Raw genomic sequence first — 114,374 nt, 5'->3', positions numbered from 1 at the left:
AAGGTCAGGTCATGACTCTGCCTCATTTTAGAAAAGATTAGTGTCATGCTGTCGGCCATCTTGTCCTTTTTTATGATTATTGTTTTGTTTTTTACCTCTGTGTCAGGTTTTACTGCCTGTATTTTATAGCTCTATGCTTTATGTTTAAAAACCTCTCCAGGCTGATAAATACCTCCACCTTCACAGCACTTGGTATCTCCTCTCTTTACAGCCTGATGACATGTTAATTAGCATAAGGTTAAACAGCAGTATGCAAATCCTAACATGAGGATGTTCAAATATGCTGCAACCTGGGGAGGAAGTTTGATTCAGTGGAAAGACGGAGTTCTGGAACCTGCTGCCAACATTTTTCATGTATTCTGGAGCCAAACAGTGTAAATATGAGATGCTTTTATCCTCTGACTTCTGAGTTGAAGTTTAGTTCTCAAAGCTGCCAGATGAAATTCAGCCCGTCTGTAACCTTCACAACATGACAGAAGAGATGAGATCACTGCCACCATGTATAAAAGATGCTCATCACTGCATCTGATCCTGTTCCTTTAAAAGCCTCCAGCAGGGACGTGTGGGAGCAAACGCTGAGTTTCACACAACATTATTTAAAAAAAAACAAACTCTCAGCTATTTATATTCAGCTGTGACTTCATCGAGTGGTCGTCAGAGGCTGTGCACGCTCTCGAGGAAGAAGCAGACGGCTCAGAGGAACTGCCAGGTGAGCCTTTTAATTCTACACACGATTTAAAAGCAAAAAAAAAAACATTTAGATGCTGCTGCTTTTTAATTTACTTCTTAAAACATGTTGGTGGCAAAGATACTTCGTCACCTCCATAAAAGTAAGAGTCTGTGACAGCAGGAAGCATGCATGGGCTCACATTATGGGGTTTTGTCAGGGATAATTTTAACCTCAACAAGTGTGCCACACCTGTGCTTCAAAGGAAAATGACAGTGAACGCTAGAAGGTCAATGAGGGGTGAGTAGATCACACCATGCCAGACTGAGTGAGAGAATTCAAAACAGCTCTTTTATGTTCCTCCTCTAATCTATTAGTCAGCCAACCAGCAGATTTTATAAGTATCTTAACACATTATACACAAATTTACTGGCTACTTGTTGATTTTATTTAGTTGTTTAGCACTCTTGAACTCATGTTCCTTTGAAAGTCATGGACATAAAGGTGGAGACTGAACGTAGCCTCTGTCTGTTGATGACTGTTTTGCTCGTCTCCATGTGGGATTAAAAGCTCTCTGAGGTCAACAGGTGGTGCACAACCCAACAAGGAGAGCACGATCCATACAGAAGAGACGCTTTAATCCAGCACCACTCTGAAACTCGACCCAAACACTTCAAAAACGTAACATTTTAAACAATAATATTATATAAAACCTGGCAGATTGTGGCCATGGTGGCTCTTTAGTGAGGACATGATGCGTCGCTTCATAATAAAGTTTCATAAAACTGAAGAACAATGTCCACACTGCAGCAGCTTTAGGCTAAATGTGAAGTAAAACAACAGATTATTAATATACTGAGTATATTTAGGTTAGGCCCCAGAAACAGGAGGCTGGTGAGTGTAGTGTAGCTCATTGTGGCTCCTGGCGGATTAATCCAGATGTTAATCCAGCTGTGTTTGTGATCCACACTTGGAATAAACACAGACAATCAGCTCTACTACGTCACATCTATTGGAGGTTTTTAGAAACAACTTACTTGGATACATGCTTTGTGATTATTTAGGTAGTTACTTTGGATTTGTTTGCAGTAATTTATTTCTATGTGGTCATTCTGTGTGTTTGTAAATACATGGTTCATGTATTTATTTAATCTTCCTGGATTTCACCCTGGATTTTGCACAATTTAGGAGACAGTTGAGTATGTAAATCAAACTAAGAAGCAAATCACGCGAGATTATATGTGGTACGTAGTAAATCTCGCGAGGTTTGGGCGCACCGTTAGCGTTTGTTAGCGTGAACTCAAGCGTTAGCTACCATCAAATGTCGATGCCTTAAAAATCGAAGATTTAACACAACTGACAAATGCACAGAGGAGTTCCCGGATACATTTTAAACGGGACAGGACGTGTCAACCGGAATGTTTGTCGTGTTTTAACGGTTCAGCGCGTCGGATTTGTTCTACAGGTCGCTATAGGTGCTGCTGCTAACAAGCTAACTTGCTAAGTTGCTAACAACCACTGGTGGTTTTTACCCTCCAGTGCGTGCAGCGCAACCAGGAAGGAAGGAAGGAAGGAGGGACCCCGGACCACTATCATTCAGTTTGGCCTCAAAGGTTACTCTGCTGGAGTCAAAACGCTTAGTCCTGAAAAAAAACGAGCTTCGTCTACGCTTAGGAAAACAGGATAAAGGTAACTCTGCTTCAATTATCAAGCTACGCTGATTGCTAGTTAAAGTTAGCATCTCGTTAGCTAATGGTGAAAGATGAGAAACGTATCGTTTGCTGCAGAAGTATTATCGGTAGCTGTAGACCGTTTTATTGGACTTAAGTATTAACCACAGGGTTCTGTTAGTTACTTAATTACTACTTGATACCAGAAACTGTGTCAAATAATTTTGTGACTTTCTATTCTGTGTGGGTGTAACTCTGTGTCATCTGTAGTTTTATTCCTTTTGCCAATATTTACCCTTAAATGGTCTGAATGAACATGTCTAGCTAAATACGAACCAAACAAATCTTCCTGATCGTCAAGCCAGTTTTTGACTATTACACTTTTCATCCTGAAACAGATGTCCGTATACAATGTATGTTTATTTTTAACATGTGTTTGGATTGAGTTGAGTAAGTGCACAATATGCAATAGCTACATTAAACTGTCAATACATTTCCAGCTTTCTTCATTACAAGGATCAGTGTAGGAATACCAGATGCTGAAACTGTTCACTCCATGTTTAACAACCTCAACCAGTCCTCCTACTTTGCGGCTAAAACTAAAACCGGTTCTGCATCATATGCTGCATCAGAGCAAACTTGATGTGATTAAATACAGTCTTCAGGCTAATTGTCAAACATTGATAACGATCCCTGCCTTCTGAACAAACAGCCAGCAGTAATGAAATGGAAAAACCTGAAACCTGTTCATACAGTATTATTTCCTTTTTTGTCTCAATGTCAAAGGGAGGACAGGGCTCACTGATGCACTTTAATTAACATTCAGGGCATGGCATGCATACTGTAAACTCTGCTACACTTTTTCCCCCAAAGTAGAACTGTTGCCGCTTCAAATGTTAAAGAAAACAGACACTCCACAACACTGTGTGTGACAAGGCCCCTGCTGTGCATTTTATCCGGGTCCTGTCAATATAATGCAAATTCTTGAGACTTTAACCTTCGAGGCACAGCAGCCGCAGATTGTCAGGATTATCGCACCCAGCCCGTATGGCATCCGGGTTCCTCCTTATAATAAAAACCACACTTTATTGTACTAAAGCAACACGGTCTGCTCCAGCACTGCTTCTTTGTAAAGATGGATTCATCCTCATTTTATAGCAAAGCTATGTGCAGTACGGTTAACCACCAGATTAATTTGATTGTTGTTGTAAAGGTCAGAGTTCCGGCAGATCATGTCTTTAGGTTGAATTGTGTCTGATGTTAAGCCAGCTTTTGCTCCTCTTCCAACAGCAGCCTGAACATGCTGTGTGCACAGAAGCTCTGCTCCTGCTGTCTCAAATTGTTGGCGGCTCATGTGCACATGTTTACATGCTACTCCAGCTGTCTGCTACAGTCTTTAGCTCAGCCTGTTGGTTAGCTTGTATGATATGTTTTTGATTTATTTGCTTCTGACAGTTCAAGGTCAGGCGGGGCTGTAGGCTCTTGATGACGGGCCACACGGTGCCATGCATGCTGTCTAGTGTTGGCCTGTCAGCAGGTCGGAAGTGTGTAGCTGTTCACCCTTGGTTATTGTGGGGGCGATATGTTGGATGCCTGTTTTATATATTTAGTTAAAGCTTTATCATTAATAGCACCTCTTCTTGTTTTGTGTTTTTAAGGAATACAATCTTTAGGCTGGTCTGAGAGCAAAGATGTCAAAAGCTCCGGATTCTCCAGCTCGGTCCCGCTCCAGATCAAGGTCCAGGTCCAGATCGAGATCCTACTCCAGATCTCACTCCAGAAGCCGCTCACGCTCAAGATCTAGAAAGCGCCGCTACAGGTAAATCCCGGTGCTTTGATACCAGAGCAGGTGTGTGTGCAACACACCACTATCTGAGCAGTCCTTTAAGCAGTGTGCTGTAGAGATCTCTTTCATATATTCAGGTGTATTTCGAGCAATATTTCCTCAACTTGCTTTGGCCTTACTCATTTTATGTTTTCCCTAATTTGCATAATTGCTTTTATGTGTGTTAGGAGTAACAAAATTTGCATCCCTCTCCTTTGGAATCTAGAGATCCGCAAAATTTTGTGTTATCTATCTGGCTCTATGTTTGCATTGCGCTAAGGAAGATGGCCACATTGATAATCAGTGATATGTCAGAGTAGAAAATAGACACACACAGCAAGTACTCTTCCCCTTTTGTTGCCACCTCCTTCCGTGGAGTAGAGCAGATTGTATGCTTTTTCCACTAGATTCATTAAGACGTGCTGCTTCTTGTTGGCACAAACATCTTTTTTATATATAATGCTGTGGTCCAGAATTGAAGTGTGCTGTTTGTAAGCAGTTTGCCAGTGAACCACGGTTTTTGTGTAACCTGAAGTTTGACGACACATCATCAGTTTTTTTAAGCTTGGGTGTTTCCAATCTGTTGATCACTAGTTTATGCAGCTAGGATCAGTTGTGCATGCTTTGTGTTGATCATTTTCAGTAATAATTATGCTTGTATTGCCTCCTGTTCATCCATCAGGGCAATAGAAGGTCTCTGTCTAGTCTTTGGGCTGCTTGTAGTCCACTGTGGACCGCTGTGTGTGTCCACATCTGGGCAAGGGTTATTTTGTCCAACATTATTTGAGTCTCATAGGTCTCAAGAGGGAAAGAACAGTATTGGCTGCAGTCTCCACCTGCTGGTCAGACCATGGTTCAACCATGTCTTTTAAAACAGGCTCTGGAATGTGTTTCTAGTTTGAGGAGGCAACTTGGTTTCAGCTCATTGTCTGGATTAATGACTTTGTATTCTGTCGCAGATTAACTGACACTAGAATAAAACTTAACTAAATATTCTGATCTTCCTGAGCCAGAATAGAAGTGATGTGAGTTTAGCTGTTACCACGTGACCAAAGTGTGAAAGTTGAGGGAAGTGAAAAGGAGTGGTCATTTATGGTGTGACACTTTTTTCCCTTGTTGTATTTCCCCCTCGTTTGTGTTGTTCAGTTCTAGGTCTCGTTCCCGCTCTCGCTCACACTCTCCGTCCTACAGAAACTATCCTTCTCGGGATTATCAGAACAACAGAGGTGGTTTCAGAGGCTACAACCGAGGCTACCGGAGGCCGTACCACTACCGAGGCAGAGGCCGAGGCTATTACCAACGCGGCCATTACCAAAACAGAGGAGGAGGTGGCGGCTACGGCTATAAGGGTAATTGGCAAGGAGGTGGAGAACGCTGGCATGATCGCCACCATGACCAGGATCACCACTCACATAGCCCCAGGAGGGGGCGCTCCCGCTCCCACACGCCCAAAAAGCGCTCAGGCAGTCGGAGCCGCTCCCGCTACTCTGACCGTTCATCTTCAGGACGATCTCGGCGCTCCAGGCGTTCCAGCAACTCCTCTCGATCCCGGTCCTCGTCCCCGCGGCAGCGTAGCAGCAAAGGCAGGCCAGGCTCCAAAGATACTAAAGACAAGCTAACAGAAAGTCAAACAGAGAAATCAGGCAAGGCAGGAGATGGCAGCGCCATCGAGAAGGCGTCTGGAGGCAAATGGATCGACTACGATACGAGCCCCAAACGAAGCAGCACAGAGACTAAGAAAGCGGATGCTTCCACTGCTGATGACGGCAAAGGACCAGGAAGTGGCGGCCCTATGTGGAAAACCATCGGCAGCGCACCATCCCCTCCCGCAAAGAGCCCCGCAAAGAGCCCCACAAAGTCCGGACAAACGGCCTCGTTCAGCGGCTTTGGGTTCTTCTCGAAGGAAGATGCCAAAGCTGGAGATAAGACGATGATCTCTGCTGCCTTCAAAAAGTATGTGCAATACTTCTTTGTCTAGATATTTGCATGTGACTGCATTGCTTTTCTTTTTAACTTTTCCTAACAAATTATGAACGTTATCTGTCTTTCAAATATGTTTAGCCCTTTTCAAAGATCCTTGGAAGAATACAGATTTAAAAGGAATGAAACATAAGACCCCTGAGTTTATGTTCATTGAAAATGTAGACGGCTGTTGTCCTTTTCTGAGAGGAAGTTGTATGAAACTTAGGACGGTGGTGGTTACGTAAGTATAATTATCATAACGTGAGTCCTGGTCTTTACTGTTGGCTTCAGAGATGGGCTTTTTGGTGGGCGCACAAATGATCAGCATAACATTTTGACATCAAGGCAGAAATGGGGTTCGACTCTGACACTAGACACAAATAATAGACCAGGGTTACTCATTAAATACATACATTCGTAGCCCATCCCTGGTGTGAACTTTTCACTTTCAGCTTGTCCTCTTGAAGTGTTGTTCTTTCCCTCATGCATTTTAGTTATGTATCTGATGTCGAAGGAGCTAAAGCTCACTTGTATTCTTTGTTTTAGGTTCTTGGCTGAGAAAGAATCCAAAAAGCAGTCGGGTGAAAAGGAGAACGGTCGAGATAAAGAGCAGAGCACAGCAGAGAGAGAACTAGAAAAAGGCAGCAAGTCCGGAGAGCTCTTCAACATCTCGTCTGCTTCTTTCGGTAACTCCAAAGAAGACAAAACGTTACCTTTCTTTGACCCAGGAGAAGAGGAGTTTCTTAAGTCACACGGGCTGAAAGCGAGGGACACCGAGGAGGACGGCGAGGTCAAACCCACCCTCACAGCTCGGGACATTTTTGGGAAATGGAGCGATGAGCCCAGCTTCTCGACATCCTACCCGTCTGTGAAGGAGAAAAGCCAGAGAGATGCAGAAGAGGCCGAGCCTGCAGATCACATGGAAGAGGAGATGTACCGGAGCCGCAAACACAGCTCCAAGAAAGAGGAGAAGTCCAAGAAGAAAGAGAAGAAAGAAAAGGAGAAGGAGAAGACGAGGAGGAGTCCGTCTCCTCCAACAACCTCCAGAGAGAAAGACCGGCCGCTTTTCCCTGGAGCGCTTCCTCCTCGTGAGCAGTCACCCGGTCGACACCTGTATGCATCAAGAGAAGACTTTGAGCACAAAATTGGTTCTTTAGATGAAGTGCCCAGGTATGTGCAGTCATATGTGTAATATACACTGAAATAATCATAACACGTTCTCACCGTCACTCGCCTTTTTTTTTTTCTATTCCAGAAGCACTCTCAGTGTTCCTCTCTCTCCTTTCAGCTCCTCCCTCTCTAAAGATCACCTGTTATCCAGGGATCTGGTGAAGAAGAAGGAGCCAGAGTTCCGCTCCATTTTCCAGCACATTCAGTCAGCACAGCTCCGCCGCAGCCCCTCTGAGCTCTTCGCTCAGCATATAGTCTCAATAGTGCACTATATCAAAGGTAGAGTGTGACCTAGGCTGCCTGTGTCCCGTCTGTACAGAAGAGAACAGCAGTTTGGACGTTAGATGAGCTTCAGTGATTCGTTATTTGCATGTCAGAGTCTGGAAATAATACTTTCCTGGTGTTTGTTTTTTAGCTCAACACTTCCCTTCCGCAGACATGACATTGAGTGAGCGGTTTGCCATGTACCAAAGAAAAGCTGCAGAGGTAGAAATGATGAAGGCAAGGAAGAGCCCAGAAATCCACAGGTAACCTCGACTAATGACGATCGAATCATCCTTTAACTAAAACTAAAAATAAAAAGTTCCGCTCTGTAGTCTTTGCACCATCACACACTGACAGGAGGACTTTTCCTCTTCCCTCAGGAGAATCGATGTTTCCCCCAGTGCCTTTAAGAGGCACTCTCACCTGTTTGAGGATTTGGAGGAGACGAGCTACAAGGTGACGAGCCCTTTTGAAATTTGACGTATTTGGAACAAGCAAATCTGAGAGAATCCCGAGTGGCAGTGTTCAGCTTTGTGCTTTTCTTTCAAAGGATGCATATTTCTAAATCAAAAGAGCCCAATTGTGTTTTGTAAGTGCCAAGAAAGCCCCCCCAGCCTATGAGATATGGTTATTGATTGGGTATGTACGAGCCCAAGCAAAGGCTTAATGGAAGTGAATTAAGATCCTGAGTCCGAGCCTCTCAAGGGACGCTTATCAGTGCCTTTACCTTGTAAGTATTTTTCCTGAAAAGAAACAAATCAAGACACAAAACTGTGAAATTCAGTTTATTTTAAAGAGCTACATGCATGCTGCTGGTTTCCACAAGTAAAGGGTCAAAGTTATAAAACTTTTTCTATCTTTATTTGCTACACATACGTGTTTAATGCACAGTCAACCATCATAGTAATGTAATGTAATTCTTGACCACTAGAGGGAGCTCAGTGCTTATATATATCTATCTGCATTGTGGACACAGTATTTGCACCTTCATTCAAAAATTGCCCGTCATGTTTACAAAAAAGATGTTTTTGAATCAAACCAACATATCTTTGCAGGATCCAAGTAAAAAGTTTAAAGGTGACGTCATGGACCTTCGCCTGGATATTGAAAGACGAAAGAGGTTTGCTGGGAGGGAGCGCGAGGGAGGCTCCCGAGGACCAAGCAGAGAGAGGTCCTCTGAGAAATCGGGGAAACACCACAAGAAGTCCAAGTGAGTCCAACACACAGGGGGATGACGTCTGATCACGGACATGTGGGGTGTCAAAATAATTTATGTTTTCTACAGTCCATAAAATACAATAATACAAAAAACTCCTGTCAACCTTGGGCTTTTTTATGACACACATACTTTACTTTGTCCTTCTCACAGGAAGGGTAAGAAGAAGCGTGATCGCTCCCCATCCTCCTCTTCCTCCTCCTCCTCCTCTCCGTCCCCATGCCCCCCTACTTTCAGAGGCAAAGAGTACATGGGGGAGGGGATGGAGCACTTGGAGGAGGGCTATACTCACCAACGCTATCCTCCACGGGACTACAGCGGCCCAGGGGACAGGGGCCCTCGGGATTATGAGGGCCACAACGCGGAGAGAGGCCGTGGCCGTGGATTTGTAAGTTCCTGTCTGCATGTTTTTTTTTCATCTTTGCTGCTGTTTTCACTGAGAAACTGACGATCTTCTGTCCTAACGGCGTCACAGTAGACTGCTCCTCTCTGCTCTGTTCCTTCCTCCTAATGCTAAGGAACTTAATGTGGATGATGTCACTATCATACATATTCCATGCACTACCTGGTTTATATAAAGGTAAAGTAGCACCAGTCACTAGAAGCTCATCTCATCACAGAACTAACTCCCTTACCTTTATTTGTTCGGCCTTAAATCCTGCTCTCATGGTCAGTTTTTTTTACGTTGGATCACAACGGTAAATTATCCTTCCATCAAAATATATTTGTTTTGACTGTAAGTTTGAGACCAAGTGTTGTTTTGGTTTCAGTTCCCCAGAGTGAGAGGAAGAGGCTGGAACAGGGGAAATTATCCGGGTAACAACAGCAACGGAAACCCTGCCAATATGAATCCTGTAACCCGCCCACCAGAGGAGGAGTGGGACCCTGAGTACACACCCAAGAGCAGGAAGTACTACTTGGTGAGTCTGTGCAGCTAATAGTCATTTTATTATCACATGTGGATGTTAAACAGAGGACACTTGGACATTGAAGCCTGTCCTGTCCTGTCCTGTCCCGTCCCGGCCCTCTTCGGAATCGTGAAGTTTGTGAATCTCTCCTGCTCTAAGATTTTGTCAGGGTTCTTGCAGGTTCTTAAAAAGTCTAAAAATGTCTAAAATTTAAAACTTTAAATTTCACCCAAAGGTCTTACATTTAATCTTGTCAAGTCTTCTTGTGTGAGCCGCATACACTCAGAATAACACGCCGCAATCAGAAGCTGATTCTGATTCTGGATAGCTACCGTTGTTGGAACATGGCACTACAAATCCCACGATAACTGCTGGTCAGTTTGCCGCCATGTTTGAGATACCTGTGTGTTCAGTCACTTCACCTTCTTGTCGTAGAAAACATGGGGAAGTGTGTTTTCAATGAGGCTTGGCTTGATAGCAGCTCGCTGCAAACCTCGCAAGAGGACCATCCAGTTAGGGACCTTGAGTCTCAATCCAAGGCGGACAAACACCAGCTTGCTGTAAAAAGCCTTCAGCAGGCTATCACCCAGTTTTGTATATCACCGATATTTACAGCATCTTGTTTCGGGTAATGCGTCGTGTTGGTCTAAAATTTCATTTACAATGGACTTGAAAGGTCTTAAAAAGGTCTTAAATTCAACTTACTAAAACCTGCAAGAACCCTGTTTTGTGTAACTTACTGATCGTCATCTAAAGGAAAGTGTCCACAACACTGTGGTTTATGTAGCAGACGGTGCGTTTATTGTCACGCATCTTACCAACCATAGGAAAAGCTGTCGCAGCTGACTAATCAGAGAAAAGTGGGACATTTAGTGGATGTTTTAAGGAACACATACTCTTACTATTTTGCTGTTTAAACACAGCAAAATAAGCATCTTTAATGGCTTTATTTCTTTATATATCTTTGTTTTTCTGGCATGTAAACGATTCCTGACACTGGTGTGTTTTTTTTTTCCAGCATGATGACCGTGACGGAGAGAAAACCTGGATTGACAATCGAGGACGAGGCCGGGGTTCATTCCCGACTCGTCGCGGACGCTTCGTGTACCGGAAGGGAGGCAGCAGCCCGAAGTGGACCCACGACATGTTCCAGGGGGGCGAAGAGGGCGAGATGGGAGACGACAGTGTAGAGGTAGACCATAAAGAAAGCAAGAACAGCGGAGACTCTGCGCCGACGCAGTAAAGCACTCGCTCCGTCCTCGTTTTTTCTCGTCGGTTAGGGTGGTGATGAAGGGGGGGGTTTTCTCTGTTTTCTCCACTTCATCTTTTCATCTAAGGATTAAACGTGTTCTCACAGTGTGACTGGCTTAAATGAGGAGCAGCACTGGTTACTGTGAGGGGTTTTTTATGTAGCGGTGAGTTTTGTTTGCGTCTTTAGAGGCAGCAAAGATCCTGAGGTTAATTTTCTCTGTAAGCACGACAAAAAAAAGAATTTGTGCCTTAGAAAATAAAAAAAAAATACTGTGGTGTGTTTGTCGGTGATCTGTTTGAAGGAGCGGCCTCTGCTGCGAGAGGGCGGCATCTACGCATTTTACTTCTTCTTCGTTCTCAGCTGTGATAAATCTTCGATGTTACTGCATGAAATGTTTGATTCATACCTCGCTCCATGGGACCAATCAGCAGCGAGCACGCGGCTCTGGATTCACCGCTGTAACCCGAGTGTCTTCATTCAGTGCCACTTCGCCTGTATCTCTCATTAGGAAGTGACGACATGTTTATGTGTGTGTGCTGCAGTATGTTTTGATTCATTTGTGGCTGTTTCAGTTTAGATAGTTTATAATTGGCACTGCCATTTGCTGATTTGTGTTTTCCACCTCTTTCATTATTACGTTAGCTAAGTGACCACCTTTGTTTAGAGTTTTAATTAAATCACATGTATAGACTTATAAGAGCTAAATTATTATTATAAACCTGCAGTTTTAAATTTGCCCGAGAAAACGTGAAACAAGTGAAGAAAACACAAAAAGAATTTGTCACAGGCAGAACAGTAACTGTATATTTTTAAAAGGAGCTAACACAAACGAGCAGAACTGGTTTGGTGGATTTCACTGTGCTGCTTTGGTCCCACTTTTGACTGTACATACTGCATGTACCGAACAGGACTGTAGGACTGTAATGTTTTTGTTCGATCTGAAGCTGAAACTTTTTTACTGTCATCAGGAGCTTTGGAGTACTTGTCCTTTAATTTTCAATAAATTTTCCTTTGATTCAGGGCACTTCTCTCAGCGTGACTTTTATAGAAATCCACCGTGTAGCTGCAAAAAGAGGAGGAAGCTATGAGCAGAACACACATTTCTGCACTCCAGGCTTTTATTTAGTATTTTCTGAGAGTAAGCTTGAACTCTGTTAAGTAAAGGAAAGTCCACTAAGACAGCTCAAGTTGTGTTTATAGGCTGCAATGTTTTCCTAAAGGACTTTTGAATGTTTTCATTCAGAATAAATAGAATGAGCTCAAAGTCATCAGGTCATGAGTCTCAGTTTGACAGAATGGAGAGATGTTTTCTCCAACAATGTCCAATTCAGCCACTTAAATGTGAAGTCTGAGTGGACACGAGCCCTCCAGATGTAACATAGTGATCCCTTTCATGGATGCAGGAACAGAAAATCCTCTCCTGGGACGACTCTGGGATCCACCTGGGGAAGCTCTGCATGTACAGTAGAGTGGAGCTAAATGGCTCTTTCATAGCCATGAGGACAGACTGGTCTTATAGGAGAGAGAGAGAGGGAGGGAGCAGGGAATTATGGGAAGGGGGAAACACAGGAAGTGATGGGGTCAAGCTGGAAAAGGAAGGATTTCTGTGGGAATCCAACGGAATGAAGCTGCTGTGGGACACTGGCCATTATCAGTCATCAATGAATTGCACAAAGATTAGTTTAAAAAAAAAAGTGGTTTCACTTTTAATTTTTCACACTGCAGAGATGAATACAAACAAAAAGCCAAATATCCTGTGTGTACAAAGTCTACTGAATGCTACAAATTACGACGAGCCACAGTTTCCAATATTAAATAAATAAATTACAGATTTGATATGTAAAGTACAGACAGGATATAAAATAACAGTGAAACTTTTTATATTTCAGATTTTTGTGGTATTAAAGTGGTATATTAAAAATTTAAAGTACAAATTAAACAGGAATAAATTCTTAAAAATGTACCAGTCTTTAAAAAAATGTGATTAAATGTGCTTATTTAGTCTGTATTTAATCATGTTTATTTATTTCATAGTAGTTAATAGAAAGAATGTTTAGAGGGGTATTTAAATGGATTAAACTGTACACAGTGATGTTTGAGGCCATTTTAATCTCTAAAAGTCACTGAAATTATTCTGATAATTTAGATTTAGTCCTGTAATTTTGAGCCTTCTGAGCCTCCGTACATAGAGGTGACACCGGTTCGCAGTCTTTTTGAGGCCCAAGTGTCCGTCAGTGGTAATGCACTCGTCCGATGGTCCCCGTCCCTGTCACCAGGATGTCCGGCTGCCCGTTCCTCCAGATCTCCCGGACGATGCGCTCCCTCTCCTCCAGGCGCCTCGCCTTCTCCAGCTCCTCGGCCGACGCGAACACGTTGACGCTCCTCAGGGTTCCATTGGACTGGCTGCTGAGGTCACTCAGAGGCCCCACTGTCACTTTAGGAATCTCCACCTCCATCACATCCTCGTCGGCAATGCTCTCAGACTCTTCCTCCTCCTCCTCTTCCTCACTGGACTCTTTGAGCTGTCTTCTTTCAGGTGATGGAGGAGGTCTGACTGGACGGCGGGCCCGGCAGGCGATGCCGGCCACCAGGAGGCAGAGCGCCATGAGCAGCCCAAAGCAGACGCCCATCATGAAGTAAAGGGCGAAGCTCTCTGGATTCGCTGTGACAACATAAAAAGTAAATTGTTTTTGTTTTGAGTCTTTATGCTAACCAAAGTTTTAGACTTTAGGCTAACCAAAGTTCCAAGTCTTTAATGCTAACCTCTGCTTCGTGCTGTTATGCTAATCCATGCTAACCATAGCATTGACGTTGTATGCTAACAATAGCATTTTATGCTAACCAAAGCTTTGAGTTTTTATGCTAACCTAGGTTTTGTTTCTTCATGCTAACTAAACATTTAAGTTATAATAAGTGATAATGTTAACTATGTGGACCAAAGTTTTGGGGCTCTGCGCGTACCTGTGTTTTATATCTTTATGCTAATCTGTGCTAACCAAAGTTTTCAGTATTTATGCTAACTGAAGTTTTGTGTTTTTATGCTAATCCATGCTAACCAAACTATTTATTCTCACCACAGATTTGTCTTTATCCTAACATAAGTTTTGTCTTATGCTAATCTATGCTAATATACTACTTACTGATACTACTAGATTTCAAACAAACCAGTTTTGATTCAAGTCTCAATGCTACTGAAGGTTTTGAGCCTGTTTGTTAACTTTAGCTTCATGTCTTTCTTTCAATGTAAACTAACAGCTTCTGCATTCATTTAATAGCACTTATTAGCTAAAACTAAACCGTGTTTGTCAGAAACGTTAGTAGAAGCTGTTGATCGCTGTTGTTCCTGTGGCCACGTCTGTTCGTCTTATGACCCCTTTAGAGTGTCCCCAGCCCCATGTTGGGAGCCACACTTCAAATACTTGCTTACCTTTGATGTGGGCGTAGGTCGCCATGCTGTTACTCAGCAGCTCCATGTCTCTTTTAACAGGCTCCATCCTGGTTTACTGTGGGATCAGACAGATACCATCTCCTCTTGACACCCTTAAATCCTGTTGAAAAACATGCAGTTACTTCATAAATCTAGATTTTTTTAAGGCACTTTTACATCCAGCTGTCCATCTAATGAAGTAGTACAGGGTCACAAGGGGCCGGAGCCTACGGCACTTTTACAGTCAAGAAAAAAAACACAAAGCCTGTGTTTCTCTGAAGCACCACCCTTCATTCCTGTGATCTAACTGGGTGTCGGAGGTCAGGAGACGAGGACATTGTGTTTCTCCGAAAGTGAGGACGGCAGTGTGAGGCCCTCAGAGGCTCATCGGGATGTTTACGTTGATGACATCAGTGGCTCATTTCCGGTTTTATTTTTTTCCCACAGAACATGTGTAGGATGAAACTGCTCAAAGGAGATTTTTTTAGATTAGACTAATTTCCCTGCAGTTCTAAATAACTCTATTTTTTTGGGTTGAGCTGACCCTTTAAGAGAGCTGGACAGTTGGCTGGAGCCGGAGTGGGCTGATTTGGTTTGAAACTTTGCCACAGATGGTCCCACAGTTACAGTAAAGCTTGATGTAAACATGATGACTGATATTTCCCACCCACTCACATTCCCTGTCATTGCAACAACAAAGTGCGTGGGAGCCAAATGTTTTCCTTTCTGCTGCTTTCTCTCAGGGGAGGACCGAATCATGCCCCGCTGCAATCGCTGGCACTGGGGGGCGCTTGGGTCATTCTCCCACCCTGATCTTTATCCTTGTGACTCTTGGCAGACCCTGTGCACTCTCAAAGGCTTTTCTTTTTATTAGTTTTGGGACAAATTGCAGTCGTAGCGTCCCTGGTGGCTGACTCAGGGTCCACTGACTCATGGGAAAGCAGCGGGTCTGAACCAGCGCTGCCGTCTGTCCGACATTTAACCATAGACGTAAAAACATGACTGAGTCTGCACCCTCAATTTGCTGCCCCCAGACCTGAACTACATAAGTGCGCAATTTAGTTTTCAGTTCAGCTGAAGTCAAACACTGTTTGTTTTAGGTAATTAAAGAATGTCCTTCGTACCCAGAGTGTTTACATGTAAACCCATCAAGCTTCTCACACAACTGATACATCACCTCATTCAAATTTGATCCAATTTGAGTCTTTGAAAGAAAAAATAACAATGAAAAACCTGAAACGTAGCTTATAGTATGAACCTGTGTCAGGATAAAAACTTGTAAAATTCCAATGTGTTACGCAAGTTAGCATAAAGCTAGGTTAGCTTATAAACCTAAAACGTAACTTGTCTGTGGACGCTCTCATTCGTCCAGGTCATGTTATATCCAGCAGTTTAAATCAAGGCAGATTTTTTTTTCTGAAGATATTTTGCCACTCCCCCCCAAGTGGCAGAACTGAGGAGAGGCGGAACATCTTCAGAAAAAAATCCATGATTCATAAAGCACATAAAACCTGGTTCATAGTATAAACTGATCTTGGCTTAAAAACTTAAAACCTTGGTTAGTGTAACAAACTCAGGTCAGTGTTAGTCGAAAATCCCAAATTGGTTTTTCATAAAATATCAAATCAAAACAAAGGAAAAACGGTAAAAATAGGCTAGCATTGTTTTTATTAGTTATCCTGTTATTAGATGCTAAGGGGTAAAACAAAACATAAGAACATTCATGTCGGTGTTTATGCATTTTTTGTTAAAGCTTAGAAAAGTTTACAGCCTTTTGGCTAAACCTGGTGCCTTCTTATCTCATGTTTAAGATCCAGATAATCATTTTTGGAACACGTTTCCTGAGAGAAAACCTTTGAGGGACCAAAAGGACCTGGTCTGTCCTGCTCTGTTTTCTCACTTACAGAATGAAATCATATATATTTATACAGCACTCCACATAACTCTATGATAGGCAGCTTGTGGTGAAGTTTGCCCAGGCTGGAAGCACAACACAAATACCAGAGGGAGACAAATGTCCACTTTATGTAGCCGCAGTCTCGGGCAGACAGATTTAACACCAACATTTCCAGACAAGTCCAATAACTTCTCCACCGAACTACACTCACGCAAAGCCCAGGAGCTGGAGCTGTTTATGTGAACCCCATAAATGAACCCCCCCCACATTTCCTGCTTAGATAATCCTATTTAAGTCAAAAGATGAAACCTGAAGCCACTGAACATAAGATGTGAGGTTTTACAGTACGCAGCCCTGCTTCCACTAAACGTCCACATTTCCCAGAGTCTCAGAGGGGCAGCTGCTGTCAGTACAAGTGGGATGAGTCTGTCAGACTGTTCATAATTCTGCAGCTCCTGCCCTTACAAAGACATTTATGGTCTGTGGCTGGGTAAAGGAAGTGCAGGAGCTACTAATAAACAGCTTTATTGACTTGTTTATTGTCTGACAGCTGCTTCACCCACAGAAGAGAGCACACAGAGCTTGACTTAAAATCTAAATAATTATATTTAAAGATAAGATCCCATAAGGCTAGACCATCACTCACCTTTGTCCTGAGTCAGTGTGGATCCTCTCAGCCGACACTTTGATAAGATCCCATCCCTCAGACAGAGGAGCAGTCACTGCTGCTGGACTGCAGACTGAGCAGTCCTCCACTCAGAGGAGGGAGGTCCAGCCAGCAGTGCTCCACACTCCTGCTTTCAAGGAGGTGTTTCCTTTTCCTGAGATAAGCTGTGTCCCACTGGCATCTGACTTCAAAATAAAAGCCCCACGCCACCAGTTTAACCCCCTCTGGACTCTGTTTGTGGATCTACTCTCCTCTTCTGCTGATATGAGGCACACTCCTGAGGCTCTGGTCTTTCTCTCTCTCTCTCTCTCTCTCCCTCTCTTCCCCTCTCTCCTGCTGGCTGCCCCACAGCGAGGTCTGTTCACTGTTAAACCAGGAGGGTGGAACAGGAAATAGCTAGCCAGCTGCCATGGGCACAGGGCTGCGGTGCTGCAGGGTCTCGTGGATTAATTGAGCTCTTTGTATTATCATCTCAGCCTCTGGAGCGAATCAACAAGTGCTGAGACCAGCAGTGGAAAGATATTTAATACATCAGTCCTTTTACATTTTAGCAGTTTTTACATGAAGATTTTACATTGAAAATGATAGGATGCATTAAAATGTAGATTTAATTTCCACTTTTGCCTCTTCTGTTATCAGAATGAGAGTTTTTGTCGAATAAGCAGTTGAACAATCAGACAAACAGAAGTATTCTCACTGTTAAATTGGTAGTTGGACTGTGTGACACTATACTGAGCTGTGTTATGTATTGCAAAAGAATTGTTTATGCGGTTGTAAAGTGCTATTCTGAGTTTAGTGAGTGTTGATGTGGCACTCTGTGGTGTTTTTAGTCAGGCAGTAGGCGGTCATTATGTGGCCTGCTGTCATTCAGACGCTCGCAAGGTTGCGTTTAAAGCAGTCAAGAGAAAAATATGTCCCTAAAAACACTGCGAGGCCGCAGCCAAAAACAATGGTCCTGCAACTGCAGAGGGACATTCCTGCGTTAAGTATTGCTCCTAATTTAAAGTGATGGAGCTGGAGGACACACGCCCATGTATGTACAGTGCAGCGTTCATCTGCAGCGGCTGCCTCTGCCTGTGTTATGGCAGGCTTGTCCTCTTCCTGACGCTGTGTAGGAATAACATACCCCTTTGCAAATTCCTCAAATTCCCCGTCACATTTGTGTATCGGGAGAACACTGGGACAGCAGTTTCCAAGCAAAACACACTCTTCCTTTCACCCCTTCAGCTTGTTTCCATTGGCTGAACGGGAGTCACATCCTGCACGGCTGCAGACTGACAGCTCGCTGGTGCAGAGATGTTTGTGAGGTGGAAACAAGCATGCTTGTTTTTCCCTCCACCAGACTGGCATCAATATGACTAATGTTTTCCTGCGTATGGCCAGTTATTACCTTCACACACACACAGATGGGCTCTGTGGTGTGTGTGTCAGCCGCAAACTGACACTGACACTCTGGACCGCACCCTGACTGTCAACTGTAGTATGTTCCTATTAAAGTAGTGGTGTGACAGATTCATTGTCACATGTCATCAATAGGTCCTATTAGTAAAAGTTATTTTATCATCTCAAAAGGCCCGCAAATCTGGATTCAATTTACATTTTATTTATATAGCATCTTTCACAATCAACACTGTCTCTAGGTGCCTTACAGAGATCCAGAACCCGACCCCTGAGCAAGAAATTAAAAACAGGAAGAAACCCTGGGCAGGACCCGGATCATAAGGGGCCCTCCTGCTGACGGCCGGCTGGGTAACGCAGGAGAAGAACAGATAGACAGGACAGACAGAGAATATTTAGGTCCAGCACTAATCCAGTTACCTGTACCAGTACCTCGGCTAACTATTCACTCTTGATGTCAATGTGAAGGTGTAAGACATCTTTAGGTTAATTTGTCCAATTGTCCAAACATATTTTTTCACAATAAAATTGTAGATTCTTAGATTATGACCACAAATGTGTCCTTTGAGGTAAAGTTACTTCATCTCTGAAAACAAAGGGATGTCTAGACCAAATCATCCAGTCCACATTTAAAGCACTTCCATCCAGGCATTCTGCTGATGAAAGCAGGAAGGACAACCTGAAGACATATCTGGTGCAGAGGCATAAACATAATCTCGGTTTATATGTCACTCTAAAACAAGAATACAGACTTATTCCTCCATAAAGTAATTTATTACCTTCTCATTCATTTGAAGGGGTTTTTTAGTATATTGCAACAAAACATATGGTGAAAAAAAACAATTGTAGTTTAGTGCATTTGAAGTCTTTTGTGATCTACTTCAAGTCATGTTGCGGCCCAGCAGGTCATTTACTGCTCGTCCACATGGGTGCTTGTTGCCTCCAAGTACCAAAATGAGTTTTGTATCCGTCTATAAAAAGTTACTTTGATTGCTTGGCATACTCCTTCCTGCCTCCACCCTGACTGGCAAAGTTGCGGACACGGTGGATCCTGGCCAGCTGGCTCTGGATGGTCTTCATGATGTCCATGTGGTCAGGGATGTGAACGTAGCGGATGTTCCTGCCAGTGACGAACATATCCTGCAGCTGTGTGAGCTGACCGTGCCGGTCTCTGTACAGCACGTCCTCCAGGCGTATGTTCATGAAGGCGTCCACGTTGACCACGCGTCCCCGTGCCGTGCTCTCGTTCCTCAGGTCCACTGTGGTCACTTCTCCCTGCAGGCCCTGCAGCAGGACCACCATGCTGTTCTCTGCGATGGTCCGCTCCCGGATGGAGCTTATCACCTCACCTGTGCCTGGCTGTGATGGTGGGGAGCTGGCCGCCTCAGACTCCATAGACTCTGATGTCTGGAGGTCAGGAGCACCTGCAGGGAGGCAGAAGAATATCACAAGCTTTTATTTTGACGAGCAAGTGTTGTGACACTGCAGCATGTGTGGTGTCTCTAAAATGTGTATTACAGCGGACATTCTGACTGTGCCACAGTCCTTTAAGTATTTGTAACCCGTGACGTTCATAGTGAACTACCATGCACAATACTGAATGAATGGAATGCACACTTATGCTTTCACTACTCTGACACGATGTCTGCCGTGCTGTGAGAACGGCCCGGTGCAGGAAAGTCCAGCACAAGTACTGAAAGGACTTGTCTCGGCTGATACGATCAGATATGATGCTTTAGAATTATAGAAATGAATTAGCTTAACAGTTAGCTTCAGCACCGGACAAACAAAATACGACAACACGTATAAAGGGCTCAAATTACATGTATACTCTGTTAATGTTGTAGGTAACATTTACCTGAAATAATGTATTAGTAGATTAATGTGGAAATAACCCACGAATCCTCCGCAGGGAGCGATAAACCGTTTGGAAACGTCAACAAGTTGGTTTTCCCGCATGAACACTGACGCAGGGAAAGACAGAGCAGCGTGATGACGTTTCACCTGACGTCTGCAGAGTTTTTTTCCCCCCTTTTCACAACTTTATTTAAAACGAAGATGCTTACAATACAACCAAGAATTAGATGAAGATGCCAGAGGATAAAATAAAATAAGATCTAAAATCAATAATTCATATTTATTAAATAAAAACAAGTCTATAGTAGTTGAACTATTTTGAATTACTTTTAATATGCTTTATTGAAAACATGACGTTTTTAGACAGAAAATATATATATTATATATATATATATGTATATATATATATATTAGTAGCTCATCCAAGTGTGCAAATGAAGTGCCTTTACAGGATGCAGGCTACAGTGTTGCTCTGACATGTAAACAGAATAGTTAAAGACTGCATAATCAAGATCAAATAGAAGTGAGGAATAATGGTTCACCTGTTGTCTAGCATTTAGGCAAACATTAAAAAAAATTTAATTGAACCATCATGGATCTGATAATGAGGTCAAAGGTCGTCCATCATGGCCAGCAGGTCGTCTCCTTTGTTGACGCTGTGGGTTTCAGGCTTCTCTGCGTGTTCTTCAAACTGTCCGGCAATTTGGGCCAGCTGTGTCGCAGCCTGCTCATCCTGAATCAAACACAAACATCATAGTATTATCAATATGTAGTGTGAGAAGAAGCTGTCTGTAGTATATGACTTATGAGAGGACACGATCCACCGTACTTCACCACCTTACCTGCATTGCTTGAATATTTATGACATCAAATGAGGACCCCACAGCTCCACCTGAAGCTTCCCTGTTAAAAAACGAAAGGCCCATGTGTGGATATGAATGTGATTTTACTGCAAAGAATAAAGAGAAGAGAAAAGCATAAAGCACTCACGCCTGCTCCTCTTCCTGGTCTGTGTTAAACAGGTTGATTCGAAACCTAGTTTCAACTCTGGGCACACTGTCAACCTTCATGCTGCCCATCAGACGAGCCAGCAGGTTCAACTCCTCCTTAGCCAGCAGGTTGGGACTGTCATCTGCCTGGAGGTTAAGCACAAACAAGAAGAAGGCCCCCAGCTGTAAGTACAGTCTGTGAGTCTATGTCTATAAAAAAGAAATGCATCATTTGCCCACTTGGGGGCAGCAGAAACAAGAATGTGACATTGACATGTTGACACATTTCACAACTTATTGCAAAGATAGCCACAATATCCATCCTCTTTTTGCTTTCTTTGGGGGGGGGGGGGGGGGGGGGGGGGGTGTACTGACCCCTAAAGGAAATATCTGACTTTGTGCCTTTTAAATGTTGCATTTTCTTTCTCAGTGTATACACATCTGGCACTAAAATGGCATATAGGAACATTTTACTACATAAAAAGTGTGTAATGTGTGTGAAAATGTATTTATTCTGTAGCTCAAACCTCAGTCTTTTTTTTTAAACCCAGTGATTTATAACTCCCATGAACCTGAGCTACACCTCCTTTTGTGTGTTGACTGAATTTATGAGTGTGTGCTGGCACTGTGATAACCAGCTAGTCTCTTTTTAGTCAGTGGACAACAAAAGCCCACTAACACATGTTTTTGTTCCTAGTGAAAATGGGTCTAAGGGCTAATATTGGCATCAGTGGCTGTTAAGACATCTGCCGGATGATTAATCCTTATTATTATTACCTTAACAGAAGGGATTTTGGATGTGTGTGTCTCCTCTGGATGGTCCACAGTGTACCTTTAAATTCACAAAACACAAATCACAGTGTCATCCAGAGCTTTTTTATCAGCACAGTGTCTGTACCACTCACGTCAGCTCATACATGTTCAAGCCCAGTCTGAGGACTCTTTGTCCATGCAGTTCAAAAGACCCCTCTCTGACCGGGCTGGTGTAGCTTCCTCCAGTGGGGAACTCGCTCCGCCTCACTTCTTTGCCCTTATTATCAAACGTCCTGTGGAAACAGGAAGCAGGTGATGACGCTCTGAATTGTTGAGATTTTTCTTAAAGGGCAGGTGTTAAATGATACAACCAGGCTGGCATGTGGTAGATTTACTGTGTGTGAGAGAAGGGGTTGCCCCTTATTTAAATGTGATGTATTTGATCATTCGTTTCACCACCATACCTGATGAGCCCAGGAACATCTGTCCCATGAGGCACTGGGCCAGAGGTTGTCAGGACAAAACGTCCGTTGGGATTCTGGATTTTGTTTTTTATGAACGTTGACACCTAAAGTAAAAAAAAAACATCTGTAATATTCAAAGGGTTGAAGCGAGGCTTCATCAGTGACAAACATCTTCAAGTCCAGTCGCCTTGCTTCATGTTATTGTTATTTGTTGGAAGGAATTTGTTCAGACTTACGCGAACATGCATGTTTTGGAAAAATATGAGCAGTGTTTGTCTGAGAAGCTGAAATTCCCCCTCTGGCAGAGATGAATAGACCTACAGCCAGAGGAATGACACCTGGTCACACAGGTTGCACATACATACTGACAGCTGGAGTCTGCAATGTACACATTGCATCAGCTGCATGCCAGCTACTGTAAACAGTGTTCTTGTAAGGTATGAATAATAACAGTGTGTCTAGTGAATATTACCTCAATGATTTTCCTGTGTGTCTCATCTACATGGTTCACAACCGCGGGAGTGTCTTTCACAAACTCCCTGATTGTGTCCATGTGGTTGTACGTGATGAGCAGCAGGTCTTTCGGTCGTGGGCAGAGGAAGACTTGATACTTGAAGGCCATGACCATCAGCTCATAAAGCTAGAAGGTGGACAACGAAAAAGATAAGGCTCCATATTTCTGCTCACAATCCCCCAGTGTGATGTGAGTTCAGAGTGGAATTTCTACCCTTTCTGCTCTGTGTGTAATGTCTGTTACGCACCCTGTCCATGCTGGCCGGGTTCAGCCTCATGATGGAGGTGTGCGCTATCCGTGTTAGCACGGTTTTCATCGTCCTGTGAGAATACAGCTTCTGAGGTTTGAGAAGCTCGTCCATGAAAGATTTACTAAACAAGGTCGAAACGATGTCATTCATAACTGTGAATCGGAGAAGAAGAGAGATATTTGTTAGATATTTGATTTTCTTGAACTCCTCCACCATGATTGATTATATTTATAACATAATTTGTTGTGTATTAAACAGCATATGTCATTAAATCATATCATGTTAGGAATATTTTAAGAAAAGGAAGTAATTTCTCTGTGATAAACTAGCTAATGCTTGCTAATGCTGGCTAGCAAGGTCTCTATGTGACAATTCTGCCTTTAACCTTTAAGAAAACTATACTTAAAGTTAGTTTTTTGTCTTTATTTCTACAGTCTACAATCTCACAATTGATCTGTGATACCTATTCTTCTGTCATTTTCTGACCACACTCCTGCAGCCCATGCAAAAAGAGAAAAAAAAATAAGTTACTCTGTTGAAAATGGTGAACATCATTTTGAGTTAAATGTCTGAGAGCTACAGCTCATCACCAGGAGGGATGACTGGGAACTATATGAGCACACCTACCAAGCCTGTCAGCTACCTCTACCTTTCTCTGAATTGTCCTCAGACGTGTTGTGCGCTCGCAGGCGTTGGTCCAGTATGTAAAGCATCTCTCCACCGAGATTAATGAAAACCAGGGGCAGAGTTCTCACAGACATCTTGCAAAGAGCAGGGGATTAGCTCCCACAGGCAAAAAAAAAAAAAAAAAACGGGTTCGGAAGAAGGCCTCAGAAGCAGCTGAGGTCTTTGGAGATCAAAAGCAGTCTTGTCATTTCAAAGGCAGTATCTGATTGTTTCTGTAGAGAAGTGCCACTGGTGGCTGAATTGTCCATGTTAAGTCTTATCTGATCATACTGCAGATAACGTTTCTCTCTAAGATGCAACAGGTGGCCAGGAAGAGGATCAGCAGTGGGCAGACATGAGCTTATTGGCCAGGATAAGTGACGTAACAGCTCAGGACAACCAACCACAGAATGTAGATGGAGCAAAACTAAAAAAACCATGTGTAGCAAAATAAAAAATCCAAAAAGAGTATGTAGACACTCAAAGGAAACGTAAGGACATGTCATGTGTCTCCACTCAGCTGTTAACCTGGCTGCAGGGATTTGTTTCTGTAGTGTCTCCAGTTTATCCCAAAGGTCTGGTCCCTGTGGGGACAAGTGTCCTTCCATAGCAGACTTTTTTTTTTTAACTCAGCTGTAACGTTTGGCTCAGTTAGCTTAGCTTATAACATAGAGTTATGCTAAGTACTGATAACAGAGCTGCAGCTGGTATAATACCAGTGTTTTGTGAGTTTGTGTGATGCAGAAGTATGTTAGCGTGGAATACAGTCCAGTAGACAGAATGCGGAGGACAGGTGGACACACCCTTATAGAGTTGAAGGAGGATGATCCTGAGGTTTAGTTTAGTCCAGTTTGAATGGGTGTTTTACAGTGACATAAAAGACCCAGGAGGGCAGTACAGACTGAAATCACCCTGTATGTGTGTGTTCTTTTTTTAAAAGAAAGGATACAGCTCATGGCTGATGGCAATTGAGGTTTATTACTCTTATACAGGACATCTGCCCCCTGTGATCATGCTAAGCTAAGCTAACTGGGCTAAGAGAGTATGTGACTGTAGTAACGTGTCATCTCTGAAGCCACATTTTACTATGAAATGATCCACGCATTTTTACGATGCCTCTGTCGTTGCCTTCTCCACTCTGCTCTTAGTAAAAGATTAGAAAGTAGAAACATGCAAATACGAGTTTATCTTCATACTCACTGTTCAAGCTGCTCACTTCATGGGAGACAATTGCTCATTTGTCACAGTCATGTCCACAGTTGCAGGGTTGTTAGAACACATTAGCTGAGACAGAAATGTAAACGTTTTTCTGAAAGAACACTGGATAAATCCTGACCTCCTGAAATCAACAAACCAGTTATGGAGACCCATCTGTACCTCTGGCTGTTCGCTGTGTAAGTTTTCTTCACTATTCTCTGGATATCAATACGTGACAGACATTATGTGTTGTTAAAATCTAAAGTATACTCATCAAATTACCAACAATGTACTGTGCTTTTCATCCACCAGAGCGACCTCCTGTTCAGGGTCAGATTCAGGTTTCAATGACAAAGCATACTTAGATCCAAGCGTTCGTAACACTAACTGGATGCAGTGTATAGAAGACAACACTCCAGTATCTGCTATCCCAATCCCTGGATCGCATGAAAGCTTATCGTTACATGGAGGACCACTGGCCGTAGGGCAAGTTTGGACTTTGGACAAACAGCTTGATGTGGGACTTCGTTATTTTGACGTCCATGCTGGGATTTGGTTTTCCAGCCAAGACACTCTCTATATCCGGGACAGTCACTGGATGTTTTATCAAAAAATTACATTTGATGAAGTCCTCAGTAAGATTATACATTTTTTAGACAAGCATATAAATGAGACTGTGCTTTTGAAAGTAACATTACATGGATTTAACATGCCCAAAGCTGTGCAGCTGTTGAAGAAATCACTTAATAACTTCAAAGACAGAATATGGAATAATCGGTCAGTACCAACCATGAAGCAGGTGAGGGGAAACATTATTTTGCTCCGGAGTGAGGACCTGAATGCTGGAACAGAAAACCACAAATCAATTTTCTTTGAACACAACAAGCTCATAAATGTCGAAGTGAAAATACATCAAATCAAGTCGTACCTCTGTGGTCATCGCATTGTGCTGACAGAGACGAAAACTTCAGCTTTTAAAAGTTCTAAAACGTTGGCTCAAACGGTCAACAAGCAGCTCAGCCACTTCGTTACACAACACAACAAAAGCTCATTAAACAAAGGATGCTTAGGTGTGATAAGCATGAATTTCCCCAGTGTGGATCTCATTAAAAACATCATTGACATAAAACCATGTACATGTGGTCACGGTGAACATGAAGGAAAAACACAGACGACTAAACCAAAAGCACCAGAACCACAGACGACTAAACCAAAAGCACCAGAACCACAGACGACTGAACCGAGTGCACCAGAACCACAGACGACTGAACCAAATGCACCAGAACCACAGACGACTGAACCAAATGCACCAGAATCACCAACAACTGAACCAAGTGCAACTGAACCAGGGGCACCAGAACCTCCAAAAACTGAACCAGGTGCACCAGAACCACTGACAACTGAACCAGGTGCACCAGAATCACCAACAACTGAACCAAATGCACCAGAACCACAGACGACTGATCCAGGTGCACCAGAATCACCAACAACTGAACCAAATGCACCAGAACCACAGACGACTGAACCAAATGCACCAGAACCACCAACAACTGAACCAAGTGCACCAGAATCACCAACAACTGAACCAGGTGCACCAGAACCTCCAAAAACTGAACCAGGTGCACCAGAACCACAGACGACTGAACCAAGTGTACCAGAATCACCAACAACTGAACCAAGTGCACCAGAACCACCAACAACTGAACCAGGTGCACCAGAACCTCCAAAAACTGAACCAGGTGCACCAGAATCACCAACAACTGAACCAAATCCACCAGAACCACAGACGACTGAACCAAATGCACCAGAACCACAGACGACTGAACCAAGTGCACCAGAACCACAGACGAATGAACCAAATGCACCAGAACCACAGACGACTGAACCAAGTGCACCAGAATCACCAAAAACTGAACCAAGTGCACCAGAATCACCAACAACTGAACCAGGTGCACCAGAACCTCCAACAACTGAACCAGGTGCACCAGAATCACCAACAACTGAACCAAATGCACCAGAACCACAGACGACTGAACCAAATGCACCAGAACCACAGACGACTGAACCAAGTGCACCAGAATCACCAACAACTGAACCAGGTGCACCAGAATCACCAACAACTGAACCAGGTGCACCAAAATCACCAACAACTGAACCAAGTGCACCAGAATCACCAACAACTGAACCAGGTGCACCAGAATCACCTACAACTGAACCAAAAGCACCAGAATCACCAACAACTGAACCAAGTGCAACTGAACCAGGGGCACCAGAACCTCCAAAAACTGAACCAGGTGCACAAGAACCACTGACAACTGAACCAGGTGCACCAGAGTCACCAACAACTGAACCAAATGCACCAGAACCACAGACGACTGAACCAGGTGCACCAGAATCACCAACAACTGAACCAAATGCACCAGAACCACAGACGACTGAACCAGGTGCACCAGAATCACCAACAACTGAACCAAATGCACCAGAATCACCAACAACTGAACCAAATGCACCAGAACCACAGACGACTGAACCAAATGCACCAGAACCACAGACGACTGAACCAAGTGCACCAGAACCACAGACGAATGAACCAAATGCACCAGAACCACAGACGACTGAACCAAGTGCACCAGAATCACCAAAAACTGAACCAGGTGCACCAGAACCTCCAAAAACTGAACCAGGTGCACCAGAATCACCAACAACTGAACCAAATGCACCAGAACCACAGACGACTGAACCAAATGCACCAGAACCACAGACGACTGAACCAAATGCACCAGAACCACAGACGACTGAACCAAGTGCACCAGAATCACCAACAACTGAACCAGGTCCACCAGAATCACCAACAACTGAACCAGGTGCACCAAAATCACCAACAACTGAACCAAGTGCACCAGAATCACCAACAACTGAACCAGGTGCACCAGAACCACTAACAACTGAACCAAGTGCACCAGAATCACCTACAACTGAACCAAAAGCACCAGAATCACCTACAACTGAAACAAAAGCACCAGAATCACCTACAACTGAACCAAGTGTACCAGAACCACTGACAACTGAACCAAGTCCACCAGAACCACTGACAACTGAACCAAGTGCACCAGAACCACCAAACACTGAACCAGGTGCACCAGAACCACCACCAAACACTGAACCAGGTGCACCAGAATCACCAACAACTGAACCAAGTGCACCAGAACCACCAACACCTGAACCAAATGCACCAGAACCACAGACGACTGAACCAAGTGCACCAGAATCACCAACAACTGAACCAGGTGCACCAGAACCACCAAAAACTGAACCAAGTGCACCAGAACCACTAACAACTGAACCAGGTGCACCTGAATCACTAACAACTGAACCAGGTGCACCAGAACCACCAACAACCGAACCAAGTGCACCAGAACCACTAACAACTGAACCAGGTGCACCAGAATCACCAACAACTGAACTAAGTGCACCAGAACCACCAACTGAACCAAGTGCACCAGATTTACCAAAAACTGAACCAATTACAACTGAACCAAGTGCACCAGAATCACCAACAACTGAACTGAATGCACCAGAACCACCAAACACTGAACCAAGTGCACCAGAACCACCACCAACAGAACCAAGTGCACCAGAATCACCAACAACTGAACCAAATGCACCAGAATCACCAACAACTGAACTGAGTGCACCAGAGCCACCAAACACTGAACCAAGTGCACCAGAACCACCACCAACAGAACCAAGTGCACCAGAATCACCAACAACTGAACCAAATACACCGGAACCACCAACAACTGAACCAGGTGCACCAGAACCACCAACAACTGAACCAGGTGCACCAGAACCACCAACAACTGAACCAAATTCACCAGAACTACCAAAAACTGAACCAAGTGCACCAGAATCACCAACAACTGAACTGAATGCACCAGAACCACCAAACACTGAACCAAGTGCACCAGAACCACCACCAACAGAACCAAGTGCACCAGAATCACCAACAACTGAACCAAATGCACCAGAATCACCAACAACTGAACTGAGTGCACCAGAGCCACCAAACACTGAACCAAGTGCACCAGAACCACCACCAACAGAACCAAGTGCACCAGAATCACCAACAACTGAACCAAATACACCGGAACCACCAACAACTGAACCAGGTGCACCAGAACCACCAACAACTGAACCAGGTGCACCAGAACCACCAACAACTGAACCAAATTCACCAGAACTACCAAAAACTGAACCAAGTGCACCGGAATCACCAACACCTGAACCAAGTGCACCGGAACCACCACCAACAGAACCAAGTGCACCAGAATCACCAACAACTGAACCAAATGCACCAGAATCACCAACAACTGAACTGAGTGCACCAGAACCACCAAACACTGAACCAAGTGCACCAGAACCACCACCAACAGAACCAAGTGCACCAGAATCACCAACAACTGAACCAAATACACCGGAACCACCAACAACTGAACCAGGTGCACCAGAACCACCAACAACTGAACCAAATTCACCAGAACTACCAAAAACTGAACCAAGTGCACCGGAATCACCAACACCTGAACCAAGTGCACCGGAACCACCAACAACTGAACCAGGTGCACCAGAACCACCAACAACTGAACCAAATGCACCAGAACCACCAACAACTGAACCAAGTGTACCAGAATCACCAACAACTGAACCAAGTGCACCAGAACCACCAACAACTGAACCAAGTGCACCACAATCACCAACAACTGAACCAAGTGCACCAGAATCACAGACGACTGAACCAAGTGCACCAGAACTACCGACAACTGAACCAGGTCCACCAGAATCACCAACAATTGAACCAAATTCACCAGTACCACCCAAAACTGAACTAAGTGCACCAGAATCACCTACACCTGAACCAAGTGCACCAGAACCACCATCAACTGAACCAAGTGCACCAGAACCACCAACAACTGACCCAGGTGCACCAGAATCACCAACAACTGAACCAAATGCACCAGAACCACCATCAACTGAACCAAGTGTACCAGAATCACAGACGACTGAACCAAGTGCACCAGAATCACCAACAACTGAACTGAATGCACCAGAACCACCAAACACTGAACCAAGTGCACCAGAACCACCAACAACTGAACCAAGTGCACCAGAATCACCAACAACTGAACCAAGTGCACCAGAATTACCAACGACTGAACCAAGTGCACCAGAACCACCAACAACTGAACCAAGTGCACCAGAATCACCAACAACTGAACTGAATGCACCAGAACCACCAAACACTGAACCAAGTGCACCAGAACCACCAACAACTGAACCAAGTGCACCAGAATCACCAACAACTGAACCAAATGCACCAGAACCATCAAAAACTGAACAGAATGCACCAGAATCACCAACAACTGAACCAAGTCCACCAGAACCACCAAAAACTGAACCAAGTGCACCAGAATCACCAACAACTGAACCAAGTGCACCAGAACCACCAACAACTGAACAAAATGCACCAGAATCACCAACAACTGAACCAAGTCCACCAGAACCACCAACAACTGAACCAAGTGCACCAGAACCACCAACAACTGAACCAAGTGCACCAGAATCACCAACAACTGAACCAAATGCACCAGAACCATCAAAAACTGAACCAAGTGCACCAGAATCACCAACACCTGAGCCAAGTGCACCGGAACCACCAACAACTGAACCAGGTGCACCAGAATCACCAACAACTGAACCAGGTGCACCAGAATCACCAACAACTGAACCAGGTGCACCAGAACCACCAACAACTGAACCAAGTGCACCAGAACTACCAACAACTGAACCAAGTCCACCAGAATCACCAACAACTGAACTGAATGCACCAGAACCACCAAACACTGAACCAAGTGCACCAGAACCACCAACGACTGAACCAAGTGCACCAGAATCACCAACAACTGAACCAAATGCACCGGAATCACCAACACCTGAACCAAGTGCACCGGAATCACCAACACCTGAACCAAGTGCACCAGAACCACCAACAACTGAACCAAGTGCACCAGAATCACCAACAACTGAACCAAATGCACCAGAACCATCAAAAACTGAACCAAGTGCACCAGAATCACCAACACCTGAGCCAAGTGCACCGGAACCACCAACAACTGAACCAGGTGCACCAGAATCACCAACAACTGAACCAGGTGCACCAGAATCACCAACAACTGAACCAGGTGCACCAGAACCACCAACAACTGAACCAAGTGCACCAGAACTACCAACAACTGAACCAAGTCCACCAGAATCACCAACAACTGAACTGAATGCACCAGAACCACCATCAACTGAACCAAGTGTACCAGAATCACAGACGACTGAACCAAGTGCACCAGAATCACCAACAACTGAACCAAATGCACCGGAATCACCAACACCTGAACCAAGTGCACCGGAATCACCAACACCTGAACCAAGTGCACCGGAACCACCAACATCTGAACCAAGTGCACCAGAACCACCACCAACTGAACCAAGTGCACCAGAACCACCAACAACTGAACCAAGTCCACCAGAACCACCAAAAACTGAACCAAGTCCACCAGAATCACCAACAACTGAACTGAATGCACCAGAACCACCAACAACTGAACCAAGTGCACCAGAACCACCAACAACTGAACCAAGTGCACCAGAATCACCAACAACTGAACCAAATGCACCAGAACCATCAAAAACTGAACCAAGTGCACCAGAATCACCAACACCTGAGCCAAGTGCACCGGAACCACCAACAACTGAACCAAGTGCACCAGAACTACCAACAACTGAACCAAGTGCACCAGAATCACCAACAACTGATCCAAGTGCACCAGAACCATTAAAAACTGAACCAGGTGCACCAGAATCACCAACAACTGAACCGGGTGCACCAGAATCACCAACAACTGAACCAAATGCACCAGAACCACAGACGACTGAACCAAATGCACCAGAACCACAGACGACTGAACCAAGTGCACCAGAACCACCAACAACTGAACCAAGTGCACCAGAATCACCAACAACTGAACCGGGTGCACCAGAATCACCAACAACTGAACCAAGTGCACCGGAATCACCAACAACTGAACCGGGTGCACCAGAATCACCAACAACTGAACCAAGTGCACCGGAATCACCAACACCTGAACCAAGTGCACCGGAACCACCAACACCTGAACCAAGTGCACCAGAACCACCACCAACTGAACCAAGTGCACCAGAACCACCAAGAACTGAACCAGGTGCACCAGAATCACCAACAACTGAACCAAGTGCACCAGAACCACCAACAACTGAACCGAATGCACCAGAATCACCAACAACTGAACCAAATGCACCAGAACCACCAACAACTGAACCAAGTGTACCAGAATCACCAACAACTGAACCAAGTGCACCAGAACTACCAACAACTGAACCAAGTCCACCAGAATCACCAACAACTGAACCAAATGCACCAGAACCATCAAAAACTGAACCAAGTGCACCAGAATCACCATCAACTGATCCAAGTGCACCAGAACCATTAAAAACTGAACCAGGTGCACCAGAATCACCAACAACTGAACCAGGTGCACCAGAATCACCAACAACTGAACCAAATGTACCAGAACCACAGACGACTGAACCAAATGCACCAGAACCACCAACAACTGAACCAAGTGTACCAGAATCACCAACAACTGAACCAAATTCACCAGAATCACTAAAAACTGAACCAAGTGCACCGGAACCACCAACAACTGAACCAGGTGCACCAGAATCACCAACAACTGAACCAGGTGCACCAGAACCACCAACAACTGAACCAAGTGCACCAGAACTACCAACAACTGAACCAAGTCCACCAGAATCACCAACAACTGAACCAAGTGCACCAGAACGATCAAAAACTGAACCAAGTGCACCAGAATCACCAACAACTGAACAAAGTGCACCAGAATCACCAACAACTGAACAAAGTGCACCAGAACCACCAACAACTGAACCAACCACTCCACCAGCGACTCTGCCAGCAGCTGCACCTGGGTTATATCACGTTGTTCTGCCAAAGATCCTTCGTAAACCTGAACACAAGACTCGGCCCTTGTGGAGAGTACGCAATTGTCACAAAGGCTAAATGTAACATTCACTGTAATCATATACAACTCTGGAAAAAATGTTCATTTGGTGCTGAAGCTAAAATAAATTGAAAAAAAAAGATGATTATTTGTCATCTCTGCTTCACAAATGTTGGTGCATTGGTGTAGGTCTGGGGCTGGGGGGTAGGACCCCTGTTTTTTGTATGGTAAATTAATGACTTATTCAGTGTACTGTGTGAAATGTAGAAACATGGGGGCCCCACCAGTGTCAATTTTGTTGACAAATCATTTTTGTCATAGTTTTCGCTAACGACCTTTTTTTGCTGATAAAAATGAGACGATAACTAAATAAAAACTAACGCACGGTGCCAAAAACGAAGACGAAATGTAATGACACTTTCGTCAACGAATAAAAGATGAAATAAAGACGAAATTATTGATGGAGACGAGATCCAATCAGAGCAAATTTTGTTTGTGGAAGGGAGGGACGAATCAGGAGATGGCGGCAGAGAGCCAATCAGAAGTGATCTCTCTGCGTAAGGACGTTACCCCGCGATGCTGGAAGAAGGCGTACTCATGCATGGTAACACAACACAGGAGAAGAACAGACACACGGACACGTTTGATGTCAAGACAAACAAGACGGTTTGCAAACCGTGTGGAGCGACTATCAGCGGTAAAAACACAACAAACCTGAAGCGACGTTTGCAGACGAGTCGTCTTAACTTCCGCTCAAAGATACACGTGACAAAATCTATAAATGAAGACATCGCTGCTGATGGTTTTACAGCATGTGCACTTTTTCTAAGTTGTCACTGAAGTATTTTGCTGTAGTTATGGAGGATTCATGAAGAAAGTCATGACTGAACAGTGTATTCAGGGAGAGCAGCTCACTGTTCATTGGTTCTTTTGTGAAAAGGTCATAGCAATTAAATAAAGAGGTGTTTGTTTCAAATTTTCAATGTTAAAGCTTGTTTTTGTTTTTCTGTTTTTGCCTGTTTTTATTGCACAATTAAACCTTAATTATTTCATGAAAAAATATATATCATAGAATTTTATTTACGGCAGATTTAGTCGACTAAAATTCTTTGATATTTACTAAAACTAGACTAAAAGTTAAAAAATGTTGATGACTAAAATGTGACTAAAATCAAAAGACATTTTAGTCACAAGACTAAAATAAAAACTAAATCAGAAATTGCTGCCAAAATTAACACTGAGCCCCACAGATGATATTTGCTTCAAGGCCCCATTGTGGTTTGATCCGGCCCTGTCTGACAACAAAACAACAAAGTCATGCCTAAAATATGTCAACTTAAGGACTATTTTTGAAAGCAGTGACATCGTCTTTCCAATACTTCATAACTACCTCCTAGAAAACTATTAAAAATATGTGTGGCAAAGCATTCAGCGATTAATTCACGTGATTGATTCCTCATAAAAAAATCCCCAGAGACGTTGCTGGCTGCTTTTATTGTGTGTATTTCCTCATTGACCCGTGCGTAAATGACAATTGGAGGAAGACGCACGGTGAGATCATTACTGGAATCCCAGCATGTGACTGGCCGCTGCTCGCATGCTGGTGGTTGTTTGCTGTGTCAAGAAACGAAACAACTTCCTCGTATCGACTCACAACTTCAGGGAGAAGCTCCCGGTCGCCGCATTAACCGACACACACACACACACACACAGCGAAAACAAGTCGGGAGGAAGGACGCGTTGGAGACTCTTGAACGCGCAGGTAAGTTTGGTTTTGTTGAGAAAATGAGAAACAGAAAAGTTTCACTCACATTTAATTCATTCAGGTAGTGAGAGACTTTTGTAGTTGTTGGTTTCCTCTCCCAGTTCTCGTTTTGTGTGATATTAAACTTTTAAACGGAACTACTTTATGCAGGTTTTGCAGTTTAGGGTCTAAAACTCAGGTGTGTGTTCGATCCCTCGGAATATCTGAATGAGAAAGGTGTGTGTGAACAAGATGTCTGCCTTTGTGTCATAAGTTTACTTGATTAGAACCTATTGATCTATTAATATTGAAACATTTTCTAGGACCATTTTTTTTATATTTGTGCTTTGTGTTGTCATATAAATATTCCTTTAGTGTCCAAAACTGTCCATAAAACTCACATCAGATGAAGGAAACTAACAAATATTCACAAACTACCGAAGCTGTTATCTTTAATGACATGATTTAGAGAGTTTATACCATTACTGTGGAGAGGTGTGGTGATGTTTAATAAGGATAAGCTGTTGTTATACAGTAAATTAAGGGGGTACGATGTTTGAAGATTGGCTTGCATGTTAATCCTGCATCAGTAATAGTTTATAAATGCACCACTGAACGAGCACGTTATCTGTGTAATATGTGCTTTTACAGGAACGTTTATGATGTGTTTTCCACACAGGCTTGACATGAACGCTGAGCTGCACCGACCCAAAAGACATGTACGCTGATGTAAGTCTCTTCCCTGCTGTGCATCCGTGGACTAAAACCCCCATCGCTTACTCTCTGAGCCCCACACACTCCAACACCTCTGCATGGGTTTTCCCTTCACTGCTCACAGCCCACGACTCCTCCTGTGAGATCATGCACCCCGGTGAGCCTGACCCGTCCCCTGATCCCCAAGTTCTAGAGGCCCAGCTGGACTTTTTCCACAAGCTGGGCTACTCCACGGCTCAGGTCCAGGCAGTTCAGCAGAAGTTCGGCTCCAGCACGGACACGGATAAAGTCTTGGGGGAGCTGGTGAGGTTCAGGGCCAGTCGGGAGGCCCAGCAGGGGCCAGTGACCACCATGTCTGTGCTTGTTTCCCGAGGAGACACCCAGGCTGCAGGCCCCACCCTGCTGCTGCCTGTTAGTGGAACTTCTTATAGTAGCAGAGAGGACAGCGGCGAGGAGGAAGATACTCTGAGACCTGTTGTGATTGATGGCAGCAACGTGGCTATGAGGTGGGAAAATTAACCGGCCAGAGTTTGGTGCAAAGTGTGAGGAGCACTCCCTGTTTTCATATAATTTAGTGACATTTCATGCAGAAATGTCCAGAATTCAGTGGCTAAACGGTTGTTAGAGCACCTAACTAGTCTTTTGAGAATTCTTTAATAATTGTTTATTACATTTTTTATGACAGAAATAAGGCACTTGAATTAGCTACTCTTTGTGTTTGTGTAGTTTAGAGCTCCAACAGTTTGACAATTATATGTATATATTAAACATTTTCTTGCTTGCTCAGACAAAATAAAATGATTATGTTAGAATAACTCAGTGAAACAATCATCAGAGCATTAAATGCTCTGATGAGCAACAGGAGAACTTCCTGCTTTCAGCTCTGCAGCGTGCATATCTAGCATGATTTTTTTTCAAGTTTATGAGCTCTTATGGAAATAAAAACAAAAGATTTGGGTAAACAAGTTAATCTAAAAGTACAAAATGTTCTTTTAAAAGAAACAAAATGCCATATACAGTATCTATATTAACAACAGTCTTTACTGTTCAGTACCAGTTAAAGCATAGAACAAGTACCAGCAGTGAAATACAGAAATAAAAGTTCACTCATTGCAGTTTGTTGCAGTTTTAGCTAACCTAGTAATCATGCTAGCTGCTCTTTTTGGCATTCTACCCACTGCCTGTTTCTCCTCTTAAAGTTAAAAACAGTATATGAGTGTGATGGAGATCATTGTATCCACTTGCAACACTCAGTGTTTGCACTTTTCTGAGGAATATTTCAGTATGAATGTTGTAATTTCACTTAAGAAGGCCAGCTTTACCTAACCATCCACTCCAGGTGAGGCTGTGTCTGAGGCTGTCATTAGATAAAAGTCAAACAGGATCACTGACTGATACATTGCCTGCAATTTGAGGACACTTCCTGTGAATACACCTCGACTCTTCCATCAATCTGAGCAGACGGAAAACAAATTTGGCGAAAAGTGGAGATGACAGAAAGTACACTGTGTATGCTCATGCCTCTGTCATTCACACTCCGGTATGCAGGTTCAGGCATGCAGTAAACCAGCGTTCTGAGTATGCAAATCAGGTTGTACTTATAGAGAGCACCTTTGTTTTCTTTAAACCCGAGGCTGCTTATAGACAAAAGCAGCACCAACAGGTATGACAGCATTTACCCCCCTGATCTCTTTTCTTGTCTCTGCCGTCTCAGATGTGTCTCTGCTTTAAAATTGACTCATTCAAAAAAAATCCCTGAGGGCTTCCATATAAATAAATTGAACATTGTAAATTAAATGCTGACTACTGACTGAAGATGGGCAGCTTACCAACTCCCTAAAAGTGAAGCCCAACTGTGGAATCTGTCTTCATTTGTGAGCTGCATTTGACAGATGTTGGCGTCACAGCTGTATGACGAGGCTCCTTAAGGTGCAGCCATCCAAGCCAAACTGTCCATAGGCCACATGCTGTTTCTTTGGGTTCTTCTGTATCAGATCCTTCAGAGGCGAGGCAAAATCATCAAGTGCATAATGCTCTTCATGACTAAGCACATCAGTATTTTACATCGTTGATGCAGGTACACACAGAGACCTCCTTGAAAAGATTCTGAATTTGGTGACATCATTTATTTTTGGTAGTAGTGAGGGTTCAAAACCAGACAGCGTGCACATCAAAGCACGAGTAATTTGCAGTCACAGTGTGTTTAGTGTCCGTCTGGCCGAGCCTGTTTGAAACAAAGAGGTTTGTTCTATTGTGATCCTCATGTTTACAAAGCAAATGAAGCGATAGAGTGCACCAGAGAGAGCCATGAAATCAAAGAGTGCCGCTATAAACACCGCAGTCTTTGTACTGAACCAGCTCAAGGAAGCTCTCAACCTGCATGTTCACATTTTCCTGGTTTCCATTTCTTTCACACTTAGCCATGGGAACAAGGAAGTGTTCTCCTGCCTGGGAATCCAGTTGGCCGTTAACTTCTTCCTGGACAGAGGCCACACTGAAATCACTGTGTTTGTCCCCTCCTGGAGGAAGGAGCAGCCCAGGCCCGACGTGCCTATCACAGGTAAGATGGAAATTTAATTTGTTAAATCATTAATCATTAAATTTTGCTGGGAGGTTTATATTGTGCTCGTTTGGCATTAAAATGACTCTTTACACATTGAAACTTGCCATTGGAGATCTATGTATCTAAAGGCAACAATATGGTGTACGTTGAGCTGTGTTAAAGTGGTTTTCATTTTGAGTTCCGACACCAAAAACAGGAGTTAAAATTGGCTCCAGTAAACGTCAAGATTTGATTTGATGCTGCTGCTTCTCAGAATGAGCTGTAGCTCTGAAAAGGGGAAATACCCGACACTGGTTTCCAAACACTGAGCCTTATCTGCAGTCTGTGCAGCTAAAACACAAAAGATACAATGTGGGGTTTTCCAATTGTTTGTGTCACAGAAAGATCATCCCTTGAACTGTTTTACAGCCTCTGCTGGCCTACATTTGAAAACTGTTACTTCTTGTTTGCTTTACTCACACAGATGAACCCATACTGATAAATTGCTGTGTGGAGGATGTAAGGCCCTTAGTTAATATTTAATCAGGTTAATTCTGACTGCTGGGAAAGACCCATAATAAAATCCAGCAGTGACTCAGTAAAAAAAAAAATGATTAAGGCCCGTATTTGTATGCAATTTATTTAAAGCTTTATGTTATCATGATAGGAAATCAGTGTAGCCATCAGCAGCTCCTCTCACCCCCACACAGCATAAATATGTCTGGAACTTTAGCATTTTAATTCACTCTTAATACAAACCCAGAAAGAAGCAACAAGATGGTCACATTTCAGTAAATGTAATTAGCCGTTTCCTTGATTTTGGGCTTGTCTTTGTCGTGTAGATCAGCATATTCTGCGAGACCTGGAGAAGAAGAAGATTCTGGTGTTCACACCCTCACGCCGTGTTGCCGGGAAACGAGTGGTCTGCAATGATGACTGCTTTATCGTCAAGCATGGCTTTGAATCCGACGGCATCATTGTGTCCAACGACATGTACCGGGACCTGCAGGGAGAGAAGCCCGAGTGGAAGCGCTTCATCGAGGAGAGGCTGCTCATGTACTCCTTTGTTAATAACAAGTGAGTTCTGACTTCCAGATATGCAGCGTAAAAAAAAAAAAAACTGTTCAAAGTTCTGCTCCCAGACTGATGTTTGGATGTTACCTTAATCCAGGTTCATGCCTCCGGATGATCCACTGGGCCGCCATGGACCCACCCTGGAGAACTTCCTGCGGAGGTTTCCAAAGACTCAGAAAAAACAGCCATGCCCATATGGTGAGAGGACGAAATGAATACCTTTTGTCAGATATGATACAGAAGCAAGTGCTATAGAAGATGTGAAGCTATAGGCTTACAGAGCTGCTAGCATGGTTATGGATAACTGTGATTACAGAAAGTGCCTGATTTGTTTTTCTTTCAGGGAAAAAATGTACTTATGGAATCAAATGTAAATTCCGCCATCCTGAGCGAGCCAAACAGTCCAATCGTTTGGTCGCCGATGAGCTTCGGGAGAACTCTAAGCACCCTACCACCTCTCAGAAACAAGCTTCAGCTGGCTCCAGTCCTGTGCCTGTTGTGAGTCTCTCCTCAGTGGAAGATATGGCAAAGAAACTGAGTCTGGGACATGAGAGCAGCTTTATAAAGAAAGACTATAAAAGTGAACAGGTTAAGACAAGTCACCGCTCCACCAAGAAGGCTTCGTCTAGGAAGGAGAAGACCAGCAAACAGTCCTCCTCTGATCACCTCTCAGAGCGGCATGGTGGCTCTCAGGAGCAGCTGGACTCTGGTTTAGGCTCTATAGACAGTCAGCCTGTGGAGGCTACTTGGAGTCTCTGTGACCACGTGTACGGCTCGACGTATGGGAGCTCTCAACATACCCACAGTGTAAGACCGCAGTATCCACCCCCTAGAAGTGCACCATGCAGCTGTTGCTCACATGGTTACACAGCACCTTTCCTGCCCAACAGCCACAGTGCAGATATGATACCCTACGGTCCGCCCCAGTACCCCAGTTACTGTCCATACCCGGTCAGCATCCCTGCGTACAGCCAGCCCACAGACTTCCAGCACAACAGAGTCCAGAACCACCACCAGCAGCAGCAGCTGTGCTGGTCTGATCCATTCAGTGCACCGCCTCCAGCCGTCCGCAGCCTGCAGAGGGGCGGCTCACTGTGGGAGCCTCCTCAGGGGACACAACCGAATCCGAGCAGTGAGGAAAGGGAAGTTGTGCGGAAGAAGCTCCTCGCCATCTTCAGCGCCCAGTTAGTGGACACGGCCATGGACATGTTTCCTCAGCTGATGGATCCGCAGATGCTAGTGGCTAAAATCCTGATGCTGCAGAGCCAGAACCGGTCACTAAGATGAGATGGATCCGGTCTAAACCCTAGTCTTTCAGTGGAAAGGCTAAAGATAAACATGAGTTTGTGTACTTTTGTAATGTGGTATCCACCTTGCTATGAACTGTATTTGCTTTGGAGTTGCCTCTGTGAGCTGTTTATCATGAGGCAGTATGCTGTTGATACAAATTGTATCTTTATATAAAATTTTAAAAGCCACCTAATGAGTTGTCCATTTTATTAGGTGCACCGAGAGGAAGCGGTGAGAGCGCCGTGAGATGTTAACTTCAGTGTCTTCTTGTGTGTCTAATGACAGATGAATATGAATGGCGTCTTGGTGTCATATTGGCATTTTGCACCGTTTACTCTTTCACAGCCAGATACCCTTGATGTGGTCTGCCGTTATGTCAGCTTGTCAGCTGTCAGCTTTAAGCAGTAATATATTTTCTTAATTGCTAAAAACAATACAGGCTTGTTGGCATTACCATTCATTTGTCAGCGAGGGTGTGTGAGTGCAGCTCTGTACCTGGGTTTAGATCCAACACAGCTGTCAGTAGAGCTGTGAGACGCCTACAGTGTTTGATTTATAGCTTTAATTTTCTTAACACCGAAGTGATTGATGGTACCTATAATAAAAAAAGCAGGAAATTACAACTAACATTTCTTCACACAGATTCCTCCTGGCGTGTGTGGGTGTGTGTGCGAACATCTGTAATCACACCTAGTCAGGTGTCTTCATGCCTTAAACATCACGAACACCTACTATAGTCACTTTTACTTAGGTAAATCTGTTGCTCCTGCAGCCCTGATGAATCAAACAGTTGAATGAATGTTTAGGACATAAACGGGTCTGAAATGTGTTTTTTCCGCCACCCACAGTGTGGAAACAAGGCATACATTTGTCATAAAATGACGTACAAATGAAGTGGTCAGTCTTTATTTATGTGGCGTTAGTACCAGTAAGTACCAGGGCCGGCCCAAGCCTTTATGGGGGCCCTAAGCCAAATGTCCTTCCACTTCCTCAGCATCAGATGCTTCATCATTCTATAAGCTGCAATGTGTGTGTAACACACCCACTGTCATTACAATACTGTCTTGTTTGTATTAATCAATGTTATTTTTTAAAATATATAATATATATTTTATCATGGACTTGTGGTGCTCTTGGGGGCCCTGAGCGACCGCATTGGGCCTTGGGCCGGCCCTGCAAAGTACTTTCCAAAGAAAGCCACCGGTAAATAGTGAGTAAACATGATTCCTGGTCCTGGTGCAAAGGGGAGCAGCACTGTTACACTGTATGCAAAGCAGGCATGTTGTTTTTGCATAGCACTGCTGGCTGTGTACTTAACATATGTTCTGCAAACCTCTGAGTGAGTGAACACTGAGTGTCAACAGGTCAGCAGCAGCAGAAGGTGTTCAACACATCATCAACCACCATGTCTTGTTTTCCAGCTCGAAGCTACATCAGAGCTTCTGCGGCTGAAATGAAGGGCAGAAAAAAACGCCCAGTGCTGAGCGTCATTTCCAAACATCTGCAGGCGGCACAGAGCGGCGTGGGGTTCAGATTAAACCAGGTCAGCTCTGTCTGCAGGGGCATCTGATAAGATGTGCAGCAGTGGCAGGTTTTTGTTTCACTCAACATGAATGTAACTTCCACACTGTGCACTGAGCTGGTGTGTGGTCAGCGTGGCTGCTTTACATTAAACCACTGCAGGGAAATTACTCTCTAACAGTAGCTCCTAGGATTTATGACTCATTCACAGAAACATGCTCACAATATACTTCCTGTGCTAATGATGCTAATGATTAAAGGACAAGCGCAATGTAAAAAACACAAAGTGTACATTAAATGATGTATAAGAAGGACCTTTAAATCGACACACAGCTGCACGGGGAGGGGAAGTGGATGTACAGAAGATAAAAGTTAGTTAAAGAAGTCAGTTTTTAAATTTTGTGTAAATGTAACAAGATGTTCTGGACGATATTTGCATGAACAACAGAGACTGTTGTCTCTGTTGTTCATTGTGACTTGTGACTACTTAAACAAGCCATACTGCTCACCCTGTGTGGCTGGCTGCAAGTTCGGTGGAAAAGACAATGACGTTGATTTTTCCCCCTCATTGTATCTTGCTTATCTCTGCAAAATGCAAACAGATACACAGTACTCCATTATCAACAATGGAGGGCCTGACTTGTGGCTGACTTGGTGTGCTTCGTGGTAAGGTGCAGAAGGTTGTCTGCTTCAGACCTCATCTGTCTGTGGGCACCTGATAGTCGCTTGACATCCTTGTCTGAACTGTAAATCTGTCATTTTGCACATTTCAGATCTGTTTCCTGTTTGTTGTTCTGTTTTGTCTCCCAATAAAATGATGATCTGGGGAAGTTGTTCTTCCTTTGACAGATCATTTTGTGCTGATTTCAAACATGTGATTATGATTTGTTGGATATGGCGTGACGTGTGGGTGGGTGTTTGGCCTGAAATGACTTTTTGGTCTTCTTGCAATTCATCGGGTGCTTTTCTGACTTGTAATCGACCCAAATTAGCTTTATTAGTAGTGTGTGAAGATTAAAGCAACAACACTAATAACTAGATACAGTTAATATTAGCTTAGAATAAAAACTTGGAAACCAGTTAGACTGATAATTGTGCACATAATATAATAATATGATTAAACAGGTTGTTCTGAAGAAGTTTAGCTATCGAGGCCAACACTAATATTGTGTTTGTATGCTGCTATAAATTATAATTATTTCTGTTTATTTCTCTTCATTTGAGGAACTGCGTTTCAGACTTTACTTCCAGGTTGCTGCACAAAATGCAGCTAAAATTACATGAAAATTATTATCTGACACTTTCCCACTAACGGTGTAAAGTTTGCATGGAAACCCTTCAGTGATGTACCAATAAATAATGTCCCACTCTCACAGATGTGGAATAAGTGGAGCTCATAACCAAACTACATAATTCTGTGTTATAAAACATATAAAAACATATATATAAAAAGACGTTTATCTTCTTTTTGACAGTACAGAGACAGGCTTCCTGCGAGCTTCCAGTAAGGCTGCACACAGAGGTCTTACATATTTTATGAAGACAAAATGTTCGCACATTTTTAGAATGCCATCTTGTAGCGTGACTCATGTTCTGTCTGCACCTTAACATAATATGCAAATACTGAGGCTGCTATGTGAGAAAGGTAAGACTTCACAAGTCAAGACAAGATGTGCTGTTTAAAAACTGAATTAGAAGTCTGCTCCCTTCCTGTGAAAACACCTGCAGGGCAGTTGGATGTGGCTAAATTCTAAAGGTTCCACCACTTTTTACACATAAGTTTAAATGCAGCTTTTTGTGTCACAGATTACCTCTGAGGTTAAACATGATTTGTTGCTCTTAGACACCCAAAGTTCAGACTGGAAATGACTCCTCCTGCTGGAAGACATGCATTTACATTATATATATATATATATATATTATATATATATATATATATATATATATATAATATAATATACATAATATGCTGTTTTGTTGTAAATACATTACAAAAGTATATTTTCCAGTTTTGCTGCTTTATCTTGTAGCTAATAAAACAAATGCAATTATTTGAATTTTTTCATGAATTTAAATTTTTTTGTCAGGTTGGATTTTTTTTTTGTTTACTTTTAATTTTGTTACTCAGATTTTAGAAACTTGAAGTGGAATATATCACCTCATTTTCAGTAATAGGTATAAAAACACAACTTTCTACAGATAGAGAATGTAAAAAAAAATAACATATCGTGACAAACTACACTACCCAGAAGTCAATAGGCTCTGCGCAGACTCAGTTTGATTCGGACTCGACGCTGATTTTGTTCTTAACCTAACCCGGTTTCTGTACTTCTGTGTCGTCCGTCAGCGCTAAAAAAGTACATGTTGCAGTGATGTAGCATCCATAAGAAGGACTTTATCCACCCGTGAGCAGCTAACGTTGGGTCATGTTCAGTCCTCCGGGCCTGAGGACCGTTTGTTAGACCGCTGCGGCGCCGTTTATGCTAAGTTAGCCAGTTAGCCTGCCACACGCTAGCTAACAAGCTGCAGTGAGTTTGCGATGTGCTGCTATTTGTTTTTCTGGTCTCCGCTCACTCTGTAAATCCAGGCGGCTAACCTCGCTAGCTCCAGGCTCATCGCTGCCCTGCTCCTCCTTATGCTGTTGTTTCTGTCAGGTGTCAAGTTAAGATGTGGCAGAGTGTCGGGCTCACACTGCTGGTCATTGTGGCCACACTTGTCTGTGCGCTGCTCTTCATGCTGTTCGGTGAGTTTACAGAAAATTACCTCGAAGACGTAGTTACATATCTCACTAAGCTAATATGTAGCTGCCTTTACTGCTGTCATTGGCTTAGGAAATGCTACAATAGGACCTGGATCATCAGTTTTTACAGTGAGCATATAAAGTTGCTAACTAGGCTAATAAGAGGCTACTGTTGTTGTTGTTGTTGTTGTTGTTGTTGACAAACTGTCCTGCTTGGTCTAAAATTAACGCCGAGGCTCCTGAAATGCTGAACTAGTTCTTTAAGGTTCTGCTGTATGACAGGTCAGAGCTGTATTGAATGTCTCAGACCTATTTTTATCTCCTGTCCTCCCTCTCTCCCTCCCTAACATACTGTACACTATCTTGGGGAGTTACATACATTTTAGACATATGTGACTGCTTTATCCCTCCCAAACTAACCTAATTTCCCTAATGAATACAGTTAATCTTAAACAGAGTAGTCCTCCATAACAAGGTTTACGATGCTATATGCAACAAGTAAATATCTGCATCTTGTCTTTCCCTCTCAGGTTGGTATGTAGTCTGGCAGCTCTTCCTGTCTAAGTTTAAGTTCCTGCGTGAGCTCGTCGGGGATGCCGGCACCCCGCAGGCTGAGACTCAACCGTCCGAAACCAACGTGAGTGAACGTACAGCAAGCTCCGTGACACGAAACCGGCCCCGGACTGCACGCCAAAGAGTTGCCTCTCCTGAAAGCACTTTGTAGATCATCCACACAGCCACTGTGTATCCTTCACATCTTCAGAGATACTCCTCACTGACCCTACACTACACAAGGACCTCACCAGGACACCACCACCACCACCACCACCACCTCCTCCTCCTCCTCCCCATCTTCACCAGGACACTTTAAACTGACCAGGTGTATCTCCTGGGTCGAAAGGGAAAAGCCATCTGTGTACATAACTGTCCATTTCTCTATGTGATCTATTCATGTTGTTTTTTTAAGTACAGTGTTATGTACTGAGCAGTCAGGAGCTCCACTCGTGGTCCTTCAGATATCCTGCAATAGCGATGGCCGGCTCTCACGAGCAGCCATGCTGCCTCCTGTCACCGGTGTGGAGTATGAAGTTGCTTCATCCCACCAGGAGAGATGTAACTGTACATGTGTTGAACATGTACTTTCAGCTGAAGTATGTATTACGTTGAACACAGTAGGGAGATAATTAAAAAAAACATGAGCTAGCCTCCCATCATTTCAAGAACAACAGGTGATAAAGTTAAAACTGAATTTGTACAACTGACATCGTCTTTTAAACATAACAAAGTGCAATGAATGGATGGATGGTCCGTGCTGTCGTTTTCTTGTTTCTTGCACAGTGTACTCTGTATTACGGACTAACATCCATGAAGTGAAAACTTGTCTGTCCCAGTAGATAAAATGCCCAAAAGCCTCCAAGGATGATGACAAATGACAAAAAAAGAGGGTGGGCTTCATTCCAGTGAAATGTTACTTCTTTTCTTGTAACTTCTTCTTTTTATAGATTTATACTTGAAGAGTCAGGAGAAAGTTTCAAGGAAATGAACTGTTGATGTTCAGAAGCAGCTGCACGTGATGCTAGCTGACGTCACAAGGCTTCCTGCTGCAGAAAACCTGCCCGAGTGATGTCTGAATCCTCTCCCGATCCCTGTGCCTCTCTGTCTGTATCAGTGCCTGTCTAGATGGCATCCACTGTTTGTCACATGGCCTCTTTTAGTAGCTTGGCGTCTGCTACAGGGCAAATCAAAACTGACCAGGGCCTAGTCAATATTTATGTAATACAGTTTCCCTCAAGGTACAGCTCATGTCACTCTTGCACCTATTTTTTGAGCAGTGACTTTTTTGTTTCTTCAGTGGAACAACTAGCTTCAAATAAATAACACCATACATTTGTCGACTACTGTTATTTGTTTCTTCAATGCAATGGAAAATGTGGAAAATTAAGAAAATTGTTACTATGATATGAAAATACAGTATCCAAAGAAGAGGTTGGACACCTGTCAATCACTCTGCTGTCACAGTTGCGTCACCGGAAGACGTTGAAACTGCTAGCTAGCTACTAGCTAAACTGTTTGGAGCAAGAAGGTAAAATTTACGTTTTGGTATCTTATTGCGTGTTTTTTTTTTAACCAACATGACACGGTGGACAAATGTCTTTACAGAAAGTCTTGGGTTTCACCATTTTTTGCTTTTTGTTAGCTTCTTTTTTTGTCTTTTAACTTTGTTAGCTAGCTAACTTTAACAAAACGTCTGACGTTAGCTTAGCCGGGTAGTTTGAATAACGTCATTTTCTTTTTTTTCTTCTTTTTTTTTTAAATTAACTTTTAAATCATAATTTCAAGCTGTACCCAAACTTGTCTGAAACTTTACTTTTACATACAATAAATTAATAAATAGATACAAAATATCGCAGTTAAGCAAAACAGTAACCAATCAAATGTTGTTTGCTAATAAGCTAACCAGACAAATCGATAGCCGTTAGCGCCCCTCAGCATCCACATTTGGGTTGGATATAAAAAAGTGTCTAGTTAACCTGCTGTTACTTTCTGCTCTCCTGGCATTTTACGGTTTAAACACCAGATGGCAGTATTTCACTTACAGTCAACACATCATCTCAGGCTGGAACCCTTCTGAGGCTGGATGCTTTGTGTAGTTTGTCAAGGGTTTTGAACAAGTACTGCTCATAAGCACAATTTATAAAGCATTTGAATGCATTTTTGAGTTGGTATGAAAGGAGAATATTGTACTTTTTTACTTTTTTACATTTTTTTTAAATTGTTTTTTATGCAGTTGGAACAGTGAAGACAGACAGGAAATTGCTAGAAAGAAAATCCTGAATGCTTATTGAAGTGTTCTCAATAAGTCAAACGTCTCAATATTTCAGACTGTGCTGGCAGATGTTAGATTATAGCCATAAATTACTGTCCCAGACCTCCATGCAGTGAATGAATGCACTGTATGTATAATCTATACTGAGTGTGTCAGGCTGTCAATTTTGGTCTCTAACAAAGCCTAATCCATTTAAGCCCCCAAACTCATTAGCCTTTTCCTAAACTCTCATACTTAGTGTAAATGCAAACAGTGACAGGGCTTCAATCCAGTTCTGCAAAAAAAAAAGAGAGATTATGACGGAAAAATATCTGTCTTCCTCATCTATACTGCAAGTACGTAATTAAGTATAAATTAATGCAAAGAAGCAGAAATGTGAGTCAAATGTTAAACATCTACTTATCTAAATTTAGAACCCACGCTTACAATAAAGTGACTTTGAGTTGTATTTGCACTAATGATGCCACCTCTCCCTCAGATCTGGCTGACTACGTTTCTGCATGCAGCTGGGACGCTTTTTGAGAAGCGAAGGCCCTGCTGAGCGACGAAGCTGTAATTTCAGAGCCTGCAAATACTTTACAGGAAATGATTGTGGTAAGCCAAGGAAATGACATACGCGCTGCAGTGCCCCTCTGATTTTTCTCTCTCTCTCTTTCTCTCTATATATAAATTATGAAGTGAGAGCCACATTTTTGCTTCTGTTGTAAGTAGGTGCCTTTGTGCTGACCTTTCACTGTCACACAGATAGCTGACTTTTTTAATTTCTGCTGCTCCCAGAGAATTTCCACTTCAGCAGCCCGGCACCTGTTTGCTGTTTCTCAGCTTGTCCAGACACTATATTATCATGGAGCATGAAGACAACTGCTCCAGGGAACAGTGCATGAAAAAAAAAATGCAGCTTCAGCTCTCTTTTCTCTGCAGCACCTTGAGTTGTGTTGTGCAGTTGTGGTAAACCAGAGACAATTATTTATAAGACGTCTGGCCGACTGCCTCTAGTGACAGAAGCTTCTGCTGCTGTTGAGTTCAGGACTTTGTGTTCTGGTCTGAGTGTGTGTGTATTAGAGCTGCCAGGACTAAAATAACTCATTGATTCACCAAGCTCTCCGCAGGTCCTAAGCATTAACACCAGCCAAAAGCTATTTCTTTCACTCGTTTGGAGACACAGGAAGTCCCGAGATAGTATTATAACAATCCTACAAAGGCAAAGTAATGACTTCACGAAGAGAACCAAGAAAGCTAAAGGTAGCCTTGGCTAAAGTTATATATAGTAATATCCCGAGCCAATTCAAAGCTATTTTAGATGATTATGGAGGATGGATGTTGATAATTTGTTTGTTGTGCCTCAGTGTGAGGGCTTATTAGCCAACAATATAATGCAAATATGCTGAATAATGACAATTTCTAGTTTTCCATTAATGCAAATGAACAAGTATCAGCATAGTACCCCAGCAAACTACAGTGTTAGACATGTTAACTAACATTTATCGACCTCTTCTATTATTTGTAAGGGGCTAAAATTCTAGTTTTCCAGCTAGGCAGAAATCCTTTTCTTTTTGTTGAGAAGAAAATGTTTGCATGTGATATCTTCAGGCTTACTGTGGTTGTCTGCAAGGTGGGAACCGTTTTCTAGAAGTTATAATCTTCTCCCCAGAGAGCACAGAGTGGAATGCAGTAACTAATAAAAACCGTTAGATTGCTTGTAAGTGCCAATTGAAGGATATTTAATGAGAGCTCACTGTAGTCATGTAGATCCCTTCAAAGCAGCCCCTCTATTTGTCTATCTATAGAGCTATAGAGGGTCAGGTAGAGATGAGGAAAACACTATGGCTGTTTCAGTTGTATCCTACACCTAGTGACTTCAGTTAGTCCCACGTTCAATGATCCATGATCCATTCATTCCACTCTGAACCAAAGAAATGTGTTGCAGATGATGGGGAGCTCTGAAAAACCTTCTCACGGTCTAGAACATCTGTAGCAGCCCTGATTATTATCTGTGTGTCGTGTCTAATGTCCTACATGCAAAGTGAAGAATTATTTGGCACCTTCTCCGGCTGCCCTGTCCTGCTTAGTGAAATCCTTTCAGCCCCATGTTCAGCTAAGATTTGAACTGATCAGATGTGACTCAAATACTTGCCGTTAGGTTACCATGCGTTGCAGTGGAACCTGCAGAGATATTATTTTGGATGAATTAAATCTTCATCTAAAGTCTGACACTCTGGGTTGAGTAGTAGCTATTGCAGAAATAACTAATTGTATGAAGTCCAGGAGATGCTGTTAAAAGCTCAATAACTGTCAAATTGTGTTTTTTCATCTGGACTTAATGTGACCCTAAGCACATTTTATTAAAAAAAAACAAAAAACTAGCTGTATAAAGAACGTATTTGTCTTCATAATGGAAGTGCAAGCTCCAGATTAACCACATACAATATTTATAGGGCTATAAGTGTTTGTTTACAAAAGGAAATTTCCACTAATGGAAGTATTTTTTTCCTTCTAGAGCATGACATAAATATGGCGGAAACACTGTGATGACATAACACCTGGGCCCATTATCCACTTGTAAAGACCAATACAGGTAAAAGCTCTGTTTTCTTTGGATTTCAACTGCATCTTGTAGTGTTTTCATTTATGATGAGGAATAATACATTAAACCAAAATAACAATTCTTGCAGAAATTGTGTGTTTTATGTCAGAGATGGCCTTCTGAAGACCCTTATTGATTTTTTCTCTTGGTAATATCCATTTAACTGTAACAAATCTGTTGTGTCAGGGGCATAAAGAAATGAACACTTGTCCCAATGATTAAGAACAGTCCTTTACTTTGTGGAGAGCTCCACATACATCAACACGAGACTGACATGATTTACAAGCAGATTTACTGTCACACCCAGCAGTAGGACACATCAACAACAGTCTACAGTTGAAAATGAAAAACGGCATTTGATAAGGTGCATCATATTATGTAACAGGAATGTTATGAAAACAAAAAAAATATAATCCTACAGAGACACCAGTACTGCATCTACATATATATTCATACCATAATATAAAACAATCTACACAAAAATAGAGCAGATATTTACAGAACATGGAGTATTTACAATGTCTGACACTGGCAACAAGATGGAGAGCAACATATATAATGCAAATATATATATATATATATTTATGCCACGTTAATGTACAAATGGTGTAAATTACAGCAGCGAAACGGTTGAAAATCACAAATTAGCCATTTGCAGCAAGTGTTCTTTGAACTGCCGTGCGTGGTGTGAGAGATCAGTGACTCTGTCCACCATCTCCTGGATGGCAGCTGTGTTTGGGTAATTTAGGGCGGCTGTTTTAGTCGCAGCCACCACCGTCTTTAACAGATCGCACAGCACATTACTGGAGTTCATCACTCTGTTGGCCACCTCTGGAACTGAAGCTTGCCTAGACAAAGTGTCTCCGATGAAGACCAGTTTGTGGGCGCTGAGGATGACGAACTTGCTGTGTGCTACAAAGATACGGGGAGGCTGGCCGCCGCTGACACAGCTAAAGAAGGCGTCCACGGCGCTGAGGAGCGTGACAAAGTGCTGCTCACACTGCTCAGAGTAGAAGCCCAGTAGCTGGCGGTCCCGAGCGCACATGTGGGTGGAGGGGGAGAGGGCGGGGGAAGAGTCTGAGGGGGGGGCTGAGGGTTTACCGGAGTGTGAAATCCATGTTGCGATGTCGTTCTCCACGGGTTTGATCACTTCCTGCTCCAGCTTCTTGAACTGATTGATCTGTGAAGGATGAAAATATTTCGATTATCTGCTGACCTTGCTTGTTGTGATTAATTAATTGATTATTACAGAGGCAGTCATATGAGGATAAAAGTTATATCACCCAAAGAAAAATAAGACTCACCTGTTCTTGTCCTAGTTGAACTTGATTCTGCTTGATAATGTTTTCCTTGTCGAGCAATTCCTTCTGCTGACGTTCAAAGTCTTCTTTCCCCTGTAGATTTAAGGGAAATAGAAGGGAAATTACATGTTTAATCGTTGATACATGTTACATATATGTCTGTGGTATAAAGTCCTTTAAAATCATAGCAAACAAAGATATTCAGTTACATCTCTTTACCTGTAAATGTACGTAATCGTAGTCCTCCATCCAGCTCTTTACGCACTTCTCACTGTTGTTCATGTTGTCTTTGTCTTGACTGGAGGACACAGGGAAGGGCTTGGTTTGGCCCCCGTAGTTGTCGTTATCTGACGAGGGGGAGGTGAGCGGGTGGATCATGTTCTCATCAGGTGTGCTTGTGACAGAGAAAGACCCGTCCATGTGTGTCCGCCTAAACAGCAGTTCCGCATTGCTGCCTATTGTTGAGGCCAGCTGCTTTGCGTCATCGGGAACAGTCCTGGAGACCATGACAAAACGGTCAAGGTCATCACTCTTGTTATGGTGTCTTCCAGACGAGGCCAGGGCATTCAGAGCCCAGCTGCAGTTCTCCAAGACTTGGTAGGTCTGCAGGAGTATCTGCTGCGAGTCCTCCAGACGTCCCAGCTGCCTTCTGAGCTTACTATGCAGGCTGGAGTCTGATAGAGATGTAGAATTTACTACAGCGCCTCTACCAAACACAATAAAGTCCCCTAGAGTAGCCCGGACCCTGTCCAGCACTGTGCGGACGTCATTAGCATGGCGCTCCATGAAGGGAAAAGTCCTCCAGTGAGGGGAAGCAGCCATTGAATGTAAAGCCCCAACTGAGACATCGACTCCTTGCTGCAGGCGGTACAGCTTCTGGACGGCAGTATCCACATCCAGAGCAAGGCGACCTTCGGAGCTGGAGCCGGTAGAGGACGAGGAGGTGGACATGCTGCTGCGTGTGCTACCGGTGCTGGAGAACGACAGGCGATTCACACCGTCTGTCACATCTGCTACTGCACGAACGTCCTGAGCGGGGATATCGTAGATGCCTTTGCTTCCATCTCTGTCAGCGGGCAAAGATTTGTGCTGCATGCCCCGAGGGATGTCATATACATCCTGTTGAGACCCCGCCCCTGACTGAAGGGCAGGTGGGGGCACATCATAAATGCCTTCGTTGCCGTTTGGACTTTGGTGATGGGCAGGTTCCACACTCGGAGGGAAATCGTAATGTGACTGGGGGCTCTGTGTGGGCTTGGTGAGGGCTGGAGGTGGGACGTCATAGATGCCCTCCTGTCTGTGCTTGAGAGGTTGTGGGAAGTCGTAGTTCCCCTCTTGGAGGGCTGGGTTGGTCCTGCAAGGTGGGACGGAGTAGACCTGTGCAGAAGGACAGTTATTGGAGATTTTCTTCAGTATCATCATTACATGTGTACTCAGAAAAACTGTATTTGTGATGGTAAACCCCATATATTCCGATTTCTATTGATTATTCGGGCCAGCGATCTTAACTCATTTTGTATTACAGAAAGAAAACCTCTCACTACGTCTTGATTATGATAGGCTACAATAAGCCAGGTGCTCCCCTCTTTTTGGGGTATATTGTTAAAGTGTATTATGTATTGTGATGTGGAAAAGCATGTGGTCTTTTATTGGATTCAGTTTGTTTGCACTCTAGAAGAAATTAAGGAACTGAAAGACCTTCTGGCTTGGTGCTGACACTATATTTGAAATGTAAAAGTCTCAGCTTTTGATTCCTTCCTCTAACAGAGTTAGACAACAGAGCAGACTGTGTGTTCTGATGAACATGGCACGGAGCACAATGGGGTGAATAAAATGGTGGCTTGTAAGTGTTTTCCATCAGCCTCGAAATGCACTCTTTACAGCTAGACAGGCCTGCCCAAACTGTAATTAGGAACGACGCAAATAACAGGTCCCGGCATATTTCAAGTTATTACAAACAAACTGATGGCTCTCCGCCTGGTTGGGTCTGGTGAAATCTTAGAGGGTCTGGAAAGAGAAGTTATGTCCTTGAAGGTTTTTTTTTTTTTCCTGCTGGAGAGTTCAGCCCTTCACAGAGAGTTCTGGTTAAACTCTACTGGCAGGCAAAGCTTTCATTTAAGGCGGCCACAAGAATGTCATAAATATGAGATTTGACGTATTATTCATTTAATATAGACAATTAAAGAGAAATACTAGGAACTGTATCAATAAACATAACATTTTCCGGACATAAAACGGCTTCCCTAATTCAGCTTTATTTGGCTGAAACAAATCAAGTGTCTGACTGATGTGCCCTTTTCGTTGTGGTGGAAAAACTCGAATGCTTATTGAAATTTTCTCTTACCCCTTGTAAGGATGGAGGTATGTCATAAACGCCTTGTGTCCTGAGGTCCATCTGTGACGGAGGAACATCATAGACTCCTTGGTTTCTGGCTCCACCCTGCTGACCAGGGTACATCTGACCAGGTGGGACATCATACACCTGAAGCACAGTATACACAACACATATAAAGTTAAAAGAAACAAAAATGACTAGAAAAGGGCATTTCCTGAAGAAAATGCAAGTTTGATTGCTGCAGCTGAAGCATTGCTTTGAATGCTGATGTGAAGGATTGATGCTCTGAATTGCTGGAGAATCAGAGCAATTCAGAGCTTTGTATGCCTCTGTGTGTCAGCCTGTCACCATGGTAACAGCAGAGGAAAAAACACTCCAACTTTGAGAGCCTGGCATGCGGAAACGATTCAGAATTAGAAAATTCTGAATACAAGTTTGATAGAGCAGCATCTAATGAGTGTTTTAAGACTAAAATGGAGTCTGTAGCTTGAAATTTGTAGGAGGAGATACATTTGGCAGATGACCCTCATTGAAGGGCTCTCTCATAGACTCCCATGTTAAAAATGACACTGAAATTGCTTCATATTTGACAAATTATAATTTTTTGAAAAAAACTCGAAGTTGAACCGGTAGCTACTAAAGACGCCACTTTTTAATTGTGGTGCAATTTATTAGTCTACTTATATGATTATTGCCACCAGACAATAATTCAGTATAGCAAAAAAAACTTGGTAACAGAACTACAGCACTGCATGATCTGTCAGCTCAACACACGATGACAGGACAAAACTATAACTGGCAAGGATCCTTTCTGAGAAAATAAGGTCACTGCACAGAACAGGATATGGGGCAGATACAGAAGATGATGAAGATCAAAGGATCGCCTTTCTCGTTATGACTAAACCAGAATTGCTGACATTTATGCTTTTTGGATGTGTATATGTTTAAGCATTCTAAACCTCTAGAAGGTGGGTGGATAAGTGGAGCAGCATTGATTCTGTTTAGGCTTTAGATAAGAATTTTAAAATGGCACCATAGCGGTAAATTTAACGTATAAATGTAGTGACTGGCTTGAAACATGCAAAAAAAATAAGACAAGATATATTATGTGAGATAAATGCTTAAGTCTTATTGTCTTATTTGTATGGCTTTCATGCTTTTACACACATCGCTTTGAAATTTGTGAGAACGGGTTAGTGGGTTAGTCACAGTGAATATCTCAGAAGACAGGATAAGTCCTTGGTTGAAGCACTGTACATGCTGTGAGAACATGCTGTGAAGATACTCACCCCCTGTGATCTGCTGGGTGGGACATCATAGAGGTCCTGCTGGTTGTGCTGTCCCGGGCTGTAAGTGTAGGTCTGTCCCACTCTGGTTGGGGTCACCACCTGTCCGATTACAACAGGCACAGAGACAAACAATCAAAGCTGCTGTCTGAAAGAACAACACCTGAGCAACAGCTCAAATATCACAGATTACAGTTTGAAAACAGAGTCCTGCGGCCACCCAGCTCTTTGAATTCTTAAAAAATAAGCATGTGTGCGTACTTTGTTTTTTTCCATTGCCTGTTTTTTAGAGTAAGAAAGACAGTGACAGCAACTGAGGTAATGTTCTCACAACATCCTCTGTGCTTCAGGCTGTTTGTAAAGGAAACCAAGTCATAAACAAAAACCTGTAGCTGCAGTCAGCTCCAGGATACTGCAGCTAAATAAAACTACGGTAAATAAATGTGGTTTAAAAGTAACCCAGTTCAGCCATGCTTTGTAATGCTGATATTTTAAAACCTATATAATGCAGCAAGCAAGGACTTTATCTGTATAGTTTTATGTGTAAAAGAATATAGGATTGTAAGTTTAAAAACTAGTATCTAGTATATATCTTGTGAAATAGTCATTGGGCTATTTGTGTTGATGAAGAGCCCACTTAAACTGTAGCATTTTGTGCTGTAGGATTTAACACACCTCTAAAATATTTTACACTGTGGTACAGGTGGTCTGGAAATAATGGCTTGGGGAAAAAACAAAACACATAAATCTATCACCAACGCCTGTGACATTTTTGACCCTGTTAATTTTTTTATCACATTTTCCCTCCTCTTTTCCCGTCAGTGCTAATCAGTCCCTCCACACCTCCAAATCCCAGTGTTTCCATCCCCCTCCCCTCCGTGCCGTCTTGTAACCCCTAAAAGCAGAGCAGCAGACCTCCTTGCTGCGTCAGACAGACAGGGGAATGCTGGGAATGTTCCTTCCCCAGCCCAGTACTCCTCTGCTGCCCCCACACACCACTATTGCCACTCTGGAACGAGCAGGGTTCATTAGCAGGGCTCGGAAATAGGAACCATACACATGGCTTCCTGGCACAGAAGAAAGTCTCCAGGGATGTATAAGACTTAAGTCCCACTATGTAACCTCTGAAGTCGCGGTATAGCCGAGTTAATATCCTAATATCATCTCTTGTATAGTGCACACATTTATCGGAGCTTGAGAAGGAGCCATAACCTCAGAAAGGGATTAATGTTCCTGAGAAGGGGGTGGGGGGGTTGTAAAAGAGATTTAAAAAAAGATAACAGAGGTGGAAGAAAAGGAAAGTGAGAGGAACGGAAAATGAGTTGCCTAGTATGGAAAGGAATGCCATTCATCTGGGCTGGAGTCTGACTAACAGTAGTCCATATGGTTCTCATAAGTCCAATCCGAACAAGGCTGTAGTGATTTAAGGTGCTCATTGTTGGCATTCCTGTCTGTGCATACATCATCCCAACAGGGCCTGTGGGGTCAGAGCTGAAACATACACCATGGGCTTTAAATGCATCAGCCTGAGCTCTGAAATAAACCAGCAGAGGAACAAACAGCTGCTTACTGCTTCTGGCTCTTCTCACGCACCGTCACTCCAACACTGTAGGCTTATTTAGTTTAAGGGTTTATCTGCTGTACGGTACATACAGGACGATAATAGAAACCATGCTGTTGTCATTTGTTATTACTCACTCAAGGTTGCATGATTAAGAGCAAGTCACATTGTCAGACTATCTGTCGTGTCGTGAACCTCATTATTGTCAAAATATACTTATGGTGCCAACAGGGAAAATATTTGTGGGATAACAGGCCCCATGTTTTGTAGGTTTTTAGAGACGTAAACCAGCATTATAATTGTTAGTTTGCTGGGGGGCCTCACCTTGACCTCCTGTTTTTTTTTTTGTTTGGCATCAATGAAAGTACGCAGACACACTGTGTCCTGTTTACAATGTACCTATGGAGGTACAGAGAAACCACTGAGTTGCTGTGGCTATGAAGAAACCTAAAATAGGAGTATTCTTAGGTAAACTCCTTCAGTTGTATTTTCTTTATTGCTTAGCTGATGTATGGATGTTTGTTTACGGGATATTCACACAGATTAGGCTGCCTTGATTTGTCTCCACGTTTGGTTTCATTTTCTGCAAAATAAATGTGTTGGAATTTCAAATAGGCAGTTGAAGCCTCCTCTTCCAGAACGCCACCCCCCCCCCCCCTCAGTAATGGCTCAGTATTGTTTGTAAAAGGTCACTTTTGCCGGCTGCTGTCCCCGCGGGTTACGTCTGTGCACGCATGATAAGGGGGTATCTGGACGTGGCTGTCATATGAAGATGGTAGGGAGCTAGTTGCTAGAAACCTTGGTGACTTTTTCCACAGGTACATGTCATTGCTTTGAGTAGCACTGTGGCCTTCACTGGCTCCTCTCAGCCAGATGCACACTGCTCATTTATTTCCCATCTTTGCCTTCTGTTTACCCAGCAGGCTGTTGCTCCAGGGCTGCTCGGCGCTGCTATAATTGCTAGCGGGTAAATATTTACCGCATCTGATGAGGTTGGCGCTTACATGGCGGCAGGACCCCTTTCAAAAAGGGATGACATCATGAAGAGGTTGGGGGGGCTGAGCAAACATTTGTTCCCACTCAGGTGATAGGTGCTTAGGATTCCTTCATGGAAAAAGCAGGGTGAAGTCAGTGACTTAAGAGGGATCAGGCTTAAACGAGTGCCCCGAGGAGCCAAATAGATGCCTTGTTAACACACCTACGCAGTGCGGTGAGTGACTCATGGGTCTTTCAGCAGAACTGTGTTTACTTAGCATCCTGGCAAGCTCAGGTTTTGGCAGGTAGGGCTTTTAAGATTTACTTCAGAGTCATTTGAGAGGTCTCGTCATAATGTCAACAACTACCTCCTGAGCTGTTATATACTCTCAGGTTTTACGTACCAGTGGGTTTGAATTGCAATGCAAACACAGTATAGTCTGTTGTCATTTTATTGTTTTGCAGCTTTTTGTGGCTCCTGAGAGATTCATTATATACATTCAACCAAACAAGTAAATGTCTGTTCTTGAGAAATGCATAATGCAGTGCTACTTTTGAAGTAATAGAGTAGCTGCTTAAAGTCACTTTTTAAAACATACAAAACAAACTTTTTTTTTTGTTTGTCTTTCATTCAAAGTAGTGCCAAAATCTGCAGTTGCTTGAATGACCACTCGAGTCTGCTCCAAAAATGAAAACTGCTGCTACTGTTATTGAAGCCATTGTGCCATTCAGTTTGTCCTTTACGCATCTGTATGAACTGGAATATGTCCATTTTAATATGATTATTTTCAACCATATCATTCAGCTTTGCCATGGATAATAACTGCATATTTCCCAACCAGTGAATTATGGGTGGCAAGATTTCACGGGATCTCTTCATTTCACACCTTTTCATTAGGTAGGCACACACACAGCCAACCACTTCCCCCACTCGCTAATGGCCTGCCGACACAAATCAACAACCCTAACAAGGCTTTTCACCGCTGCTCGGCTTATAAAAGACTGTGACAGTCACACTGCCAGCAAAGTGGCAACTGCACTATTGAATTTCAGCCATCCATCTCCTTATTCACACCCTCTCATCTCCTCTCTTGTACGTTTTATCCATCGATCTGCATTCCGGCTTGTTCTGCCTTGAACTCTGTCAATACAGCACTGTTGGTTCACCTTTTAATAAGAGTCACACAGGGGTGCAGAAAAGATGAAATCTGAACCAGCAGCTGCACCACGCTATCAGTTGCATCTTTGGCTGTATGCTTTGCTCTGCTTTGCTGAATCACAGCATGGAGATGTCTCTCTTTTAGTGTTATGGGCTCTCAGAACTGCTTGATAATGATCCCTTCCAACATCCAGAGCTGCACCAGCCTATTAAAGTGCCAAACTAATTAATGCAGGTAATTAAGTCTCGAATCCCCTGAGGCTGTCGGCCATCTCCATAACACGTCCAAGTGGCTAAACCCAAACAGACAGCAGGCTTAATGAGGAGCATTAAAAAGAGAGCGGACTGATTTTAGCTGTAATAAGGATCATCGTTGATCCTCAGTGATCAAAGCAGCATTTTAATCCTGTGGCATGATTATCTGAAAAGAATTAATGTTAAATGATATGTCTGACATTCTGTGTTTACTTTCTAAGAAAAATATATCACGAGAAAATCCTCTGGAAAAACAGTCAATGCAGAATCAGAAATGTCCTGGGTATAGTGGTGCTGCGGTTTATTTAGCATGCTAACAGTTGCTAATGTGCCAGCAAAGTTAATGTCTCTTTGTTGAGGTATTCTAACCCACTTATGTGGGTTAAAGTCCAGACACAACTAAACATGCTTTGGGTTCCTAAGTATAATTAATCCACAGTTTTCTTTGTCTTAAATGATACAAACATTTATCTTTTGCTTTCAGTAAAGCATTTCCTGCCTTGTCTCATCCTTCCTCGACTACTTTATCACATTTTCTGCTTTTAAACCTTCCATTGGAGAAAGTCCCCTCAATATACTCGCCGCAGAACAGATTACTTTTGGTGCGGCTGATTTATGACCTTGCCCTCTCGGTCAAATCTCACAGGCCAGCGATTTATCACAAGTGCGACAATGGCAAGCGTCTGAAGGAGCTGGCCTGCACTCTGAAGAAATAACTCACTTATCTGGTGCTGAGATTGTCGTGCACATGATTAGGCACAGAAAATACTGCAGAGGCAAACAAACAAGCCATTCTTTACACATAACCTGGTTACTTCCAAAGGCAGAGTTTTATCAAGGTAGACGGCACACCCTTTTACCCCATAAACAGTTATCAGCGCACTTCCTTGAGTTGTGTGGGAGTTTATCAATCTTTTTGTTGTACCCGTGCCTCTTTATGGCACCAATGAGCAGATTGGATCTATGGGTATGACACAGTGAATGGAGGAAATACCCATACAAGGAGCAGGATGTGAGGAATGAAAAGGCCATCTGGAAGAAGTAGATAAGAGTAGATATTTGAACTATGAACCCAGCCCATCTTTGAGCAGCGTGACCTCAACGCCTGAGTCAGACGAGGAAGCACAGAGGAAGCAGAAACAGTGAAGAGAAACTGATGGCTGAAACAGACACACCTTTCAGAGCTGAAGAAGACAGAGGAAATCAAGAGCAGCCGGCTGAGATGAAAAACGGGCCTCTTGGAGCAGAATGATAAAAGGCTGCTCCTTGCCTCCATGTGAGGAGGCTCTTTGTGTGGCCGAGAGCTCTAGGCATCTGTCCCACACGGTTCCAGCTCGGAGGCCATGAAGAAGGAGGAGGAGGTGGAGGGGAGCGGTGCAGCTGTGTAGCTCACCCTCCTTAGGGTCACCCAAGGACAAGGCCACAGCATCAAACCAAACGGCTAGAGAGGCAGCAAGCGCCAAACCTCAGTGTGCCTTTATATACCAGAGCCCACACCACATGAAGGGAAAATAACCAGTCACCAATCTGGATTTGCACTGCAGCGCTGGCATGCAACCCCGAGGATGCATTCTGGAGGATGTGTGCAGCAGACAGGAGTGCATGACATACAGGAACCATTCTCTTCAGGGGGTAATGGAGTGGCTTTAGAGTGAAATGAGAAAGGATTATTAGTCTAGGAAGCCGGCATCAGTCTCAGTAATCATTTGGAGAAACCCAATGTTGTACCTGACAACAAGAAAATAGCTGTTTTGTGACAACACACGCAGCATGAGTCAGTGCACGCAACCTGTCATCAATACTGTTCCACAAAGTCATGATGTAGTAAACCAGACTGAGTGTGGTGTGAGAGCAAAGGTCAGGGTTTGGATTTCACATCAACAGAAAACATTTCCATAAATACAGAGGCTGGTTATCTTTTACTTGCATGAATACTGCTAAAGCTCTCCAGCACAAAAAACTCTTGCTTCAGGATAATATTTGCTTTGTTTGTCAAACTATGTGTGCTCTGGGAACTCTGGAGTGTCAACTGGATTGTTTTTTTTTTAGCAACACACCACTTGTTGTAAACCTGCTACAGCATGAAAGCTGGACTTTATAATGTGATAAGGCACATTTATAAAGACCTACAACTTTTCTACCCACATCTGTCATTCATTGACTACTCTTTTATTTTTTTTATAGCCATTTATCAGTCACAGGAACAGTGCTGCACCTTGTGTTTTCAAAATAAAATAGTTCCTGCTTACTGTGTGCTAATAGTTAACTTTTGTATTATTACTTTTTAGTCTGGGATAGTTTGATGTGCATACTACCTGAACCCTGACACACTTAACTCCCACTGATTTGTATGAACACACAATTCCTCTCCTGAGTTGGTTTCACTACAGAAACTGGCTTTAACTGAGCGGAGTGTGGCCACAGAACACTGATGGCGCTCCTCTCCAACAGTTAGACGTCACTGGAAAACAACAGGGCCTTGTCAGGACACACACGGACGTAAGCAAACACACACTGTGTAATGTACAGTCAAAATCTTTCTATTTAATAGACAGGAACAACCACCACAAATTGCACCACTTTGATAACCACAGATTGAAGGGCAAGTTAACGTTCAAGACTTAATTTAATCTCTCTGATAACATGATTTTGGCTCAAAACACGCTCTCATCAGAAGCACATTTAATTTTCCATGTTATCACCAAGCCTTTTTAATACCAATCCTCTGCTAAGCCTCACAGACTGTTGTGGAAAAGAGAGGTTGTTGGTTGTCAGGGTTGCTGTGTGTGTGTGTGTGTGGATATATACTGTGCATGTGTGCAAGATGATTGACAGGTCTCTCCTCTCAGCCCCCTGGCTCTGACTGACTTTATCACAGCGGCTGCTGTGCAATGAATCACACTAAGTCCTCTAAGCTCCTGGCGCCTGCTGCCTGTTTACCTGCTAAAATGCTCACCTTAGCTTAGCTCTCTGATGGCTGCAGCTGATTTCTTTAAGAAAAAAACCCTCAGGATATCAAAAGCTCATTCAGTATATAATTACTGTCCGTCTCCTGAAGGGGTACTCTGGTCTGAGCTGCTAGAACTAGTTAAATGGTTGAATAAACAGGGACATTTCCACTTAAGGTTTTTGCAGACACCTGCGAATGACTTCCATTCGTAATGACACCATTGTGCAAAACACTCACCCTTACTTAATGTGGTCATGTCTATGCAACTCCTGCTAGTATAGCCTCATAAGCAGTCACATCGCTTAGCTTAGGTTTGATAACATCTTTTACCATAAGCCACTGAATGACTTGGACATTTTGATAGTGAATATATCAGTACAATAACAAACATAAACTTGCTTAATATGAGTTATTCATGTGCTTAAATAAATAACTGTATAATCCAAAATAGCAGTCTCAGTTTTAAATGATATACATCCTAGCCAATAAAACAACAAATACAATAGACATGCTGTTTGGAAGGCTGTGTATATATAGCTAGAGTATACTGTAAATGACCAAGCCAAGTGCAGTGGGTTTGCTAGCGACCATTTGTGCACCATTTAAATGCAGGAAAAAAATTACTTTCAGGCAGCTGGGCTCCACCAAAATCCAAAAAAACAGCTCTATACTGTTTGCTTTTCCACAAGTTCTTCCCATATTCACTGCCTTTCTGTGGCTTAGACTGGCTCTGCTACACACAGTGTGCCAATATACGAGAAAAGCCAAATGGGATCCCTGCACAAAAACACTACCCTGCTCTGTGGTAAGCGCCAGGCCCGGCACACCCTGTCCACCATTTCACATGGCAGGCCCACAATCTCTCCAGCCTTTCTCTTCTTTGTATGTGTGTGTGTGTGCAATCACACTGATGAGAGCCGTGGCAAACTGGCAGAATAACAGGTCACGGTGTAAATGTGCAAATGTCATGTCCTATCTCATCTAATACCCACACTTGCCAGTTCAGACCACACCCACCATAGCTGATGTTGTGGTTTAAATCAATGCAGTCAATGCATCTAATATTACCAAGTTAATCATAGTCCGGTTTTAAAATATGCGTTTATAAATGTCATGTAAAAGCCTTAAAGACATTTTTATCAAGTACAAACAGCAGCTGCTGTCAGGATCTTCCTGAATATATAATTTTAAACTGAATATTTTTATGTCACAGGGTTTTTAGTTCTTTTGTTCCTCACTGCCAATCACCTCAGCTGGTGGCTTCGCTGATGAGTACCTTGTTTCTACTTAAAGCAGCGCTAATCAAATCTGCTGAAAATTGTTGGCTCTCCATGGTGCGTGATTTCTCACTTCCAGACTCTATTAATCAAGAACTGAATTGAAAGATTAACTGATAATGAAAAAAGTCATTCGATGCAGCTCCAGGGGAATGAAGAGTCTCACCTTGCTTGATGAGTTATCAGCAGCCAGAGTACTCCTCGGCGGGACCTGGTAGACATCCTGCCCTGGAGGAACCTGGTAGATGCTCTGCTGACTCTGCTGCTGCTGCTGTGGACTCTGGAGGGACTGTGGCACCTGGTAGAGCCCCTGAGCCCCTAAGCCAGCCTTCTGCTGAAAGCTCTGAGGTGGAGATGAGGCAGCTGCAGCGGCAGCTGATGACTGAGCCTCGAACATGGGTCCGATCAGCAGCTTCAGCCGGTTGCCAGGGGCAATGCCTTGGCGGCCATGCAGGGAGCAAAGCCACCAGCCTTCCAGGCCACCTGTGTTCTGTTCAATGACGGTCAAGATGTCCCCTTTTCGGAAGGCCAGCTCCTCTGGGGACTCCGGCACATTGTCGTACAACGCTTTGGCCATTAAGTTCTGCAGAGAAAGAGATCGATAGTCTTTGTTAAATTTAACGGAAAAAGCAAAGAGCTACAACATTTTCACACCTTTGGCTCTGTCAAGTTAAAGTACATTTAAAGACAGAAAAAGACGGAAACGAATATAATACAAGCCCTAGACTGTTAAGACAGGCCCAGACTCATCACTCTCTGCTAAGCTAGCAGGACCCAGAATTGTATTTACTGTACAGGCAGTGATATAAATCTAATAATAAACAGCTATTTCCCAAAATTGAAAGTACCAGTATTTGTCATGCCAGTTCTAACTGCTCTGGTGAATGACATGCTGGTGAACTTGTGTGCAGATTTGCTATGAGCCTGCAGCTCTGCACCAGATGTCTTTCAGACCAAATCTGAACTTGATGGGATTTTCTCAGCTTGCACCCTGCTTCAGGGCACAGCTATCTAAAAGTCCAGTGAGGGCTGAAGGATAATGACTCAAAACCACAGATTTTGGAGATTGGAAAAGCCCTGGAGCGTGCCGTTTCTGTGTCTGAGAGGGGCATTTAAGACTAATTGCTTCAGTAAATGCATCAGTCTTTTCCCTTTAGTCTTTATTCAGCCAGGGAAGGAGTTAACTGAGCATGAATGCTCCTTTTCAACTGCTTGATGTGTACAAGTTTAACTCCCAGCACAACAACAATCTTTTACTTTTAGTGGTGCAAGCTCCATAAATACAACTACAGATTCAGCACTATCAAGGTAGCAGATGGAGATGTTTCTGTTTCTGATCCATACAACCTTAACAAGGCAAACGTGACTTGACTGTGGTCTGCACTTGTTTCTTTAACAATACAAGACATATTCATGGCTGATCATACAAAACAAATGAAGAAAAAACATTTATTTCACTATATTTGCTCTTAAACCAGCCTGATGGGCCTTGTAAAAGCAGTAAAAAGAAGGTAACGCCTTATTTTGTTCAGTTATTGCTTCTTCATAGGCAATAAAACCCACAGAGGGACAGCACGGTTGTAGCCACACTGCAGCTGTTTTTAAATCTTCATCAGCTCTAAACTTTCTGCATTGTGAGCTGGATTAAATTGTATCATTATAACAGATTAAATGAGCCGAGTAGAGAATTAAAAATTGGATTTCCACTCAGGCAACAAGCACATTCAGATCAACAAGAAATATCTCAGCAGAAGCAAAAAACTGTGAGTCACTTGTCTCCTGCACCTTTGTACTGGTCCATGCTGTTAGTGCTTCAGAGGGCCACTGTGGGAATCAGGAAGCCTACTTTGCGCCTGCTGTTGGTTTGAAGCTTTCTTGAACCTTCTTTGGCCTTCCTCTTTTCTGCCGCCCTGATTCAAGCAGTTCCCATGTGAAAACTGTGTGCTAGTAACATCGTTATCTCTCTCTCTCTGTGGGCCGGGCCTCCCTGGCTATTGTCTTGTGTCAGGGCCATTAGCCAGCAACACCCATCGCACAATTACACCCTCACAATCACCACCATAGCTGCAGTAAGTTTGAGCGTGACCCCTGTGGAGGTCGATGTTGCTGTGTGCCTGTGGACCTGGATGTTCACTCCAATAATATGATCAAGGCCGGCAGAGTCAGCCATGAGGACATGAAATGCTGATTGCTCTGATTCCTGCTGCTACTGTACAGTCTCAACAGGAGTCAGTATTTTTTTTTGCATAATTGATTGATAATAAATCTGCAGGTTCTTGCGTGAGGTTTGTTGGGCTTGTGTCATTAACTGCTGTGTTTGAGAGCTTATAGGAGTTAAATCAGCCCACAAAGAAGAGCAAGCATCACACTCATTTGTCTCTGCTAATTACAGTAGGCGGAGTAGCCAGCTGCCAGAACAACAGTACAAGTTTCTCCTGCCATGCGCCCACATAAATGCACACTGACACATGCTCAAACACATTATGAGGTACTGAAAACCACCAGTGTATGAGCAGATCAGGTAATGTGACCTTTAGGGGGTGGGGGGGTGCTGCTGGAAGAAACAGTGCTAGAGAAACTGTGATCCACCCACAAAACCACACAGAGCTGCTCATTTCTGTTTCACACAAACATTTTCAAGACTAACAATAGCACACAACATAAAAATGTTTACATTTTTAAATTTAGAAAGATTTCTTATAAACATGATTTAGTACATAGAGCACAAAATAGCAAACGGTCACTTGTTTAAAAAAATGTAATTGGTGTTAATTTCTCACCATTTGCTCGTTCGTGGCCCGTAATACACATGAAAAATGTATTTAATTTGTGAAATGGTGATGCCAAAAAGTGAAACTATAACTTTTCTGCATTAGGATTTCTGCAGAAGTCTGACATCAGTGTCAGTTTGTAGAAAAAAAAATGTTGCTGCAAACATGAATGTGCAGAATCTCATCTGTTGTGGTGAGTTTGGGGACCACAGGGATCCCAAAAGGAAACGGTTTGACACATTTTCACACACTGCAGTTGTTCTCGCTGTGGTTTAGGTTTAATTGGGGAGGGCTCAGTTTATGGGAAGGTAAACAGACATTTTAAAGGGACACATTATTATTACTTTTATAGCATCCTGCAAGATAAAGAGTGAGCCATAGATGAGTAGATTTCAGATAGAATGAATGCAATTTTAGTGTATTATCTGAAACACTAAACATGACCTTTAATTATACTGAACAAACAGGTTGTTTGCTGTAATGGCTACCAGCTATATGCAGATCTGTTTGAAGTGATGCAGAGGGGGAAGGCTCATGTTTTTGTTTGCTTCAGTCAGAGCAGGTGAAACTTACTATTTAAACCGGGCGTCAGATCTCTGGCATAAACACCAGTTAGTCGCAGCCCTGTGACTCCATCACTTGCCATTGATCCTCCTGTAAACACATGTGTTTGCCATTTGTAAGTGGGCAGGCAAGGAGGGCCCCTTCTGCTTCATCCATGAGCGATGAGTATGAGCTTCCAGGAAGTTATCTGTTATAAGTGAGCAAGACGAAAGGCGTTCTGCTGCTTTACGTTTCTAAACTTTATCTTAGTGTAGTTAAATGTCTGTTGTTCATTCAAAAGCAATTTTGGAATCATGACATTTTTTCATTTGATGAGAAAATGGAGAAGGAAGAATTTTATTTACGTATCATTAGACGGAAATCAAGCTCCCCAGACCGAGCTCAGTGCAGCCTGTCTGGACCCTCTCTGTGACTCACACACCTCCTCATCAGCAAAGTATTTCATTGCACTCTCGTCTCGCCTGAACACAAACAGTATAAATGTAGTCTCATTTGTGTAGTGAGCCAGTGCTGACCTTTCTAGAAGTAAAAAAAAGCCTTATGTAACTTCACCACTTGCTGAAAAGGGCCCCACCTTTTGCTTTCAGTAAACGCTCTTTGGGTGGTTTTGGCTGTCCCTCTCTGGGGTACACATCAATCTAATAATAATGAAGGTGGCTTTGGCTAAACAACCTCACAAATACTCAAATTCTCCTGCCGTCGGGCCAAAAACGCAGCCGTACCACATGGGAGAAACCCCACATCCCCACAGCAACAAGAGCGCTCCGACTTTCAAAGAGACCAGGATGTTTTCAGCCCAAACAAACACAACTTGCTCCCAAAAAAGTGGTACAGTCCGACTGTGAGAACATTGGTGTGACAATTAGGGGCGTACCACTGCAACACGTGTCCCAGGGTGGTTCATACGCACTCATTTGGCCTCATTTCACATGGTTAAATATAGAAAATAATTATAGTAATGACGGTAATGAGGACCTGATGACTTTTACAAGCCGTTCCTCAGAGTGCAGCCTGCTGCGGGTGAGAGCCCGTTCAAATAAATGGGCCGTGTGAAGGGTTCTGGGTAGGAAGGGCTCATGGGAAGCGGTTCAGGGCTCAGAGTACATGGTAATTTCTTCATTTGGACACTGTTCAGGAAGGTTGACCCTCTGATTACAGTCTCTGCCATTGGCTCTGCATTAACATAATTACACAGCAGTTCATTTCTGAGAAAGTCTCATGGAAAAAAGGTCTGTGTCATTTTAAACCAGCACACAGGGGGAATGTGACCCAACGCATGTCCTACTGCTTCACAGTGAGTCATATGTTATGTAAGCAGTTGTAAATCAATACTTGTTTATGACACAGTTACAGTGGCATGGAGAGAGTTGTAACCACATATATCAATCAATAGCTTATTTTAGCTTTGTAGTTAGATCACGAATCATTCATCATCATGCTGTTTGTATGTTGTTTTGTGACTAATTGTTATTATTATCATTCATATTTCTGAGCAAAGTCTCATTTAGCTACAAGACACAGACAGGAAAAACCTCTATTTAATCTGCCAAGTACTGCATAAAAGACGATTGTATCCCCAGAGTAAATATGACACCCACCATCTTCCCATCTCTCATTTCTGATTCATGAGCTGCAAGGAAATTTCTACACCTCAAAACAAACTAAAAAGCAACAGAGTGGAAGCTGCCTCTACAACAGGATATGATGTGCCATATTGCGTCTAACCACCGCGCACGCTGCGACAAACCATGAATGCAGAAAACATGTCGGTTTGAGAAATTTGTTTAGTCATAGAACATGCGTGGTGTTGCAATCCTGGAGTTTTCCAGAAATCTTAACAAAGGTTTATTGTGTGTTTTAAATGTATATGCAACAGATGTGGGACAAGCTGGGTTAACCATATAGTCACCATTGGTCATGAACTGTACTCAGTTGATTACATAAGCTGGTGATCCTTAGTTGTGGGTGAGTGCATCTGGTAGCCACATCTATTCATATCAGACATTAGTTTGACGCAAAAAATGTGCTAAAAGCAAGCGGTACCCTATAGGTTGTTTAAACTACTGTTAGCCAAAACGTTCAGCTTTAAAAGTGACATTATTCTACATTAGCTATAGTTGCAGCTGCCACAAAATGGCCTTAAAAGGAGTCAGTCCTGAAGTAAAGTAAGTAAAATTGAAATAAAATACAATTAAGGCAGGACCCACACTAGTACTGTGTCAGCCACCATCTCAGTAAGCCACAGGAAGTGATTTGATTTGGGTAACTTCTTGGTAAAAATGACTGTTCTCCTGCTGCCCCTCCTCTCTCGGTCCATTCATCTCATTTTGTTTTTTTAGTGTCACATAAAATACAAGGTAACTTCGTCCCACTCCTTAGCCTGCAGCGCTTCCTGCCTCCTGCAGAACCCAAAAAGACCCAGGCGACGAGCGACCTCGTCTTATCATTGCACATCTTGGACTCCTTTACTCTGCTGGAGTCCAACCTATAATTAGGCCTGAAAGTCACACTAGAGATTTTCTCTCAAAAGTGTATCAAATTCTGTGAACTAGACAAGCTGCTGGAGGAAACGTGTGGAGCATGTTTACATCTCATATTCTGCCAAGTCATTCCAAGACTGGTGTGAAACAGCAGGAAGAGCAAATGTCCTTAACAAACTCAAGTGTAAACACTGCAGTTATTATAATACTGACACTTTGATCTGAAAAAGGCGATTTACTGCACCTCCTGGGTCAAAAAAAGTATCAGCAGTATAAATAAACAACAGCAGGGATGGTATTCATGGGGCCTGCGGCCAACAAGCGCTCAGTTCTGGCAAGGGAGAGATTTGGATTATTCCGATGTGTGATTTTCGGTGCCAAACGTGGGTACATGAGTGCATCATGGTAACCCCCGGAGACGGACGATAATCCCTCCAGGGGGCATTAGCTGAGATGTGAAATATGTTTTCATGGTATCTCTGCAGGGCCACATTGAATGGTTTTACATATAGGAATAGCCAATGAGATGGAGATTCACTCCAGTGTCCCCCCGATTTCACGCTGCGGAGAGATCTCACAGACGCACAACAGCAGATCAGCCAAGAGGTGCCATCTTCTTTCCTCTTTGAAACATCTGAGATAAAAGAAAAATCTTTGTCTAACAGAGGAAATAATTCACGCATTGTTTTTATCATCAGCTTGTACGAGAAGGTCTAAAAACCAACTTTCGGTTACAAACAAACAAACTATAGGAGAAAGCAAAAAAAATGGTAAATGCTAGTTTATGCTAGTTTATAAATCACTGAAAAACCACAAGATGTTTTTGCATATCAATCTTAATTTATTACGTTTTATTCAAAATGGTGGAAAAAAATGTCAAATGTGTCATCTTCACACTCCATATTTTTTCTTCTTATCTCATATCATGACCAGGACTCACTATTCACACTTAGAAGTAGATATTTGCATCTACTTCTAAGTGTGAATAGTGAGTCCTGGTCAGTAGAGTGGATTTGAAATGTTTTTCTTCTTGCATGTCAGAGCTCCTCTTATCTGCAATGAGTTCAACACTCTGTTGGGGTTGGACCAGGCTGACACTAGTCCACTACGTCCTGAGAGATGACCCTGCTAAATAGTTTGCATTCCTCAAGGGAAGGAAAGGGGCGAGATTATTTCCGCCAAGGGTCGAACAAGGAAATGATTATATGCATTGTTGCTGACGCTGATCTCTGTCTCGCTCGCTCTGTCTTGCTTTCTCTCTCTCTCTCTCTCTCTCTCTGGCTGAAATGAGCACACATTGTAGTCTGTCTCCCCGCTGACCGTTTTCAAATGTTAATGGCTGGCTCACAGTGCGAGGACGCAGCAGGGGGGGCGGAGGGAGCCCTGTTCATTGTTGTTGGGGGAGAAGCTCTTCATGCTTTCTGCAGATCTTGCACAGGAACAAAGTTGGGGCAAAGGGAAAGGACATTCTGCACATAAATGTCCTGAAAACAAAGAAAAAATGACATGCCACAGCAGGATAACACCACGGTTTTTTAGCAGGAGAAGAACGGTGAATCACAACTCGCTACAAATCCTTGAGAGTTTTTGTAGTGAAATGTGCTTATTTCCACTGAACAAACGTCTTTCATGAGAATACAAATGCCTCTTTCTAGAAGTGCTCCTTCTGCACAGTGCCACCCCCCCCCCCCCTCCTCCACAACCAGACAAGCTCTGAAAAGAAAAGACTTTGTATCCCCGCTACAAGACTCATTAACAACGTAAGAGGGCACCTTGAAACAATCATGTGCATCTTCTGAACAACCTTCCCATGCACAACCGCCTGGAATGCTCTCATTCTCACGGGGCACTCCTCGACCTCCCAACTACCCCCCCCCCCCCACCCCCCACCCCCCCAATACTTCCAACTCTGTTTGCCCTCTCATTCCCCCCACAACTTCCTCTCTTTTTCATTTCATCTGCAGAGCCCTTTCAGCATCACAGATCCTCCTCCTCCTCCTCCTCCTCCTCCTCCTCACTCTATGAACAATGTCTGCTGCGCACTCCTCCAGCTCCCTTTACTGTTGGACCAGTGCCTGGAGCCTGGACCCATTAAAAAAAGAGACACTGAGGAAAACACGCACAGTTTGGCCAGAGTTTGGGTTCACCTAATCACTCCTCACTGAGGTTGTGAAGCTATTTTTGTAACAGTTACATCAGCTACAAAGATATGAGTTAAAAGATTGTGGAAGACTCTGGGCTTTTTTTTTACCTTGAAAAGATATGTCACAAGCTTTCTGTTGAACAGTTATTAAGATATTGTCACCACCCCCATATGATAATATGAGGCTACAGCTGGCAGACTGTATGAGAGACAACAAACAACTAAGAATCTTTCAAAGCTAGCAGGTTGCAGTTAGCATGCCAGTAGTTTCAGAGGTTACCACTACACCTGAAAGATGTTCCTAATGTTATTACTTCACAGGACACTGTCTGGTCCAGACCAATGTGGTTCAGCCATAAGAGTGTAGATTGAAGCCTGGCAAGGCAGAGTTGTGTAAGTTTGAGCTCACAAATTATGCAAGAAACCATCTGCCGGTTGTTACTTTTGGACAGAACCGGGCTGTCTGTTTCCCCTGGTTTCAGGTTTTGTGCTAAGCTAACTTTATTTATTGTACAGACTGGTGTTCATTTTTTTTCTGTCAAACTGCCTCCAGTCTCTGTTTTTGTTCTCTCTTCTGAAAGAGATCTGTGTGCATACCCATCAGGAGGATTATACACATTACATGACCTATGGAAGACAAGCCTTCCCTTCACACCTGAACACCTGTTGGAAACCATCTCTGGCTGCCCCTCACCTCAGGTCACATGGCCAGGCATCAACCTTAAGGCGACCTTGTTAAGCTTCTGTTGAAACATTACCTCTCTGAAGAGAAAGTACTGCTTAATATAGCTGTAAATTACTGATGGCAGCCGAGATGTGATGAGGGACGTGGTAAACTTTGACACAACAGTTTGAACTTGGATCTGTGAACGGCTGAAACTCGATAATCACAGCAGCGCCCTGTGTGCCACCGTCCTTTCCTCTGGCAGTGTTGCATAACATATGCAGTTTTATTATAAGCAAAGAGCATTGGATACATGATCTGAATGTGGCAAACAAAGATGTGTGGACGTCAGCAAGAGTGTATACAGATAACAGCCTGGAGACACTGCTGTTGATCAGTTATTAACATCCACTGATCAATCTTGTTGTTTTGGCTGAATACTGTAACCATAGAAACCCACCCAGAGTTGTTTCTTCCTGTACAATCCTTGCTCTTTGGCCTCAAGCCCAAACCATCACCCTCCACCGAGTGGACTGTGTGTACTCACTGGGACAATGAGTCAGTCAGGAGCATGACGCAGACATGCAATAAGCACGCCCTCCTCTAACAACCAAACCCTGCTGAGGGAGTGACACCAGACACAGAGGACACTGAGGAAAAGTCCAACACTTAAACTGTTAAATTGACAGCCTTGGGACAGAACTCTGGGAGCAAAAAAAAAGCAACTTTACACTGACCTAATCATCACAGAGCACAGCTCCTGATACAGTGAGCAAGATGTCAGACCAAGAAATTACAACACAATGCAACAATCAAGGCTGAAGTGTAATCACATCTGAATTACATTCATATGTGTCTGATGAAGCCGACACCCGGTTGTAGCATCCATTTCAAATGATGAGTCAAAACAGAGCCTCTGATTGGCTACATGCAGAGTTAAAGAGCAACCTGGGAGCTCCAGTCAGGGTAGCACAGATGATGATGATTTACATGTTTTTTCCCTTTATTTAACACCTGTAGCTGCATTAAAAGGATAAAACTACAAAAGATAGGACCACTCAAATATGCAGTGTTATACTGAATATCTTTGGGTTTTTAACAGTCCATAAGAAAAATCAGTGCTTAGCTATCGTCTTTGTGGAGCATGCTCATTCAGTTTAATTCCAAACAAAGCCACGGCCTCAGTTATGGCAGCAGGAATGACAGCAAGGCATAGAAGTAATTTTTTTTTTTTATGCCTGCTACGTGGTAATTTGACTCTTAGTGTTTTCAGGTCAGTGTCAGCAGCAGGCACAATTTTAGAACAACCTGGACACTCCTGATCAGAAGACAGAAGACAACAAATCAACTTCTGTTTTGATACTAAAAGTAGTCATTTTAAGGGTATTTATTACTTATTTATTATAATATTTAAGTTACAGCTCATGACATGCAGATTCCTTAGCCCTAAAGTGAATTCTTGGACTCTATTTTTTATCGCACATATAAAATAATTATCATTAATCAGAAGAATAAGTAATAAATCCGTTTCTGCTTTTAAGAAAGGGGGTGGGGGAGCAGAGGGGGGCAACGCTGGCTGCAGTTTGACTCTTTACGCCCCTGTGATGGCAAACACTGCAGACATCAAATGACACAAACGACTATGTACCCTGAGAACATTTACACGCAATCACACCAGCCTACAACACAGAACTGTAGTTTCCTCCTTTTACGAGATTTCCATTATTCCGAAACCCGGATGCATTCATTCAAAGAAGTTATAAATACCGCTATAAACAGATGGTTGGACAGTCACCACTCACGTATCCTCCTGACAGAAACACATTTGTTGTAGGCACTTTATAACACGACAAACAGTAAGTAGTACAATCCAACCTGCGCCTTCTCACTTACTTTGTATTTCATCTTGAAGCTTCTCTCTGTGACTCCAGTTAAAAAATAAAAGTGAGAAATATCCGCTTTATCAGGACAAAGAGCGACACATCTGAGTGACTGCAGGGACCGGGGAGTTTGCTTCTGCGCGGTTAACAAGCCATCCACAGCCACGCACACGGAGAAACACGCAGAGATCTGTCTGAATCCGGACCACCGCTTTTTGCTCCGCTACACCGGAGCTGCTCAGTGCTCACCACTCAGAACGTCCGCCGCTCATTTGCATAGACCGCCGCTGATTGGTCAACAGCAAACCCACTGACTCCGCCCTCTCCTCGGCTCCATTACAGAAGTGACGTCATTATATCGCCGTACAATCTTAAATTATCCCTTAAAAAAGGTTAAAATGTGAAAAATATTATTTTATGACAACTATATTAATGTTAAAAAATAAGAAATGTTTTTTAATAAATTGATTGATTGCATATATTAATCAAAATGTTTCCTGAAAAGGTTAAATGGCAAAAGACAAACAAATTCTATAATAACAGGTCAACCTACTTAAATAAAAAAAATAATTAAAATAAATAGTATTAATCGATTGAATAAAAGAAAAACAAAAAATAAAAAAATATGCCACATTCAAAAAAATATTTAATTTGTTTTTATTCATTGATTTGACATATTTTTAAATCAATAGCTTGATTTTAGTTATAGTTATAGATCAAACTCAAATAAACTCATGACAGGAAGTTCAGGCAGAGAAAAAAGGGTGCTTGTTGCTTTTTATCAGAAATGGTAAAAGTCAGAGTGTGAAGGAAGTGCGATTATGCAGCATTTTCTTCTGCACGGAACTGTTTCTGTTACTGCCAAAGAAGATTGCAACACCCAGCAGCAGTATTTTTTTTTTTACTTCCTTCCTGCTCTTCAATGAATAAATGAATATATAAGATAATAATAATAACATGCACCTGACATTCTGTCTGACCTCAGCCTGCCTCCTGCACCGCAGCGGTCATGGCATCTAAACATGTTGTTGCACCTGCTTTAGTTTGCATACATGCTGCTTACTACTCATGAAATTATTCACTCTAGTGAATTAGATTTAGGAATGAAGGGCACCGTCATATAGCACATTTATACAGTAGAAGATGTGTTTCAGGTCCAGAGCATGTTGCTGTTAGGAGCTGTGATGTGTTTCCTATTATTGCTTACAACACACTACATTGATCACAAAAACAGTCACAATTAAAAGCAGTAAAATCATTTGAGACAATATAGGCGTCGTCTTAGCAGCATTACGTTTAAAGTACTGAAGCCTGGTTGGGTCTGTCTTGAGCTACTCTGTTCAGCAATACTACAGTGCAATTTATCTGTCCTAAAAGACTATAAAACAACATTTTTTAATAATATTTAGAGGTTAATTTTAGTGCTTACCCCAGCTTGACTAGCGATAATGGCTCAGATGTCACCTCTGTACACTCAACTCAGTATCTAATAGAGGTGAGAAGAAACACCCAGTCACATCTCTGACAAGCTGACAAACTAGCAGGAAAGCCTGCCTCTCCGCTCACACCTCTACAAGCACAGTGCACTGTGCCTAAACTCTGCATCTAATGAACCCAGTAAAGAGGGCTTCATGTGGGTCTGTGTGTTTGGTACTGAGGCTGTTTTTTGTGGGCCTGCTCACTATCACGGCTGCTGTAAAGGGGCTGAAATCGCCTGTAATTAGCCTGCCTCTCATGTGTTTCCGAATGCTCTAATTTGTGTCAGCTCATTTATCACAATCACAGGGACCCTATCGGCTCTCATTGTCCCCTGTGAACACTCATATCCTCAAATGAATGCCTCTTGTGAGGGTGCTCAAAACACTCGTTTGTGTAATATACACTATGCCCAGCTGGAGCCCATTCTCTGAGCCACAAGTGGGCATGGGGGGGGCTATTCTTTTCTGTGTATGGTGTGTGATTATGTGCATGCAAGCACCTGTTTCCTATGACAAACACAGCTCATTTTCCCATCTGTTTATATCAGCGCCTGGAAGAAAACAGGCAAAAAACAGCCAAAAAGGTTGTTTATCCCCTTTTCACAACATTTGGCAGCGCTGAATGAATCCAATAGATTTGGGTCTCCAGTGGCGTGTCATTTCTGCTGGTTTCTACTCAAGCCTGACATGCATTATCAGCTCATTGGTGAAATGAAAATGTCTCTTGAAAAATCGTCCTCACCAGCTTGAGTTATAGCCTAAAATCCAGCTTTTAAATCCCAGCAGAGAAGGCTAAACAAGCAGCAGCCTGGGGAAGATTTGTACTGGCATCTGGGCTTGTGTCACCATGACAACTGCCACCAAGGCAGCAGTATTTGTGGCCTCACACCTAGTGTATCACATGCAGCAGAAAGGGCCTCCAATCACTGGAGGTACAGAGGTCTCACGGTGTTATTATGGCACATTTCAGCACGGAAATAGCCGGTAATAGTGTGAGTGTGAAAAACGAGCAGGTCAGCTTTCATCTCCGCCAGGTGTCTGTGATGTTTGAGTTACATGAGTACCCCTGCAGATCTGACCCCAGGTTTCACAGAGGGTACAACAGCCATACATCTTCCATAAGTGGAGATCACAGAGCTGTGCACGATGCTTTTTGGGTGGATGGACAGAAGCAGGAGGTGGGGGTGTTGGTGGGTCACTGACAGACAGCCCCTTTGAAAGACAGCTCCTCCAACTCTCGCAAACTAGCTCAGGCAGATTTATGGGGCCCACACCACCCTTGTTGCTCAGGCAGGCGAGGCCCCTCCTCCCACTCATCTTCAGTGTCTGGCTGTGACCTCGAGCAGCCTTGTGGCCAAGCAGCAGCACAGAGGAATGCACAAAATACACAAGGAAAGAATACGAGTGAGAAAGTATGGTCTGACTTTCTGTTGACGATTTTCTGCCGTTTATCCTCTAAACCCTGAATAGATGGGCCTTAACGGGTCATTCGCCCAAAATATTCTCTTGTGAAGAAGTAGAAGAAGAAGTTTTGTTTCTCACATCATAGTAAAGCGACTTCAGTCTCAACAAACTTTGTCCAACATGGTGGTAAAAGCAGCAAAATGCACAAGAAAGAACTGTTGTTGCTGGTCCAGTTGCCTCGGACTCGGTCCAACTTTTGGTCTGAGTATTCAGTCTCATTTGGTCTAGAACTCTGGTCTGTGTCAATGTCAATCGCTGCCTGTGTTTCTCTCTATTTTTGGCACTCTCACGGTTGACTGCATTTCGAATAGGATCTAATCACTTTTATAATTTGGATAATTTCATAGTTCTGTATACGCCAGTTTTATACATGGTGCTCTTATGTAAATCAAGATTAAAAAAAACTATATTGGCGATTCTTGCATTCCAAATATAAACACACAAAAACTCTCCTTACTATTTAGCAACTTGGAAAATACTCAGGACATCATAAGATCTGAATCATTACATCCAGACTTTGTTCCACTGGTTAGATGGTACACAAAAAGCTTTTAATGCGTAAACACACATCGGCCTGCCGCCTGTCAATTGTACAAGTAAATAAAGATAAGGTTGATTACACAGGATGTAGTATAAACCAAAAGGCATTCATCATACACTCTTTATGCAAGCTAGGCTTAGAATTCTCTTACTTCACCTCTGTTGATCTTCTGTGTTTGCTGTGTTTGCCATCTCCTGAAACAAAACAACAGATATATGGATTACCCTGAATGACATATATTCATATTTCAACAGTCTAGCATCACATTTTCAGCCCTCATACACCCTGTGTGCTGTGCCTAATGTCCGCTGCCACACTGCTCCAGTATTACATTAGATGGAGTACCTTCTGCATCATTAGCCGAATCAAACATAGATCAGAGGAAACAGTTGCCACCCTAAAGCTCTGCAGCCTTCGGCAGCCGCTCTGCGGCTCCAGCTTGACCAAGCTCACTAACATGAAGGGTTTCATTTAAGTCTGATTGTCACAGTTGTATTTCAATGACCTGAATAGCTCCTTGTACGCAGCTAAAGGCTTTGCTTTATTTGGCCTTCAACTAGGCAGTGATATAAGTGATCCACAGTCTGAAAAACAAGGCCATAAAACTCTGTATTAGACTTAGATTGTTCTGCACACGTAAACGCTCGCTGTGAGCGTGAATTACTCTTAACTGGGTGCCAAGGCCATCTTTTTAATATTCCGGAGCTCAATGTTCACTCTGTTTTTTATCCCACTCTCACTTGTTCATTCATTGTGCATTGCCTGGGCACACCTTCCCCTGTGAGTAATTTGCCTCTGGATTGGTCTTGTATTCTGCTGCAGCGCCAACTGTTCATCATTCTGTCACCAGCTTCTGCAGGATAATGCTTCAGTGTCAGGAGCTGTTTTAAAATTCAGACAACATACAGAACCCAGCATACAGCAGAGCTTTACTCTGTGGTGAAAAATCCCTCTTTTGCACTTTAAATGTGAAGGTCAGACATGTGATATTGACTCAGCTTTGGCCACAGGTCTGACTTCCAATCATCCACTCCAGTGAACAATACGCCTGGATGGTATGCTGTGTGTCAGTCAATCCACAGCACGGTGTCACGCTCCCCCCTGATCCTCAGATCATGTGAGCCATTTCTCCTCCTAATATGGCTGTTATCCCTCTGATATCTGGGCATTTAGGACAATAATTCCCAAACAGAATGGATCCTTCTGGTGAAGGATCCATTCTGACGAAATATTGCTTTGAAACAAATGGAAGATAGTAAAAGTAGGATAGGATTGAATATCCAGATCAGTTCAAATAAACACATGTAGTACATGATGTTTGGTGTTGGCGAGGTGAGCTGTGGGGGCTCTCGACTGAAAAGGTTGTAAGTCTTAGTGTCTGTGCTGTGATTTGAAGGTGATGATGCCTGATAATGTGTTGACTCTCACATTTGAGCTGTTGGATGCTTCTCTGCCCGGTTGGAGACGTGATAAGGCCTCCAGTTGGCAAGGTGATAGACCGAGCGTATTGACTCCCTCCGCTCTCTGTCTGATTGGAGAGTTGTGTATGTAGGTGTGCCGCTGTGTGTGTGTGGTGCCTTGTGAGCATGTGTGTTTACTGTAAGTGGTGTGTGTAAGTGCACACTGCTTTAATCAGCCTCTCAATCCCAGGCTGCTGTAAAGCAGCAGCAGCACTGAGGCAGTGAAATAAGACTTTTAGGCAGACGATGGTGGTGTTTTGACTCATATAAGAAATAGGATTTGTGCTATTAATGCTTCTGGAAATACATGTGGAATGTCATGTATCTATTTTTTAAATTAGGTTTTTATCAGTTTTCTGTGTCCATAATTTCACGTATAGATAAGTCTAATTTCACAGTGTATTTTTCAAATTCCTGGCCTCTACTTCTCCATTATTGAAATGTGTGCCAAAGATTTATCCGCCTCTGTGATGAATCCAGCACATTTGGATCGGGGCTACGTTCTGTCCGCGGCTTTGAAACAAAGCATGGAGAGGAAAACATAGTGGTTTTGGCTTTGCTCTGCTGGTTATTTATGGAGAGGATCCATCCATCCTTTTGTGCTCTGTGGGCAGGGGCAATGCGGGTGGGAATTCTGGGAAGTGAAGGATCTAAACGAGGCAGCAACTCCACCCCCCTCCTCAACATGTTGGTGGACGGTGAGGACCGCCAGTGCCTCTGGCTTTTAAGAATGCGGTGCTCCAGAGTGCAGCCAAGTGAGCAGCAGAGATATGCAGAAAAACAAAACTTGGAAAACAAACCTAATTTTAAGAGGGATTCCTGACCTTTGCCTACACCTCTGGCCGTCTTGCTCACCATTTTGTTGTGAGACAAACGGCTTTCAGCCAAGCGCCCTACTTTAAGTTCTTCTGACATGTTAACCTTTTCTCCTTCCTGCTTTTTTTTTTTACACTTCTCATGTTCAGTATGACTTTTCCTTCATGTGGTTATACCTGCATGTAAATGTTTTTTAAACCTAATCCTACCAAAACAGAACTGAGACAAAGCACAATCATACCAAAGGTCTTGAGCAAATATATAAGAACGCAGGGAAGTGATACAATGTAAGCCATCCGTGCTGGGGTCTTTGTGCTCTTCTGGTATGGCTTGAAAATGGGGTTCTGGTTTCCTGCATACCCGGCTGACTGAGATGAATGGGTGTAGTGTGGGTAGTTTCTTAATGAACTCATAGCAGGGTGTAGTCTGGGCTGGCGGATTGCTCAACACCAAGTCTGAAGCGAAAATGCTACAAATCTAATTGTGGCTCTGGAGAACAGGGTCTGACTGCTCTGATTGCTTTCTGGTTGATGTTGTCAGAACGCGGAGCTCTGCCCAGGATCTGTGGCTGAAAAGTAAAGCGAGTGTTTGGCTTACGTCTAGGTTTTGGTCTACGGCCGTGGGTGGAGGATCCTGGATGAGACATGGTGAAATGAGGGTCACCTTTGTTATTAACTGCAATGTTTCTTCAGTGTTAAGTAGAAACAAACACATTACATCAACCTGCTGTAAGGGGGTGTAGGGATTTGTAACCATGTGTTGCACCACCCTGGAACAATAACATTGGAAACAGAAAGTTACCTGAGAGCCTCTTGGCAACATCAAACATCAAAACATGCATTGTAATCGGTTTTGTGCGAAAGCTAGCAAGCCAGATAACTTGATGTGCAATCTGAGCATTAGTAAAGAAACAGCATTGAATCCGTGATCCTTTTCTGACCCCCTTCTTGAAGTTGAAGTTTTCTGTCCTAGCGACTACAATGAAAACATCGTCTACAGGCCACTAGCATTAGCTTGTACACAAAACAGATGTTTCAAACAAGGCTGAGATTGTTAGCATACAATGTGAGCATCAATCTGATGTTCCACTGTGGAAACCTCAGCGTCAACGGCTGCACAGACACAAAACATTTCTACAGGATGGTTGGATTTTATATTTAGAAGGTCAATCATCTCCTCTCAGTCAGCTTTGTTTGAGAGCTGAAGACCTCCAGTACATCTACATCCCCTAAAAGCCCTCCAGTTAAATAGCTTCTGTCTCTCTGTTCTTTAAACACACTCATGCACAAACACAGCCAGACTTGTGGTCAGGAGTTCGATCCAATTTCTGCTTTCGGCCATCCGGAGTGGTTTCGTCTCAATGCCATGTCCCCCATGCAGTCAGAGTCAATCTGAGTAAGGCAGCCACACGCGCAGTAGTTATACACGGACCTTCACATTTAATATGTATAAGAGCAAGAGTTGCTGCTCCGCAAAATATTTTTTAAAGTACTGACTTCTGTTGCAAAACCAACAGAGTGGAACGATATGTACTTTAGCAAAAATTAGGTGTACGGTTTACCGTCAGAACAATGTGTTCTGTGTGGTCGTCTCAGCTTTGTGATTTCAATACAACAATATACATTTTTTTCTGCAAATAAAAACCAACCATACACATATGGACATGTACAAAAAAACACTATGACCAAGACTGGAAAAAGGGGCTAGGATTATACATAATATAAAAGCAAAACCCTCACAATTCAACAATTATAAGATACTACCAGCGATTCTATTTGGAATATTCAACATTTTGTATTGCCTGTTCAGTATTTTCCAGCCGAGCTTTGAAACTCTAACTGCTTTTACAGCCCCTGCCCGGAGTATAAACATTAAAAATTTTGAGTTTAATGCCTGATGATGGTTTGCTACAGAAATGTTTCCCAAAATAAATTTCCCAGGATGTTTCTAAAATGATTCACAGTAGCGTGCTTTTATATCCTCTTTGTGCAAGAGCATTTTTAATCATTACCAAAAATAAGTAACAGCTTTCACAATAACTCACCACAACCACATTTTTCTAATTTCTTTTCCTTGTGATATTCTAAACCCACCATTTACAGGACGTATGCCCAACAGCATGACAGGAACATTTCCATAAACTTTTACCACCTCAGATTGATGCTGTATTCACATTTCCAAGTAACAGATGCTAAAGAAGAGACAAAAAAAAACCTTCACCAGCAGATGAGAAATCCATTGGTGGAAGAATGTGCACAAGGCTCAGTGCCTAACGTAAGTAGACATTTGTTTTTACTTTTGAATTCATCTGGGAACTTTAAGTGATGTTTATATTTGTGTTGCGTTGGCTCAGGGGAGCAGTTCATAGTTTTAATGTGGGTGAAAAATGTGTGCCGCACTGTAAATCATTTTATATTCCAAGTCATGGACAAAACAACTGGAGCTTGATGTGTTGTGATTGTGGAAAATGGTGTTTTGTTGTGTTGTGTGGAGCCATGTTCTCCTCATGTAATTATAGTTCTTGTGTAGAAGAGCTATTTCCTGCACACAAAGAAACTACAGAACAATGCAAACAGCTAACCTGCTGAAGCTAGTGCTCTGAATAGCTGCACAGATTTCCCTGTTTAGTTGAAAATATGGATTCCTCATCCACCAACACCACCTGGGGCCAAACCAATTCCACCAGTGCCGGTCTCTGACCGGACAACTGGAATTGAAAACAGGGCAGGACTGCAGCGCCTATGGCTGCTGCAGGGTATCCAGCTCCGATACTGACCTGATATAACCTGTCTGCATGAAGCCCCCCTAAGGCTTCCACAAGCATCCTGCTTCACCCACTTTACCCAGACCTCATTTTATCTCTTTATACACACAAGCTGTGGGGAGGCCATGTTAGGCTTTAAGGAAGGTGAAAGATGTTTGTTTGTGAGGGAGGAAGCATCTTCAGGGCACGCTAACGAAGCCTCTGGAGGACTGTAAGATGTTTTATGATCTATATTTATATGTACTGAATGTGTTTTTCTATTTCATCTTATTATCATTTCTGTAAATAGACATGAAAATATAGCTGCCAAGAAAATATGCTCTGCAGTGAAGAACAGTTTGGTGAAAAAAATAACACACTGTACATTTTATTCATCAATCATAGATTTAAAAAAAATGGTCTGGACATATTCATTTATTTTTAACATGGAGCTTTAGAGGGATTGGCTAATTTTGGCTAATTTTGACAGCAGCCTCAAGTGGTTATTTGCAGAACTGCAGTTCGTTGGTACTGCTGCAGTAGTTTCTTCTTCCATCCCTGAAACTTTGGCGAAAGGATTCAGAGGGAGTCTCAGGACTTCACAGAACAGGGGTGTTAAATTTCAAGTTGAAGAGGTCCAGTTAGAGAAAACTTAGGTACAAATACATATATACATTATATATATACCGTTCTGGCCCGCTTTAACCCCGGTGTATCACTGTCTTTCTTTTCTTTTCTCTCGTCTTCAAGTGTGTAACCTGTCTGCAACTTGTATTGTAGTCGCAAATTTTACCACTTTAAATGCCCAGATTTGATTGGCTGAGAGTTATCGCGTGGGATGGATAAACTCGTATGCAATTGGTCTGTGCATTTCCTCATGCGCTAAGCTACTACCGTAAAGTCAATGAAAGCTGCAGCAGTTAAAATAGAAGCGCCCCGTCAGGTTTTAAAGAATAACTTGCTGTTTGGACTATAAGTTCGGGTCCGTATGCGACGGCTTCTGGTCCGCCATTTGGTGACCCCTATCATAGAATGTTTCACACTCATTTTGCAGTAATTAGCTGCTTTACTGTTTGTTTAGTAACACCCAATCATATTTAAAATACAGATTATGAAACCCGTATAATGATTTTTGTTTTGTTTACAAAAAAATACACTTGTAATTTATAGCCTTGAGGCCGTCTTGCTACTTTTGGTACATACATGATATGTTGTTTTGACTAGCCGGTGCATGGACAAGCCCATGTCATGTTTATTTTGTTGGTCTGTTTGGCACAGTGGAACAATAGCAGGTTTATCAGCAGAATTTCCTATTCTCATATCATGCAGTTGCGCAGCTGCACCCACAAATGGCCACGTCCTGTTATAATAACAAGTCTGCTGAGCCATTCTCTCACACGTCTCTGCCATCCTCCCCTCCGTCTGTGCTCAGCCTGCTGAGGCGTTTACTGTTTATCACTGTCACACTGAGGGCTGGATTTGTCTGTCACTCGGGATGCAACATTCCCGTCATGAAATGACCTGGTTTTCTTCACAGCTATGAATATGATTTAAGCTTGTCGACCGCAGGCTTCTTTTGTCTGAACTATAATCCGTGTGTTTTTTTTTCCTCAGTACAAAACAACGTTAAAGCCTTTATTTAACTTCTTAGTTCCCCTTGCATCTTCTGCTGTCAGACTGGCTGTCTTGGAAACTCTCTCTCCTTTTCCTCTGGTTCGTGCGTGAGCTGAGGGCAGCTGCATTTCATCCTGACAGCTCTGTGGAGGTATGGTACAGTAATACCACCACGCCCTGCAGTTAGCCTAGCCCAACACAACAAAAGACCTCCGTTTAGGGATTATACTGTACAGGATGTAGTTGACTGCAAACAACAGGGTTAGTGTTTCACTCTCCTTGTTTGTTTGCCTCCAATGAATGAACCCAGGGGCAACCTGAGCTCTTTTATTACCCTGATAAACGTCAGTAGCTGAAGGTTTAAGTGCGTCTCAGAGAAATTCCACAGCTAAATGGAAGGTGTTTGTTTGTATGACAAAATATGTGATAAAAGAAAAACAGTTAGTAGCTGGGCTTCACTGATGGCTAAATCTGGCAGAGGTTCAGACTAATGATTTGACACACAGCATGACTTGCCCTCTAACAGGCCCTCCAACTGATAGCACTCATTGAAAGACATGGGAAAACTTCCACTGTTTTCAATGTTGTGGCCCTTTCAATGGACAGAATAGTCTGATGCCAACAAGTAGGTCGACATGGGAAGGAGAAGCAGCCGATAGTACTGATGCTGCAGCATCTCCATTCAGATTTAGTGAACGTTGGGTTAGCTTATTGTCATTTTAACGGCACCATTTCTTGTTGTTTAGTCACCTTGTTTCCCTCAAAAATTGGGGCATGTTTAGGCCGTATGCATTTGATTGTGTTGCCTTTAGCTTACAGCCATTTTATTACCATACATCAGACGTCAAAAAGATAAAAACGCCCTTTGTTCCATGTCTGCTCAGCCCATCTCACCATATCAGATCCAGACATGAGCTACACACAGAGCAGAGAAGTGGGTCATGGCTGCTGTTTTCTAACCAGGCGAGCCTCTCTCGCCGAAGCTCAGCCAGACTTGCATTTCCCACCGGCACGGCAACCTCAAGCCTTTTCCACTGCTGCTACATTTGGGTTAGAGCTCTGAGGATGTGATGTCTTTGAAACCTATCCTCTGCCTTGTCACAGACATAGGGGGGAAATCAATGAAATATCGGCCAGAGGTTTAACAGAAGGCCTGCGGGGATTCATACCTGCTCCCCTACTGTTTGCACATCCGTCTCTGCAGAACAGATGCAGCTTTTATTATATTGAGCTGTCAGGATGCCTTGCACCAGGCCAAAATATCAAGAGTTGTTCTTTGTGTTCTGACTATATACGTCTACTATTTTTGGTTTGGCAGTACAAGCCACACATAATCAGATTTTGTTATCTATTTTTACATGCATAATTCCCTCTCTCAAACCAACCTTGAAATTAGCTTCTGTTCAGCGAAACAAAGACCCCCAAATTTTCAGCCCATATTGTAATCTGGGAGAAATGGTGTGGTTTCTTTCTTTGTGTGGGCAGCAGCTGATTGACAGCAAACACAGTGAAACATAATGAAGCGCACTGACTTAAAAAGAGAAACCAAATGAAGGCTTCGTGCTCATTGTGATGAGTCCTACTGTGCAGTGATAACTGGTTGGCTGCAACTATTATTTTCAGTATCAGTCAATCTGCTGATTATTTGCTATAAAAAGTTCCCAGAGCTCAAGTCAAAGGATGTCTTGTTTTGTTTGAACAACCTTCTTACATACAGAGATAGTCCTTTTGTTGTAGGACAAAGACAGTGTGTGAACGTTTAAATCAATTTACAATCTTTTAGAGACAAAGCACATTTTTGCTGTCGTCCTATAATTGTCATCACAAATGTACATAGTTAAAACAAAATAAAGTAAGATGGGCAAACCTTCTATTACTTAAAGAGTTGAAGTACAAGTTGTGGAGAGATAGGACTGTGAACAGTCAGTTGATCTGTCGTCATGCCCTTAAATATAACATAGACCTTGGTAGCAGAATTCCACTGTTGTTTATATGAAAGGAAATCCCTGCAGCCTCTGGTTGATGGTCGAGGTCACTGACCCAGCTCAGTCTTTGTCCCAGACAACTGAGGTCAATAAACATATTTTCACTGTCAACAAACTGACTGAGCCCCTCAGACTATGTCTTCATAAGGCAGGTGATTTGAAAAAGGTTGATGATGCAACAAAGTGTTACATCAGTGTGCAACCTTTTGGATTATAGAGATAAAATCCTCTGTCTATTTTTGCATTTATGTCAAGGTTATATCTGCACAGAAGACCAACTGGCTGTTACTGTCTGGGCTGTGGCGCCTCTGTAGCCTCTGCATCTTATTTAGGATATACTGTATACTGTCGATACTGTTTTGTTTCAGGGTAAACCGTCCTCACTGATATTTAGATCTTAGTCTGAAATGTAATTCTGCCTACTTTGTAGGGAAATCAGCCTTTTGTGAAATCAGAAAACCCATATATATGTATATATACGTTTGTCTGTACGTCCTTCACAGAGTGAGGAATGTGCTTCATTGACTGGTTGGTTTAACTGCATAACAAACCCAAAGAAAAGCCAGTTGGTTTTGTTTTCACCTTCTTTTGTCACTTAAGGGAAGCCTATAGAAATGCTGCTGTAGGAAGAATTAACAAGCTCGTTTCCCATGTATTCCTCTGCCCTCCCTGCTGCCTATTAGCAGTAGAGAGCAGCACTTAAAGAGCAAAACCAAGAATCCTTATGTTCATCCAGAATGAGTTCATGCTGGAAAGCAGCATGCAGCTTCCACAGTAATCCACGGTGTGGCTTTGTGCCTGGCGGTGGGAATGTGTGGTATCATTGTTGTTGTAGGAGGAAGAACTTATGCTGCATTGCACCACAGGATTAATTGAAACCTCTAAATGTTTGATTTGTAGATATGATGTCCAAAGCATACTTTCTGAACATACTGGATTTCAAAGCATACTCTTTGAACTAATACTTATTTTCAATTTATTCTCAAGATGAACTGATTACTAAAATCCAATTTTGTTGTGGCCACAGTAAAGGGCAGTATAAGTGGTTTGACATTACAATTGCTGGGGCAGAATAGCATAGAGCTAGCAAATGATACACAATTTCCTCGACCATTAATCGGCTGTGAAGAAAGATTATCTCTGGTCCGAAACATTGACTGTGTTAGCAGCGTTAGCATCAATCCTATGTTTTCCCACATATTATATAAGGCAAGCTTTATTTATATAGCACCATTCATACACAAGGCAATTCAGAGTGCTTTACATACGATGAAATCACAGAATAAAAACATTTTAAAACATTAAATTAAGAAGAAATTACAATCATAAAAAGAATAAAATCATAAAAAACATCAAATAAAATCAGGATGATTAAATGAGAAGAGTGCAGTTAGGGCAGCAGTCAAGAATTTAAGAGAACGCTGCAGTAAACAAGTGTGTTTTCAGGCCTGGCTTAAATAAACTGACTGTCTGAGCAGACCTCAGGTGTTCAGGAAGGCTGTTCCACAGGTGAGGGGCAAAATAACTGAATCCTGCTTCACTCTGTTTGGTTCTGACCCTGGGTACACACAGTAGGCCTGTCCCTGATGATCTCAGGCGTCTGGATGGTTCATAGGGAACCAATAAGTCCAGGATGTATTTTGGTCCTAGACCATTCAGTGCTTTGTAAACCAAGAGTAAAGTTTTGAAATGTATCCTTTGACTCACAGGAAGCCAGTGCAGTGATTTGAGGACCGGTGTAATGTGGTCCATTTTCCTGGTATTACTCAGAACTCGAGAATATACTTGTATTCATCCTCTGAGGATAATGAATGTCTCTACTATATCTCATGGCAACCTGACCAGTAGCTGTTGAGACATTTCTGTATGACAAACCCTGCCTAGCTGCTAGCATGGCTAAACATCTGGTGTCTCACAGTGGGTGGGCGTTACCAGTGAACTCAGTCCACAATAACCTCAGTGTCTATTCAACCTTTTTTTTGTGGGAAAACACTCTCTGATCTATGACAGTAACTCAAGCCAGTCAGGAAGATACTTACATGGTGGTGTTAAATCTTCACTTCCAGAAATCCACTCTCTTGTTTCTACTGTCGAAGTTAACACCTGTTAATATATGTACAGGAACATGCTCACAAAATCCCACAAAACAAGACCCGGCGTGTCCGCATCTCCACCGGAAAATAAAACATCCCCGTTGTGCTGAACTGTTGGATTCCAGCTTTATATCAAGAACCAGATTTTTGGTGCGATGCCAGAGGGGCTCATTAGGTCCCACTGAGGCCGTAAATTTACTACATGCATTGTCAGCAAGTGGTTAAATAATCACCCTCAGCTCTGATCATTAAAGAAACATCTGAATATGATCTTTATGTTTCCAGAGTAGGTGTACAACTCACTATCTTTGAGGAGAAAGTAGCATCTCCTGGGTAAAAGCTATTGTATTTCCTTCAGTTCTTCATTTATATGGAGCAAAGCTCTGCCAACTAAGCTGAAGTAGACTGTGTATTCCCAGCAGAAGAATGAAGCTGAGTGGGTAAAATTCTGAGAGAGAAGCAGCAGCAGCAGCACTGCTGGCACTGAGGCTGAAATGTCTGATGGTAAAAACACCTGTTAAACTCAGCTGAACTGAGCTAAACACCAGCTGTCAAACAATAGTCTATCCAAGACAGTCAATGTATTTGTTTATTTTACTGTAGTTCACTTCAAGACATATACCTCTACTGTGAAAGTTCTTGACCTTAAAATTATTGTTTTCAAATTTAACATAACTTGCCAGAGCCTTTTTTGGCTTCTTCCTTAGCAGAGGAGGCCAAGTCGTCATGGAAATATTTCTGTTAGGCTGATGTATGTGGCTAGAAAGACTGACAGAAGTGTGCGTATGAGGGTGGAGACGTGGATAGTTAAAGTTTAACTCAGAAAACAACGGCCAAGATTGTTTTTTAGTGTTTTATGATCTGTTACAATTGACACTTTCACTTTCGCTTTCATCTGTGGTCAGTTTTGGGCATTCAGCTTTAACTTTGGTTGTAAACTTGGTTAGGTTTAGAAAAAGATCCCAAAGATCTTGTCGGTGATGACAAGTTTTATTGTATCGTGACATACAGACATACAGGACCAGTCAGTAAATATCATGGATTAAACTAGCTCAGCTGCTAAAGCTGCAGCTAACCATACTGCATCTGCAATAGAGAGCTGACAAGCCTGAACCTGGCACAGCCCTTTCAGGTAAACCCAGTGTCAGACGTGGGAGCTGAAAGATGATCGCCCTGCGTGCTCCGATCCCTTCAGCTGGGATTGAGGACAGAGGAGTGTCTGGTTTCCAGTGTTTCATGCAGGACAGAACGTACCAAGGCCTCCCCGCTCTGAAGTTCTCTGGGAAAACTGGGAACAAAATGCAGCAGCCTCACCCCCAGTGGAGAGCGTAACCTGAGATTTAACCACTTAAAGCACAAGAGCGATCAGGTATTCCCCCACCTTGTTAAAAGAAGTCCTCGGGGACAGTAGTAGGAACACAATGAATGAGTATGACATATGCCACTGTGCACCTCAATGGGACTTTGACTCATGTGGCCAAAAGAAAGAAAGGGAGGCTGATCAGGTGATGAGTAACATGGCTGTGTCCCTTTTATGAGTCATTTACACAGAAACAATAAAAGTATGAAGCATCATGATCATGGAGATGGATTACTGAACACGCACACGCCCCAGGGCTTTAAAGGTCACCGGGTCTCTGGGGCTTCAGCAGCAAAGACCTCTCTGATAGAGACACAAAACAAACACAGAAAAAGAGACAAAATGAGCACAAAGAAACTCAAAACAACTATAAAGAGTAACAAAATACCCAAAACACAGGCTCCTGACAGAGGAAAGAAATTCTTCTTTATACTTCAGTGAAAGTAGTAAACAGAACCCTACAGAACATTTCAGTTGTCCGTGAATGAAACGAAATGACCTTAGACATGTTTACGTGCTGCTGTCCAGCAGAATGCAGGGTCATGTGACCTAAAATGTGGCGTCTGCGTGGCACAGACTGTATAGTTTAAGTTTAAGCATGCAACAAACCCTGCTGTGAAAATCACGCTTTACTGCAGTGTTTACTCCTGAACCCTGCAGGCTTTCCCGACCCATGACCTTTGCTCTCAACACGTATCTCAGTCTCATTTCGTCTTCCGGACACTCCCAAGAGATCCATTTGCCGACAGACTGACAGCATGCTGTGTTCTCAGAGGTGCTGGGGGACCATGAGCTGACAGGGCGCATGGGGAGAGTGTTTTTTTAACGGCATGTCTCCTGTTAAAAAAAAAAGCACATTTGTTCTTTCTGAGCCTCAGGAGAGTTCAGTCAATACTTGTGAACTTCAGTCAGTTCTGTCTGAAAGACGAACATCCTCACTCAGATGTTAAATCTGGCACAGCTCTGTTGATGATGAATCCAGTTTGTTTACTCATGAGATTTGCACCCAGGTGAGGGTTAAAGCTTTGTTTTTATGTGTCTGACTGGGGCTTCAGCGCAATAGATAGACACCATTGTTTATTATTATCATAATTGCACTATAGTTCTCCAGTGAAAGGTCAATGTGTAGGCTCATTGTCAAACAGATTTGTGCACATTATCACTACAAGTAACAACAAAGGAAAACTAGAAACTAGAAATCAAACCTAATACCCATAAATCCTGTAAACAACACACAGCTAGTTTACGTAGAGAAGATTGAAGCAAGGCGTCTGGACTTGTAGAGTTTTCTTGAAGACGTTTCGCTGCTCAAGAAAACTCTACAAGTCCAGACGCCTTGCTTCAATCTTCTCTACGTATTATGACCTGGGTGACTAAGAATCTTCATCAACACACAGCTAGTTTACCTTCACCAAATCAAACCTTTTGAAATGATTTAAGCTTTGGATGTACTTGTTTCTGAAGGAGCAGTTGTGGTGAAATGTGCTTAAATAAACTGCTCTTTGCTGAGAGTAGCGGATGAAGGAACTTTTTGGTTTAAGTTTGGTTTTTACTTGCTCGTCAGTTTTGTTTCAAGTCACGGGTCACGTCTCATTTGCTGTGATATCAGGTCCAACCCTGTCTAAAAAGGGATTTACTACACAGTTTCCATCTTACAGCATGTACTGTAGATAAGTATGGAGTCGAGATTTTAAGATCAGGCTACCTTGTGTGTTGTAAACTGATGCCAAAAGTGGTACCCGGTGGATTGCAATGTGGCGCCCAGGGAACCTTATATTACAAGTTTTACAGCGTTTTGAGTTTGAGAGGCACGCAACAAGATGAAATGACTTATCCTGGTACGCCAATATGAAGAATGATTGCCACATCATTATGGGTGTTTAGCTGATCTTCCTCTCCTATAATAACATGTGTGGAGACATGCATTACCTCAGCATCCAGCCTCTGGTTCACTGCTCACAGACTGCGATTTCATCCAGCAGACATTACACATGTGCAGTTTATCATTTGACAACAGGCTAGCCAGTGCTTCACTAAGAGATTTACTAGGTCTGCAGTTGTCAGAGATTTGACATGCAGTGGGATGAGCCATGGAGGAAAGAGAGCTGCAATCCCAGTGGGGTAACTGGTGGAAATATTCAGTGTTGGAGGCAGGTCAGCTGATGTCAGGGAGAGAAAAATGATTATTTAGAGGCTCATGTCATTTTTTCCCCATCTTTGTTGGAGAGAGCGACAACAAAGACACTTAATCCAACACACAACGACTGAACCACCAGCTATTTTCACATCCACTAATACCCCGTTCACACTGGGGAAATAAATCTGGCTAAAGTGGGATTCGGGCCTATCCAGATGTTTTTGAACCCCTCGAATCTGGCAGTATCCAGTTTGATTTCAATCCAGCTAGATCCACCTACGAGAGGTGGATCTAGCTGGATTGGCTCAAATGTGGCTCAGGTGTGAACGCAAATCTGACTAGCGAATCCGGCTAGCGACCTGATACTTCCGGTTAGCGACATGCTACTTCTGGTTAGCGATGTGCTACTTCCGGTTAACGGGGCGCGACACGGGACAAAAAACCCGCACGACGGATGTGCACACGTGAACCGACTCTGTATATTACGAGGCGCCACCTAGTGGTTTGGAGGACAGCAAACACGCTGGATGAAGCCGGATTGAGTGTGGACACAAGTGTGTGCTAGCCAGATTTGAAAATAGGTCTGAATGCATCCAGCTTAAATGCTGTCTGGGTTCAATCCTACTCTAGCTGGAATGACTTTCTCCAGTGTGAACGGGGCCTAAGTCATGCCTTATTTTAACTACAGGCTTGTTGAATTTTAGTGTTGATTAGGAATCAGCTGAAAGTATCTCAAATAAAAATGTAAAGGGGAAACAAAGTCTCAAATGTAATGTTTTGTCTCACTAAAAGTAAAAAAAGATGACTTGACAGGGAGAGACAGGACGGTTGTTGACCATTAGGACCACCCACAGTCTTGTGTCATCAAGGCAGCTGAGAGGATTATCCCTGCTCTCTGTTGTGTTTGAGTTTGTGTGGGTGAGAACATGACACAGACAGGGAAAGAAAAAAGAGACAGAAGTGTAGGCAGACAGAGGCTTCATCCATACTAATGTTTTCTTTTCAATCAGTGTTAAACCATGGACACAATCTCTGTCCATAGTAATGTTTTAATCTTGGATTATTCTACTCTCCTATAAATACATACTGGACACAGGACTGTACCGTGCAGGCAGTACTTGCATAAAGAATCACTGAATTTTTCAACACAAACAGCTGCTAGCTCAGAAAAAACGGGGCTGATTCTCTTTATTTTCTTCCTGTCACTATTATGAGACCCAGAGATCAGGAAGTGAATGTAGGTGTCTGTTTCTGCCAGTCTAAACTAAAACACAACAGTTTTCTAAATAATACAGATCAGCAGCTTTCAGGAATCCCTGTTTTAATGCTGCTAGTAATTTGGATGCTATACGTAAACATAGCAAAATTTAATGCATTTTAAAATACAGTGGGTGCACTCAGGAGCAGTGCTTCAACCTCCGAATGTTTGAAGGTCTGTGTGTGTGTTGCTGTAATATTGGCTGTGTTCTGCTTCTCTGTGATGAAGCAGCACAGGAAGCAGCAGCGGTTGCAGGAGCCACCGTCTCTGTCTGACCTCGGCGACCGTCTGTGGCTCCACCTGAAAAAGCAAAAACCAGCAGCCATTAGCAGCACGGCAGCTACAGCCTGTCTAAACATGGAGGGAAGTTGATCCCTGTCATCCGCCTGTGTCACACATTCACTGACACACACATGTTGGCTCTATCAGGCCCACTCAGCACTTGTGATGAGCATCATAATTTAACTGCAACAACATTCTTCATTCACTACAGTGTCCATGAAATGACACCAGCCTCTGGCAGTGATGCGTTTCTGTTTACGGTGACAGTGCGGCTGGCACATCTGCTCTGTTTGAGCATTCAGCATGGAGAGATAAGTCTGTGTGGAATTTGAATTCATTATCACAGCCGTCTGTTAAAAACACTCTGGTGACTCCCAGTTACTGAAGGTTTACTTTGACAAAGACAAGCTAATGACGAGTTAATGAACTCTCCTCTCTGGGTAAATGATTCTTTTCTGAGCCAGAACCCCAAAAGTGAAACAAAATGGAAAAAGAAACCAATTCTGTTGTGAATAAATAAGAAAAAAATGTCCAAAACTATTTACTCTGCATTCTCCCATTAGCAATGCAAAGTTGTAATTATGTCTATGATTTGCATTTCAAATTTAATTCCCTCTCGCTGGATTACTTTGCCTTTTCTCTTCCCCATGACAGAGTTAGTAATTTCACATTTAGTTTCATGGGCGGCAGGATAATGACATGCAAATGAGTTCGTCAGAGTTAGCAAAGGAAAAAGACATGATGAGGAACAGATAGCTGGAATTTTATTCTCAGCGCTGCGGATAATTTAAGAGACTGATGAGTTTATTTTATTGAAATGGATGGAGACAAAGGAAGAGCTCCCATCCAAACTGTTAAATATCTGGTTGGGGGGGAATAAATAAGTAACTGCTGTAATCTCCAGTGAATTACACCAAGATTAGGTCTGCTCTGCGAGATATGGTGTTTTTCTTTTACTTTTTCTAGCTGTGTTTTTTTCTATTTTTTACAAATATTTTAGACTTTCTATGAATATACTTTGTGGGGCTACCTAAATGAACCATAATCCTCCTCCAGGTCCAGCTGTGATGGACGTGATGTGTTGCATGTGTGCATCAAGACCTCTAGTGGCACACACACACTGCAGGGCAGCACATGGTGATGTCAGGAGCCCAGCTGGTTACAGACTCAGACAGGAAAGAACACACTAATGATTGGCTTTAATTGAAAAATGAGACCTTTTCTAGCGAGGGCACGCTCAGGTTAGAGGGTGAATGACGTACAAGCACACGACCCAGTTTGCTCTAACTCGAGTCACCTGCTCAGTGTGGACTGAAATAGCTCGAGCAGGCAGATAATTAGGTCTGTTTTTAATAAACAGTGACTGAGGATGTCACTGCTGCCCGGCCTGCTCTACATGGATGGATGTCTTTTCCCATCTTCTATAAAACTCACCATACATCCAAGCAGAGTGTGTGCCCTTCAGATGCAGCCTCCCCCCCATCCACCCACCCACTGGATAAAAGCCTCGCTGCCTGCCTCTCGTCACATCACCACGGAGCTTTTAGTGAGCTGGTTTGGGGCTTTGCTGTATGTTTATCCAATCATATTCCAATGCCATGACCACAAAGCTGGGCTTCCTTGCAGTGTCCAGTTTAATTTTTCCATGAGGGCTTGCTGGTGAAAGCTCTGTGGCTTTGGGTGCAGGAGTGTCATGGAGTTAAGATTGTACTGCCTGGCTGGTGAGCCATGAGGGTGGATCCATCCCTGGATGGGATGGAGGGGGCGAGTTATGACGGGAAGCCTGTTATTATGGTCATCTGTGTAAATAGTTACGGTGCTGGTGCCGTGTTTAACATGACGCCGTCACCGTGTTAAACCTGATAACTCCATGGTTCAGGTTTTTCTTTTCATTGATGATCAATTTTGACACCCCATCAATTATAGTTTTCCACTTATTGTGCTTCACTCTTGTCTGTGATTTTGGGAAATGTGTGAGCTCCTGCAACTTTCCAAAATCATTACATTTTAGATTCATATTTTTAAATGTTTGTTGTCAAGTTTGCAAGCCACCAGGAAGGTGTAGACTTGTTTTTTAAGTCGTACCAAAAACCAGTGTTTAGATACTGTAGCTATCTATCTTATCTTTCTGCCACGACCTCCATCCTCCTTCCTTTAGCCTTCAGTTTTTTTTTCTTCTTGTCTGTTTGTTGGTTGTGATGAAGACAGCTTGACAGCACTGTTCTTTAAGGTTTATCTGGATGTTTCTTCATGAACTCTGGCTTGTGTTTTTTAGCTTCTGCTGAGTACATGGCTGAGCTGCGTTCTAGCAAATCTCATGGTTTAAAGGTAGGGTAGGAGATTTCATTCTGATGCACTTTTTGTTAAATTAGTGTAACTTCTCTTTACAAACCGATAGCAACCGATTAGTTCGGCAGTTTCGCATTAAAACGAAGAATATTAATCATCTGTGGAAGCTATAAAAACATCAGCCAATCCTCCGGGACGACCCTGTGTGTGTCCATGTGATTGGGAGGCGTGGCTTCCGGGTGAGCTCTGAGAGAAAGGGGCGTGTGTTTACTTTCCAAATCAGGCTAACTCTCACTGAGTTTTCAAAATCTCCTACCCTACCTTTAAAGACCAAATACTTCATACTACTTACTTCAGACCCTGAGTCACCAAGCGGCAACCTTGAAGCCCATGCGGAAGTGTCAAAACTTGTAATTCACGCCGCAACTGCTGGGGGCTGGCTCCAGAAGCGAGTAATTTCCCATAGACTCCCATGTTAAAATGGCCGACTTCACATCAGAAAAGAACATGTTTACAGCCTGGTACAAAAAAACCATTCTGGTCTCAGATGGTAGGTTGTCTTCTAGTGTCAATTGAACGGGGGGGGGGGGTAAATTTTTTTACAACGCACTCGTTTCAATTGTATTCTGACTTAAAATTACGCATAATTATGGGTGTTGCCGCTTGAGTGACAGACAGTTGACGTATCACAGCACGAGTTTCCTGCTTCCACAATCGCCCGCCCCCCTAAACCCCGCTCGTGCTCCCCCTCTTTGTCCATATTTGGAGTTTTGGCGGACGTGACGCTGCTAACATGCCGGCAGTCATCGCGTCCCGGAACCTCCCACCGAGCCTCAAAACGGCTCTTCAGAAACAAACGGGTGACGTCACAGAAGCTCTGTCCATAGTTTTTACTGTCAATGGTCACTCCCCAATTGTCCTGCTTTGGTCTGTGTGACTCAGATGAGGACAAACACAAACTTTCTCTTTGTGTGTGACACCGTCTTCACCCGACTGGCTGGTGTCCACATCAGCTTTTAAGCGTGGTGACCCTGGGATTCGGCCTGCATGCCTTCCTCTTTAACTCAGCCCAGATCAAGGAAATACTGTGCATTCTGGGGGCTTTGAAATGGGGAGACTCTGCTAAACATATCAGATAGCAGCACAGGGCGTTTTATGTGGTGAACTTTCTCTGTTCTTACACAGAATAACTATTTTCCAACCCAGTTTCAGCCCATGGTATGCTACCTCCTGGCCAAGCTGGCCCACTGTGCCCAATGTGTGTTTCTAATACTCTCCGAGGGAGACTGTAAAAGCCTGGTATGCCTTGTCCTTTGTGTGTGATCCCATTATGTCTTCAAGTCCTAGCTGAGGTATCCATGAGCGCTTTGTGCTCTTTACTGATGAAAGACACAGAAGCTCTGTAAGTGAGCGAGCAGGTAGCGCAGATGGAAGAAGCAGCCATCCTTACCAGGCCTCCCTTCCTCCTCATTTGAAGCTCCACCGCTGAACTGCGACCCATCAAGTCGCTCAGCCAAGATGTACAATGACCCCCCCCCCACCACCCACCTCACCCCACCTCACCCACCACCGCATGCATACAAATACAAAGAAGATGAGAAGGGCGGCATCTGTTGTACATCTAAAACCTCATGAAATGTTTAAAGGGAAAGATCAATTTTTCTCTGAGTGTGCAGTTTGATCAGTAGAAGTTGTTGTGCAGTGGATTGGAGATGTTATGAAAACACAGGATTACATTTGAGCGTCAGAAATACACTTAATCTGGTTAACACAATAGCATTTTTTTTATGCACCGAGAACGTCATAACATTTATATTCTTATTACATGATAGACAAATATATAAATAATTCACAATAGTTGCAGGTGAGAGGTGATATTTTCCCTCTAAAGAGGTCTTTATACACAGAAACCTATTTAACATCAGCAGATTCATCTTGATAAAAAACCAGCCTTTAAAGAGTTTGATGACCAGAATAATATTGGAAGTTAAACAACACATTTGCAGGGGCTGCCTGTTGCCTAATCATGCATGACCTAAACCACATGTTTGGCCAAGATGCTGCCCCCACATTAAAGGACACTGACACATATGTTCCTGCTACTTTCCATCTGTTATGAAACACCCAGTCTGCTATTTTTAGCACTCAGGGCTCATTGAAAATAATAATAATAATAGTTTCCAGCATTTTTCTAAATTACATTTTTAGAACCTGCTGGTTCTGTGTGATTTCTTTTCTGATGACAGAAACAGGATGTATCCCAGCGTCAGCACATCCAAACTGAGCAGTGTTTTTGTTTTTTGTTCCCACTGTGTATCCATGTCCTTGGCGATGCCCTGTAATTTTCAGCTGTGCTGCTGCAGACTGGCACCACTCAGCACCAGAATGACATCAACGAAAACCCAAAGAAGAGCTATGTTAGCCAGACAGTGCTCACTCATTCAGCTCCTCAGAGCCAAGCAGTACAAGACGTGTTCTTCTCCATGCTCTGTTTGTGCAGGTATTGGGTAATTCTAGGGTTATGCAATGAAGCTTGCATGGGAGCCTTATAAGGAGGTAACTTGGTGGGGGTGTTTGTCCAGTTAGCACATGCCTCTCGGGGTCTGAAAACACTGCTGAATAGAGATCCTGGTAACAAAGGAGCCTGGTTCAGTAAGTTTTATTATCTTTAAATATGTACTCAAGTCTCATAAAACAGAGGTAAGACTGTGTAATTTGACCTCAGATGTAGACACCTTACTCCAAAAACACAAACAAAACACCCTCAAAACCATTGGGTTGCTGCACGACAGGGAAAAAAACCCAAAACAATAGCTGTCTGTTCAAGTTAAATAACATCCATTTATGTACAGACTGAGCTTTCTTACTCTTTAATGTTTTGACACAAATAATATACAAAAGGAGATCTACACTGAATTAAGATCTACACCTTCTCTGTTTCCCTGAAATGCCTTTAATTATTGAAAGGGCTGCTTTCTTTATTTCTGCTTGAGAAAGTCCTCGTCTCACCTGGAATGAGACTCTGCCTGCACCTGCCTCCAGACTCCCCCTCTGATTAAACTGTCCAGGCATGAAAGTGATCGGGGGTCTGTACGGGAAATTGAATCATTCATGTGAATATTTCACTGCCGGCAGGTCTGTTTCGATTTGAATCCTAAAGCAAATAGGTGTCAGTTTCTGACGAACAGGAAGAGATTATTATTTATCCTGAGGTATTATAGGAGTCTGACCACTTTATTGTGGAACACAAGTTAGCAGTGATGTCATTTCTGGGTTTGTTTTCCTGAGAAGACGACTGTCTTCCCATCAGCTCTCTGTGTCACTTGCCTCTGGTGGGGCAGTGTGGGTGGCAGAATTATGTCAAGGGCTTGTAGGTCTTGTGGTTCAGATGTGTTGTTTTGCAGTAAAGTGTTCACATGCTGTCTGGTTCTGGAGATGAAGAGTGTGCATTGTGTGAATAGTGAGACAAAAATAGTTCCAGAGTGACACCTGTCAGCTCTCTGAGAAGTTTAAGTTTTGTTTAGTCTCACCACTGCTGGGTGACTCATCTTGGCCATGAATGACTTAATAAAATAAAAAAAAAAACATCTGTACATCTGGGTTTAAATATGTGAATGCAGTCATACATTTTACTCAGAGTAGAAAAGTCACACACCCAGATTTTGCATCATAGCTCCTCCTTTTGCTGGAAAGGAAAGGCCGGATGTTGTCTGATGGAGTTGCTTTATCTTCTCCATGGGTTTGTCAGTGAAGATGGTATCTGTAAGGCCGACAGAGTGAGACACAGTCCAATAAATATGACACATTAGCAAGCACACCAAGGTAAACACAAAAAAAATGACATAAAATAGATATAAATCCATATTTCTGTTCTTTGTATCAGTGTATTTCTTTTCCATCAGCATTTCTCTCTGTAGTTATTTCCCCAAAATGTCTTAATTTGTCTTCTCAGTTTCACACCATTGAACATTATTTTGGTCCTTTTTTTTTAACGAATAATCAACAATGTTTACAACCTGTAACCTGCTCTGTTCGTCCTCTGTAATGTTTGATGTATGCTGCACATTCATTCATCTTCTTTTTACCGGGCCAGCCGGGAGAAGGGTCAGTTCAGCTAGTTATAGTTGGTTTTCATATTTTTATTGAAATTTCTATTATTTGTAATGAGTTTTTTCCACATTTATTCTAGTTACTGAGTTATTTATGTATTGATTCATTTTTGATTTTGGCAGTTCTGGCCATACCAGAAGGCTTTTATTAATAGCTGACATAAAAATGAAAAATCCAGATGAACCTCAGTCAGGCTCTGAATTTGTGATGAGAAATGTGTTTGTCATGGCAGCAGTGGAACTTTAGCCCATGTGTCTGAAGCACATTCTGACATAGTTAAAAGCTTGCGTTTGTGATGGATTTAAGTTTTTGTGTGGAGAGCACAAAAGATTTACAACTCCTGTGTTTGTCTAGTGTCCATTGAGTCTCTCCTGTTGATAAGACTGACACATTCTTCGCCTGTGGTACGGGTGCTGCTGAGGTATTTGTCCTCTGAATCACACTCATCTCCTGTCTAAGACCTATACAGTAAAAACATGAGGGTTCTTATCTCAGTGGAGGTCTGTGTTGGTAATTCAAGAGCTTTTTTGTCACAAACCGTGTGTGATCAGCTGAAACTGTAAATGCCTCTCAGTCGTTTGTTAAAGCTGCATTGAGTGCTGCTGCTGTTAAGCCGACACAGGCCACTGCCTTTCACAGCTCACCTGAACTTTGAAAAGAGCTTTGATGGAAACAGGCCAGTGTTCTGATATCTACACACAGCAGGTTTATACAGGTCACCGTGTCCCCCCTCCTCCTCGTCCTCCTCTCATACAGGAGAATCTGTAAGACCAGATCCCAGACACTGATAGGACTGCTGGGACTGGATGGTTTTGGCTGCTTGACTGACTCAAAACGTGCCGGGAACATTTATGCTTCTGGAAACTTTGGTGTTAAGCTTGTCTGCATCACCCACATACCGCTGGCATCCACTCCACTGCTTTTTCCTGCTCCCGCTCCAGACAAGTTATAGTGGCCCTGGGATGGATATAGGCCTCCTGGGGGAAGTTAAGTTAAAATAAGTGAACTTTCAGATTTTGGCTGTTCCACTGTGTGAATGCAGAGGCTGCACTGCAGTTTACAGCCTGGAATGAAATGTGATGCGTTCCCTGCAGCGTGCTCTTTATTTTTATCTGCACATTGGCACAGTTTTTATTTTTAATAATCAGTCTTTGGTTTCATTAGCAGCATGGTTTCTCTGTTAATTCTTCCAAAACATCTTTCTAAGTGTATTACTATGTGATTCTGCACTCATGGTTCCCCCAGTGGTTAAATCTTTCTTCACCTACAGTAAGTTCTTGGATATGATAAGGTGTCTGAAGCGCATTTGATCATGTATTTTCTTAATAAAGTTTGGCATGATGCTAAGTGAGAGCTTAGATTTTTTTTAGCTATGTGGCCAGTTTAACCAAATAATTCCCATCTGAACCCCCAGTTTAAACTTCCTGTGAAAATAATGGATGTGCTGATTACTAGCACATTAGCATTAGCCTCAGATTAACTGTGGATTGGACAGAACATCAGGATGTTAGCATGAGGAGACTTGCTACAAATGGTGTACTCACATCATTTTCCCTTCCTGAGTATGTGCCACCCTTGGAGCTCACAGACCTGAGCCTGGACCTCCAGGGTGGCAAAAGATTTTTTGACTTACTGTTCAAACACTTTCTTTTTTTTTTTTTTGCCACCACAACAATGTGGTGCGGTTGTTTTTTTTTTTTCCAATTTGAAGGCCCTTAAAGTCAAACGTTATTAATGAGGACAAGTAAATTACTACTCCACAGCAGTGATTAAGTCCCTGTTTTGACATCGGCCAAAGCAGAAAATGTGTTCCCTGAAGGGAGAGTTTCCTCAATGAGAGACCAAATCCACCCACATGCAGGACGTGAAGCGGCTCGTCCTCTCTAATGACTCACCCGTGTGTTCAGTCTAAGGTAAACATTTCTAGCTGGTAGTAAAGGTTTGGTTGTCTTTCATCAGAATTGCATTCCCCTGAAGCAATGTGGATTTCAGTCCTAGTTTCCCGCAGATGTACCGCCTTGTCACTGGTCATTCAACACTTTTTTGATGTAACCCTTCAAAGAGACAAGATCCCTCTAATCCCATAAACCCAGAGTTCAACCACTCGCTGTAATAAATTACCTCCTCTAATACATGGCTGTTTATCAACGATGACATTTGGTTGCTCTTCAAAATACAAAAGAAACTTGAGAATTGTTTATATAAAGGATAAACATTACAATTTTATAAGACTGAAAGCTTTTATAGGACGATAAATGGCAGACAGGATGAGGTCCACGGCGTCCTCAGGGCATGTTTTGTCAGATGCAGGTGATGCGGTCAAACGGCGGGTCGCTCAGGTGCATCTATTTTCATGTAGAGAGATCAAACCCTCATTCTTTCCCTCAATATAACTTGTGCCACTTCAAACAGAGATGTTGTTTAAACTGCGATTGTGAACACCTGCCTTTATAGAGCCATCAAAGGTGAGCTACAACAACCCCGCTGGTGATCCTCTGGGAACTCCTTGTTCTCACTACAAAGGGAATCAAAGTGCCTGCCCTGCTGAACTCTGTTTGACTTCATGATTATGAACCAGCACTGCACCAAAAGATGGAGTTTCTGTGCTTTTTCTTTAGGTGGTGCAGTCGTCATCTGTCATATAAGAAAGAAAAATATTTCACCAATACAACAGCATCCTCATCTGATCTTCATCATAATCATAAACACTCAAAAGTCCACTTCACAGTGTCTATGGACAGCTCCTGCTAAAAGCAGCACACTTGAATGCACTTCTGTACACTAAATCATTCGTAGACACATTCGCAGAAGAGAACTGGTAATGCTCTGTTTGTTGTTTTTGGTTGGACACCAAGACCCAACAAAACCAAAAACAAAGAATTCAGAGGGAGCGCAGAAGGGTACACACATGCGGTTGGCAGACTTTGGACTGCATCTGGAATCCGGAGACACAGATACAGTCCCCCTGACATCGTGAGCTATTTTGTTTTCACTCACTGTTATGTTTTTATTTTTAGTCATGGTTGGATTTGGCAAGAAACAACAGGTTACAGGTTTACAAGGGAAACCATTCCTGTCATGCTGCTGCCCCTTTTTCCGGCTGAGGAGCAGCTTGAGGAAAAACACGCAGGTGTTCTGTTTTCAAGGACTAAAATATTGACCTCATGTTACATTTCCTGGTTAAGACAGGCTGAAGTTAAAGCGTGGCTTTGTAAGTTTAGATGGTGGACGCATTTCATGTCAGATTATTTGCATACATTTATGTTTATTATATTGATTTATTGGAAGAAGATTTTTTTTACTATTATTTAACTTTCTTTTCTAGGATGCAATCATTTGTTCACCTAAAGCAGCAGATAGGAACAGCTGGAAGATGAAGGCATGTCTAATAGTAAGGTAGTTTTTCTTTGACTCATCCCACAGCCTGTTCTAGTTAATGTCCTCACTGTGACAGTAGTGTTAGCCAGATGAGGGGGCTTTTACTGATGACTCACCTGAGTCAATGCTCTCAGCCTAAAGGGGGGGAGAAGGCACAACAGAAAACAAAACAGGAATGAATGGTGGAGGGACCACAGCACAGCACCTGCCGTGAATAGGTTCAAGGGGTCGATATCTCACCGTGCAGATTCAGTTACATAGAGGCAAAAATGAACACAATGGGTTGGTCAAAAAAAAAACAAAAAAACCTTCGATGATGGGTCCAAAATGCTGCACTTCCACACAGAACCTCGGGCTGACTAGATAGAACTGTGCAGGATACAGTGACATCTCATGTTGCCCCTCAAAAATCCCCACTGGAGACAAAAACATTTGTCAAAGATCTTTGAGTGAAAGGGGATTCACGGGGCCCCTGCACACCCGCTCCTCCTGGCACTTCAAACGTGCGCAGTGACAGATGTGTGAGAGAAGAATCACGTACCGAACCTTTGTCATGAAGCCAAAAACAAAACACTGTAATTGTACGGCCTTCTAACCCACTGACTTCCTGTGATTTAGCTCTGCAGACACCTAAACATGGGAAAACACAATCCTGCTGCTTCAGAAAAATGGGAGAAGGAATCCACCTACTGGCCAAATGGAGGAATCCTCACTCTGATCAAAGCAGGCAGTTTTAATTAGCATCATATTTCAAAAGGAGAGAGATGGTTGACGTGACATTTTAATCTGTCTGCTGCCCGACTCACTGAGGATTGTTAATCATGGCTCTGACTTAATTCTTGTTTGACCTTTATTTTAGAATCACTTCATTAAATCTACACAGCTCAGACTGCATTTGATATGTTAATAACGTGGTTGTTTTCTCTTTCCTAACTGGAGTTCTCTTGGGGATAAAAGTGAATTATTTCTTTCTTTCTCATGTTTGTGGTTGTTAGCTGACAGAAAAGTAAAAGGCAGGAGACTTTTGTTCTCTGGTCCAAAGACAGATCAATTCAAAGACGCAGCAAGCTGTGGGAGAGTCAAAGGACTCTTTTATCCCACTACTGCCATGACCATTGCCGTGTCTGATCCACCCACGTCGCTCCACCTCTCCCAGCACGCCTTTTTTTTTTTACCCGGTTGACCCTCCAGATCAGTCGACCAGACCAACAGCCTCCATAGTGAAATACGCTAACACGCCAGCTGCCCTGTACTGCTGGTTCTTAAGCATTGTTGTGCTTCAGGTTTGCAGGTTTTTCTGATTTAATGACCCCTGGCTGTGTTGCTGTGGGAAATGTCCGTAGAAAATGTACGTTGTGTTAGATTTTGTTTGAAAAGTGAGGCGTCTACTGGAAACAAAGGTTGACATTTGCTTTGCAAACCAAACACTGACCTCACCGACTCCATGCTCTTCCCCTAAAGACCACCTGTCAGGGAAGCAGCGCTGCTCTTTTCTTCCCTTGTGTATTCTCATAGAGAATAATGTATATGATGCTCCATTGTCCATGACTTCTTTATTGTCTTTACATCTACTGGGATATTTTGGTTGCACAGGATCATTCATGAGTAACTGATGAGTAATTGCAGCAGGGAGTGTGCAGAGAAACATGTTCACTGTGTGATTCATAGTTCAGTTACAGTAAAAAAAGCGAGCAGGCTTTAAATCACCACAACAAGAGCTAGATAATGGACGAAGATGTGAAGAAGCCCTCTCTGTGTGTTCCCCTCTCTCTCTGTTTTTATACTGATTAGCCTGAACTTTTTTCTTTAGCATGTCAGGGCCTCAGGGCAGAGAGAGATCCGAGAGAGAGGAGGAGTGAAGTAGGGAGTGAAGTACTGGAAGTATTTCAACACTTTGTAGTAATAATCTCAGGAGAGACATCAAAACGTCATTTAAGTAGTCCTCTTACATCAGAGATACAAGTATGTGCACATTTAAAGTTGTTTGATTAGGGCAGCAGTGGCTCAGTGGTAGAGCTGACCAATAATCGGAAGGTTGGCGGTTCGATCCCAGCTCTGCCCTAGTCATTGTTGTGTGTCCTTGGGTAAGGCACTTTATCCACATTGCCTCCAGTGCCCTCACTGGTGTATGAATGTGTATGAATGAATCGGCAGTGGTTGGAGAGGCCACGTTGGCAGCCATGTCTCCGTCAGTCTCCCCCTGTGGCTACAGCTGTAGTTTACTACTGCTACTCTGTGTGAATGTGAAGCGTCTTTGAGTGTCCTAGTAAAGCGCAATATAAGTTCGATGTATTATTATTATTATTGTTTGTCATTGTTAGAGAGGTTTGGAAATAATACAGCAAAAAATATCCAGGCACCAAAACAACCCCAATAGATAAACACGTAGCAGAGCAGGCCCTAAGAAAGCGTTTTTTTTTTTTTCCAAAGAGGAAATAACGTATACAAATATGCTGGAAAATAAATCAGTATTTCCTCTTGTGAGACTGCATGTCTTCCCTCCAGCCTCTTAAACCCACCCCCCTCTCTGGAAAATGTTCAGACTCAAATGATGTCAAATGTCAAACATTTCCTCGCCCTCGTGCCTCTGAACTGGGACGGTTATTCTTAAAATACTGCGCTCCTCAGAGAAATGTGCCAGAACATTCAGTGTCTGCATAACACCCAGGTTCCTCTCCTACCTCCCCATACCAACCTTTATGTTTTTTTTCTCCCTTCTGACGCTTCACTGTGTGTGAAAAAAGGATGTCGACAAGTGTAAAGCTTCACACCGTTTTAAATAGCTTTCATCTGTTCTCAGATTCTGCTCTTGGATCCTTCGGGACTCCTCTATCCTCACTGTTTGTCTGTCGATACGTACCCATCTTAGCTACAGTATCTTATTCAAGTCTTATTTTACACTTTAAAACCTCTTTAGCTCTAATGCGCACTATTACTCAAATCCCTCCTATCCTATTATTAATTATTCTGTCAGGCGTTTTGGGGTGAGCCAATCAGCGCGTCGGAGAACTCTTGCATCCTCCCGTCGTCAGGGGCAACGCCCTGGTAGCAGCTGGCACCTTGCTGGTAATTTAATTTTAATGTAGACGTTTTTAACGGGATATCAATACAAATAAAATAACAATTACATTAAGGTTGTATATAAATTATAACGTAACTGGTTGTGGTTCTCACTCCTGATTGGCTATTTCACCTGTGTGTGTCGCCTAGCAACCACTACTGCTAGTTGACGTCTAAATAATAAAATTTAGGGTTTGTAAGTTTTAGCTAGAAATAAGAAAAATGACGTATAGATCATTATTATTTGATTTACATTATGGGATCATTTGTCGTGGTTACGTTTTTACGCCCATCCCTTTACGCACAGTTTCTGCGCACACGTCTTTTGTTCCTCCCCATTCATAAAGCGGTTTTAGGAGAAGTGTGACTGTGAACTGTAACACAGGAAAAGGACTGCTGGCCCTTTAAGGGTTATGTAGCAGGACTGGCCGATGTAGGACGAGCCGACTGTGCGTCTGCCTGCCTGCGCTCCCGCTGCCATCCCCATCATGGCCTCTATACAGCCGCCACCGACACCACCGAGGATGAACCGACCAGCCAGCGGCCCTTCCCTTCCCGGAGAGGACGTCAAGCCGAAGCAGAGGCACCGGTAGAGGCGAGCCGCGCCGGGGAGAGCCGCCTTACATCCCCCATGCCACCCCGGTCTCCTCCATGCCTTCGTCTAAAGCCAAGTACAGCTATACGATAAAGAGGGGTGCAAACCCGGGCGGAGGCGGCAGCGGCGGCGGCGGCAGAAACATGACAACGAACCGGGATTATTCTGTTAATCTGTCGGTGCAGCAAGTGCTGAGCCTTTGGGTGCAAGGCACGACGCTGCAGCACTTCACAGGTATGCGGAATGAAAGGTGCCGTCTTTCTGCTGCGCTCCATCAGCAGCGCGCACACCCTCTGTGCAGAGCGCGTCCATTTTAAAGCACAATCAACCTGTTATGTGTGATTTTTCAGCTCACATGCTCACAAGCAGGCAGGAAGGGCAGAACTGCTGCCGTGTACGGGGAGGCATCGGTGCCACCTCACCCACAACCCTCCCCCATTTTTTCTCCCCTCCAGATCGAGGGATCATTTCTGCTCTTGCTGTCAGACCACAACAAGAAAAATGCCACTCCTCGCGGTGTGGACGCGTGGATGACATGAACACATCCACAGCATGCGGCTCATTAATGTTTCTGCTGAGTAAATGCGTCGTTAATAATGATCGTTCCTCCTCTCCTCACCCCTCTCTCCTCCCTGTGTATTACAGCCCAGTAATCAAGGGACAATTATAGGCAGCATCCTCTGAGCAGTGTCTGTCTGGGTTGATCTTGAAGTTAGGAGACTGAGCTAAAATTCACATTTTTCTTGATGCAATATTGAATGGCAGGGGCATATTTAGGGTCTGGATGAGCTGTAAATAAGTAGTATGAAGTGTTGCAGCTTCTAGATGTGTTTTAAGGAGGACATGGTGTCACTGGTGCCAGTGTTTGTTGGTGTTTTTAATCATTTCTTCTGCAGGCTGGTCAAACACCCCTAAAATCTCTGGCTGCCATCTGTTGTTATTACGTATTGTTATATGTATAAAAGTCTGAATGACTATAGAAACAACAGGATTAGTTTGTCGTATAAACACAAAGATTATACAAGTTGTTGAATTCCTGCCAGCAGAGAGCGGACATGCGGTCGCAGCCGTCTTGGCACAGACCCTGTCTTCTGTAGTGCAGCTGACATCCTGTGTTAAGAAACACATCAACACAGCAGAACTTAAAAAAAAAAAAAAAGAAAAAGCGGTAGTTAATGATGCTGACTCAGCAGGAAGCTTCAGCGCATGTAGAAGTGTTTTTTTTTTTGCGGAAGCTGCAGCAGAGAGCTGTGTGCTTTGCAGGGCAGGGTACACCAGGCTGCCACCTGATCCTCCTCAAACCCACAAGCAGGTGAAAAATGACCTCCTGAGACATTAGATAAGGTCAGAAGCAGAGTGAAAACACTCCAGAGGCAGTGGCTTCTATCTTTCTCAGGCCCCCGGGGGAGTTGCCTAAACAAATGAGTTTCCTGTTTATGATGCATAGCTGCATGTTTCACTTGAGCAAACCACAAAAGAACATGTTTGAATATGAGTTCACTGGAGAGTAAAGACATTTAAAGTCTTCATTTTCTGTACGGTAAAAAGCTCCCATACATTATTTAAAAAAATACATATTACACACATTGTACAAGATATATGTGTATATATATAATACACATTGTTTTTCTGATGTTATCCTGACATTTGAGGCCCATTTCAGAGAGAACTTTCACAGAGTGAATGGGTATGGCTGGCCAGGCTACCACAGACCAGCAGACATATCTCAGCCCAAGTACATTCACATGAGTCTGGGTGCTGAATCAGGTGGATCCAAATGCAGCTACATTTGTAAATTTTTAACCAAAAGTGGCCTAGAAAAGTCATCATCTGTGTGTGTAAAGTCTCAGTTGGAAACTCTTGCCGAAAATGTATAAACCGATGAAGCAAAGTGTGGAGTCTAGCTGTGGTCATGCTATGCTATATATTTACAAGCAGGGTCTGTATCATTAGACTGATGGATAACTGAGGTGCTGACATCTGCATTTTGGCAGTTTGCGGAGCATTTTAGTGTGTTTAGTGGGTGTACAGCTGACAACTTTGCTGTCTTTGTGTATCCTAATGATCAGCACCTGCAGGCACAACATTTCCTGACTAGCATGATAGCTGCACATTTGACACGGTGGAGGATACCCAGAGCTAAAATAACAGAGAATGTTGTCGTTTGTTTACTTTAAATAAGTGTTAATGTTGCTCTGTGTTCATAAATTTCAGCTTTATTAGGACATAAATATGTGACTGATGTGCTGTCACTGTCCTGCGGTGCCCTCCTAGACACCCCCCCCTCCTAATTTCAGTCAGGATCCTCTTCTCTGTGCTGATTATGTGCTGATTATGCGATAAAGTCAAAGCAGTACATGCTTGTGTCGCCTCCTATCAACTCCCCTGTCTCTCCATGTCACATATCCATCATCCTTCCTCCTGGCAGGTGAACTCTGCACAGTTCCGGCTTCAGGAAGCTGCGGCTTTGACTCCACAGCGCCCTTCGTGCTTGTATGAAAACTCTGACCTCTTATCAGGAACCAAAACCATGATCCCGTTTTTATTTATTTATTTATTTATGTATTTTTCTATGACAGGCGAGCTGTAAAGCTGTCGTGCTGACAAAGACCTCGGCCTGTACTCAGGGATTAGCAGAAATTAATGCCGTGCTCTGCCTGCGCTGTGGCCCGTGTTCCTTCGTATCTCTGATCATGACGCAGCACTTCAGCTGCACACATCCCTCGTCCCACAGGTACCGTTTCAGAGCCAGGAGCACCTCTGCTGCCGTCCCCTTGAAATTAAGTGTGCACCTCACCTTCCAGCATCTGCTAAACCACAAATAAAATGACCTGCCAAGAGTCATTTCTGTCAGCCACAGTAAATAACAAGGCGTGCACCTTCACCGAATCTCTCTGTAGTTCAGAAGTTGATCATGTTTCATCAGGCCTGTAGTTCGTCAGTAACAGACCTCCTTCTTAACGAGGCAGGTGACTGTTGACGTCCATCCACCAGTGACAGATTTTACTGACATCAGCAGGTGTCACTGAGCGCTCAGCGACGGATGCTACAGAGCAGAGGAAAAACACTCCATTACAAGTGGAGGTACCAACAACATGTACTCAAGGAGAGCAAATACTCGGATCTCCTTGCTCATTTCAGCCACCTCCAACTGATGAATGCTCCAAAATCAGAAGATTAATTTAAACTATCTTCCTATAGATTAAACAAACGAGCCCTGTTAATCTGTCAGAGTGAATCTGAAATCCTTTCACGCCTGCCTGTGAACTGTGCTCAGTGCTCCACGGGACCAGTTAATGTAATGGATATGATCAGGACTGTATCGGTAATAAATGGAAAAATGGAGGCTGTGGTGTTGCTGCACAGACATCGAAGCTTGACGTGGTTTGGGACGCCTCGTGCTACATCAGCCTCTTAAAGGACGGTGAATCCTTTTGTGTTTGCACACTTACATGTGATCTTTACTTTTAGTTTTCAGAGGCTGTGTAATGTTCTCAGGCCAAACTCATCTCAGAATAGAAGGTATCGTGTTTCTCTAGTAGTCCATGTGGGTGTTCTGTGACAAGTAACATCAACAGGAATGCCAGAACATTGTAACAATAACACTGATTATCTTGTTTGTAATAAGTTTTTGTGTTTGGTCCATTCTGCCATGTCTGTAGCTGTTGAGGGTGACGTCACTGTATGATGTGACATTAGCGCTACGTAAGCTCCTTCAACTTGTGTTCTCTAAGCTGCACTAAAGGTGACTGGATCATTGACCCTCCCATCAGTTTCTGGGTCACTGTCTTCCTGTTCTTTCTGTGTCTTATGTCCTATCACAGACCCCCTCCACACACACACACACATCCCTCCTCTCTTGCTCATAGCTGGTAGAAAGACAGCAGTGGACTCCACAGTGTGATCTAACTGTGCTTAGTCATGCGGGACAAAGAGCCATTGTGTTACCGTGCTGTCACATCTCTCTCCGCCCGACTCCGCACTTGACAAGCAGATCGATAAGTAGATGTAGACGCTCAGTCGGCCGTGGAGATGCCGAAAAAGCGTCCTCTGAGGGGATACTTCATAATGGGATTGGGTCTTGAGATGTTTACACCACACAAACAATGTCACGTTTCCTGTTTACATCCCGTCGTCCAAACAAAACAGACTCGGTCCTTTTTTTTTACGCCACATTCCTGCACATTCTTCATCATAGCTTGGTCTCTTTTCTTCTGCAGTGTTCTCATGGCCAGCTGGCTTCTTCTACTTCTTCTTCTGGCTCCCACGGTGCCTGTGGTTCACAGAAAGGCCCCTCGCTGGTGAAGTGCGATGAAGCCAGAGCTCTTTATGCAAAGCTGGCCTATGTGACACAGAGAAGCTGAGAGGAGGAAGAGGAGGAGAGGGGATATAAATGCTGTTTATTTTCAATGAAACGAGTTATTAAGGCAGCACAGTGTGGCCGCTGCAGGGTGCATGATGTGTTTTCTCACAGATAACGTTTGTGTTTGGTGGAAACTAATTAGTAGAAGATTTGTCTGCAGTTTGGGAGTCGAGCAAATTCAGCAGTTTTTTTATTACCATGGTTTCATCTTTCTAGAAGTATCTATCTGATTTGTGGATGCTCACAAAAGGCGGCTGTGGGCTGTTGTTTCAGGCGGGAATTTTCCATTTACTGTTTAATGTCTGGCTCACAGCAGCAGCTCGTTTAAAAATGTCGGTTTTATACGTCTTCACCTCGAGTCCATTACCGTGGTCGGCTGCCTCTTTGATGAGCCCTGACATGGGCTGCGGCTGCTGTAGATTGAAATCCTCCATCAATATCTCTGCATCCATGATGTGCAGCTGCAGTACAGATTGTAATGTGCACATCTGGAAAATGTGTCACACGGCAGGAGACCTTTTCATCCGAGCCATAAAATCTGTTTATTTTCTGATAAGACATTATATCTAATACTTGTCCTGCCCTTCAGGATCTATCAGTGGATCTTTGCTTAAAGGGGCACTGAGGATATTTAGCACTGTAGCATGAGGTTGTGTGAGAAATAAAATCAACCGTGTTGCACATCATGTGATATAAATCTGCACCAAAACAAGCAAATTCTTTCACAAACTTTATGCCGCTCACATGGAATAAACATATGTGAATGAATCTGAGAACATTGTCAATGAAAGTCAATCTCACAGTTGTGTGTTGTCTTAATGTCTGATCGGTGTCTCCTGTGTGTCTCCGTCAGAGATGTGGTACTGGGTGTTCCTCTGGTGTCTTTTCTCCTCCCTGTTCGTCCATGGGGCCGTGGGGCTGCTCATGTTAGTCATGCTGCAGCGCCACAAGTGGGGCCGCCTCATCACCCTGGTGCTGGTCAGCGTGGGTTTCCTGGCCTCCCTCTCTGGAGGCGTCATCACCAGTAAGTCGTGTCACTTCACATTATTTTTGGAATGACCTCACTTTTACAGCGTTTATCACTCAGCAAGCCGGAAGAAGAAGAAGAAGGAAAGAGAGCCGGGTGAAGAGACAGTGTGGTAACTGCTGTCAGCCAAAAGAGACGAGAGCTGACAGAGAGGCAGATTCAGACCGAGCTGATGCTGTGTTGCACAGGAAGCGTTCGGCCTCCTGTGGTAAAGATGAATTTTGTTATTGTTTTTCACCTCTCTCTGTGTTCAGAGGGCAATCTCAGGCTGTAGAATTAGAGCTGGATCTATCATAGTGGAGGACAGGAGCTCTTCAGGGCTCACAGGATGAATCACTAACTCTCCATCAGTGATGCAAGCCAGTCCCCCCAAAATAGAAAGACACTTTATTATTAATGTGTAGCAATCAGGGAGAGCAGACTATTGACTGCGTCTCCCTCACTGTGTACGAAAGGCCTGGCTCAGAGTCAGAGTGTTGTGGAGTGTAGAGAGCAGACGTCAGTGAAGTTTTAATAATATTGTGATATTTAAAGACTAAATCAAATATCCTGAGGGAGGAAGTGTCTTTCTTTAGGTCTATATTTGCTTAAACTTTGTAAAGTTAGCACCAAAATGCTCTCCCAGAACGTAGTTTCCAAACTGTGGTACAGAGTGAACGAGGAAACTCAAATATATTTTTCTTTTTATGCTGAAATGCTGCTACATCTCTGCTGACCTTTCACTAAATGCTGAACCACCATAATTGCCTGAAATTAAGCGGGTGTCTTTGAATGAGAAAATAACTCGCTGCTCAGTTTATCAGCTAAACTGCTGCATGAACGTTTTATGGGAAACATAAGCACCAAAACCTGCATCCTTCATGCTGTGAAGCCACCCAACCAGAATCAGACACACTGAAACACTTTGGGAAGCTGAGTGGAGACGTGAGGAGGGCTGTGTTTGTCCTCTGTGCTCTTGAATGTGAACAGACCCTCTGCATCATGGCGGCAGGCTGTGACGGATGTGTTTAACACTGCTGATGTGTGTTTTTTTTTACTCCCACAGGCGCGGCGGTGGCGGGTGTTTACCGCGTGGCAGGGAAAGGCATGGCACCACTGGAGGCTCTGGTGTTCGGCGTGGGTCAGACAACCCTCTCCGTCATCATCTCCTTCTCACGCATCCTGGCCACCCTGTGAGGAAAAGAGTGATGTGAAAAAACAGAGCAGGACGAGTGAATCGAGCCAAATAGAGACTTACAGCCGCTCGTCGTGAGCTGGCTTCTGTGGGAGGAGAGGAGTCAGGAACGCTCTGGACCTTTGGGGCTGGATGCAGGACAGAGCGTCCCCTAGTGTCGCTGTACTGTTACTGCCACAATCACACTGCAAATCAGAGGGGGGGGGGGGGCTGTCTTTGTGTCAGAGAGACAGCTAGCAGCAGACTCATCCTCAGCTTCTGGACCTGAAATCCATGTTTCTGTGTTTCCAGAGCTCCATCAGTTCTTAGTGCCAAAAGCCTTCTCTGATGCCTTCATGGCCACTGACTCCTGAAGGCTTTCTGTTGCACTCAAGGGGGGAAAAAATCTATTTTTCGATGCTTTGGCGATGATCAATGATGAGTGAAGAGGGAGAGACGACCCAACAGTGTTCATCAGCACCTTTTCCATCAGTATTACACACAGCCTCACCTCGACTCACAGATGTTCACCATCTTTACCTTTCCCTGCAGCATCTAAAGGACGAGCAAGAAGAATCTTTGCACATGTCGGCGACGCTCGTATCCTCGGAGGTGTGAAACCAGTATCAGTGCTACGTTTGCTTTGAAACATTGATTCATTGTGTGCCAACAAGAAGAGTGGATTCATAAAAGAAAAGTTCAGGCAGAGGGTTAGATGAGAAAATCAATATGTATATTATGGCAGGAGACGCTTAGCCTAGCATAAACACTGGAGACGGGGGAAATCTGCTAACCTGGCTCTTTCCAGATTTAAAAATAATCCACCGAAGCTTGCAGTTCATGACTGTACATAGTTTGTTTCAGTGTTTCTTGGCAAAAAGCAGAAACAACCCTCAAAATAGAACATGATAATTAGCCCCTGTACGTCATAACAAACCTGCTAAAAATGACAACTGACTCAGTTCCCATCGCCATAGACAGGTTGCCTGTGTACTATTTGCTCATTTGGGTCACGTTCAACATCACAAATGCGCCAGAAGACAGATGTGTCTATAGATCCTGTTATCCTAAGCTAATCGTCTGCTGTCTCCAGCTTCACATTCACAGCGTAGACCTCAGAGTGGGATCGATCTCCTCATCAAACTTTCTGCAACTTTGTAGAACTTCTATAAGCACTTTGTCAAAACAGCTTCTGCAAAATGAAGTTGTTAATGAGCCCTCAGTAGTGTGAAAGATGTATTTACATGGAAAGTGGTGGTAATAATCTGTAATCTGTAATCCTGCCTCTCCCTCACAGATAATCTGCTGCTCAGATTGCTCCGATTTGTTTTTTTTTTGGTTATTGTTCCCTGTTTTCTCTGGTTTATTAACCCATGCTCCTTAAGTTTAACTTTGCACGTTGCACTGAAT

General features: G+C 43.1%; 8 protein-coding genes across 11 annotated transcripts in view; 4 read left to right on the top strand and 4 right to left on the bottom strand.

The window, feature by feature from the left end:
• Nucleotides 1-1,942: 1,942 nt before the first annotated feature.
• thrap3b (thyroid hormone receptor associated protein 3b) lies at nucleotides 1,943-11,958 on the top strand. 3 transcript variants are annotated; one of them, XM_028398509.1, is made up of 11 exons: nucleotides 1,943-2,356; nucleotides 3,996-4,156; nucleotides 5,354-6,115; nucleotides 6,671-7,294; nucleotides 7,380-7,573; nucleotides 7,710-7,821; nucleotides 7,939-8,014; nucleotides 8,614-8,768; nucleotides 8,928-9,162; nucleotides 9,545-9,694; nucleotides 10,701-11,958. In XM_028398509.1, the coding sequence occupies exons 2-11, from the start codon at nucleotides 4,029-4,031 to the stop codon at nucleotides 10,923-10,925; spliced, it is 2,661 nt and encodes an 886-aa protein (XP_028254310.1). In that variant the 5' UTR covers nucleotides 1,943-2,356; nucleotides 3,996-4,028; the 3' UTR covers nucleotides 10,926-11,958. The 3 variants fall into 3 exon arrangements, with proteins under 3 accessions (XP_028254310.1, XP_028254305.1, XP_028254297.1); XM_028398504.1 differs by having other exon boundaries at nucleotides 5,309-6,115; nucleotides 7,413-7,573; XM_028398496.1 differs by having other exon boundaries at nucleotides 5,309-6,115.
• Nucleotides 11,959-12,611: 653 nt separating this feature from the next.
• On the bottom strand, nucleotides 12,612-17,198 carry eva1bb (eva-1 homolog Bb (C. elegans)). The gene is made up of 3 exons (XM_028397609.1): nucleotides 16,905-17,198; nucleotides 14,362-14,482; nucleotides 12,612-13,596 (listed from the first exon to the last, which is right to left on the bottom strand). Exons 2-3 carry the CDS (start codon nucleotides 14,426-14,428, stop codon nucleotides 13,166-13,168), a joined length of 498 nt encoding a protein of 165 aa, XP_028253410.1. The 5' UTR covers nucleotides 14,429-14,482; nucleotides 16,905-17,198; the 3' UTR covers nucleotides 12,612-13,165.
• Nucleotides 17,199-18,670: 1,472 nt separating this feature from the next.
• Nucleotides 18,671-20,298, bottom strand: lsm10 (LSM10, U7 small nuclear RNA associated). Its single transcript, XM_028399583.1, has 2 exons — nucleotides 20,182-20,298; nucleotides 18,671-19,747 (listed from the first exon to the last, which is right to left on the bottom strand). Exon 2 carries the CDS (start codon nucleotides 19,716-19,718, stop codon nucleotides 19,305-19,307), a length of 414 nt encoding a protein of 137 aa, XP_028255384.1. The 5' UTR covers nucleotides 19,719-19,747; nucleotides 20,182-20,298; the 3' UTR covers nucleotides 18,671-19,304.
• A 357-nt stretch (nucleotides 20,299-20,655) lies between these two features.
• On the bottom strand, nucleotides 20,656-23,911 carry oscp1a (organic solute carrier partner 1a). 2 transcript variants are annotated; one of them, XM_028399370.1, is made up of 11 exons: nucleotides 23,800-23,911; nucleotides 23,614-23,643; nucleotides 23,148-23,302; nucleotides 22,859-23,026; nucleotides 22,623-22,703; nucleotides 22,387-22,490; nucleotides 22,087-22,215; nucleotides 21,947-22,001; nucleotides 21,171-21,316; nucleotides 21,023-21,083; nucleotides 20,656-20,913 (listed from the first exon to the last, which is right to left on the bottom strand). In XM_028399370.1, exons 1-11 carry the CDS (start codon nucleotides 23,909-23,911, stop codon nucleotides 20,791-20,793), a joined length of 1,164 nt encoding a protein of 387 aa, XP_028255171.1. In that variant the 3' UTR covers nucleotides 20,656-20,790. The 2 variants fall into 2 exon arrangements, with proteins under 2 accessions (XP_028255171.1, XP_028255172.1); XM_028399371.1 differs by lacking the exon at nucleotides 23,614-23,643 and adding an exon at nucleotides 21,753-21,783 and having other exon boundaries at nucleotides 21,171-21,312; nucleotides 21,962-22,001.
• Nucleotides 23,912-34,653: 10,742 nt separating this feature from the next.
• zc3h12ab (zinc finger CCCH-type containing 12Ab) lies at nucleotides 34,654-40,790 on the top strand. The gene is made up of 6 exons (XM_028400911.1): nucleotides 34,654-34,883; nucleotides 35,545-36,085; nucleotides 38,000-38,139; nucleotides 38,964-39,198; nucleotides 39,293-39,393; nucleotides 39,539-40,790. The coding sequence occupies exons 2-6, from the start codon at nucleotides 35,583-35,585 to the stop codon at nucleotides 40,480-40,482; spliced, it is 1,923 nt and encodes a 640-aa protein (XP_028256712.1). The 5' UTR covers nucleotides 34,654-34,883; nucleotides 35,545-35,582; the 3' UTR covers nucleotides 40,483-40,790.
• Nucleotides 40,791-44,281: 3,491 nt separating this feature from the next.
• On the top strand, nucleotides 44,282-46,635 carry smim13 (small integral membrane protein 13). Its single transcript, XM_028398266.1, has 2 exons — nucleotides 44,282-44,749; nucleotides 45,277-46,635. The coding sequence occupies exons 1-2, from the start codon at nucleotides 44,674-44,676 to the stop codon at nucleotides 45,468-45,470; spliced, it is 270 nt and encodes an 89-aa protein (XP_028254067.1). The 5' UTR covers nucleotides 44,282-44,673; the 3' UTR covers nucleotides 45,471-46,635.
• A 3,733-nt stretch (nucleotides 46,636-50,368) lies between these two features.
• On the bottom strand, nucleotides 50,369-74,013 carry nedd9 (neural precursor cell expressed, developmentally down-regulated 9). Its single transcript, XM_028398664.1, has 7 exons — nucleotides 73,772-74,013; nucleotides 63,423-63,839; nucleotides 55,083-55,181; nucleotides 53,803-53,940; nucleotides 51,678-52,835; nucleotides 51,462-51,551; nucleotides 50,369-51,337 (listed from the first exon to the last, which is right to left on the bottom strand). The coding sequence occupies exons 1-7, from the start codon at nucleotides 73,781-73,783 to the stop codon at nucleotides 50,795-50,797; spliced, it is 2,457 nt and encodes an 818-aa protein (XP_028254465.1). The 5' UTR covers nucleotides 73,784-74,013; the 3' UTR covers nucleotides 50,369-50,794.
• A 32,464-nt stretch (nucleotides 74,014-106,477) lies between these two features.
• Nucleotides 106,478-114,374, top strand: part of tmem170b (transmembrane protein 170B) — a 9,227-nt gene continuing 1,330 nt past the window's right edge. Inside the window, exons 1-3 of the mRNA XM_028400463.1 lie at nucleotides 106,478-106,655; nucleotides 111,638-111,808; nucleotides 112,857-114,374. The exon at nucleotides 112,857-114,374 is cut by the window's right edge and continues 1,330 nt beyond it. Of these exons, the coding sequence (XP_028256264.1) occupies nucleotides 106,478-106,655; nucleotides 111,638-111,808; nucleotides 112,857-112,987 (480 nt within the window). The 3' untranslated portion in view covers nucleotides 112,988-114,374. The remainder of the gene's footprint in view (nucleotides 106,656-111,637; nucleotides 111,809-112,856) is intronic.

This window comes from Parambassis ranga, chromosome 2, assembly GCF_900634625.1.
Source record: "Parambassis ranga chromosome 2, fParRan2.1, whole genome shotgun sequence".
Taxonomy (NCBI): Eukaryota; Metazoa; Chordata; class Actinopteri; family Ambassidae; genus Parambassis; species Parambassis ranga.
Note: the sequence above shows the minus strand (reverse complement) of the source record. Positions and strands in the feature narration are given on the sequence as shown.

Excerpts from the sequence above, each read along its gene's own strand:
- thrap3b (XM_028398496.1), top strand. The coding sequence starts at position 4,029 with ATGTCAAAAGCTCCGGATTCTCCAGCTCGGTCCCGCTCCAGATCAAGG. Across the intron at positions 6,116-6,670 it reads ATCTCTGCTGCCTTCAAAAA|GTTCTTGGCTGAGAAAGAAT; the intron begins GTATGTGCAATA and ends TCTTTGTTTTAG. Across the intron at positions 7,822-7,938 it reads AAGAGCCCAGAAATCCACAG|GAGAATCGATGTTTCCCCCA; the intron begins GTAACCTCGACT and ends CTCTTCCCTCAG.
- eva1bb (XM_028397609.1), bottom strand. The coding sequence starts at position 14,428 with ATGGAGCCTGTTAAAAGAGACATGGAGCTGCTGAGTAACAGCATGGCG. Across the intron at positions 13,597-14,361 it reads GACCTACGCCCACATCAAAG|CGAATCCAGAGAGCTTCGCC; the intron begins GTAAGCAAGTAT and ends ATGTTGTCACAG.
- lsm10 (XM_028399583.1), bottom strand. The coding sequence starts at position 19,718 with ATGGAGTCTGAGGCGGCCAGCTCCCCACCATCACAGCCAGGCACAGGT.
- oscp1a (XM_028399370.1), bottom strand. The coding sequence starts at position 23,911 with ATGTCTGTGAGAACTCTGCCCCTGGTTTTCATTAATCTCGGTGGAGAG. Across the intron at positions 22,491-22,622 it reads TCCAAAACATGCATGTTCGC|GTGTCAACGTTCATAAAAAA; the intron begins GTAAGTCTGAAC and ends TTTTTACTTTAG. Across the intron at positions 21,084-21,170 it reads GACCAGGAAGAGGAGCAGGC|GGAAGCTTCAGGTGGAGCTG; the intron begins GTGAGTGCTTTA and ends GTTTTTTAACAG.
- zc3h12ab (XM_028400911.1), top strand. The coding sequence starts at position 35,583 with ATGTACGCTGATGTAAGTCTCTTCCCTGCTGTGCATCCGTGGACTAAA. Across the intron at positions 38,140-38,963 it reads GCCCGACGTGCCTATCACAG|ATCAGCATATTCTGCGAGAC; the intron begins GTAAGATGGAAA and ends TTTGTCGTGTAG. Across the intron at positions 39,394-39,538 it reads AAAACAGCCATGCCCATATG|GGAAAAAATGTACTTATGGA; the intron begins GTGAGAGGACGA and ends TTTTTCTTTCAG.
- smim13 (XM_028398266.1), top strand. The coding sequence starts at position 44,674 with ATGTGGCAGAGTGTCGGGCTCACACTGCTGGTCATTGTGGCCACACTT. Across the intron at positions 44,750-45,276 it reads GCTGCTCTTCATGCTGTTCG|GTTGGTATGTAGTCTGGCAG; the intron begins GTGAGTTTACAG and ends TTTCCCTCTCAG.
- nedd9 (XM_028398664.1), bottom strand. Across the intron at positions 53,941-55,082 it reads CACCCAGCAGATCACAGGGG|GTGTATGATGTCCCACCTGG; the intron begins GTGAGTATCTTC and ends ACTGTGCTTCAG. Across the intron at positions 52,836-53,802 it reads TACCTCCATCCTTACAAGGG|GTCTACTCCGTCCCACCTTG; the intron begins GTAAGAGAAAAT and ends CCTTCTGCACAG.